This window comes from Echiichthys vipera (assembly GCF_963691815.1).
Source record: "Echiichthys vipera genome assembly, chromosome: 23".
Taxonomy (NCBI): domain Eukaryota; kingdom Metazoa; phylum Chordata; class Actinopteri; order Perciformes; family Trachinidae; genus Echiichthys; species Echiichthys vipera.
In genome coordinates this window covers 7,713,331-7,856,764 of record NC_139848.1, presented here as the reverse complement: position 1 = coordinate 7,856,764, position 143,434 = coordinate 7,713,331, and the positions used below count along the sequence as shown (strand labels likewise).

General features: G+C 44.5%; 8 protein-coding genes across 9 annotated transcripts; 6 read left to right on the top strand and 2 right to left on the bottom strand.

Annotated features, from left to right (window-relative positions):
• Positions 1-23,422: 23,422 nt before the first annotated feature.
• LOC310964754 (sodium- and chloride-dependent GABA transporter 2-like) lies at positions 23,423-31,409 on the top strand (the record flags this gene model as incomplete). Its single annotated transcript, XM_083938012.1, has 15 exons — positions 23,423-23,463; positions 23,586-23,830; positions 24,042-24,176; positions 25,257-25,397; positions 25,480-25,570; positions 26,424-26,556; positions 27,110-27,244; positions 27,397-27,500; positions 27,905-28,029; positions 28,591-28,703; positions 28,811-28,948; positions 29,042-29,144; positions 30,623-30,723; positions 30,910-31,080; positions 31,248-31,409. The coding sequence occupies 15 exons, from the start codon at positions 23,423-23,425 to the stop codon at positions 31,407-31,409; spliced, it is 1,938 nt and encodes a 645-aa protein (XP_083794138.1).
• A 5,226-nt stretch (positions 31,410-36,635) lies between these two features.
• adamts5 (ADAM metallopeptidase with thrombospondin type 1 motif, 5 (aggrecanase-2)) lies at positions 36,636-49,868 on the top strand. The gene is made up of 8 exons (XM_083937645.1): positions 36,636-37,843; positions 44,244-44,376; positions 44,618-44,785; positions 45,135-45,418; positions 46,385-46,568; positions 46,686-46,861; positions 46,951-47,126; positions 47,272-49,868. Exons 1-8 carry the CDS (start codon positions 36,740-36,742, stop codon positions 47,963-47,965), a joined length of 2,919 nt encoding a protein of 972 aa, XP_083793771.1. The 5' UTR covers positions 36,636-36,739; the 3' UTR covers positions 47,966-49,868.
• A 4,168-nt stretch (positions 49,869-54,036) lies between these two features.
• On the top strand, positions 54,037-60,025 carry adamts1 (ADAM metallopeptidase with thrombospondin type 1 motif, 1). The gene is made up of 8 exons (XM_083937615.1): positions 54,037-55,033; positions 55,817-56,157; positions 56,266-56,398; positions 56,506-56,963; positions 57,070-57,256; positions 57,398-57,576; positions 57,839-58,014; positions 58,124-60,025. The coding sequence occupies exons 1-8, from the start codon at positions 54,409-54,411 to the stop codon at positions 58,866-58,868; spliced, it is 2,844 nt and encodes a 947-aa protein (XP_083793741.1). The 5' UTR covers positions 54,037-54,408; the 3' UTR covers positions 58,869-60,025.
• A 5,404-nt stretch (positions 60,026-65,429) lies between these two features.
• On the top strand, positions 65,430-72,053 carry cyyr1 (cysteine/tyrosine-rich 1; the record flags this gene model as incomplete). Its single annotated transcript, XM_083937626.1, has 4 exons — positions 65,430-65,532; positions 69,076-69,175; positions 69,819-69,979; positions 71,920-72,053. Exons 1-4 carry the CDS (start codon positions 65,451-65,453, stop codon positions 72,051-72,053), a joined length of 477 nt encoding a protein of 158 aa, XP_083793752.1. The 5' UTR covers positions 65,430-65,450.
• Positions 72,054-75,327: 3,274 nt separating this feature from the next.
• On the top strand, positions 75,328-109,876 carry appa (amyloid beta (A4) precursor protein a). 2 transcript variants are annotated; one of them, XM_083937647.1, is made up of 17 exons: positions 75,328-75,515; positions 91,334-91,501; positions 93,672-93,801; positions 94,058-94,170; positions 94,267-94,454; positions 94,745-95,076; positions 95,713-95,880; positions 100,248-100,381; positions 101,665-101,739; positions 101,839-101,988; positions 102,382-102,510; positions 102,627-102,726; positions 103,553-103,765; positions 103,893-103,946; positions 104,853-104,944; positions 106,539-106,685; positions 107,338-109,876. In XM_083937647.1, exons 1-17 carry the CDS (start codon positions 75,456-75,458, stop codon positions 107,437-107,439), a joined length of 2,355 nt encoding a protein of 784 aa, XP_083793773.1. In that variant the 5' UTR covers positions 75,328-75,455; the 3' UTR covers positions 107,440-109,876. The 2 variants fall into 2 exon arrangements, with proteins under 2 accessions (XP_083793773.1, XP_083793772.1); XM_083937646.1 differs by having other exon boundaries at positions 101,830-101,988.
• Positions 109,877-112,535: 2,659 nt separating this feature from the next.
• Positions 112,536-116,155, top strand: atp5pf (ATP synthase peripheral stalk subunit F6). The gene is made up of 4 exons (XM_083937718.1): positions 112,536-112,598; positions 113,773-113,942; positions 115,540-115,664; positions 115,977-116,155. Exons 2-4 carry the CDS (start codon positions 113,773-113,775, stop codon positions 116,003-116,005), a joined length of 324 nt encoding a protein of 107 aa, XP_083793844.1. The 5' UTR covers positions 112,536-112,598; the 3' UTR covers positions 116,006-116,155.
• A 1,219-nt stretch (positions 116,156-117,374) lies between these two features.
• On the bottom strand, positions 117,375-129,115 carry jam2a (junctional adhesion molecule 2a). The gene is given in 11 exon segments (XM_083937652.1): positions 117,375-118,261; positions 118,463-118,496; positions 121,497-121,509; positions 121,638-121,745; positions 122,726-122,828; positions 122,986-123,173; positions 123,258-123,407; positions 123,830-123,940; positions 124,172-124,237; positions 128,765-128,858; positions 128,860-129,115. Coding segments are annotated over 11 exon segments (972 nt in total). The 5' UTR covers positions 128,926-129,115; the 3' UTR covers positions 117,375-118,222.
• Positions 129,116-132,276: 3,161 nt separating this feature from the next.
• Positions 132,277-140,972, bottom strand: mrpl39 (mitochondrial ribosomal protein L39). Its single transcript, XM_083938063.1, has 10 exons — positions 140,824-140,972; positions 138,798-139,004; positions 138,387-138,526; positions 136,904-137,003; positions 136,724-136,791; positions 136,001-136,113; positions 135,834-135,899; positions 135,549-135,702; positions 134,999-135,046; positions 132,277-132,404 (listed from the first exon to the last, which is right to left on the bottom strand). The coding sequence occupies exons 1-10, from the start codon at positions 140,858-140,860 to the stop codon at positions 132,315-132,317; spliced, it is 1,023 nt and encodes a 340-aa protein (XP_083794189.1). The 5' UTR covers positions 140,861-140,972; the 3' UTR covers positions 132,277-132,314.
• Between the last annotated feature and the right edge of the window lie 2,462 nt (positions 140,973-143,434).

Genomic DNA, 143,434 nt, shown 5'->3' with positions numbered 1-143,434 from the left:
GGTGAATACAGGCTTATTCAGACAGACAGTATGAGAAAGATTATGTTTTTTTATCACATTAAAGCGTGTACACATGTTCTGGTAGAAATCTAAAGCACAAGTATGAACCTGAAAACAAGCATGGGACCTTTAATATTGGGTCAAATCAGTTTTTGGAACTGCTGCAGAACAGTCCAGCTGCGTTTCCCTCTCAGCTCAATTGTGATTGACGTGTTTTCATGTAACACTCGACAACATGCCATCCCATGCTTCTCTAAATGTGGGTCATGTTGTTGAAAAACAGAAAGGAGAACTGACAGTGGAAAGAAATGATGGATGGATGAAATGAAGAAGAGGCACATATGTAACGAGAGCAGGGTGTTTGCTAACAGACAGGCGGAGAGACGGGAATACGGAAGTTCAGAACGCACAAAGATAGACCTCTTCCTTTTGTCCCCGACGTGGCGAGACGAACAGAAAGAGTGAGAAAGATGAGAGGACAGACGAGCTGCCGGCTGAATGTCATCTGGAAAACGTTTTGTCCCCCCCTCGACAGATGTGGTGTCTGGTTTGGGAAGAGGAGAGGAGATAGGACAGGATATGGAAAAAGAAAGATGAGATAAAAAGAGGAAGATAGAGGAGAGAACAGACCATTATCAAATATCGCTGTACGTCTCAACACCATTATCCTCCCTGGATGAGAATGAAAAGCATTCCCTCATGTGACCACACCGGCCTCTTAAATGAGAGCGGCTTTGGTGTTCCAAAGGAGGCACCCCCTGTTAATCCTACGTTCATTGACAACATGTGCCGTGGTGGGAGAGGCTTATTAGTGGTACCGATTTTTAAATCCTGTTTGTATATCAACACAGTACATGATGTGTACTGTAAATATGATTGTATTCTTTTCCTGTTTCCTGAGAGGAGGGGATAGCAGAGCAGCGACTAGCAATTAGTGTCATTATCGCTTAATCTGTTGTGTATCCTAAAGATATTCCATTTCAAGAGTGGCAGTTGACCATACGTGACAGTCTTAAAGGAGTAGTTTGACATTTTGGGAAATGCTCATGCACTTTCATGGAGGGAGGCTCATGTCTGTGCATGAATACTAGGACGTCTTTATCTGTAAAATTCTTCTTCTTCAATTAATTTTCTAGATCGCCAAATTGATCATCCAACGAGTTATTTGACCCTTATCTTCCGTTGCCTCTGCATCTTTCTCTATGCTCCACAACCAGAACAGTGTGTTGCACACTTGCGACTTCTGAAAACCAGTCCTTTCCACCTTCCACCTGTTCCTAATCGCATCGGTCACATCATCTGACATCTCCGCTCCAATGACCAAACTCCGTGACCAATCAGTAACCATGAAACCGAACCCATGAGTGACATCTCTATGGCCATCGTCATCATCCCCACTGGCATCTATCTGTAGGCACAGAGAGACATTCTTTTAGGACAGCAGCCTGGACCAGTGAACAGCCCGCACGGCATATTTTTCATCCACTTCCCAGAACACCAAACCAGAACCACATGGCCCAATTTTTCTAAGAAATGACTCTGTGGAAGGTTTGGAATGGTATTCCGACAAAACACCTACATTATTCACTTTCATCTGCGATGTGTGTCCAGCTCAAACATGCCTGTAAATGTCAGACAGGTGTAATGTAGCATTTATTGACATAGCATGTAATTAGGTAAAACGTCGGCTGGAGAGTGATTCTGCTTGGTTTTCACTGATGAATGGTCATTTTTAATGCTGTGACGCCCTCATGTCTCATGCATGAGCCCTGCTAATTCATTCAAATACACTCATGTTGAATGACATGGGAATCCTATGCCTTAAAGAACGACTTCCCCAAGTGGTCTTAATTCAAGAATCTGTATTTTTCTTCGATGTAAATGTTGAACATAAGAAATTAGCACAGTGATTTCTGTAGCGCTGCAGCTAAGGGAGTAGTTCTTCATGAGGCCTGACATCCAGCAGTGTTCCATAGCTGTGCTTATGGACCCAACGTAGATCAAACACAATGTGGGCGTATTGATATTGGCCCGGTATGTGTGTGTGAAAAAGGAAGCTGCTCCTGTCACGAGGGAGAGGAGCAATGCGTCCAGTATGTTTCCATATATGTGTGTGTGTGTGTGTGTGTGTGTGTGTGTGTGTGCGTGTGTGTGTGTGTGTGACCGCAGAAGGATCTCCCTGGCTGCAGCTAAAAGGATCCTCCAGCAGTGGGGGGGTGGGACCCTCCCTTCCAAGCTTTCCGCTTCCTCGCCCCACACCCTCCAGACCTCCACCCAGGCCTCGCTGCTTCTGTCGCCTAGGGATGGGCAGTGGTTCCAGGGCAGAGCCCGCTGATTGTTCCCCTGTGTGATTTCGTCACGGTTCTTCCTCCAGAGAGGGCCGGGGCCAAGGCGAGCACTGCATCGGATGTATCGATGGTGTGAGCCCGAGCAAACGTGTGAGGGTGTGTAAACTCACATTAGTGCCCTCTGACAGGAAGTGGACAAGGCGATGAACGTCACAATGTGTGCACATTCATGAACCCTATTGTTCACACACTGATCTACAGCGATGTGTTTGCTTTGAAGAAATCGGACATGGTTATGACTGCATAGGGTGTGTTTGCGTGTGTGCACGATTGCTGACTCATTTGATACAGTTGCAGCATTTGCTGGTTGGTATCTTTTCCTTATGCAACATGCATTACTCTTTGCGTTCCCGTTCTGTAATTGATCGAGTCTCAAAAGCATTTGGAGCAGCGACGTAGGTGGCTGCATGACTGATGGATGTTTCAGGAAAAAAAAACCCTAAAGGGAAATAGAGGCACTGTGAGACCTCCACCTCTGCTCCCTCACACCACACGTGCCACCTTAAGGGATAGTGTGTGTGCGTGTGTGTGTGTGTGTGTGTGTGTGTGTGTGTGTGTATGTGTGTGTGTGCGTGTTCGTGTGTGTGTGTCAGGCTGTGGGAAAGGCAGCCGCTCAACATTCCACCTCTCATGGAAACCAAGGACAAACTTTAGTTTCTCTCAGTTTTAACATAAGCCACACACACTGGACACTTTAAAGTCATGTAGAGCCATGTCAAGATACATGATTTAAATAGCTTATTAAATGTAATAATTGCTCTTTTAATGTCAATGTTGAGCAATACTTTAGTCTTCCCGCATGTGAATGCAGGAAATAACCAGAAAAAGTCATTTAATGTCATATCCAGAGGCAGTTTCACATTCTTTCAATAGGAACTGTATATTTTATCAATTATTTTTAATGTGTTAGAGCATCTGTGCTTCGTTAAACTGGCAAAACAGCCTCCCTCCCTCCATCCATCTTTTTATCCGGCCCTTACCCAACAGTCTCCTGAGCTCTATCCACAAAGACAGACGGGGTCAAGGGTCAAGCGCACTCACATCATCACACACATGCACATTTCGTCCATAATAACACCGGGTGGAAAAACAAGGTAAAGCCCCTGCAGACTTTAAACAAAACTTCCCCCGTTGACCATCTTCGTCTTTTGATAACAGGAATGATGACTTATCTGTGTGTGTGTGTGTGTGTGTGTGTGTGTGTGTGTGTGTGTGCGTGTGCGTGTGTCCAGTGTTTACCAAGGGGGCTGACTGTTCACATGGCTTGTCAGGTGATGTATGTTGCCGGCTACCTGCGGCGCAGCTGCAGACTGTTTGGAGTGCAGGTCAGAGTTGGAACACACATCTCAAGAAATACACGTGCATCTGAATGATTTTTTTTTTTTTTATTAAATAAATTGCAAAATGATAGAGTAAATATGCATTTTCTGACATAACTGTTGTAAGTTGTATTCATGATACAACCATGTTTGTGCTTTGCTTTGTGAAACAGATAAGAGCTATAATGTGTTTTCCACTTCACTGTCAATACATCAACACATTTATCATAGTACGCTGAAAAATGTATGAGTGTAGTGAGTGTGTATGAGCATCTCGAGGGTCAACACTATGGAGAAAGGTATTTTGAGTGACACTAGGGCTGCTTTGACCCCCACCGCCGATGAAACTGGAGAAGCTGGTTGATAGGTGGCTGTGTGTGTTCATTCTCTCATATCCGTGCTGCTGTAAAAACTGAAGGAATATGCTTTTCAAATCAGTTTGACGGAACTTATAGATTCCATATGATGCTAATTTTCAGGTTCATACTTGAACATACACATCTCCTTGAAGAAGTTTACGTGCTTTAATGCTTGAAAAACACATTATGTTTCTCTTGCTGTCTGTCTGAATACACCTGTTTTCCCCCTCTGTCTGTCTTTGTTTTAGTACCTGTCTCTTTAAGAACCCTTCTGAAAAAGCCCAATCTGCTTTGTCTTCCACATCTGTGCTCTTGGCGGCTCTGCACCATCATTGCAGCCAGGGAATGACTATAACGGCGCTGCAGTGTCACTTTCCATCGATATATAGTATAGGTGTGACATCACAAATTTACAGAACTCCTCACGGCTCATTAAAAGCCCAGTTTCTGAATACAGGCTGCATTTTATCTTTAGATTTAGCTTTTGGGTGCTTTCACAATATTTATATAGCACCTCCACCTGCTTTATAATAAAAAATAAAAAAACGTGGAAATTTGACTTTGTACAATATGGGACCTTTAAAACTCTCAGGGTGGTAATTTGAAAAAGAGCATTGAGTGGATGGGAGGGCTGCACACCTGGCAACCAAGATAATAGCAACAGGTTTCCTTTGCAGCACGATGCCAAGCTCAAGGTAGAACAAGCGTGCCTGCAGGGATGTACCCACACACACACACACACACACACACACACACACACACACACATATCTTCAGACACATGCAAAATCATTCAGCTGCTGTGTGAGTTCAGTCCAAAAGCAGCCGAGCCAACAGCCAAAGAACACACACTGTGTAGGTAGAGAGAGAGAGAGAGTGTGCGTGCGTGTGTGTGCGTGTGCGTGTGCGTGTGTGTGTGTGTGTGTGTGTACCTGATGCAGGAGCATGAATAAGCATTGCATGTGCTTCACCGTGTGCGTGCTTATGAATCAGAGATCACACACACATACATACATACACACGCTGGTGGTGCAGCGCAGTGCAGCAGGTCAGGAGAGTGTGTGTGGGCTCCGGACGGCTGAATAATAATGTCAACGGGTTGATGTGGTGAGGCCTGTCATGAGAGCGCTGTAGGTTTGCACCGTCAGCTGTGCTTCATCAGGGAAACCCTCACCGCCAAACCTCCCTTCTTCCTCCTGCTCTCCTCCTCCACCGCTCTGTTTTCCAACAGGCTCTTTTCCCCAGTGATCTTCCATCTGTTTCCCCCCTCGCCTCCGCACTATCACCTTTCTGCTTCTTCCCCCTTTTTTTTATCAGTTCTTTGCTGTCTCACTAGTCAAAGCTCATTTGTCTTTCCGCAAATGTTCATCGAAAGTCACAGACCAGCAAAACTCTTCTTTCTGTTCGGTCTTTAATCTATCTGCCCTACTTCCTTCTCCAACTTGCTGCACCTTCTGACCTACATTGCTGCTATCCACAGCCACTTTTGTTTTTTGATGAACACTGGGATCTGGGAGTTGTAGTGGTAGTCGTTTTTTTTTTTCTGGGACCACAGCAAGGGAAGGGAAGGCCCAGTCCTCATTTCCCATGTTGACGTTGAACGCTGCTTTTCTCACGGTGGTCTGGGCCGAGCCGTAAGCTGGCATGGCTTGGTAGAGGTTGGCACAGGAAATGGCTGCCTGAACCCCATGAGGGATTCCAGCCATTGCCATTTCCTGTCAAACATCCTCCCAGAGGAAAAGGAGCTCCACATTAGAGACAAAACCCTTAGTGGGAGAGAGACACAGAGAGTACAACAAGACTCAACCAACAGCATCTCATCTTTGCTGGAGTTAAATACATCCTACGTAGGCCAAACATATTTTCTCTCTACTTCTACGGGTATCTAGCCATGCACATAGTTTAGCTTCATTTGTGCGGATGCCTCCGCTGTATTTTACCTCTATTGTATTGATATGGAGGCAGAAATCTCAGGGCAGATTTGTTTTTGTAAAACAATACGCTGAAGGTATTTTTCAAGGTCTTCTCTATCAGATAATATTACACCACAAATTCTCATTTCTGATAACCCGAGGCGTCTCTGGTTGTTTTTTTGCGAGGGTGGGGGGTCTGCGTTTGTTTCTGCCAGGCTTAAGCAGCATTTTTGTGGGGCACGCTCCACTATCTCCTACCACTGTCTGGGTTTCTGTCTCCTTAGCTCACGCTTTTTGGTCGCGGGCCAGGCGAGACGCAGGGCAGAGTTTGACTCCGTGGTTTTTCGGTGCTGCATTCTCTCACGGCATTCCAGACAGATCTCCTTACATCCACACATTTACTTGTTTTTTTCCCACTCTCTCTTCTTTTTGTCTCTGAGGGCAGCATACCACAAAATCACAGGTTGCCACAAATAGATACACTTGTTTGAGCTGCTGCATTAGGAAGATCATGTTAGCTCTCTACTCTTGACCCTACTATACATGTTTATGTGATGGTAATCGGAAGAATGAGATAGCCAACGTTTCAAACTTTCAATCACATCATGTTTCTGGATTTAGAAGCTTCATTTGGTGTAAAACCCTTCGTATGTCGGCTGCAGTGCTAACATCAGCGAGCACAAGAGAGCCACAGATCCTGGAGGAAAGCAGTTTTTGGTTTTATGACGTGCTAATGTCGAGGAATGCTATTTGGCTGGCTTTTAAAAGCTTAGATAGGAAAGAGGCCCTTAAGTTCAGGAAAAGAAAAAAAGAAATCCTGAGTAGAAAATGTGAGCATCGGGATGTCGTGCAAGGTCAGGTTTAAACCATGAGATAGAATATCGCCAGATTACTAGAGAGAGGGGTTTAAAGAAAAAAAAAAACATCTGACCTTTCAAGGGGTCAGGGTTATTCTCTTGATGTATTGCTTTATTTTGAGGGCATTCCTTTCGGCAAAGGCAATCAGCGCTGTTTTTTATCGCCACAAAAAAACACTGTTTAATAGATTTATGGTCACAGCCTCACAGGGAATCCAAAAGGAGAATCCCTTAAACACTTGTTCACTTGAGAAACTGCCAAATATAGTTGGACTCGTCAAAAGTTCCAGATTTTTTCTGGCCTTGAAGTGTGCCATCACTTTGACGAGGGGAACGCGTCAGAGGACAGCGGGTGCCTATTGTGTCTGGAGGCAATTCATCACAAGGGGAAGGGTAATGAAAAGCCTGGAGGGGACATGAGGGGTGACAGTAAATCTAGCTGAGCTGCAACAGGCTGCAGGCCAGAGCACTAAGTCAGCACTCGCGGATGTGTGTAAGATAGTGTGGCCTTTCTTCTAGAGCCTTATACTCTCTGTTAAAAACCGTCCAATCAACAAACGGCATATTTAAGGTCATGCTTTGTTTACCATCATGCAGTCTTCTTCTTTACCTTTGTTGGTGCATTGCATAGCTCAGGGAACTAGTGTAAAAACGGCGGCAGGAAGATTTATCGCGGTGTCTTTTCGTGCTCGGGGGTCGTGTCTGGATGCTCACCCAAGGTTTGCGAAACTCAGTGAGATGGTTGAGGTTAGGCATTGACCTTGAATGGCTAAGGTTAATATAGGTCGTTGGGCAACAGGTCTTATAAGCTATTTAATGAGTGAGGACCATTCTCCAGTGCGCGCAGGTGCATGATACAAAGAAAATGGAGACCCACAAAAACTCCATGGGATACCTTTTAATTCTGAATAGCGTTTAGCTCTTCCAGCCTTCCCTCTAAAATCCTTATTGAGTCATTTCTACTGTTGTGTTTTGAAGTGTGTGTCTTTACAATGCTGTGATAATATGTTATTTTGGCTGCCATATTTTCAGCATTTTCCATGCATCCTCTTTTTCCTCTCTTCGGTTTGTTACTCTTAATCAATTTGATCCTCCACAGTGGGTTTCGACTCATGTGTATTGCTTTATCTAAGTGTTTCCGTTGTATAATGATGATGATGGTGATGAAGTGTCAGACTGCAGAGAGCATATCGCTTCCTATATTGCTTCCTTGATGTCGGATGAGGATATATGCGGGGAGAAGTTGCTCCAGCAACAAAGAGCTTTATAATGCAGACAGCATGCAGGAGGTTACGATGTTATTACGTAGCTCCGTTTGAAATGAAACACTTGGGCTTTTCATGAATCACAACTCTGGCTTGGAATAGAGCAAAAGGACAGAATCAACACACATACTTTTGTAAATGAGGTCCCAGCAGAGGGATAGTGAGGTTATAAGCCTAGATTTGGACCGGAGAAGTGGACCCTCCCTGCAGTGCTCAGAGATGTTTCCTCTCACTCTTCCTGCTGTGATATATGAACACATCGTAGGTCACAGATCTTATTTTTCTTCTTCTGTTCAGCTAAGTTTCGACTCTACTTTTGCACTACAGAGTCCAAAAAATATGCAGGGGATTAAAAATGACATTCGGCGTAAAAAGCCAGCTTCGCCCTTGCCAAAAAGCCATAAACACATGCCTCATTCCATTACACCACTGCCCGCCCCTGTCCTCACAGCTCTCCTTACAATCTGCAGATTTTTCCTAAAGAATGTTAACACACTGGAGTCATGTCCAGGACTGCAGTTGTTGATCACAGCCCCTTTGTTTACTGCTCGGGAATCCAAATGTGTCATTGAGAGACAAGGCTCTGCCCCCTTACAGGAACCCTGTCAGATTCCTCTCCTCCATTAAATAAGTGGTTGTTGAAAGGTGGGGCGTGTAATAAAGGAACCTTAGCTCTTGTTCATTCGGATGAGCACTTGTAAATATTTCACCATGAACAAAATACTTCTGAGCCAGATTACAGGTTTGCACCCATGGCGAGGGAGACAGCTGATGCCTTTCTCATTGTTACAATAACTGTCATAAGTAGATTGGACAGAGACAAGGTTAAAGTTAAAAATGTGTGATGTTGTGAGACTATAGTTTTCACTAGCTGTGTGAGGACTTTTTGCCTGAAACATGCAACTTTAGCCTCAGTCTTTTAGCAGGATATCATGCACAGAGCCATAAAGTGCGAATTTAGGACCCTTTTCCAAGATTCTTGTGTTAAAACTAGTCAGTTTGAAACATTGAAAAGCCAGTGGACATTGTTTTCAACTCATGAAGTTAACATTAGAAACAAGTAGCTGATAAAATCTACAAGCAACAGTTTCAGCCGACAAAATGAGAGGCCTACTTTTATCCACTATTGTCCACTATCCCAAAAATGACTATGAATTTCAAGTGGTAAGTCTGCCACCATTATCGTTGAGGTCTGTGCGAGAATAGAAAGTTTAAAAACTCGTAGCAGCAGTAGCTAAGGGGGCTAATGCCAGCAATAACAATTGTGTTAAAATGGGGTTTGATGTAATTCAAATCTTCTGGATCATAACTTTAAATCATATACAATACTGAGAACCATCTTGTCATTAATCCCACACGTCATGAACTTGTGGTCAAATGCACACAGCCTGCAAAGACCTGGCATTTAGCATAGTTAGCTGGAGAGTAGCTAGCAAACTCCTGAGCTGTACCTGTGCTAACAGTATGTGTTAAAGTCATACGGACATATACAGTATAAATACCACTTTATCTATACAGAATGTGCTGCAAGTTCTTCGACTGCTGGAATCTTTTTAGCCACACTGATGTAAGCTAAATGCAAGACACCCCACCGGCATTTAAAATATGTCTATACTATGTGCATTCTGTCATTACATTTCTGTTTGTATTCGTGCAGCTGTGCATGTGTCGGACGAAGCTGCAACTCAAGAAAGCAGCTGTAAGCCCTCGGGTTCCTGTTTGCTCACTCTGGTTGTCAGTGTCAGACTAAGCCATCAGATAAAGACAAATGTGACAGCATGTCTCACTGTAGTAAATGCTCAGAGCAAAGAGGCCTGGAATGCATTTACGTCCTGTCAGAGTGGGACGGGGTGTGGGTATAATCACACCAAAAATGACTGTATCTCACATTAACAATACACTAATTAAAGATGACCGCTCTGCACGGACACATGTTTCTAGAGGGGCTTTTTCATCGTATGTCAACACTTAATTTCTCTTTTTATCCATCTCTTTTTTTTAAATCTTAATTTAACACACTTATCGAAACCAGTTTACTGGCGCCAGTGACATTTCTGCAGGATCAGTTTAATGTTCTTTCTGTCCATCCATCATGCATGACATCATCATCTGTTGGAGGAACGATGCATCTCATCCCTGATTATGCTTTCATATGACGTATCCTAGTTGGACGTTATTTATTATGCTAAGGGAGATGATCACAACAGCATGACAGATTTTTTTATGTGGCCCATGTGTTTGCATTTGTCTTTCCGAAAGCCTGAAAACAGTACGCAGCTAAGTCGAGCTAAGCAGAAACACACTGTGGTGTGGCAAAGCTCGACATTGCATTGTTTGGGAGAACAAGATTTTAAGCAGGCCGTGCAAAAACATACTTGACGCTATTAAAGGTTATTTTGTGAAGCAAACAATATAACCGCATACAATGTTTTTCCACATTTCTGGCCTCTTCTTTGCCGTTTCATTGACCAACCCACTCATTTCTCTGCATTTTTTCCCTTCTCTCTGCCTCTGTTACCGCTGCATTGTGCCAAAAGGTTTCTGCATCACTGTCTGTCCATCCATGTTCCAACTCTGTGACCCTAAAAGACCAGACAGAAAGGAACAGTGGAATATTGGTTATCCGTCTTTAGGGGGGCTACAAATTGACCAAAAGCCCCAAACTAATAGAGCATTATACAGAAATGGACAATTTGTTAATGGACTTTGGAATTATAGGCACCCTACAGTACGTATAAATCCACTGTTCTGTGTGTGCAACAGCTGTTTAACAAGACTAAGTCTAATATAACCACAAATAACAGCCTCAAATATCGCAGAATAGACAGATTAGAGCAATTATCCAATGCATATTTTAACAAGTTATTCCAGTCGCGGTCATTTCGCAAGAAACTGTCATCATGGGAAAAAATCTGAGCTCTTTGGGCAAGTTTAGGAAATGCCTTCCTCACGGACATGTGTCTGCGTTGCACAAAAGTCTAACCTCTGGTTCGGCGACAGGGAAATTCCCAAATAATTTGATGTTGAGACGGCATTGCCAGACAACACAAGATACCAACTCTGAGCAGAGGTTACATAATGTAAGACACGAGGAGCAGACAGAAGGAGACGGTGGCCAATTTCCACTGGAAGCATTTCAGAAGCATCTTCAAGCAATCTGTCCTTCAGCAGCCACATTTCTAGCGAGATGATCATGCAGAGAAAAAGAACAAGTTATAGACGTTCGGTGGGAGGTCATTCGTGTCTCACTTTAGTAGCACCTGTGGAATAAATCTTTAAAATAGAATACAAAACCGAGTGACGGAGGATATAAGACAGTGGTAAATAAGCTATAAAACCAGAGAGAGATGCAGGGGGGACGACGGAGACAGAGCACAGTGGAAAGCTGGTTATTAGAGCATGTTGGTCTTGTTTTGATGGGGCCCTGCACTCTTAATGACAGACTGCTTTGCCTTCTATCAGTCTGCATCTCTCTCTCTCTGCCTCTCTCTCTCTCTGCCTCTCTCTCTCTCTTTTCTCTTTCCCAGAAAACCACTGAGGTGAGACAGACACAGATCTAATTGGGGCTTTTACAATCAGGTACACAGTCTGCAGTATGCATGCACACACACAGAGCTCCACATCACACTCCAGCTTGAGAAGCCAAAAGGTTTCAGGCAGCATTGTTTGACAGACTGATTTACAGGCATATGGTTAAGGACTGCCTGTACTGCCAATAGAACAAGTCCAGGATCAGGAAACTCTTTCCACACTTAAAAAAAACAAAAACACTTCAGGTTCTGGATGCACCATTTTCGAATGTTATCAGCCGTTATCAGTTTTTAGCAGAGGTATGGCCCTTCTCTACCTCCTAGTTGGCTCAGTAGATCGTAATCATCTGTTCATAAGCTGGATCCCCTGTTGCTGTAAAATGACGTAGTAAAATGAGTGAAAATGGTAGGGAGTTGTATAAAGAGTCCAAAGTCTGCATAAGGAGAACATACAAACAGTACTTTCACTCAGGGGAGCTGGTGTTCGTGCTCCGTGTGAAACCAAAATTTAACATTTACCTTTTTAGAATTATGCAATTACCTAGTAGTTCCTAAACCTTACCAAAGTCATTCTCTCATATGAACTGTGGACGATGTCGGGAGAATCAGGGTAGGACATTGTCCCAGGTTTCCCTTTTTTCAGGGGTCCTAACCAAACTAACGACAACAGTTACCGTATGACTAGACAGGAACAGCCTTCTGACACATAAATATATAGATACCTGTGTGTACATGACAGTAGCAACACACAGTACGTGCTGAGATCATAAAGCTGTAGGGGGATTATCAGCATGCCATAGTAGAAGTCTGGGATGACAGGCCAATAAATGACAGAGGAGCAACCACACAGGCTAATGATATCTTGATAGAGGGAGACAATGGAATGTGGTGTGTTGCTCCCACCAGCCCTCCCTTTGTGTTTGCTCTGTACGCACTTCTTTTCAGTCTTTTGAACCTGTCTCTCCCCTTCCTCAGAGACAGTATCATGCATTATTATTCACTGGAATGCTGCTGGACAAAGCTCAGCGTGAGTTTTTTGCGGCCTTGACCCCGCCCAGAAATGACAGGTTTCCTCTCCGAGGCAGAATACAGACCCGCGGATGTCAGTTTTGGCTTCGCGTGGCCAACTGACCTACATGAGAGATGCTTGCATGTACAACCTCTTGGCAGAGTTTCATCTGAATTTAGATGACTAGGCAAAAGACAGACTGAGCCATATCCTACTGCAAAAAGCCAATGTCAGGATGCTAACACGCTAAACCAAAAATGAAAAACGTGGTGAATATAAACCGCTAAAAATCACTGTTAATCTGTGACGTGTAAATCTGTGTGAATCTGTTATTAAATGTAATAAAAAAACAGATCAATCACATCATATCATCTTCTAAGTACACATAACTTGCTGACTCATTCTGCTCATGTCTAATGGGCATGCTGCAGGATGATGCTGTTGTGTTTGTGTATTTGAGACACGTTTAAATGTCAATACGTATACCTGTGCTGGGAGTGGATGTGTGTGCATCTTTCATAGTAGATGTTTATGGAGCCTTCATATAATATACAGTAGTCCATAACATTGTAATTCCACATTTTCTAACCGCTCTCTTCTTTTGACATATAGTCTTTCATTTCAGGTCCTTTCTCCTCCCTGCCATGCAGTACCCCGTCTACCCGACATTCCCGATCACCTGACCTTCTCCGCGCATCTGCACACCTGTCATCCTCTTATGTGCATTCAACTAAGGACTTAAATAAGTAGACCCAAGGAGAACAGTAAAAGACAACTGTCTAAGGTAGTAACGGTGATTAAGACGCTCTTTCTGAAAACATGGCATGCTTGTGGGTTCACGGTCCGATCAAGCCAACAGAACCAGCACATTGTCAAAGAGCAGGGAAGCGGACTCGTCTGTGCCTTGAGGGCCGTCCATTAAAGTTACAGACACATTTGGTGACAAGGAACGACCCTGATGGAGTCGGTCTGACCCTGATTTGACCATCGGTCAGATCCTCCTCCCCAGCACCGTCGCGTTGGCTTTCCCTGGGAGACTGAGCAGTGCTGAATAAAGAAGTGGATTAAAGTCTCTCATCAGCTCCTCCTCTTCGGTCCAGTACCCCTGGGATGTCCTCTGTATCCTCAGTTTACTACAAGTTGAACCCTCATCAGGACAGGACAAGAGTGTGTCACCTAAAGCCTGCAAGCCTCAAAAGTGAGTGAGGGACTTCTGTTTTTTTTACTTTGTGTGACTGATCTGTTCACGTTTGTTTCATTCAAAGTGTGGCTCATAGCCACCAGAAAAAAATACATATTCAGCACACGTGAATGTTTGCAGCAATGTTACCTGCTCCTCCCATCTGACCCGTGTGTGTGTGTGTGTGTTTTTATTGCTGTCCCTGCACCGACTACGATCCAAAAGCCAACAGAGAGAACATTGCCAATCTTCCACTGGTAGGTGTGAGATTTTTATATAATGTGTGTACACGTGTGTTTGTATGCGTATGTGTGTGTTGGTTTGAATGAAATATTGTGTTTAATGCCACGAGTCATGTTTGCAGTTTATGTTCATCTCTGTTTGTCATGTCCTCTTATACGATGAATGATGTAAAAAGTACAGTATTTCTCTCTGTAATGAAGTAGAAGTATTAAGTTGCACAAATGAACTTAGTTACTTTCCCCCACCAGTTACTTTGATGGTTATAGGCATAGTTAACAGTCCAGATGTGAGAAGCGTGTTTGTTATAGTCGTTTTAAAACCAATTTCTTGTACCTGAAAATGTAAATATTTACCTTTACCTCATGACATTTAATCCTCATCACATACCTTTATCATATGGGTTTGTATTAGAGGAGTTTCCTACATAATAAGGGATTTATTATACTCATTCACATCCAGTCCTGACTTCGTTGTGGAGAGATTAGATCTCCACACTGGCCTGGGAACGCCTCAGGATCCCCCAGTTAGAGCTGGTTAATGTGGCCCGGGAAAGGGAAGTTTGGGGTCCCCTGCTAGAGCTGCTGCCCCCGAGACCTGACCCTGGATGAGCGGTCGAAGATGAGATGAGATGTTCCAAAAACGAACCTCCTGGCTGCAGAGATGTTGAGATATCTTAAAAATGTACCACAATGTGCATGATGGATAAACAAGGGCCACCAGAAGACCTGTCCCTATTTCCTATTGTGACACATCTTAAAGCGAGGCTATGACATTTTTGAAAGAAGAAAAAACGCATTTTTTTTACAAATTAAAAGCATGGCACTTAAAGACACCCTCAGCGATCATTACTGGATGAAGTGACTCAGTTATGTCTGTTACAAATCAATGTCTGGCTAAAGTTTGTACTGAACCGAACTGGGCAAGGGTGAATCTTACTGCTTATAGTTTTCCATTTTTAAGAAGACAAATGTTGTATCTTCTTCTCACAGCCAACTGTATAAGATACTGTAGTTTGTCGGAGAGAAGTTGTCATATATTCACCTAAAGGCCTACTTCACCTCTCTGTGCTACTACGGCATGAAATCATTTTGTGTTCAAGCGCGTTTCATTTGTGGTCCCCGTTTAGCTGCGTGGACTTTGTATCGTCTGCCAAACTGTACCACAGATTTTTCCAACCCTTCCTTGTGATCCGACCACTGTGCTGAGGCAGCTACTTGGATTTGGCCAATGCACTTTTCTGTCATCACTGTGCGGTGGGATTTTGGCCTCTGTGGAGTAATCTACCACCTTTGATGGGTTGTTGGCAGAAGGCTTTAACAGAATAACTGAAACCAGTTATACGGGCCCAGTTATCCCCCAGCAGCATGGAGAAGCCGCAAAGATCCTCATCGTTCTACCGTCAATGGGACCTGATGCTATGGTGCGTTCATGAACCATAGCTGTGTACAAATAAGCAAATATAGCAGCAGGAGTTTGTGACTGTTTTATCCTCCCATTAAGGAGTATGTGGTCACTTTTTCGTTTATGTTTTTGCAGTATATGGGCAGAATAATGGGTAACAGCAACAAGCAGCCAATAAATGTCAGAATCAAGCCTTAAAAACTCCATCATATGTAATTTGTGTGTAACTGTAGAACGTAAACTCCTCATGTCGTTAAAATACCCTCGTACAGTACAGAGGGCATGACCTTAGTCTTCAATGCAAGCTATGCCTGGGATTTTTATCATCCCTTGCTTCAGTTCATCAAAATAGTTTTACATGCAACATGGTAGTCCAAATGTTCCCGTCTGACTACTTCACACACCACACTCCCATGTTTTCCTGTAACCTGGCCGGTTAGGGAGTCATGGGGCCCCCCTGCACAAATCCCCAGTGGAGCAGTGTGGCCCTCAGAGCCCCTTGACCGAGATGCTTAACCTCAATTAAGTCTCCCGGCATCCAAGCGTATGAAACGTCTGGCTATGGAATGCAAAACCTCGCCAGTTAAAGCTGCCAAGTCAGCAAAGAACACAGTAATGAAATAAGCAAATGGTTAAAGGTTAGAATGGATGCAATTGTTGGCCTGTAATTACATAATTACCTTGCAGGTACCCCACAACGTTGGGGATATGTGATGTACTAGTCACTGTAAATTAATCAAATCATTATTGTTGTGTGCTCAGAAAAGCAGTTTCCATTCATCAACTTGTCTTCAGAGTTAGACTCCCGCAGAGTTTTCTTCATGTCTTTGATTCTCCACGGGGATGAAAAGCAGGAGTCTTTGTATTTGCTGTCAGTGGTGGCAGAAGGGGGGCTTATTAGTTGATATTTTGAGATAATCCAACGCTGCATTCCTCCCCGGGGCAACCTCAGCCCAGAGTGTGAAGGTCTGGGAGCCTTGACCACATTAGAAGGTTTAATCCCTGTGTTACGGCCTCCAAACAATTAAATAAATTGACTAGTGGCTCAAACTGGAGACCGAAACATAAAAGGACAGCAAAGAAGATAGAACTTTTAGCGTTTTTTATTAAACAACTTCTCCCAACAGGAAACAAACATTCCTGAAGGACAACTAGCAAAATACAGATGAGGATCTTACCAAAAAAGAAATCAGCTAACCCAAAATGGGACCTGGAGATGCCGGCCAAACTCAGCAAAAATGGAGGGGGGACCAGGCCACCCCTCATAGGGACGTCGGAGCTGGCCCCCCTCCCTACCTAACAAAACCAAATCATAAACTAAAAACCAAACGAAGAAAGAAGGCCGCCGGCCATCTCCAGGCCAAAAATAAAGCAACTACTAAAACAAAGATTTTAACAAATCATAATGTGGGCCCAAAGGTGCTGGTGGGTCTGTGTCTCTCGAGGGAACGGTCTTGCTGGCGTTATATAGCAGGTTGGCAGGGAGTTGATGAGCTGCAGGTGTGTCAGCCTGATTGCCAGCCTGCTGAGAAAAGGAAAACAGGTTTAGGCACATGGAGATCTTTCATGGCCACACGCAACACCCTTGACTTCCACCTTCACTTTTGTCCTCCTTTGACCTCCCTGCAAAATCATACAATATGTTGTGAAACGTACTGTGTCATTGTTAAAGACGTGTTCAATTTCAATGTCACACTGGCAAACCAAGATGTTGAACATTGTTTGGTTTCCATAAAATGACCACACTCCACGTTGCTGAAGGGTTGACACTAATATGTAATAAAGTGAAACAAGACTAAGTATCCCATGATCCTTCAGCTCATAGCTTCAGGCTCAGTGAGCAACAGGAATCTGGGTTTGTTTGGCTTGCCTAGATTTCCCCGAGAGCTCGTTTCATCACAGGCTGGATGGGCGAGGGAGACGCAGGGTGCACTCACTTCCCTGTAAAATGATCCAGACGAACAGGGTTTTAATTAATCCATCTCATTTAGGCGCCACATTAAGGCTTAGTGAGAATCCGCATAAACAGAGGTAAGTTCAGCATAAGGACAGGCATAGCAGTGAGTCCGCAAAATGTCTTGGTGTGTCATGTGATTTTATCTCATTGTTGCCTATAATTGGCCATCCCAGGAAGCGAGATCCTCAAATCCATATGGTATCAATTCAAGCGGAAACATCTGTATTTTGAGAAAACGTCCTCCCAAGAATTCAAACTTATTTGGTACATTCGGTCAATACAAGCTCTATATGTGAGTTTCCTTATTTGCTTTCCTGCTAGGAGTTAGATGGAAAGATTGATACCACTTGTGTCTGTTTTCTAACTTTGCAGCTGGAGCCTATTAGCTTAGCATAAAGAGCGGAACAGTTATCCAAGCTCCACACAACAGGGGGAAAAAATGTCATTTTTACATTTTTTAGTTTTTATACAGCAAAACAAATACGATATAACTGGTTAATTTGTGAGTTTCAGAGGTAATGGTCTGATTTTTTTTACTCTGTAATAATGAGTACCTTATAGTTGTTAGCGTGCATGTCCACAAGCAAGTACACACTGAATAAAACTGTCCATTCAGTACATAAGCTCAATAACTGGAGTAGGGCTCAGATCACTTAGTGGTCCTACACGTTGCATTCAAACACGCCAAAGAAATATTCACAGACACGGTGACCTCTATTTGTCAAAGTATTTAACTACTGATATTTGGATAAGTAACCTTACATTTCTAGTGAAGCCTCATAAATCTCTGAAAACAGCACTAACACATCATGGGACTACCCACTGTGGTTAAAAGACTCATGTGGGGAATTGCCCCTCAAAACTTTCCCATAAAATCTGCAGGAAAGATTATCAGCACCAAATATCTGGCCTACCACAATCCCTCAGGGGAGCCCCGTACAGTGTGGACATAAGGCCAAGAGGTTACGTTTAAAAGACTCCTCTTTTACAAGGTATGATTTTCACATAGGTTGAAGAGGAAAGGGGTTAAGCCGCAGGAATGTTTACCAATTTAGGACATGGGAAGGAGGTAAGGAGTTAGAGGTCTGATGTTGACCACATCAGGACCTCATCTTTCAAGGAGTTCAAATGAGGCAAGAGGATTCATTACTTACAGTGTGTTTGACCTGGAGGTTGAAGCAGCAGATTGTGTCTGGTCTGAGTGCATTAGAAAAATATCCTCCAAATATTGAATTACATTATGGTCTGATAGTTGGCAGACTGTAATCAAATAGTTGGCCTTGTGTTGTCAGACACACACGCCGTTGAGGTGCTTTTGAGCGAGTCAGCTGCTTGGTAGCTGCACTGTACTGACACTGACCTCTGACCTTTCTCAAGGGGGTCAAAAAGAAAAACCCGTTAAGTTACACGTGATCACTGTCTCACTCAATCCAAGTGAATAAACCTTTTGTTAAGATGCCAAGCCTTTTCATTAATTAAGTGGATTCTTCATCTTGTCCCAACAATAGGGTATAACAAAAAATACCAATTGCTTCGTGCAAACTCGTTTTCTTTACGCTATTACTGGGGCGGCAGTAGCTCCATATGTGACTTGGCTGGGAACTGGAGGGTCGCTGGTACGAGTCCCTGTGCCAGTTCATCTCCTGGGCGCTGTTGAGCAAGGCACCGAATCCCCAACTGCTTGGGGCGCCGGTCACTGGCAGCCCCCTCGCTCTAACATCTCTCCATAAGTTGCATATATATAGGTCATGTGTGTGTATTTCGGGCCTGTGTGTGTGAAAAATGAAAAAATAGAGTGAAGATTTAATTTCCCCATTGCGGGACGAATAAAGGAACTTTTCTTCTTCTTCTTCTTCTATCCTTTGTGCCTCACATAGCGATAGCTTTTGTTACAATAGACTTTCTTTGTGAAGAACACAAGGGATTGAAAGAGCACTCATCAGACTTTGATAGAACATCGTTCCAGAGTTCAGGATGCAGCTGACTGATAGCAATGGGACAATTACTTCAGATATGGAGAGACCATTACCGCACAATTGGTCATCTTTGTTTTACTTTGCATTACATGAACAACACGAAGGGCCGGGTTGTGGGACTTACATTAATAGGTTGTGTCTGGATGAGACTTGGAGATATTCACGGGTAACAGGGTCAGTTTTGGTACTGAGCTTTGCATGTGCAGGTCTGCAAAACTGGACCCGTTTAGGGCTCCGAACCCGAGACCTCCCGCTTGTTGGATAACCTCTTGAAACAATCCCAAAACTTGCTGACATTGGTGAAGGGAAGTGACTGCAATTGTCTTGCTAACCAACTCAGTGTTTTGTACAGTAACTATATATATATAGAACTCTAACTAGACGCTGATTATGCAAGGTTGCTTCCTATGACAAGTTTTTAAAATCCTGCAGTTACCCAACTGCATTGATGCAGGCCTGAAGAGATTCACAATGCATACGGCTGTATATCAGTGAGCTGCTGCCCTTGCCCTGGATGCCAGACACCAATAAAAACAGCCATAAAGCACTCCCAAATTATGTACGGCTATGCCTGGTCTGAGTTACACGCTGTGGCACCACATTAACAGGGGCTACAGGTTTGTCAGGACAGAACAATGGCGACTACATTGAAGGGCCGTTAATGCTGGGATTTTATTTGGCCCCTGGGAAGCAAAGCAGAGTCTGCATTGGGGGAAAGGATAGGCAAGCTGTGTGTGTGAGTGGAGTACACACAAGAGGAATGTATGCATTGTATATGATTGCAAGACTTTTTACCACTTCCTGACTCTTGACCCTTGACTTTTAGATTTTTTTGTTGGGAATTTTCTCTACTAATGAGGGAGACTAATGTCAATCGTGACATAAATTCATATAGGGACTTAGTTGCAGGCTTAAGCTGTACATAGAAATAGTGTTAATAATTTTAACAACTCAGTTAATCTTTTCTTTAGCTTGATGGATGTCAGTGCGACAAGGCGTCATTGTGGATGATTGAGGTTCATTGAGGTTGAAATATTTTTATAAATAAATCTAAAATTGAACGTTGCAATCTGTTCCAATTTGCAGAGGATTCCCAAGGTAGTCATTGTGGAAATGAAAAATTAACCTCATGCCGTTCTGTGCTGTTGGTTATATCCAGTAGTACAAATTGACTGTGTTTTGGAGAAGCATTATGAAGTTGGCTATCATGCTGAACGTTATGGAGACTTTGATATGCACCCAGAACTGCAGGTGATAGAGTTGTGCCTGGAAGCTGCCCACAATGCACCCTACACCCTAATGTCACTGCCCTTGAATGAGCTGCGAGAACACATGCTTGATCAAAGGAGTCCTTTTCTAAGTAAGTAATATGTCATCCACATAGAGGCTGATTTTGAATTGGAGCTTCCGTGGTTGCGTTTTTATGTCTGATGAATTGACGCAGCAGGGGATTCAATGAAAATGACAGCTACAGGTGGTTATAGTGGACATTTCTTGAGTCTCCCTGCAGATATGAATGTGAGCATATCTGGCTGTTAAGTCTGACGTAACACCCTTTCAAAATATGATTTCCGTACACAAGTCAGAGTACAATGAAGACTTTTTCATGTGATTTATACACCTACTAATGTAACATAATATGTCCTTCCAGTGGAATGTCATTTTTGAATAAAGGCCTTGGAGCAGAGTACTGGCTGTAGGCTTTTTTTTTCTTTTTTTTACAGTGGCTATAAATTCTTAGCTGATTAAGCACAGGCAATGACACAGCTCATTAAATGTGCTGAGAGCTGCATGAGGAGGCCTAAATGGTTAAGACGCCGAGACCGTTTGCAGGACAGAGTCCACAATAGGGACATGAATCACACCTTAGATTACATCTAAAAACAAGAGACACTTACCTTGCATAACAGCAAGGTGAAGGATCACACGAACATCTCATCACTGTGTTCTGAATCTCTGCTGAGGTAAGACACCTGATATGTTTTTATTTATTTATTGGTTTATTAGTTTGTTTGACAGGCACAATGCACAGTTGCTCAGTAGTACCTGAGTTAGCTATAAGCTCATTTCCATCTGTACTGCCTGGGCAGGAAACGAAGCAAAAATCTCTGTCGACAAGGGAACCCTAACACTAGAATACAAAAAACATCACACTATTACACAGCAGTAAACCACATATATAACAACTACAACTATGCAATATAGGGCGGCACGGTGGGGTGGTGTTTAGCACTCACAGCAAGAGGGTTCCTGGTTCTATCCAAGCGGGGGCCCTTCTGTGTGTGAGTTTGCATGTTCTCCCCGTGTCTGCGTGGGTTTTCTTCGGGTTCTCCGGTTTCCTCCCACAGTCCAAAAGGTTAATTGATGACTCTAAATTGCCCGTAGGTGTGAATGGATATCTGTCTCTGTCTCTATGTGCCCTGCGATAAAATCCAGTCCTCCCTGGGCGCCTCCCTAGGGAGGTGTTCCAAGCACGTCCAGCTGGGAGGAGGCCTCGGGGAAGAACCAGGACTAGAAGGAGAGATTAGATCTCCACACTGGCCTGGGAACGCCTCAGGATCCCCCAGTTAGAGCTGGTTAATGTGGCCCGGGAAAGGAAAGTTTGGGGTCCCCTGCTAAAGCTGCTGCCTCTGCGACCCGACCCCGGATAAGCGGTTGAAGGTGAGATGAGAAAGTGCAATCACTCTTCGACTTATTTCTGAACCCTGTGTACGTACGTGTGTATGTTGAAATAATGGCATAGATGATAATGTATTATATTTTATCAGGCCACTAGTATCCCTGCAAACGTATACAATATCATGATGTTGAATACCTTATTATTGATAATTGTATCTAAGTCTATTCTGTAGCCTAATATTTAAAGTAGGAACATAATCAGACCGCATGTAAAAAATAAATAAATGTTGTTTTGAAACGCTCACTTATGTGTAATTACGGTAAAAGTCATAATCCATCTACACATGTGGATGCACCTTTGGATTGTGGCGCTGCACCGGTCACAGCTGCCCTCTCGGGACAAACCATGTGACCACCCAGACGCGGGGGTGGTCGTGCTGCGGAGGCCTGCAGGGAGCACGGAGGTAGGATAAATGTAACGTCGAACTATCCTCAGTTCATCCTTTTATTCGACACTCAACGTGGATATTAATGTTCGCTTTCACACTTTCATTTAAGGCATCCGGGCTCGACCACCGTTAGGCCTTCCCGCGCCTGGAGTAACTGTACTGTAACGGTGACGTAGAACCGCCCCATGTGTATCCGACAACAATAAGTGAACGTGTGAATGTTCCCACGTGGGGCGACAGTGTTATTTTATTTCTTTATAGGCGTCAAAGTAGCTTAAAAAAGGCGGCTTGCGGTTGTTTTATTAGTATTGTGTGGTCACATGGTACAGCCCTGTGGAGGTGAAGAGAGAGGGATACTGTTCATAGCAATGGTGCAACATCCCCGGCTCCTATAATGGAAATGTGTAGAGCTGAATTAATAGCAGTGGTACACAATAACACACCTAAATCTGTCTGTCATGTTCTAATAACACCATGAAATGACTGCAACACATGGACATTTATGACAAATATTTGAATGGAGGTGAAGAAATATGAGGTAAAGAAAAAAAGACTTTGCAATGTGTTTCTTTTTCAAAGCACACACTTTGACTTTTAGTAGCAACATTATGTGTGAAATTGATCATTAACAATGGCTCGTTCCGTTAACGATACAGCATTAACTTTTATTAGCACCTATTAAACACAGAATAACAAATAACATCAATAACAAGAGGATAAGTCAGTGTGTGTGTGTGCCCCCCTCAGGTGGAATGCAGCTATCATTAGTATTAAATACACCTGTTCTGTTCCTACTATGACATCCAAATAAAAAAAAAGCTCTTTAAAACAAAAATGTGTATTCTTATGTGTGAGAGAAGTCGTCCCCAGCCAGATGCATGAGCGTAAATTGGGTCCCTGAGTTTTCTGCAGAGAACAGATAAAGAGCACACACCCACGTAAGGCCGTCCCTGAGACACACATCAGATAAGTGAGGCTGCCACACCAACTGTCACAAAATGCACCCAAATTCTCGTTACACAACCACCACTGCGATCATGTGAGTGAAACTCGCTTTGTGCTCCTTTACCAAATGTCAAGGGATTATATTTCTTTACGCGATGTCGTCACTTTCTCCCTTTCCAGCTTTTCTCCTGATGCCTTGTGTTTGTCTTTCTCCAGGGGTGTGTGCGTGTCTCTGCCGAAACCGGTGATGGATGACCGGCTGCCTCCACACCAAGAAGACCCGCTGCTGAACAAGCTCCGCCAAGCGAGCCTCCCCAACGGGAAAGAAGCCAGCAAAGACGACGTGCAACCCAGGGGGCAGTGGGCGAGCAAGGCTGAGTTCCTCCTGGCCGTGGCGGGGCAGATCATCGGCCTGGGCAACGTCTGGAGGTTCCCTTACCTGTGCTACAAGAATGGAGGAGGTAAAGCGTGCGGGTCAGGGGAGGAGAGAGGAAGTTTCTGCTGCAGAGTGTTTTGTTTTGGATCTCTGTCTGTTCTGCCTGTGTCTTTTTTTATTTTGTTCTTGTTCTTATTCTCTTAAACTAGGGATGACATTGTCTCTTACTATTTTGTCAGGTCAGATTTAAGATTAGAGTTGAGATTAATTTGGGGTTATGACTTGGTTGCTCGCAGGTGTGTTCTTTGTGCCCTACCTGTTGTTCCTGGTGCTGTGTGGCATCCCCCTGTTCCTCTTGGAGACCTCACTGGGACAGTACACCAGCCTGGGTGGGGTCAGCGCCTGGAGGGCTATCTGCCCAATATTTGGAGGTACACACATCTAATTATGTCACTGTGAACTGTCCTTCCCGTACAGTACCGTAATATATTTATTAACAATTTGTCGCGCCCTGCCAGCTGTGTGCAGAAGGCAACACGCTCCCTGCCAAAACACACACTCGAGGTTGCATGTCTTGTTGTCATGGTATCCCACTATCCAAACAGAGTAATGTAGGTATTCTAACACAATATTAATCCAGTGAAACAGAATCTGCCATGATCAATGCTGCATTATAGTGTTTTTTTTGTTGTTTTTTTTAAAAAGGAAAGTCTATACTGGCTTTCAAGGGGTCAGACATGGGCGGCTTTACTTGCTAGGGGGCCCTAGGCCAAACAATAGGTGTTGGGCCCCCTATCAACCCTCCCATTCCTCCATGTGCAATGCAGACTGTCCATTTAGTTTGCAGGCGCAGATAAAGCCAATAACATGCTAGCTGCTCCACCACATTGAAGACAGATTATGTGTGTGCTCCGTTTTTTACCCAGGTCAGTGATAAAAATACGCTGCTCCGCCCTTTGGTCCATATGGCCCGCAGATGCACACACATGCACACGGGGTTCCCAGTATTGTGTTGACAGCTTGTCGTGTGAAGGCCATGTGTGTAGCGCGGGGACAAACTCTTCTGTGGCACCGCGGTGAGAACACACAGCTTTTCCACATTTGTTTGTACACACACAAACAAAGAAATGCTTCTGTAGGAATTCCTCGCTGGTTCGCACATTCAATACGCCACCATCAGACGGAGGCCTGAATTTCATTAAAGGATACCACAAACAGCCATTTGTCTGGGCAAACGGCACCCACTTTCTAACCCACCCAAAGCCTCATAAGACCATCATTCATCCTTAATGAAGATATAGTAGGTGTGGGCTGCAAGTCGAGTGTCTCAATGAATGGATGCTCTCATCTGAAACTCAAGTGACTTGGAACTGATAATATCATTTGTGTGCATGACTTCTTTGAAGCTCATTTATTTGTGGAACTGTCTTTATCTGTCCGTAAACCTGCTGATGGGATCTGCTTGTGTAAATAACCTTCCATAACCGTCCTCCGCATCTCTGTCTCTTCAGGCCTTGGCTATGCCAGCCAAGTGATGATCCTGCACGGCTGCGTGTACTACATCGTCATCCTGGCCTGGGCTCTCTTCTACCTGTCCTACTGCTTCGAGGCGGAGCTGCCCTGGTCGCACTGTAACAACACGTGGAACACCGGTCAGTAAGGGCAGGAAATGAGAAGCTCCTGCATTGCACTTGGAGGCCGCTGTGTAAAACCTTGAGTGTGTTCCTCCTGCAGAGGCGTGCGTCCTGTTCGACCGCCAAAACCAGACAGCCAATGGGAGCAGTTTACCTGAGAACGCCACCTCCCCTGTCATGGAGTTTTGGGAGTGAGTGCAGATTACTTGGTTTCTCACTTTTTGTTGTTGATCATACGTCAACAGCAGTGTGTGTGTGTGTGTGTGTGTGTGTTAGCTGTCATTATGGTGTTCAGACAATAACCTTGTCCTGAACACCTCCAAGACCAAGGAGCTGGTCATAGACTTCAGGAGGAAAGCCAAAACAGACCCTCAACCCCTATTCATCGTGGGGAAACAGGTGGAAAGGGTAACGGATTTCCGGTTTCTCAGTGTGCACATACAGGAGGACTTAACTTTGAACATTAACACCACAACCACCATCAAGAAAGCACAGTGGAAAGCCCTCCAAAGGGTTGTTAACACAGCCCAAAAGATCATTGGTTGCTCACTCCCCACCCTCGAAGAACTGTATGGCTCTCGCTGTCTTAGTAGGGCTAAAAACATTGAGAGTGATTCGTCCCACCCAGGCCACCAACACTTAAAATTATTGCCCTTGGGCAGACGTTTCAGGTCTCTGAATGCTCGGACTAACAGACTTAAGAACAGTTTTTATATAAAAGATATAACAGTGCTGAACACCGCAAATACCTTTACCTATGATGGTACATGATGCTCAGGGTCTCTGCAATCTACTGTCTTTTGCCCTTAAGCTGCTACGGTGTGTGTGTGTGTGTGTGTGTGTGTGTGTGTGTGTGTGCGTGCTGGTGTGTAAGCTTGTCGTTTCAAATGTGTCCCAAAGGTCTAGCCTATTCTTTTTGATGCTTTTAATGTAAAATAATTTCTGCACTTTAAGGAATTGTACTGTAAATGTCGTTGTACTGGTACAATGACAATAAAGACAATTCAATGTGTGTGTGTGCGTGTGTGTGTGTGTGTGTGCTAGGCGGGAGGTGCTCCGTCTCTCCAGCAGTTTAGACGAGCTGAGTCCAGTCAGCTGGAAGCTAGCTCTGTGTCTCGCTGTCGTCTGGGTCGTGTGTTACTTCTGTGTCTGGAAGGGAGTCAGGTCCACCGGAAAGGTGAGCAGAAAACACACCCATATCCTCACTCCTGAACGCTTTCGCAGTGACAGTCTGGCAGCAGAGAACAGCTTGTTTGAACTGCTCGAACCAGGAAGCAAATATAACAATTTTATGAAATGATCCCCTGAATCAGAACAGAACCAACAAACAGTTCTCTCATTTTTTTTGTCTGAGCATGGGGGCACAGCGTCAGACCTAAAACCCCTGCTCTAGATTAATCCTCTTTTTATTTGCCGCTGAATCCAAAGAGCTCAAGGTCAGAAAAAGAGCAGTGTCCATGGAACTGTTCAGACTGAGTGGTGGCAAAGATAGAACCAGAACATAAATGTTGTTCTTTCATATGGTTGGCAAATGAAACAGCAGTTCTGCAGGACTTGTTTGTTGTGTCGCTGCCACCATCTGTCAACAGAGTCCAACACTCCAACTTTCCAGGGTTCCCTCTTTTAGTATTTCAGCTCTGTTTGAGGACATTGCCGTCATGTCCCCATCTCTTTTTTTCCCTGTCTCCGTGCCGTCCTGACCACATCCCTGCGCGCTGTGTACATTATAGGTGGTGTACCTGACAGCCACCTTCCCATATGTCATGCTGTTTGTGCTGTTGGTGCGCGGTGCCACCCTGCCTGGAGCAGCCCAGGGCATCATCTACTACCTCAAGCCTAACCACACCCGCCTGGCAGACCCACAGGTACACCGACACACACACACAAACACACTTTAACGAGAGTTCATGAGAGACACATTTTTGGCCCATTTTAGATAGCACGGGAAGTCGGTTCCATTCTTTCCTTGTGTCATTTGCGGTGAAACCTCAGTGTTAATGCACCTCTCTCTCGACAGGTATGGATGGATGCTGGCACCCAGATATTTTTCTCATATGGAATCGGTTTGGGAAGTCTCACGGCCCTCGGCAGTTACAACAAATTCAACAACAACTGCTACAAGTGAGACCATTTTTTCACACACACAAACACACAACAGCAAGTCTCGTCACTTCACTTCAGACAGTCCGTATTCACTGAAAGGTAACGTGTAAGCTCCCGCTGGTCAGATGGCTTCAAGAAGGAATGGCTGGAATGGACAGAGAAAACACACTGATACAGCCACACCTTAAAGAAAAGCCTTCGCTGCCATGTTTCCCACACTCTACGACTCACACACACACACACATACACAGACAGAAAGAGCCAAGCACTTAACTCTTGGCATGAGTTTAACAGGCCAGAGCTCCATAATACAAGGCCAGAGACCTCAGGGAACTCTGTTCTAGGCACTTTTCTACATGTATTTATTAAAATCGTGTCTTGCTATGATGCTAAATTAAATTTTTGTTTGTACGACCCTCCAGGGACTCTTTCCTACTGTGCCTCCTGAACAGCGCCACCAGTTTCCTGGCAGGTTTCGCCATCTTTGCAGTGCTGGGCTTCATGGCGGAAGAACAGGGCGTGGACATATCCACCGTGGCCCAGTCAGGTGAAACAGGGTCGGGGATGGAAACAGCAGAAGTGGGGGGGGGGATCTCATTAAGGACAACAGCTCAAGAGAAAAAATAAATACATTTAACTGAGCCACCTCCTGGCATGACCAGGCACAAAATGCCTTGAGTCCCATGTCACAGGTAAAGCCTGAAGTAGCTTTAAGTAGTATTAAGCCAATCTCCTAACAAATGCACTATTTACTGCTGTGTCTAATGTTTGCTAAACAGTACCCAACTTCTTTTTTTAAAGAATAAATGAGCTTGGAGTGCCACATATAGGGAAGGAAAAGTTGGAAAATATTAAGAGACGGACAAATGCATTGTAATAATTATATTTTTCTTTATTTTCCCCCAAAAATCACAAAACATCTCATTATCTATGGCATAATTTCAACACATACTTTGGTTATACTTGGTTATATTTTCCTCTGATATGACTGGAAACGGCATTTGAAGATACCTGGACTGGATAACCAGCATCTGAATCTATAAAATCAACTTAATACCCAGCTGTTTGGATAACATTTGTTCTACATATCTTCTCTTCATGCTCTCAGGGCCTGGCCTCGCCTTCATAGCCTACCCGAGAGCTGTAGCCATGATGCCTGTACCCCAACTCTGGGCCGTCTGCTTCTTCCTCATGATCATCATGCTGGGGCTGGACACACAGGTAGAGACTCTGACTTTGAGGAATCACTCTCAATGGCGTCGATGAGTTACGTGAACTGTGAAACCTGACAGCGCACGCGCTGACCCTGCCTCCCCTCCGACCCCCAGTTTGTGAGTCTGGAGGCCCTGATGACGTCCGTGACTGACCTGTACCCTCATCTGATTCGACGAGGCCACCGCAGAGAGCTACTGCTGCTATTTGTCTGCGTCGTCTGCTTCCTGCTTGGACTGGTCATGGTCACGCCGGTGAGGATGGACAGATGGATGCGTGAGGTAAGTGTGAGGTGGACATGACCCTAATAATGGAGTTTTCTCTCTTCTGTGTCCGTCCTGATGCAGAGTGGACTGTACGTGTTCCAGATCTATGACCATTTCTCCTGCAGCGGAGCCAGCCTGCTGCTTCTCTCCATCTTCCAGTCTGTGGCCATCGGCTGGGTCTACGGTACAACTCCTCTCCTTTCCATTTCATTGACTTTGATTTCCTCCTCTCCTCTCCTATCCTCCCCTTTCATTCCCTTTCTTTTCATTTCCTTCACTTTACTTTCATCCTTTTCTTCCCCTTTCTTTTCATTTCCTCCTTTCCTCTCCTCCTCTGCAGCCTCACGTTCTCCTTTGTCTTTGTAGATTCTACCCTAATGCATTTTATATGTAGAAAAATATGCCTTCATCTCATTCCATGTCTGAATTTAATTAAATTCCTTCGGAGCTCATTAGTCTGACATTAAGCTAAATAAATCTTAGGTTGACAGCTGTCTGAACACAGAAATTAAAAAAGACACAGCAGTGCCAAGAATTAAACACTTTTTTTTATGACTCCACTAATGAAAGTAGTTCCTAAAATCTGATTAACAAACACAGTTCACCTCCTCCCCTCCTTCTGCATTCCAGTTGGAATCAGTAGACAGTATATTAACATGGCTGCAGCTACCCACTGTTGTAAGGAGACTGGCTCCTAGCCAGGCCCCCGTCTGTCTCCTCCGGGCCCTAAATCAGCTACCGGGCCCGTCGCCTCTCAGTCTCAGTCTGGCAGCCGCAGGGAGCCCCTATCCCAGCCAGACCTGGGGCTCTAAAGCATTTACAAAAACACTGTTTGTTTAAGGGTGAGATGGGTGGAATGTGCCGCGTACATACATCAGGACTACAATAAGTGTCAGAGCGTTGAAACAGTTAGCTTTGTATTTGTTGAAGAATTAAGACCAAGGACAGTTGTGACGTAAAAAAAGAGAAGTGCCATCAAATGAGTCATATAGATGAGTGTGTGTGTGTGTGTGTGTGTGTGTGTGTGTGTGTGTGTGTGTGTGTGTGTGTGTGTGTGTGTGTGTGTGTGTGTGTGTGTGTGTGTGTGTGTGTGTGTGTGTGTGTGTGTGTGTGTGTGTGTGTGTGTGTGTGAATATGAATACCAAGGAGGTCTGTTTATATGGCTCTCCCAGCAGGAGGTGAGTGGAGCAGCACAGTTGGGTGGAGGGGTTGTAGTGGACTTGGTAACACAGCGGTCAGGACTCCAGTGCACGTCCACCCTCCTCCTTTTTTTGACTGTGGGCATTTACAGTATTTTAAGTACACTAATATACGCTAACTAGGGCCTGACTGATGTGGGATTTTTAAGACGATACCGATTTAGAGAGGCAACATGACAGATTTCTGATACCGCTGCCGACATCATGAATTTTTTTAGTTGGAATGACAATGGATCTAGATTTTATGCCAATCTGATCCTGCAAATTATACATTATAAATAGATTACTACCATTGCTTCCTTCTCGTGGCGTTGCTGCTGCCTTACTTGTTTTTTCCTCTCCAGCGGTGGATACTCACAAAAAACAGTCCAACTGAAGTTAGCCACTGCCACCAAAAGCAACAAGTCAGCCATAAACCAAACCACAAGCACTCGTGGTAATTTTGTTCTTGTTTTGGCCGCAGGGGCCGAGCGCTTCAGTGCCAACATCAGGGATATGACCGGCTACAGCCCCCTGCTTGCTTTCAAGCTGTGCTGGAAATACTTGACCCCGGCCGTGTGCACTGTAAGTCACCCCTCCCTGCTGACCAGCTTTCACAAGTGTCCGCTTGCTGTGAAATAGTATACACATAAACGCATGTGCCTGTCGATCTGTCTAAACATGTTGGACTTCAGACTGTCATACCGGTTGAGCCCAGGTACTAGTGGAGGTGTCACTGTGTCAACCAGTCCTCCTCCTTTATGCCCACAGGCTACCTTTGTGTTTTCCCTGGTGAGCTGGTCTCCACTGAGCCTGGGGAACGGCCTGCTCGCTCCAGCCTGGGCCACCGCGCTGGGCTGGCTCCTGACTTTCTCCTCCGTCTCCCTGCTTCCCATCTGGGCCATCTACGCCCTGGCCACCACCCAGGGAACCCTACCCCAGGTTATACCAGCACTCACTCTATTGAACGTACCACCACTTGCTGCTGATGATGTACATCATGATGTGAACATTTAGAATTAAACACAGGAAAAAAACAACTTAATAGTGATCTGTATGCTATGATATTAAAACAATCATCTAAATGGGACTTTTTAACCCCCACCCAGCGCTTCCAACGTCTGTGCAGACCTGCCACAAACACATCACTGGCCCTCCGCGACTACCCCAACAACACCTCAGCGCTCCCCCACAGCCCTGCACTGCCTCCGACTGAGAAGCAGAGGAAGCCGATCACAGACTATCCGATCATCCAGGATCGTCTGCCCTGATGATGGTCAACGGCGATGTATCACTGGATGCTGGTCAGCCAATCAGGTGTGGCAAAGGGGAGGGTATAGGTTAGAGTTAACGCTGCTGGGTCCCAATTGAGAATTCTAGACTAAATCAGTTTGAACAGTCCACAGAGGCCTGGTTCAGTTCTGAATTTAAGCTAAATTTACATTGTTAATTACACAAAACTCAAAGTTCTTGTATCAATTTACCATAAAGAAATTCATCTTAATTTAAACTCAGATTTCCAACACAATTTGCCACCTGAATGCACCGTTCTTCTCTCTCTGTGGTGTTGGTTCAGCCTCCAGAGCCCATGAGGGTGGCTCCTTCAGAGGGTCTAGCCCTGAATTTGGAAACAGCATGCTTTACCTTTGAGACCTGCCCCCCACCCTGTTACCAGCTACCAAAACAAAACAAACCTTAATTATGTATACTTTATCTGCTTGAAATCTATAGCGTTTCTTTCGTGTACCAGTTGTGGACCATTTAATCACAGCCCTTTCCGTCATCCAAGGCACAGGAAGTAGCTAAATAACTAGCCTATGTCTTTACTCTATATGAGAGATCCCTGCATGCTTAGCTTTGACCCTGCTGAGTCTTCTTCGTTCTGATCTGATGACTCTGAGTCAGAACTGTCTCATGCAGTAGCCCCTTTCACACTGCCTGTTCTTTGCGGGGCTGTTGCGCCTTTATTATGAACCTGCCGTCTGTGTAAAAGGTACGAAGATGGAATAGGGGAACAGACCTTTTGTGCTTCTGAGCCGAACAGCTGGGTGAATGCGAACGCCGTCCAGGAGCAGAACAACACATCATCGTTGACCAACGGGCAGGTCAGAAAGTGACAAAGCAGCGTTCAGAGAACCTCAGTTATTACTAATTTACATAAACATTACATGCAGCACTGTAGTCTGTCCGTCTCTCTATTGACAAATTGGTTACAGTTAGTTGGTCGGGTTGGAGTGGTTGATTAACGGTGCGGATCGTCATTGATGTCTCTTTTGCTTCCAGAATGTCGCCTTTCTGTATGAAATCACAACTGGAGCAGCATTACGCTGCCTTTGATGCATTAGAAGAACACAATGTTTTACTGTCAATATATTAAGTGCTTAACTTGATGTCATGGTTGAACTTGAATGTGTTTTTGTACTCTTTTTAGTTGTTGTTAGACACTGTCTCAAACGGCGTACGTCTTTGCACTGTACCAAAAATAGCTGTCTTTCACTGAGCTGGGTAGCATGCAATCACAGTGTCTGAATCAGCACGTTTTAATACAATGTTAAAGTGTTGCCACAGCTGCTGCTGTGTACATAAAATATTGTTTTCACTCTTCAGTTCAAAACGTTTAAGTTAAAGGTTCCATAGTGTAAAAAGTGAGATTTTCATGTATTTTCTTGTTGTAAAGCAGGTCGACAGGCAGGTGATATATAAATACTGCGAAAGTGTCAAAACACTCAATCCACAGAGAAACGCACACAGTCCGTATTCAGAAACTCTGCCTTTCAATGAGCCGTCAGGACTTCTGTATAGTTGTGATGTCACAACTATACTATATATACGCAGAAAGTGCTGCTACAGCGCTGTTACAGTCATTCCCCTGCTGCAGTGACGCAGAGAGCACAGATGAGCAAAACCTGGAACTTTGACCAATTAGAGCAGACTGGGCTTTTTCAGGAGACAGGCACTTAAACTGAGCGTTTCAGACAGAGGGTGAATACAAGTTTATTCCGACAGACTTAAAACATGTAAACATGTTCTAGTAGAAACCCAAAATACAAGTATGAACCTGAATTGTAATGTGACTTTTTAACATGGAGTAAATCTTTGAAGTGCAAACCTATGAAGAAATGACTATGGAAGTGTGTGTGTATCCGAAGAAAATGCTGTATGATAATGGGAAGAATGAAGTTGTTTTCTTAGAAATGTGTTATGTTTGTTTGTTTGTTTTTCCTTCACTGACATCCTGGTACAGAAAGACAGCCATACAGTGCTATGGTTTATCAAAACGAAGGACAAGGGTAAATGTATGTCTCGTTCATTATCAGCCCCCCTTACCTTGTTAATAAAAATGTCTTTTTCACGTATGACTTACAGTGACGACAGCCTTTTAAATGTTTTCATCACCACGGTGTCTTTCCGGTGTCTCAGGGGGTTTCAGTTGTGAAATCACCATTACGTTGGGACAGAATGTACTTTTCGTCTTCACGTGAAAACATGTTTTAATCTCTAAAAAAACAGGATAAGCGATACTTGAGTAATGAGTGAGCCCAGCGTGATGTATCAAGGTATTTGAAGATAAAGAGTTCCTTTTGCGAACTTGAAACTGCTGTTTTTCTCCTGTTCTACCATTCAGACCTGGATGGGGTTAACGATTGAACTTGCTTACTCCTCTGAGATTCATTTAAAAACCATCTGCTATCTTATGAAAGGCTTTAATTTACCTCAGATGGATACAAGTGTCTTATCATCTGTTTATATACATGCATTCTTTTGTATGTGTATCATTGTTTCCTTTGTTTAAATGAATATATTTTGTGGATACAAGAGTTGAGTTGTGTTCATTTCTTGCAGAAAAGTGAGAGTGTGTGTGCAGGTGTGTGTTTGTGTTCTCCAGTACAGAGTATACCTGTGGTGGTGGGCCCGCTTTCACCCAGGAGATGTTGCTCTTTCTCCCTCGGCGCCGTGGTAACAGATGCTAAGAACACACCTGGTTTATACAAAGAGAGAGAAGAGAGGAAGTGAAGGAGAGATGGAGGGAAAAGGGAAAGTACACACACACACACACACACACACACAATCAGCCGTCCAACCATCACAAGAAGCATTTTCATCCTGATGGGAATTACTGGTCCAACATCAATGGAGGGATAGAGGAGGACGGAGGGAGAGATGTGGTGTGTGTGCAGAGGAGGAGAGTCATGGAGACTAAAGAGGGAGGGTGAGTGGCAGCGCTGGGGGGGTTCGGGGGGGGATTTTGACACCACCACTTAGATAGAGCCTGGCGGTTATGTAAAAGGCTCGGCCTGTCAATTAAGCATATTGGATTCCCTCCCCTCCCAGCCACCGTAGGAGGTGGGCTGGTCCCACACACGTGGCTCGGCACGCGGGTTCACACACACAACTTGTTTTGGTGACGCTCAATACTCGATGCAGCCTGCTTTGCACGTGTGATCCGGGTTACTGTGTAATTGTGTGTGTGTGTGTGTGTGGGCGGTTTATGTCCATATGGTTGCTTTGGCATACATCTCGCTTTTTAGATGATAGGGATTAAAAATGATCCAATGGGATGACTGTGACATTCAAAGAGGAGAGAGGGAGGGAGAGGGGGGCATTGTAGAGATATAAGCCAAAGCGTGTGTGTTTATGTGTGTGTGTTGTTTATTTTCAGATGCTGTTTCCTCAAGTTTGCAGCTGCAACACATGTATCAATCCTTTTCTGTACATGTATGGGGATAAAGTCAACATACACACACACATACTAACATGCCTATACTCATACACTGGTGCTGAAGGTCCGTCTTGACATCACTGTGTCCTGATCAAACATCCTCTCTCGCACGCAGCTCTGGTTTGCTCTGTCTTTATAGGTGTCTTTTTTTACTGCAGGTAATACACTTGACAGTTTGGTGTAAAGGAGAAGCAGCAGCCAGCGGCGGGGGCTGGAGACTCGAGGACAGAGAGAAAAAGAGACGGGTAGTGGGGGGTGGGAGGTGCATCGTTGCATAACAGTCGATTTGGACATGAAGTGCAGCTCGATACCGGTTGAGGGCACAGCGTTGTGTTCGATATTAGGTTACAGGGCCGGAGCAGAGATTTCAAACGAGCCCGTGCACCCCCTTGCCCACCCATCCCACCCCCACTTCTAACAACACAACCATCTCCTCCCTGGAGGCTTATCGAATGCAGAGCGTGCCGTACCACGTTGAGATCTGAAAGGGGCAATGAGGCACACGTTGGCCTCAACACGACCGCATTTCTGCCGTCCGCCCACAAACCCTCACGTCCACTCCCTGGCTTCATCCCTTACTACCCACACGGGCAAAGTCACGTAGGAGCTTTGGATTAGCGTGCCACAGGGCTCACGGCCGTTCGACGCGGCAAACATGAAACGGAATATCTGCGTGGGGTGTTTGTAGACACAAAGGGAGCACCCCCCACCCCCCTTGTGGTGTGCAGAGGTAATAGTTCTTAGGTGACTCACCAAATGAGCTTTTTAAGAAAAGAGCGCGTTTGTTCTGAGACAGCGGCTTCAGGTATGCATGGCTACATCCCTCTCGGCACACGAGTATCCCGTTGGCACCACCACACACACTTCCCTAAAGGTACAATAAATAATCAAGACAGCTCCCAGGGCTGCAGGTCCATTCACACACCTGCAAACTCTCCCTCACACACACACACACACACCTTTTCCCCCCTATTCAGTTTTCCCAGTAAGTACAGCACCTACTGTATGCATGCTCACAGATTTCCCTCCATCTCCACACACCATTAAACGTGAACTCCCAGAACTCTTATTCAGGAACAGCCATAAATTATCTATTTCCCTCTAGTTTGCTGAAACTCTCCAGTCAAGTCCTGTTGGACTTCAAGCCTTCAATTATTCAAGGAGTCAAAGTGGTAAAAGTGTAAAAATACCAGGCTGGTGATAAATGGAGGGAGTGGCAGCATGTTTGGGAACTTCTTTTGCTGCTTTTTATTAATGCTGCCTACGAGTTGATACTCTGAGACTGATGAAAACCTAAAAAGGGGATGATGAGTTGTATTTTCTGATGTTTCTATAACGAGCAGCATCTTATTCTCTGCCTCGTGATGATTCCTGAGGATTTTGATGGACATCCAAAGTCTAACAGGCTCCTCTTTCCTTCGCTGAGGCAATGGGAAATACTCCAGTGACAGCATTGTTCAGGTTTCTCTCCTCTCCTCCAGCACTTGACTTTACTCTGATTTGAGTGTGTGAGAGAGAGAGAGAATGAGAGAGAGAGAGAGAGAGAAGAGGGGGTGGAGGAGTGGTGATTGAGCGCAAAGGGGGCAGGACTTTTTCTCTCCGGGTCCTATTAAGAGCAAACTTTGTGTTTTTGTTCTTCAAGTTCAGCTCAGTGCTCTCCAGCCTGCACACAGTTCCTCTCTGCTGCTCTTTTTCGTTTGCATTCTTTCCCCCTCAATGGTTTTCTTTGCTCGCCTGTTGTTTACTACTGAGTGCTTCCATGGGGGATTCGGACACCGGGAGGATGCGCTTCTTGGAGGAACAAATACTCAAAGTTGTCCCTTCGGCCAGCCCGAGGTTGTTGTAGTGGATACATAGATGGTGTTCGGGTTGGAATGAACAATGGTGCGGATCCTTGGTGCTCTGGCCGAGGGCATGCTCTGGTTTCGGCTACTGTTGCTGTGCGTCGTGGAGTTGGAGCTGGGAGCCGGGCTTTCTACTTTCCAGGGTTTCTATCTTCCACCTGCGAACGGGTCGCGTCTCGCACCTGCCCGGAGGACAGACGGGGTCGTGCGGACCATTGACCGGATTTACCACGGAGGAGGGAAGGTGGGCTACCTGGTGTACCTGGATGGGAGCCGGTTTCAGCTGGACATGGAGCGGGACGAGTCGGTGCTGTCGCATCACTTCAGTCCCCAGTATGTGCTCGCTATGATGGGGGACAGCCCTGCGCCTTTACAGCGGGAGTGCGCGTACCGCGGGACAGTGGACTCCAAGCCGGAGTCCCTGGCCGTCTTCAACCTCTGCGGCGGGGGTCTCGAGGGCTTCTTCGCCGTGGACCACGCGCGCTACACCATCACGCCTATCATCAGGGCGAAGGGACACGAGCAGGACGTGCGCGCCCTGCAGGACAAGGACGCGGAAAGCGCGCTCCACGTGTTCACGCGCGAGAGTTTCAGCTTCGAGGCCATGCGCGAGGGGCGCGAGAGCTGCGGGACGCGCGACGGGCGCAGAGGACGCAGGGATGCGGTGGGGAAACGCCGGCATAGGGGTCACGGGAGAGGGAGACAGGGCAAAGAGAGACCCGCAGAGGAAAGCACAGATGACCACGGCGCGCGCGGGCGAACACTGTGGAGCCGGCTCTCCAAAGCGGCCGCTCCGGAGCGTGGCGCGCGGAGCAAGAGGTCGGTCTCTCGCGCCAGGCACGTGGAGCTGCTCCTGGTGGCAGACGACACCATGACCAAGAAATATGGCAAGGACTTGAACCACTACCTGCTCACACTGGCCGCCATCGCCTCCAAGCTGTACGGGCACGCCAGCATCGAGAACCCCATCCGGCTGTCGGTGGTGAAAGTGATCGTGGTCACGGAGAAGGAGAAGGGGCTCGAGGTGTCGAAGAACGCCGCGGCGACTCTGAAGAGCTTCTGCAAGTGGCAGAACCAACAAAACCCGCTGGACGACGACCACCAGCACCACCACGACGCCGCCATCCTCTTCACCAGGCAGGTAAACAAACTTCCCTCGCTTCCCCGCACCTCCACCTGCATTCTCCCGTCACTTGACAGGCGCCTGGTAGCTCCTGTCTTCCGCCCCACACAGCTGACGGAGAGGCGACTTAGCGCCCCGGTGTGATGCCGAGGCGGCAGCAGTGACGCCACGGGTTGTTTTTATTTTGATGCTGCACGCGGCGGCAGCTGAAGCTGAGCCCTGAGCAGAGAGCTTTGGGTGGCTTATTGCAAATGGTTTATTATAATATATGTAATGATAAGAACTGACTCCAGTCACTCTTTTATTATAAACAGCCTTATTGCACGGTATTTCCCCTTGGGCCGGTAGGTAAGAGACATATTATTTTGACCAATCGTGGATCATTTCCCACATCTGCATCACAGTCAATCAGAAGTGAAGACTGGACAACCTGCCCCCCACATGTCCCTGGTTATTATACACCCCCCCCCCCCACCCCCCCACCCCTTTTTTTATGTATCCTTTCTCCTTCTGTTCCCTCTCCTGTCCTTGCTGATGGATCTCTCGTGCGTAATGCCGTAAAAGTCCATTCAAACGCCGGCTGTTTTTCTAGGCAGGCTCTCCTGTCTTCATGCTCCCCCTCCCAGTCCCCTGACATCCTAACAGCTCGACGAGTGTGTGATCTGGGGCGCGTGTCCGAGACTATGCACGCCAATTCTTCCCATGTTATGAGGTTTGAAATCAGCTGCTGGATGCATTGTGCAGGAACATCACAAAAACTCCCTAGAAACTGCAGTTAATTAGGTAATCATCCCAGCCTTGTGATTACCCCCCCCCCCCTCTCTCTATCTCTCTATCTCTCTCATCACTCCACTCTGCACATTTTTGTTCCCTTTTTACTCCTCTAGTCTGTCAGCTGGGGCTGGGAGCTGTCAGAAAAACAAACACATCCACCCTGTGAGAAGCCCTACGTTTACCCAAACCACACTCATTTATCCCTTCTTTCACCGTCCCTTTCTCTCTCCTCCTCTCTTCCCTCCCTGCCTCGGGAAAGCCGCAAGGGCAGCAACAAATCGACGTGCATTTTTCACCTCTCCCGGGTGTGGCTTCATGGTGGTTAGCTCCAGTTGAAGAGTCAGATAGCTCTCCTTGAATTGTGGTGTGTTCAGCTCCTGCAGGATCTTGTCGTGGCTTGGGCGGAAAAAGCAAGCGCCAGTGGTGTTACCTCCGATCTCCTGGCATCAGCTGCAAGTTGGCGGTGTCATGCATTGGCAAGGCCACCGGTAGTGCATACCTGAGGTCAGCAAGCTGGCAAAGTGGCACAGTTCCTTTGTGCCAACCGCTTCGTGGCTCCTCACTCACTCTGTTGCCACTACACCTGCACGGGAAAGACCCAGGCAGGAGACGTGCCATCCTCCGGTGGTTTGAGTTCTTCTCAAAGGCTTCTAAAACTACACAGACACAAGAAAACACAACCTCCATCATAAACGCTTTATTAGTCAGCACTTGGTTTGCGTCTCACCTGTCGCAGCACTTGCATTATTCATAATCTCCCGTCCACACACATCTCACCTTCACTGTTGGACGTAGAGGGGTCATACTGTAGATGTGACCTGTCAGCACACGAAGCAGGTGACCCCACTCAGTGCTCAGCTAAGAAGCACACCGTTCCATCCAGCCATTAATCATTTTGTAAGAGTGGCTCCACATACAACATCCAGAGCGGCACAACATCCATCATCTTGCAAACAGGATAGCACCATTAGAGTTTCCATTGACAGAAGGCCAGCCAGGAAATAAAAAGCCTCATACCTCGCACGCTGCATGTTGGGCTGAAAAAGAAGAAAAGAAAGAAGTTTGATGTATGAGGCATGCTCATTTCTTTTCTCAGGAAAATAACTCTTAGCAGGAAAAGACAAACATGCACGCGCTGTATATTAACATCAGATGTGCGACAGGAAATGGTGTGCTTCCATTGTACTGACTGTCAGAGGCGTCAAATAGTTCATGTGTGAAAAGAAATAACTTCTCATCTGTGCGTCTGAGACACAGAACCTGATTATTGCCATCCTCCGAACTGAAACTCATTGAAGACTTGACTATGAAGTCAGACCAGTTCATTGTTCCCAGAGGAGAGAGGATGAGGGGGGGTGCAGAAGGAGAGCACAGTTGGAGGGAACCCGTCTCTTTGTGGTCAGGTCCAATTACTCCAACACCCCGTATACCCGCGGTGAGCTGACCCGTGTGGCGGTGTCACCCTGTTCCACACATACCAGCACCGGAACAAAACAACGGGCACATTGAGGGGACCGGGGACCGTTCTGAGTGTATCTGTGTGTATAGGAACATTAAACGTTATGCATGGCTGTGTTCACTTGTTGCGAGCTTGGAGAGTGGACAAAGCCCCACTGTAAGGTGGAGCGAGAGAGAGAGAGAGAGAGAGCTGCAGGGCAGTGGAGATATTGACATGCATGTGTGTGTTCATGCTGCTGCTGATTCTTTGTTTTTATTTCTTGCAGCATTAGCTCAGATATTTGGTTGCTAGCTCTGTATTTGTGATGCCTTTGATACTCAAGTACTGACCTTTGAAACAACCTTTGATTTGTAATAATAGATACATACAAATAGGGCACTTTATACAACTTTATTTAGTTATTTATTACATTTCGGGGCATTAAGCCAAGTGCCACATCCAGACCGAATAAAAAATGAGTCGATTAAGATTAAACTCTGAGTTACACATACAGTATTGCAGCAGCAGTGGTCAAATCAGAGGCATAAACACCAGAAATGTGTCAGGTTACCACACTGAATCAGTGAAAATATAGACAGGAAAATAATTACTAACTAGATCGGGTTGAGAATATTTCGTCACAGATAATGATCCCAAGGTCAAAATAGAACTCCCACGCTCAGAACTGCCAGGTTAGGTTTAAATAAACGTCAATAAGGGCGTTTTATGTGGCAACATGTTTACAATATGACATATAAATAATCAAAGCCATTAAGTATTCCGTGAGGAACTCGGAGTAGAGCCGCTGCTCCTTTGTGTAGAAAGGAGCCAGTTGAGGTGGTTCAGGATCATCTGGTAAGGATGAACCCTGGACGCCTCCCTAGGGAGGTGTTCCAGGCACGTCCAGCTGGGAGGAGGCCTCGGGGAAGACCCAGGACCAGGTGGAGAGATTATATCTCCACACTGGCCTGGGAACGCCTCGGGATCCCCCAGTTAGAGCTGGTTAATGTGGCCCAGGAAAGGGAAGTTTGGGGTCGCCTGCTAAAGCTGCTGCCCCCGCAACCCGACCCCGGATAAGAGGCTGAAGATGAGATGAGATTAGATTAAGTATATACCACTTATGTCCTTCAATAGCCATTTTTTTGTAAAATGATACCATGATGAGCTAACTCTGTGTTATGATTCCATTGATGAACCTAATAGCCTGCAGAGGGTCCTTCTGTAATGATGATTGATGTGAGATACGCAGTGATGTAGACACAGCGTATATCCATACACAATCCATTTCCTCCACATGTGTGTGTTAAACACAGTGATGTCATTAAGCTTCTTCCAGTGAATGCGGGAATGTGCACATGTGCATAGTTTGGACTCCTCCCTTTCCTGTGCACTTGTCTTCCTCTTCCCCTCCTCTTCCTCCTCCGTGTGTTTGTGTGTGTCTGTACATTACAGTGTACATTTCCCAGCCCTTGCCGCCGTCGCAGCTCGCCCCTCTATTTGTTTTAACAGTTCTTGATATTTCACACGTGCTGTACCTCGTCTGGTATATGTTGACAACCTGCAGACAGCTCCTCGGATCCCGAACCCTCGACCCCAGCCACCGGCTCTGTCTGCATATGCGACTGGCCAGAGAGTTCAGTCTGCCAACAACACACGGGGCCTCACTCTCTTCACACTGTGATGCATCAGTGACTTTAAACTGCCCTCCCGTTTGCAATCCTGTCCTGAAGTTTCCTTTGAGCGCTGACCTTAGGATGGTTCATACTTGTATAAATCAACCTTGTTGTGTGTCCTGTTGTTACTCGATCTCGACCATGACATCTTCTGAAAGGGTCTTGAGAGCATTATGGGTCTCAAGGGGCTGACACTTAGCTGGTTCTGCTCGTATTTTATCTGAGTAGCTTGTTATATCGTAATGTTGCAAATACGGTGCTCCACAGGGATCAACACTCGGACCACTTTTGATTTGTGCTTGCATGCTGCCAAGCATGTACAGCCTACATTCACTATTAGCGGATCTGTGAGGTTATGCTAACTTAGGCACAGTGACATTTAGGCTAATTGCTAATTTCAGCATGCGAACACACTCACAATGCGAATGCTAACATGCTGCTGATGTTTAGAAGATTTGTTTTCCACGTTCGCCGTTTTAGTGTGTTAGCATGCTAACATATGCCAAATAGTACAAAACTCCACATAAAAGTATTTGTGGAGTAAAATTATTTAATTTTCATGCTATTTTCCATTTTTATCGTTTAATCGCTGGTGACGAATCATTTGTGACCCGTCCAGTTTGTTGAAATCAGCCTGCAGGGTGTTTTCATCACACACAGCTAAACTTACTCTCCAACAGCGAATTTTGTGTGTGTGTGTGTGTGTGTGTGTGTGTCTGAGTCTGAGTCTGGCTGGCTATTTGTTTAACACAAGCCTTGGCTTAGCTTGCAAGTGGTCTTGTTACACACACACACACACACACACACACAGCTCTGATCGCCCCCTGACCTTCACAACCAGCTTGCCACCTGTTCTCCTGTTATTTTTGCCAATATTTCTGTAACTCCTTGTTCTCTCAGTTCTTCTCTTTAATATCCGGCATCCCTCTATCCTCCTCGAGCGTCTGATTCCTGTGCTCTCCCCCTCCCCCTCTTTTTTGTTTGCTCGTGTGAGAGGTCTTTGGATGAAAACAAAGTTGGGAAGAGAGTTGGCGGAGGGAAGTAAACAATGCTTAGACACAGCGATGTGAGTTTCAGGGTCGTGTCAGGTATTTTTCACACGTCACCATTTCATTTCAAACGGGATATTACAATTTTTCTACGTTTCCTGTTACACTGAGAGCTGTGTGTGTGTGTGTGTCTACAAGAGAGACTGAAACAAAAACAGCTCCCGCACTAGTGCCTGGGAGTTGGGTGAGTGAATAAATAAATGAAATGGACGGAGTTGTAAAGAATGTCGGGGTGAAAGAGTGTGGGAAACGAGGAAAAAGAAACAAAATATGAAGACGATATTCTCTGTACACTGGTTCAAAACAAACTTCCTTTCATAGTTTTCGAGGAAACTTCCATGCACGCAGCGAGAGTGTTTGACTTGCCCTTTGTTCGCTTCATGTGTATCCAGCAGACAGTTGGCAAAGCAGGCACTCCTTCTGTTTTCTGTGTGTGTGTGTATGTGTGTGTGAGAGAGAGAGAGAGAGAGAGAAAGTCACCATTAGTCATGTAGTCTGTGTTGTACATTTACATGTGCTCCGTACCTATTTCTTGACATGTACCTCCTGTAGTTTAGAGTGTGTGAAGTGGTCCCACCTAGTCAGTCATGTGTGTGAGCGCAGAACACAAGGCAGTTTGTTCCAAACCATCCCGCCGGGAACGGGTAAACACCCTTCCCAGAGAGCCTCTCACACATGACCCAGCAGGCCTGTCAGCACCACTTAACATGACGATTCATCCTCTCCACGGGAGAGTGTGTGTGTGCGTGTGCGTGTGTGTGTGTGTGTGTGTTTGTGTGTGCTTTTTTTTACTTTTTGGATGTTCTGCACACATACGTTTATGTGCATCTGTACCCTGAATGCACATGTTCATTCTAAGCATGTTCTGCTGCGTCGTCGGTCTGTACGCACATGCACCCAGGCCCCGCGTGCAGGCATGCGTGCTCTGATGTGACGGTACGATTAACTGATTGATCGCTGCACTCGGCAGAGCTAAGCAGCGCACCCCGAGGCCTCGTCTGCATGGACATGTGTGGGAATCAAAACAAAGATCAATACTTTGTACTCAGACAGACAGGCAGACAGAGAGGTGGAGGAGGCAGAGGAAGGAAGCGGGACTTCAAAAAGGGAAACTCCAGCAACTTTCCAAATTAAAATCACCAGTCACAGGAAGTTCTACTCAACTGACATCACTTGGAGATCTCCACTTCGACTTGGAGTCTTATTTACTTGAGTTGTGGAGTTTGAAAGGCAGGGAGTCTGTAAAGCGTTGCATTATGGGAGGTGTTAAATAAATCAAAAAGGCTTGGAAATAGCACTTTTTGCGACTTTTATTTTGAAGTATGTCTCCTGTGATTATAGCCTTTAAAAGTGTTTGGAATAATGTGTTTTTATACTTTGACAGTATTTGTACAGCACACAGGCCTCCTTTATATTTAAAGAAAACAAAATGCATGGAAATATAGGACCTGTAATGTAAACTTACAGCATTTCCTTTGTCGCAGGACCTCTGTGGCCATCACTCCTGCGACACCCTGGGCATGGCGGACGTCGGCACCATCTGCTCTCCAGAGAGAAGCTGTGCCGTCATCGAGGACGACGGGCTTCACGCCGCATTTACTGTCGCGCATGAGATAGGTAGGCATGGAGACGCATCAACACACAATGGTAACTACACGCCAGGGCTTGCACATCTGTCAGCACATCTCTCTCGCTGATTAATATGCCCAAGAGTATTGTCTGATGTCGTTCACCTGACACCAGAGCGCTCGCTATGTTATCCTTTCTCATTCTTGCTGCATGTGCAAACCCGCGACTTGTCTCGTCATTCCCTTTCCGTCAACTCTGTACATCTCGTCCTTTTCTTTCCTCGCCCCAGGTCACCTGCTCGGTCTGTCCCACGACGACTCCAAGTTCTGCGAGGAGCGTTTTGGAGTGAACAGCGACAAGCGGCTCATGTCCTCCATCCTCACGTCCATCGACGCCTCCAAACCCTGGAGCCGCTGCACCTCGGCCACCATCACGGACTTCTTTGACGACGGCAACGGTGAGTGTGGGAGAAAACGCAGCGCAACACAGAGTCAGTAGTTCTTTCAACCATGAGGACTTTTCTCAGCCAGTGCAAGTTCTATTTTAACTTCATCTACAAATTGCATCCATGTGAATTTGACTCATTATAGCTTTTCTCACACTGAGAGTGGTTTACTACCAAACGAAGCTGTAATCTCCTGTTAATAGAGAGTTATTTACAATCCTATTACCTTGTTGGCTTGTTGAGTGTAGGTGCAGTGCGGCCAAATGGCCTCATCGAGTAGCGTCATTCATTAAGGCCGTAAAGCATTGTCGGTTTGAATCACTTTCAGAATAATTCAAGCCCTCCCTCTTTCCTGCCACAGCCGAGTGTCTCCTAGACTCTCCTCGCATGCCCTTGTTGGGCTCCGAGGAGCTCCCAGGTCAGAGCTACGACGCCGTCCGCCAGTGTCGCCTGGCCTTCGGACCTGAGTACACGGTCTGCCCGGGCATGGACGTATGCTCTCGCCTGTGGTGCGCCGTGATCCGCCAGGGACAAATGGTGTGTCTAACCAAGAAGCTGCCGGCTGTGGAGGGAACGCCCTGTGGGAAGGGACGCATCTGCCTGCAGGGAAAGTGCGTGGACAAGACCCGCAAGAGACACTACTCGGTAAGTGGAATCAGAAAACGGAGGACACAGAGCTGGAAGGTGACTAATAAAAGGGATTCAAACCAAAAATACATTCTTTTTATAGCTCAAAAGCTGGTATTTTAAGCACTCATTTCCACAATGTGCAAATATATAAAAGATGAAGAGAAAGACACTTGAAGAGAGGTAAATGTCACAGGTTCTTCGTTGTGTGGTCTGCTTTATTTATGCCACTGCTGATTTGTTTTCCTGGCCTTGCCTAAACGGATCCTAATTGAATTTGGCCTTAATGAGTTAAAGGACCAAATCTGTTCTTGGCAGGCTGTGTGTTTGTGTTTGTGTTTGTATGTATGTGTGTGTGTGTATGTGTGTGTGTGTGTGTCAGGGAGGGAATGTGAAAGAAGTATGTGTGGATCCGGCCCAAGTTCTGACGACCACTTTGCTGCTCAGAGCGACGTTGAGCCCCTTCATTCGAGACTTCAGCGTCTCTTAACCCCTATATTTACGTCTTACAGTATGATTGCAGATTAAGTGGCTTTTACTGTGGAAAGAAGCATTACAGCAGCGACTCAGCACTGGGACTAAATGGAAAAGCGTTGCAGAACTTCAGGATTATAAAATCAGCTTTGTCTCATAAAATGTTAAACGCTACTTATCCAGTCATTTTTATCTCAGATGACTCATGAAGCGTCTGTTGGAAAAACACAAAAATAAGTACTTTGAGAATTTCATTCAGGCTGTTCCTCTGGGGGGAAGCATGTGAGCTGTTACACCACATAATCCAATCCAGTCATGCTGTCTTGATGAGAGGCTTTATCACATGGTGGTAGCCTGTCTCTTTTTTCACACCACAATGCATGCCACATCTCTCTCTCTCCAAAGGGCTTTCCCTGTGACACCCCAACACGTCTGATAAACACTTATCGTCCTCTTTTTTTGTCTTTCTTTTCCCTCCATCCCTCTCTGCTCTGACCTCTCGTCTCCCAGGCGTCCAACCATGGCAGCTGGAGTTCCTGGGGTCCTTGGGGTGCGTGCTCCAGAACTTGCGGAGGCGGGTTGCAGTTCGCCCAACGCCTGTGCAACAACCCGCCGCCACGCAATAATGGCCGCTTCTGCACGGGGAAGAGAGCCATCTATCGGTCCTGCAACGTCACACCATGTCCTCCGTCAAGTGAGTGTGACAACCGGAGAATGAGTGCATGGTTATGACGGTACATGCTAATGTTTGTTTATCACATACAATGAGTTCTCAATTTTAAACTCTCTTTTTAATGGAACCGTTCTCCAGATAAGAGTTTCCGGCAGGAGCAATGCGAAGTGCGCAACGGTCCCCAGACGGATCCTAAAGGGGTGAAGACCTTTGTTGAGTGGGTGCCTAAGTACGCTGGAGTCCTTCCTAAAGACGTGTGCAAGCTAACGTGCAGAGCGAAAGGAACAGGATACTATGTGGTGTTCTCTCAGAGGGTGAGTTTGTTTAACAAAATCGGGTGAAGGGTATTTAATGGAGACGGGGTCAAGTGTGGGGAGTGATTTTTTTGACTTTTTGTGTTCAGGTGATAGACGGGACAGAGTGTCGTCCTTACAGCAGCTCGGTGTGCGTGAAAGGGAAGTGTGTACGGACAGGGTGCGACGGCATCATAGGCTCCAAGCTCCAGTTTGACAAGTGCGGTATATGTGGAGGCGACAGCACAGGATGTATACGAGTTGTGGGCAACTTCACCAAGAAGAGGTAAGAAACTGATGAATCATAATGTTAGTCATAGTCTTGATGTCGTGATTTTTTTGGTGACTAATAACCTCCATGGGGCAATGACAAAGAACACTGTATCATCTTCTTATCCGACCTCTCTTCTACTTATTCTCTTGACAAATAGTAAGGGCTACACAGACGTGGTAAAGATCCCTGCAGGCTCCACCCACATCAAGGTCCGTCAACACAAGGCCAAGGACCAGACCCGCTACACCGCCTACCTGGCCCTCCGACGGCCCAACAACGAGTACCTCTTAAACGGCAAGTTCATGATCTCCACCTCTGAGACGATCATCCCGCTCAACGGCTCTGTGCTCAACTACAGCGGGTGGAGCCAAAGGGACGAGTGGCTTCACAGCATGGGTCCGGGGGCTCTCCAAGAAGCCTTGGTGATCCAGATTCTAGCGACAGACGCTAAAAAGCCCCTGGATGTTCGTTATAGCTTCTTCATGCCCCGCCGGACAGTCCCGCAGCAGCCGTCGGCTCCGCTCATCCCCAAACCAAAGTCGACCCCTGCACAGAGCACTACCACGACGAGAACCACCACCACCACCACCACCACCACCAGTAGCACCACTACATCTTCCACCGCTTCCCCTATCCTGGTCACAGGGCCACCGACAGTTCCAGGTCCGTCCACCCCAACCCCGGGGCCTCGCTGGGTAACGGGGGCCTGGATGACCTGCTCCAGGACTTGTGACACTGGCTGGCAAAGCCGGACAGTGCAGTGTAAGGACCAGGATGGGAAACTGTCCAAGGGCTGCGTGTTAGGTGTCCGACCCTCCGCCTTCAAACACTGTCTGGTGAAGAAATGCTGAGGCGACAGGAGGGGGGAAATGATGCGTAAGACAAGAAACAATTCATAGGAAGAAGTTTAAGGTCTCAAGTGCTGGATGTAGGACTATGGACCATGAATTTAAGGACCTTAAACAGGACTGTGAATGTTGGCTGAAAGCGCCTGGACCAGATACACAGACTCAGAGACACATTGTCATGGTTGTACCTGACTATATGCCAGAGGATTGTCCTGGAATCATAGTAGCTATGCAGAGCTCAAGTAGAACGAAGGACAGTGTCCGTATGATAGTGACAAGTACCGCTCTGGCTAAGGACTTCAATTGCATGTCGTTTCCACATGGACAGTAACTGACTGTCTTTACGTCAGTCTCCAAACCCTGGAGGCTTAGTATGTGTTGCCCTGTAATGGCATGCCTGTCGTATTGTTTTTTTTTATGCTATTCCATGTGTCCTAATCACTGTGGGGATTTGGAAGTCACACTCCTTTGTCTTTCATCCCGAGTGTGTCCGAGACAAGAGCCCCAACAACGGGAAGCACTCCTTATTCACTTTGTCGTCATTTCTTCCCGAATCACGCCCGCGTCGGCCGTACTACGTCCTGTTTTACTCCAGTAACTTAGACACTTCAGTCACTGGACAGCTCATAAAATTTGTTACGGGCAGAATTTTACAAACTCACTGGATGGAAGGCGATCTTTGTTGCAATCTTGGGGTCCATTAAAAACAAAACAAACCATGTAAAAACAAAGATGATTGGTGTGCTCCTTATCTTTCGATTGACTACCAACACTCTTCCCATAAAGAATTTAATGAGCCACTTAGAGACTGAAATGTCCAAGTTACAGGAGATGCACATACGTATGCTGGTCCTGGATCAGGGCTTCCCATATGCCAGACCGTAACCGTTCTGTCTTTATTAGACTGAGCTGTCCAGCTGAAAACCGAGGAGCAGCACAAGAGGAAGAGAGGGCTGATCATGAACTATTTCCCCACAGTGGTGACCAAGAATGAACGGGTACACCCAGACATTTGGTTAAATGATCCTCGGTCCAGTCAGTTTTAAAGATACTTCTCTGCTCAGGTTCTTAAAAAAAGTATCTGCTCCGCAAAAACTCGGAACGAAAGTTTACCCCAAAGACACAAGTCACCTGTGCGCGTAGAACCAGCAGCATGGTGTGATGGAATGGAAAGAGAGCGTACAGTGGCCTTCAGGGGACAAACTTTACAACAGTTAAAACGACAAAGGGGCAAAGTAACCACGACACTCCTTAACATTTATGGAGGTTAACGGGGCAATGCTTGATTTTTGGTGAATGTGTGTGTGTGCGTGTAGTGTATATGTGTGTGTGTGTGTGTCTTTGTGTGCATGTTATGTGCTAGCACAGTCACGTACCCAGGCCTGTGTTTGACGCACATACAGTACGTACCCTGAACATGTGCGTCTTGAAGCCTCTTCACCCTCAGTTCCATTTGTATCAGTCACTATGGTGGTGCTGGGAGGTTTACGGTCCTCATGTTTTATTGTGGAGATCAATATCTGTTTGTTTGTCTCTTTATCTTTTTAGATAAAGCAACGCTAATATGACAATGTGTGCCCTGGATACTCGCAACGACAGCAAGGGAGATACTAATGCAGTCATTAATGTCCTTTTGCAATTCAACTCTATCTTTTCTCATTCTCTGTTTCACTACTTTACAAATGATTTTCTTTAAATCTGATTCCAACCCTTTTGGGTGGTGTTTGCCACATTACAACAATTGGGATTATGCCACAGAATGGATGATTGTAAAGGGTCAGTCTAAAAATATGTCCATCTGCTTTCTCAGTAGATGATCACAGCTTTGAAAACATATATTTAAGATTCTGAGCAGAATCTTGTAACTCAAGAAACAGTGCCTTGGTTACTTCAGACAATCTTCAAACCCTACTCTCAACAATTTATTTGGAACTACTTTCTGCTGAAGAAAGTATGACTACTGGGGGGGGGGGGGGGGGGGGGGGGGTTAGTGTTGCTGTTGATTTGAATAAATAGATTGAAATTTGGCATATAGTTAATTTACTTGCTAACAAAAAGATTGCTACATCATTTAAATACGAAGCTAAAGCCAGGAAAATGGAAATGTTAGCATGTTAGCTTAGCATAAATGGTTACAGCAAGGGGAAACAGCTAGTCTGAATCAAAGATTAGAAAGACACCTTCTTACATCTCCTTACGAACCCTTCAGCTATTGTTTGTTTAATCTGTGCAAAAATAGAACGCCTGTAAAAACGCCTGTTTCCAGTTGTAATGCCAATCTAACAGGCTGCTAGCTTTAGCATCATATTCAATGAACAAATGCGAGTGTGGTATCAATCTTCTTGTCTAGCTCTCAAGAATGTGAATAATAACTAAACTAAAGTATCTGCATCACTACAGGCCACTTTGGGAAGGACATGATTTGTTTCTCTGTAACTGGAGTGAACTCGTTATTTAAAAGGTATTTAATCAAGGGTGCGTTTAGGGTGTAGACCAGGGCTGCCCAACCCTGCTCCTGGAGGGCCACTGTCCTGCATGTTTTAGGTTTCTCTGCTCTAACACACCTGAATCCAATGATGTGCTCGTTATCAAGCAGCTGAAGCTCGTCACAGGTTTGAAAATGGTTAGACTCGGCTGTGTTAGTGCAGAGAGGAACCTAAAACATGCAGGACAGTGGCCCTCCAGGAGCAGGGTTGGGCAGCCTTGGTGTAGACAATGCACATTACATATCAAACAGACTTTTTAAATTACCTTCCTGTAATTGTGCTAAACTGCACCTGTTACATCTTCCTCTGTGGCAAACCTCACCCATCTGGCACCTGTGCAGGCGAAAACAAACCACAAGCAAGTGTTTTTCAGATGGTACATGACCCAGGTCAACATACCACTCGACATATCCTCTTTCCCTCGCTCACACATTCAGATTTATTTACACGATGTAGTCGTTTTTGTACAATGAGTAGATCTTTCATATATGTGTTAGTATTCAACCATATTTACACAGGAATGTACACACACAGACACACGGAAACAATCCATCAGTTACACAACATTTGAATATCTCATGAACCCTTACACACACTCCACACACACACACACACACACACACACACACACACACAACCTGCTCTGACTCTTCCAGTGGGGAAACCCATCTCGTTGAACGACAGAAACACAGCACTGAACTTGTAATTTATTGTTTGTACAACTGGTATGTGTGTGTGTGTGAATAAAAAAAAACCATGAGATGAGTTTTATTTATTATAGTAATTTTGTATCAAATTACTATGTAACTTAGGAATATGACTGTGCGTTCCTTTGTAAGAATATAGTGTTTCTTTTCTAGTCATCCACATGAATATATGTACATAAAATCTATATATTTAAATATCTTTGTGTCCGTGTTGTTCATGATGTTTATGTTTTTAATTGATGCTAATCAGTTGCTATCATCACACACGTTATGACAGGAGGACCGCTGTCACTGTGGCCTTTAGTGAAGGTAAGAAATAATGTAAATACACGTCATTAGAAGTTTTTAAGAAAACATTTATGGAAAAATATATTATGGTATCAAAGGTAAAAGTACCCAACATCTACACTGGCCTCTGTAAGAGTGTTATATGCATTTACCTACTCTGTAAAGTGTCCTGAGATAGCTTTTGTTATGATTTGGCACTATAAATACAATTGAATTGAATATATTGGATTATTATTATTGATAATACAACATGTTTCTTTTTTTTATACTTATTTTTTATTTAAATTTTCAAACAACAATTACAGTGTACACATATTCATAGCAGTGGCCTTCATGTCCAGTGGTGGTGGTGGTGTCCTCTTCGTGTGTTTTTTTTTATTCTTTAAAAAGCTTATTATTTAAGTTTCCTTTCATCAATTACAATGGCAAGTATTACACACTCCATAAAGCAATTAATCACATATCTGTGTCATCACTGTCCAGTAGTATCGGTGGTGTCCTCCTGCTGTGTTCTATAATCTGACCATTCTTCACATTTGTCCTGAAATTGTGTCTATAACACGTCTTTTACTAATTTTATATATCGCTGGAAAGTTTCATCTATAAAAATGCAACATTTTATAAAATTCTCATGTAAAATACTAATCTGCAAAGCAACTATAGCGGTCAGTGGAGTAAAGTACATATTTGACCTCTCTACTCTCTCGATACTCTGGATTTACTCGTACAAAAAGTGTAGTACTTGATTGAATATTGTGTTAGTGTCCACCACATGACTGTATATGCATGATTACATTACCAGCAGCAGAAGCATGGTTTCTAAAGCATTTCAAATACACATACGTATCATCCTTTATTGACATTAAGACAAATATTCTACAATATTTGGTGGTTTTCTTACACTAGTAGTAGAGTATTATCTGCAATTCATGCACTAAGTTACTTATTGACCTTAGTAGCAAATGCCAATCCTGATCAGCTCCTTTGTTTGTCTGTCATTTTCACATCAGCACGTGTTAACACATGTGAAAAATGTCATGTATGTTTAGTCACTGTATGTGTCCCAGCTCCTCTTCATCCCAATGTCTCCTGGTTATCATCTTATAAACTCAGAGTGCTGACCCAGGATCAGCATCCTCAAGCAGAGGCACCATGCTCCACATAGATCATGGGTGCACCATGGCTGCCTCCCTGCGGTCAATGGCTCACTGTTTGCACTTTGACAAACCCCCGATAGTGATGCAAAGGCGCCCCCTGTCGGCTGAACCTGGCACTGCTTCATCCAGTCCTGGAAAATCCCTGCAGAGTTAGGGGGATTTTCCATGACTCATGCCCACCATCTGCCGGGAAACTATGAAATTACAACTCCTCACTTTTTCTGACCTGTTGCTTTTAAGGTGGACTCCCATAATATGTCCTCCCCAGGGACTGATCAGTGATGTTTGCTCCAGTGAGTCACTGCAGTGGAAATGGTGCCAATAACCTCTCTAGGATCCATCTACATTGTGATATACTGTTTTAAAAAAACACTTAGGTCTCTTTATTGTTGTACAAAATATGATATTCCTATATTTTCAATATCTTTTCTGAGATTTCACGTTTCTCTACAGTTTCAGGTCTGTGCTGAAGGATTCCTTTCCCTAAATAGTTGCTCCTGGACAGTCTAATTGTATGTTTTTTAAGTTGCTTTGCTGTGAATGATCTTGTTTGTGATGCCTCTAAGATGCACTGTAGATAATAGGATTTTCTTTGCTTTGCCAGTTATTTTTTAATGAAGCTCCGGCGTAAACTCTTCCTGTCTGTTGGAGAGAAGGAACAGTCCCGGGCGGGTGGGGGAAGAAGCCGGAGGACAGGGGCTCTGCCTGCCTTGGTTTGAGCGCAGAGGCGGCCCGATGGGAGAACCGCTCCACCTTAAGACCTCGGCGGCCCCTCTCTGCTCCCTCTCCCCGGGGAGCAGAGCCACCGAACCCGGCCACGGCGTACCACAGCCGGCTTGGCACAGTGGAGGTGAGTACGACTCCCGGAGCCTTGGCCAGCAGATACGGTTACCATTCCGGACCTGCTGCCATCTCCCTTCTCAAGTTGCTCTGACACTACAACACTGCTCCACATCAGCCACTGCTGCCTGTCACCCTGATTTATGTTGGAATAGACACCAGTTGAATAAGTGGTATGTAGAACAGTAATTAAGTTAGAAAGCAGAGAACTGAACCAGTGCCAGAGTTTGACGTTTGTTTTTTTGTTTTGGCCACGCACATCATAAATGTATACACCGATGACACATGAATGGCGTTGTGGTTGGAATGATCTATTAAGCTGTAGTAATAATACTCGTGGGTTATGACTCAACATGTATCCCGCGTCTTGTGACAGACAAGCAGAGTTTGAAGAAGAAAATGTTTCTCTGCCCAAAGTTCTCCACAATGATTGATTATTATGGCAACGCTCCAGGTCGCTGGTGCGTTTTCGTTGCGCACGGGATTTGGCCCCTCATCACATCAAAGGGTCCTCAGGAAAGGGGTGGTCCTGAGGCAGGGGGATATATAGGAGGGATCTGCTCTGTTCTGACTGCAAGGCAAGAGCAGAGAACAGACTAAACGGGTCAGCAGAGGGAAAAACCTGCCCCCGAACTCAAAGAGAGAGATAGAAACTGAGACATCTGCTGAGGTTTGGAGAGAAAGAGACCTGTTGGATTTACTACCGAGATCCAGCTTTTATTTGCATTTAATGAAAGGACTTTTTTTTGCAACAAGTCAGACCTGCACATAACTTTAAACGAGTTTTGCACTGGATTTGATCCCTTTTTAGATCTTTACGCGTGTGCGTAATTCTGGGGACACTTTTGTTGAAGTTCAGAGACTTGGGGTTTGTAGTTTATAGGGGAAACATTTTTTTAAAGGATTTATTTGCTTCCTCTTAGACACTTTATCATCAATTTGTCTTTCTTGTCGGATTTCGCAGTTATATGATGTGGGTTTTACAAGTATCCATTGGTTTAATCGCCGCTCTGTGCGTCAGAGCGGCGCAAAGCTCCTGGGAGGAGAGCACCGTGGTCCCGGTCAGACTAGACCCGGCGGCCCGGTCGGTGAGCGAAACCGAACCGTGGCGGACTCTGTCTGCAGAGGAGAAGGAGAAAGAGGAGGAGATGAGGGAGTACCGGTTGGACGTATTTGGCAAGGAGCTGGTCTTACAGCTAGAGCCTGACCAGACCTTCTTGGCGCCGGGGTTTGTCTTCCACATTGTGGGGAGTCCTGAGTCCGAACCAACACAGGAACCCAAGACCGGGGCCGAACCGGGTTGTTTCTTCTCCGGCACGGTGAACGGAGAGGAACACTCTGTAGCTGCGCTCAACCTGTGCCACGGACTCAGGGGCGGATTCTACTTTCGGGGGGAAGAGTATTTTATTCAGCCCCTTAACTCAAGCGACTTCATGGGCACCGAGGAGGACGTCCACATGATCCGCCGGAGAGGTCGGGCAGCTTTGGCTGAGGAGGCGAGCTCCAAGTGCGGGGTCAACGAGGACGAGGAGAGGGTGCCAAAGAATCTGGAGAAAGAAGCCAAGCACGAAGCAGCTAACGAAGACCAGACAGGTAAGGCTACAGAAATATTACGCGCATTTTACGCACTTCATATCAGACAAAGCTTAAATTATCAGACCAGCAGCCTTACAAGTTGCCAGGGAAACAGAGAAAGTGGTTTATTTACTCTATAGAATGTATACAAACAAGCGAATGACTTATTTTCTTTATAAGTCACTGGCTGTAGTGAATATGGAACAAAACGCTGGAGTTGTGCGTGTGCCAGGGTGCACAGCATGCGCAATGGACTCAGCTACCTTTTTTGACAGCGCCGTATACGCACTACCAGAGATGAGGAAGGGAGGGGAGGAGAAAGGGGGGCAAGGAGAAAGAGGAGGAGTAACGGAGGAAGGGGAGGGGTGCAGCCGGGCTGGGGCCAGCCGGAGCCCGGCGGTGCTGAGACGTGTAAACTCGTCTCCTGGTACAACTCGCGCCGGCACACATTTTTCCCCACAAAGGATTTTCTCCCTACGCATAATGTTTCCACCAGAGAAGGTCATTTTTAGGAATGTGGACCCTGAGGAGGAGGAGCCGCCGGTGGTCTGACGCTGAGTCACGGAAGCCAGGCTCCTCCAGGCACATCCGGAGCTCTCTTTGGAGCCTCTATCCCTCTAAATAAAATGAGCCTTTGTAGCTGCTGTTTAGAACACTGGCAGAGTCTTGCAGTGTGCAAACTGTCCCAGACAGCCTCACAAGTTACAGTGCAGTGAAACTAGGACTGAAACCTGACATCTACTCCGATGACCTTTGAACCTAGTTTGGTCTGACCTCTGTCTCTGTCTCCTATCTCCTTAGCCCACCACAGAACCAGGCGTTTTGTTTCCACCCCTCGCTACCTGGAGATCATGATAGTGGCCGACCAGTCCATGGCTGAGTTCCACGGTGCTGGGCTCAAGCCCTACCTGCTGACCATCATGGCAGTGGCGTCCCGGCTTTACCGCCACCCCAGCATCCACAACTCCATCAGCCTGGCGGTGGTAAAGCTGCTGGTGGTATACGAGGAGGAGCGAGGCCCTCAGGTGTCATCGAACGCCGCCATGACGCTCCGCAACTTCTGCCAGTGGCAGAGGCAGCACAACCCACCCAGCGACCGCAATCCTGAGCATTATGACACGGCTGTGCTCTTCACCAGGACGGTGAGTGGGAGTGGGAGGAGAGGAAGTGTGTTAGATGGATCAGAGAGAGAATAAGAGGAAGAGAAGGAGGAATCAAACATTAATTTTTCTCTCTGTCTGTCTGTTCAGGATCTGTGTGGCGCCCACTCTTGTGACACTCTGGGCATGGCGGATGTTGGCACTGTTTGTGACCCTGACAGAAGCTGCTCGATTGTTGAGGACGATGGGCTGCAAGCTGCTTTTACTGTGGCACATGAACTGGGTAAGTAGAAAAAAAACACATTTGTATGTTTAAAACCTTTGTAACATATATAACCGCATATACCACTTTTACTAGAAGTGCTCAAGGAACTCTTATTTCCTCCCCAGGCCACGTCTTCAACATGCCTCATGATGATGCCCAGCTGTGCTCCGGTGTCAACGGTGCCCACTGGGGCTCCCACATGATGGCTTCCACACTGTCCAACCTGGACCAGCAGCAGCCATGGTCCCCCTGTTCTGCCCTCATGGTCACCACCTTCCTGGATAACGGCCATGGTCAGTGCCTGCTGGATAAACCGGTCAAACCTCAGCCGCTCCCTCAACCCCTGCCCGGGACAGTCTATGACGCCGACCATCAGTGTCGCCTGACCTTTGGTGAAGACTCTCAACACTGCCCAGATCTGAGTACCACGTGTGCGGCTCTGTGGTGCACTGTGACCACATCCAATGGTTTGCTGGTGTGCCAGACGAAGAACTTCCCCTGGGCTGATGGAACGGCATGCGGGCACGACAGCTACTGTCTGGCCGGACATTGTCTCACTAAGAGCCAAGCCGCCAAACACCAGGTAGGACACTAAATAATCAAAAGCAGTTCATATACTGTCTTTGTCTTTGAATCAATCATCTAACTTCAGTTCAAAATTGTAACGCTCATATCCCTGGTTCTTTCAGACTCCTGTCAACGGTGGCTGGGGAGTGTGGGGTCCCTGGGGCGACTGCTCTCGGACCTGTGGTGGAGGTGTGCAGTATTCCTTCCGCTCCTGTGACAACCCTCTGCCAAAGAATGGGGGCAAGTACTGTGAGGGCAAGAGGATCCAGTACCGCTCCTGTAACACGGACACCTGCCCTGATACCAATGGTAAGATATCTTCCCAGAAAACATCCACACACTTTCTTTGAAGTCATGTTTTGATGTCCCTTGCACGTTGGTGTGAAAGTTAGCACGCAGGTCAGGGCTGAAGCGGCAGTAAATCTGACCCCTCCTTTGTTTCTTTCTCAGGCCTGTCATTCCGTGAGGAGCAGTGCCTGGCCCACAACGACATGTCGGCCCAAGTGTCCCTGGGTTCAGGCGAGGGTGTCGAGTGGGTGCCGAAGTATGCTGGAGTTTCACCCAAAGACCGCTGCAAGCTGGTGTGCCGAGCCAAGGGGACTGGATACTTCTTTGTCCTCAAATCTAAGGTGAGAGCTGCGGTGTGCTGCAATATATTAACAGACTTTGTCTTAGAATGATGTTACAACATCTTCAGGCTCTTAGTTTATCTCATAACTTACTTGTGCAGACCTGCAAGTTGAGGCATCAGCTAATGTAATTTCTCTCAGCCCCGGGGCTTCTGCCTTGCCAGGGGAAGAACTTTTACTTTCTACCCTTTGAGTCAGACTCTTATGTAACAGTTTTACTTGACATAACTGAGTTCCATTTGTGCTTCTCTGCTGCCCCCAGGTGGCTGACGGCACGCCCTGCAGCCCTGACTCCACCTCAGTTTGTGTTCAAGGCCAGTGTGTCAAGGCTGGATGTGATCGCGTCATCGGCTCTAACCGGCGCTTTGATAAGTGCAGTGTGTGTGGTGGGGATGGCTCTACCTGCAAGAAAGTGTCTGGCTCTTTGGAGCGTGCCAGGTAAATATCCAACAGGCTGTATCTCAAAATACTGTCTTAAAATATACATCGAAACATCCTGGTATGCATGTCAGAATGGCTCAGTCTGACCTCTGTCTGTCTGTTTCAGGCCTGGCTACCAGGATGTTGTCACCATCCCTGCTGGTGCAACCCACCTGGACGTCAAACAACGCGCCCCAGGCAATGGTCGTCAAGATAACAGCTACCTGGCAGTGCGTCGCCAGGATGGAAGCTACCTGTTAAATGGTGAATACAAACTGATGACCATGGAGACTGACATCACCTTGCGAGGGGCACTGTTGAGATACAGTGGCTCCTCCGCCACCCTGGAGCGCCTCCGGAGCTTCGCCCCGCTCCCCGAGCCCCTCACCATCCAAGTGCTGTCTGTCGGGGAAGCCCCAAGGCCCCGGGTTAAGTACAGCTACTTTGCCCCGAGACCCAACAACGCTGCTTCTGTCTCCAACAACAACAACGCAGGCCGCCGTCATTCCATCAACGCCATCAGAGAGGTGGATGGAGCTGAATGGACCCTGAGGGAGTGGGGTCCGTGCTCCCAAACATGTGGAGGAGGCATGCAGCAGAGAGAGGTGGTGTGTCTGGATCCCCAGGGTCGTCCCTCCAGAGATTGCCCGGAGGAGCTGCGCCCCTTGGCCTCGCGGTCCTGCGCCACCCAGTCCTGTCCCTCCTGGCTTCTCGGAGAATGGTCGTTGTGCTCCAAGACCTGCGGCCGAGGCTTCCGCAAACGCCAACTGCGCTGCATCGGCCACGATGGACGCACATTAAGCCATGAAAGCTGCGACCCCAAAGACAGGCCGCGACCCCTGCTGGAACTGTGCAATCAGACTGCCTGTTAAGGACAATCGAACCTCCTTTCATACGCCCAGCTTTCAGAAATTAGATACTTCACTGCCTCTGTTTTACCACGGACAGACTAAAGAGGCAGATGAATGTTAACAACCAGGGAAAGAGTGGTTGTCATGGGTTCCAGGTAGTCAAACAGTCCCATAATGGGTCCACAATGACTGCGCCAATTTTTACCCATTCCCTCCTTCCATTCGGGGGCCAGACGGTGGTCCTCAGTGGCACTGCCTCCTGGTTGAAGCAATAAAGACTGATTACAGCTTGCTGCCCGTCTGGCCTCGGCGCAGCAGCAGCGGCACATTTTGCCTCCCATCAGGGGGAAGAAAGCATGGACATTCCTGATTTCCTAAAGGAGCGTGCTGCTTACCGTGCCAATGTCATGCCTGCGCGTGTGCGTCAGCGAGTGTGAGAATGCGTGTGTGTGTGTGTGTCATTTTTTTTTTAATGCATGTATATGATGTTTGTTCAAGCTGGGCTGGACAGACACATAAGGGTTGGGGTGGGGGAGGTTATTGCAGAGTATATAAAGAAACAAATGAAAGAGACTAGCTCATATTCTACTTACTCACCCCATCAGGTATGGAAAATAATATAGCTAATAGTCAAAGTGTTTATGTTCAAACTTGCCAGTTTATTTATCACAAACCTGTAGCACTTCATCTTTGTTTTTTGCCAGCGGCACATTGTAACACCCAGTTGTCTCTAAATGCCTCAGTACTCCGTACTTTGTCCTTTAGCCATATCTTGCCCTCGTCTACACAGACTTCAATGAGGGAACTCTTCAAAGACCAAAGAGGAGTGTGTGTGTGTGTGTGTGTGTGTGTGTGCGCGTGTGTGCGTGTGTGCGTGTGTGCGTGTGTGCGTGTGTGTGTGTGTGTGTGCGTGTGTGCGTGTGTGCGTGTGTGCGTGTGTGTGTGTGTGTGTGTGTGTGTGTGTGTGTGTGGAGACCTAAAGAGGGACTTGTCTCCTGCTACTACTTCATAAGTAAGTCTCTCTGCCTTCTGCGAAGGCACATTGTTTTTTTTCTATTATTTTTTTTTTCTTCCTTTTGTACAGAATATCCAAACATTATTTATTTTTGTACAGCCTGTTAAATATAATCATGTGGCTTTTTTTAATATTATTTTTTATTTGTTATTGAGATCACAGAAGGGAGTAGAATATATAGAGTATTTATACAGTGTTTTATATATATATAAATATATATGTGTATATATTTATATATATATGGTCCTAGGTTCATGAATAAAGTATCACATTGACTTGTGAAGCTCATGTCTCCAGAGTGGTTTGTCTGTTTGATCCATTGATTTGCCCATACATCCTTTATTTAAAGCCACCAATTACACCACACAGCTACAGCAGAGATGGAACACTAATCTACATTCATATGCTAGCTCACTAATATACCTAATACCTCACGACATGGCACAGCACCATACCATACCCTGTCATATCCTACCATAGGATACAAAATGCATGAATCCTCCAAGGGCGAAGTGAGTTTCACCATACATATAAGATAGACAACAAGTATGACAAAAATTAATCACTGGGTTTCTCATTCATTCATTCATCTTCAACCCCTTGTCCCTGTCGAGGTCGCGGGGGCTGGAGCTGATCCCAGCTGACATCATGCGTGAGGCGGGGTCCACCCTGGACAGGACGCCAGTCTATCACAGGGCACATAGAGACATACAGAGACAGACAACCATTCACACCTACGGGCAATTTTAGAGTCATCAATGAACCGAACACATGCATTTCTTTTGGATTGTGGGAGGAAACTGGAAAACCTGAAGGAAACCCACCCAGACACAGATCACTGGGATTCTGATAAAGTTATATAATCCCAGTGAGCACACGAGGGCCACAGTTTCACATGTCCTAATACTTCAAGTGAAATTCCAGCGTGAAACCATCCCAGGGTCTTTTCAGCAAATACACTCATCAAATAAGCCATTGAGAGATTTTTTTTCCGTGTAACAACCGTTGACAGAGAAATCCGGGGCAGGCGCTAACAGTAATTAATTGACTGCAATGCAGCTAACGTTGATTGGCATGGGGCAGTACGGTGAACGCATTAAAACGTCTTTTTTAACCACTAATACTGCTCATGACAACACCAAACCTCTGCAGTAGCATGAGAAGAGCCCCTACACATTAACTGAAGCACCAACAACGTAGTTAGTGAACCCAGAGTTTGTTAAAAGTGTGTTTTAAAGACTTACCAACTGGCCTCGGTACCAGGTCCTCTCATAGTAAAGTCCATTCATGTCAGTTACCAAATGCAATCCATAAGGAAGGAGCCCAAGGGTGCTTCGGTTTATGTGTAGAGACTCTTCTCATGCTACTGCAGAGGTTTGGTGTTATCATGAACAGTATTAGTGCTTAAAAAAGCTGTTTTAATGCGCTCACTGTGCTGCCCCGAGTGTTAGCCCAGTTGGCTGCTAGCAACTCAACCGAAATTGTCTCGATGGCTTATTTGATGAGTGTATTTGCCGAAAAAGACCCTGGGTTTAATTTATGTACGCAATTCACTTTAATATATGTTGTAATTCAGGTTTTATCCACTAAATGGGAGTATTTCATTCAATTTGGCTCTGCGATCCTGCCGCAGTGTCCACAGTCTAAGGGCGCACTCACACTGTCCTTCCGCACCGTGCCTCATGCTTTTAGGATACTTGCACTTGGGTTTTTTTTCTATGTCCGAACAGGCGCACATAAAATGACGTCAGAGCCGGCGTAGGCCTCGTGCTCGTGCTCATACACGTGTGCACGCTCATGCTCCTACATGTGCAAACGTGCTAGTTAGATGATTGATTCAAAGACAAAAGCCCATCTCTCCAAAGCGGGCCGCAGCTAGGCGCGGTGCGGTTGCACTCACACTGGTCAAACGAACTAGGCTTTACCCGTAAAACCTGTTAGGGCACTGTACCGATGGACAGTGTGAGTGGGCTTTACACACAGGGATTCCACCACAGCACTGCAATAGTGGAACGCCAGCGTTTGGATCATTGGTGTGAACCAAGCAAAGGTGAAGTAAAGCTGCCCAAGGTGTGAGCTAACACAAAGTCCCGCCATTCAGGAAGTGAAAGAGACATGAGCGTCTCGTGCGTGTGAATAATAATAAAAGCCCCACAATGAACAGGCAGTGTGAATGGGGCTTAAAACTGCCCTTTGAAGCTACATGGGGCCTGCTAATATGTCTCGTAGTCCGTTCTATGTATCAATATAAATCCAATGAGCTATGCCCCAGATACACAACATTCACTGTCTTTTCCTTCATACATGAAGCAGAAAGTCCCTGATGTGTTACAACGACATCCCTACCTAGTTTCTTTTTATGCTGTCTGATCTTAAACTCTCGGGCATCTCCTCTGAACTTCCTGAAAGCCCAGCCGGGACCAGAAAATATCCCGGCACCGTCACGAAAAGCTGCAGCCTGTGCGGCACTTCCTGTTGGGCCCTGAGGAAGACGATCTCCCGTCTTGTCGGCACAAAGGAAATCATTATGCCTAATTATGGATGGTTAGGAAGAAGATAGGCCATCTCTGTAATCTGCGTAATAACATAATACGTCAGAACCAGACTCTGTAAGCCTAAACAACCAGCGTAGGCGAGGACTTACACTGCATGTGTTTTTTTACTGACTTTGAGACTGACAGAGAAAAACACACAGTTGTGGAGGAGAATGTCACCACGGCCGACACGAAACTTTCCCCCTCTTTTTACCTGCTTGTTTTTTCATACGTCAGCGTCACATCATTACAGCTCAAGAGAAACATCTGGAAGGCATTATGAATCACCGCTGCTCAGTGTGGGTGGCATTTCAGAGGGCTAAATGATCTCCATCCTTTTGCCACCCTCGGGTGCGCATGAAAGTTTGTTTAAATCATCCCAAATTTGACAGATCAGAAGAAACAGCATTCGTATTTAAGCATCTGAATCCACTACAACATATACGGTGAAAAATAGCTTTATAATGTGATCGTTATTTAGTTAAATGTTCTTTAATGTACGCCATTTTGGGATGGGGGACTTTTACTGTTGCTGATGTTCACAGCCTACCGGGGGGGCTTCTCTGAGCAGTAATTTAGCTCTTTAATTGTCACTTTTATGACCATAGTTAAGTCCCTACAGGTTAGCACAGGGGCGGTTTGGATCCAGAGTCTTCACTTTGAGGGAGGTCTGCGGTGGCCTGCCCCCGCAAACTCTCATTACGTGTGCAAGCTTAGCCTTTCAGCCTTTTTCAGGGCTAAATTGCATATTTCTTAAAGGCACAAGATAGCGCTCAGGTTTTCAGGTTCATACTTGTATTTTAGGTTTATACTAGAACACGTTTGCATGCTTTAATGTTAAAAAACACATTATTTTTCTCACACTCTTTCTCCTACTTGAATCAGAATCATAGTCATTGTAATTTGCATTACAAGGACTTTGCCTTGATTTGACAGAAACAGACATAAACATAAGCATGGAAATAAACCTGAGCGTAATAACCTATTAACCATAAAGATGAAAAGTATATACATATATTTATTTACACAAGTAGTGCAGGAGGTAGTGTGTAGTTAAAGTGTCAAGTGATGGGGGTGAGGGGGGGTTATGAGGTGCAAGGGTGCAAGGCATATATGAGTCATAGGTCCATTCATAGGTTTCATTCAGAGTCTATATATGCTGAGTCAGAGTCAGTATATACCTGTATTCACCCTCTGGATAGTGTGAGCGCGCCCTCAAATGCTCCGTCTCTTTAAGACCAGTCTGCTCTGATTGCTCAGCGCTTCCCAGTTTCCCGCATGTGCGCTCTCTGCATCTCCGCACCATCACTACAGCCGGGGAGTGAATGGAACAGCGCTGTAGTGGTGTTTTTGACATGACACCTACAGTATGTGTTGCACGTTGTGTTAATATGAAGTTTTCCCATTAGCCCGTCTCTGACACAATGGCTCCAGGACACATTGAGACCTTAAAGTAGGGCGTCTGGGGTTGTTTTCCTCCTCAAAATAGCAACAGGCACACAGGTGTGAAGAAGCACGCTTTGTCCGCCTCCGGCTCATTACAGCCTGATACCTCTCTCATCTCAATAGAAGTCGTGATGTGACAGCAGCACACACACACACACACACACACGCACACACACACACGCACACACACACACGCACACACACACACACACACACACACACACACACACACACACACACACACACACACACATATAACATTCAATGTAGCTTTTTTAATGCAATTCTAATGTAGAAGAAAAGAACACTTTTTTTTCATCTTGTGTCAACGAGCCTCACATGTATCTCTTAATACATCCATGGACATACAAATAAGACCGGAAACAGGTAGTTCTACCTTCAAAATAAAGCACAGACCTCTATTGAAAACATTAAAAAGGACTATTTAACTACAACTTCACTTATTATCACTAAAACTAGGATTGATACCACTGTGATCACCTCCACTAGAAATGCTACTACATCTACTACAATTTATTTACTTTATTTTTTAATTCAGCATCAGTTTATCAGAGTGATTTCAAAATAATGTTCGCTCTGACATCTCTCCATTAATTGCAGGTATATAGGTCCTGTTTAATGTAATTGCATTTAATTTACTTAATTTTCATGTATATAATAATTGAATTGCATATATATAGGTCCTGTTTGTGCATGTGTGTGTATTTCAGGCCTGTGTGTGTGTGTAACATGTATAATTATAGAGTGAAAAAGTTGAAAAATTTCCCCTTAAGGGATTAATAAAGTCATTCTTCTTCTTCTTCTTCTTCTTCTTCTTCTTCTTGGGGGCTGCAGTAGCTCAGTCCATAGGTGGTTTGGCTGGGTCACTGGTTCGAGTCACGGTGTGGATCATGTTTGGATCATGGACTGGTGGCTGGAGAGGTGCCAGTTCATCTCCTGGGCACCGCCAAGGTGCTTTTGAGCAAGGCACCGAACCCCCAACTTCTCTGGGCGCCGTTCTAACATCTCTCCTTAATTGCATGTATATAGGTCCTGGTTGTGCATGTGTGTGTATTTCGGGCATGTGTGTGTAATACGATCAATAATTAGAGTGAAAAAAATCAAATTCCCAGTTGCGGGATCAATAAAGTTCCCCTTCTTCTTCACTTCCATTTCAACTGCAGTCTTATTTTGAAAATCCTGTATTCTTCATACTGTGGCTGCCTTTACGCACGCTCCCTTTCTCTCTGTCTCCCTCCCTCCTCTGTGCAAACTCAACAGGGTAATTTGAGCAAACGGGGGCCGGCGGGGGAGGGGAGGGGAGTGGAATAAAAACCTCAGCAGTCAGTCAGAGGTGTGGGAACAGGACGGAGCAGGGGCAGAAAAGACGCGCACACGTGGAGGAACCAACGGAGCTGCACTTTTAAGGGGGATATCTATTTTAAAGAAGTTAGAAAGAACAGTCTGCTGCTGTCTTTAGAGGAGGCACAGCGATGCTCCTGGTAGAGACAAATAGGTGACTGGGACTTAAAGCTTTTTTTTATTATTATCATCATCTTGTGCCATTGATTAAGAAAAAGGAAGGGGGCACACAGAGAGAGGAGGGTCATGGAAAGCCCCTGGAGGAGGAGGACGCAGGCGGCGGGCTGGAAGTTGTTGAGGAACTCGCTGCTTCTCTGTTTATTCACCGGTGAGTTTTTAGTTCCGTCACTTTAAAGGCTCTTCTGTCTCCTCAGGCAGCCACATGCCCGCGATGGGCCGCTTCTTTGGGTTTTTATTATCCCATCAATGTATCCGGAAACCCCCTCAGAACATTTGGTGTGTGTGTGTGTTTGTTTGTTTTTATTCCAAGCACCACTTTAGCTGCGTTTTCCTCCAAACTCAAGACAAGCACAGAAAAAACTGCTTTAAACTCACAAAAGTGTGTGTGTGTGTGTGTGTGTGTGTGTGTGTGTGTGTGTGTGTGTGTGTGTGTGTGTGTGTGTGTGTGTGTGTGTGTGTGTGTGTGTGTGTGTGTGTGTGTGTGTGTGTGTGTGTGTGTGTGTGTGTGTGTGTGTGTGTGTGTGTGTGTGTGTGTGTGTGTGTGTGTGTGTGTGTGTGTGTGTGTGTGTGGTGAAGGACATAGTGCCATTGTCTCCCAAGCGTGTGGAGAGACAGGAGCCAGGACCTCCGGGGACCACCCATACAGAAGCAGAAGTCTGCTTTTTGAAGCCTCCCGTAGGCATTTACATGGACACATCACATCAGCCATTTCTGCAGGGACGTAAAAAAAAAAAGTGGGTGGACTGTGGCCCTCCATCAAGAAGGACCCCCCCCCCCCCCCCCCCCCCATCAAAGACATATTATCTGTCTTAAAAAGTGCACCGTGGACTTTATTTTGAAAGAGTTTAAGGCAGTATAAAGTCACTGTGTCCACTGCATCCCCCCTTTTTCCTAACACTGTGCAACTTATTTGAAAAAAGCATCCTCCTGCAGTAATTAAAAGGCAGGACCAAGCCTGGAAATGTGCATATGCCTCCAGGCACACGTCATTTGACTGTGAATGATTGCTGAGAGAAAGCAGATCTTCAGAAAAGACACACACATACACACAGAGCTTGTGTGTGTGTGTGTGTTTTTTGGTTTTCTTTGCAGCGTCCTTCACTTGGAGTGCAGACTCCAGCCTTCCACACATCAGCAAAAACCCCAAATATCACATTTTACAGGGAGAAAAGGCTTGTGTCGCCGCAGCAGGTTGAGGCGAGTACACAGAGAGGCACAGCTGTGTGTACAATGCTTTTGAATGTAGAGGCTTTGGCAGAGCAGGGAGGGGCGGTGGTGGTGGTGGGGGTGGTGCTGGTGGGGGTAATGAACCACATTAATCACATGCACAAAAGCATGTTATAGATCCTGTAAATGCCACGTCTGCTCGGAGCAGGAACAAGCACGTTGGATGTAAAGCGATCATGAATTGGGTCGTGAATTGCGTCAAACGGTAAAGGATGGCTCTTAAATCTTCTTAATTTGGCCCCACGCAAACACGCGTCAGTCCTGCTGTGTCCCATGCTAACGACCTCCCACTCAAAGTCATTAATTCAGTTGCTGTGGCTCACGATTCTGCGTCCATCATGCACAGATTTCACACTTTCTGGGCACAGTTTAACCTTCCAGCTACAGTAATGTAGTATTGCACTTACACAAAGTTGGGAACCATGCACATAGAAACACTGTAGGAACATGTCCGCAGATAGAAGTTGGGCTGTATTGTGAGTACGACTGATTGAATGAGACACAACTAGGACAGACGTGCTGATAAACAGTGTTTTCCTGCAGCTTTCACTACTGTTGATGCTCACGGCAGCCATGTTGGATTGTGATGGGGTTGGATAGGTGCTCCTGGTGCTGGCAAAGTTTGAAAAGTGCTTGTCTTTTGGAAAAAGTGTAGGACACCTGAGTGCTCTCCATTTGGTATAAACTTACCCAGGGAAGGTTTGACTGATTAACCGATTTCTCAAAACAAACATTGGTGCAGCTTCAAACTCATTGCTCAAAACATCCTCCAGACAAACTCAACCAAGCAAAAAATGTCTGAAAACAAACAGAAAACACTGAAAAGCACGCCTGAACCAGTCTTTCAGCTATTTATGTTCTCAAATTCAAACCAAAAGACAGCATTTCTCGGTCCAAACTCCTCAATAACGCTGTGCAATCATAAGAAACGGTGCTCATGTCTCGGGCTTCGTCATAGACACTGTCTGTCACACTCAGCCAGTTTGCAGCCTACAGTGTTTGACTCAGCTGCTCGGCCATGTGGGTTGATTCGCTGCCTCATTCAGCTCGGACATAGAGAACTAGCTCGAGCCTGTCCCCTGTTTACTGAGTGAAACGCTGCATTGCTGTTACATGGCAACGGTTTCTCGTTTCGATGTAATCTTTGTGTTCCGTATACTGTTGGGGACTCTCTTAAGCCCCGTTCACACTGCTTTTTTCGTTGCGGGGCTGCTGCACCTTTTTTATTTTGCTCTGCAGGAGGTCAAAAGTGACAAAGCGCCGTTCAGAGTAACCTAAATGATTAAGAACTTGCGTGTAATAGTCCGCCGTCTCTTCCCACCTGGTATTTAACAATCTTAAAGGTCCCATATTATGCAAATTTTCAGCTACATACTCGTATTTTGTGTTTCTACACTCCGCTCTCTGTGTCTATGAAGAAGAGGAAGGTTTTTCTGGTATTATAATATTCAGGTTACACACACACATACACAGGCCCCAAATACACATTGCACACACACATGCAATTAATGGAGAGATGTCAGAGAGAGGGGGCTGCCAAATGGATCGGCGCCCCGAGCAGCTGAGGATGCCTTTCTGAGCAGCACTTCGACAGTGCCCAGGAGATGAACTGGCACCTCTCCAGCCACCAGTCCACACTGGGACTCGAACTGGCGACCCTACGGTGCCCAGTCACCTATGGACTGAGCTACTGCTGCCCCAATTGCATCATCTAAATTCCATCATCGCAGCCGGGGAATGACTATAATGGCACTTTCTACTTAATGTATCGTATAGCTGTGACATCACAACCGCACAGAAGTCCTGGCGGCTTGTTTAAAGGCAGTGCGTACTTCCGCAGTATCATATAGCACCTCAACCTGCTTCATAATAGAACAAAAAACCTTCAAACAGTCTTACCTTTTTATAATATTGGACCATTCATAAACGATAACGCAGACCGGCTGGGCTTATTGAAAGGAAACCCAAGGTCCCCGTGTGAGGCCATTACAGAGATCTTTTATTCTTATTTCCCCAGCCTCTCCACAGGTATTGATTGCTTCTTTTTAAAAAAAACCGTCAAGTGCTCCTCCGCTTCTCCGAGCGCGCAATAAATCGGCTGTCTTCGTGCTTTTAAAGCTGCCTTTGAAGGTATAAATAGAGGCTGCCGGTTGAGGTTGTGTGCTTTCAGGTTAGTTCATGAAAGGTTTCATTATGTTTTTTCTCGTCAAGGGAAAGGTTAAAAAGCAATAGCTGGCTTCTTAGTTTATTTCAAGGGCTTCTTTTATTATTAGTGCGCGCTAAGACTCCTTTATAAATGCCAACGTTATTTGTCAAGCAACCCCGTTCACCTGTTTTTTATTTGTGATTATTTCTCTTAATGATGTTTTTTAACTCTGCCAGCGTTCAGGGAATCGCAAGTTCCACTAAATTTAACGTCCTGCATTAGCAGCTTCTAAAGAGTGTGTGTGTGTGTGTGTTGCAGGCGGCAGCAGAGCCCAGTGTGAAGGCTGTATGGAGTACTGCTGCGATGGATCGCCGCCTTTCTGCTGCTCCTACTACGCCTACGTTGGGGACGTCCTCTCGTAAGTTAACGCAAGGACACCGCAAGCAAATTAAGACCGCGCACTGACTTTCTGCACGCGTCTATAGGCTTGGTGCAAACGAGACAGAACTAAGTCACACACCAGCTGTCTTCGAACATTCCTCAAGAGCATCAGAGGATCTCCCCCTTTGACCCCTGTTAGCCTTGATTTAGCACAGCTGTTCTCACACTTTCACCTCTTTCTCAGACTTGTCTTACCTTTGAGATAAAGATAAGTTTGTAAGACGCGTATTTATGACGATGAAGGATGTCAGAGTTTATTGCTCTTGAAAACAACCAGGACTGAATCTAACGTGAAGATGCAACAAACCTGTTAATGAGTGTTTTATCCATTTAATAGTGTCAGTTCACAGACTCCTCTGCCGTGAATGCACCACACACACACACACACACACACCCATGCTCACACACTTTGCACACGCACGCATCACACAGCTGAGTTTCATCAGATGCTGCAGTCCATCTCCATGGCAGCAACTTAGAAGAATTGGTAGCATGCCTGTTGGAGACAGCTGCCTCCTCTCACACTTGGGTGGCTCACAGTTTGTTTGTGTGTGTGTGTGTGTGTGTGTGTGTGTGTGTGTGTGTGTGTGTGTGTGTGTGTGTTTGTGTTCGTGTTCCAGGGGCACTGCCATCTCCGGTATCGTCTTTGGCGTGGTGTTTCTGATGGGGGCGGTGGCGGCCCTGTTCCTGTGCGTGTGTATGTGCATGAAGAACGGGCGGGGCGCGCGGGTCGGCGTCTTCAGCACCTCCTACATCAACACTGTGTCACAGGGCTACCCAGGTGGGTCTACAGGGGTCACACACACACGCACAAACCGACACACACACACACACACACACACACACACACACACACACACACACACACACACACACACACACACACACACACTTTGAAAGAATATAGATGAGGCATTAAAGGATATACATATATAGTTTTCACAATTTCACGATTTACTATTACTGATATTTATGCGTTCAATCATTTGTTAAAGGACCCATATTTCAAAGTGAGGTTTACAAATAGTTTTGATTATAAATCAGGTCGATGTGTTTTATAAATACTGTGAAAGAATCATAATGCTCAATCCACAGAAAATGCACACAGCCTGTATTCAGAAAGTGTGTCTTTTAAACGAGCGGTCAGGACTTCCTGTACGGTTGTGATGTCACAACTATACTGTGTAGGAGTGCCATTACAGTCATACCTGGCTACAATGATGGTGCAGAGGCTGAAGAGCTGGAAACGCTGACCAATCAGAGCGCACCAGGCTTCTTTGGGGATGGGGGTCTTAAAGGGACAGGCGCTAAAACAGAGCAGTTCAAACATGTTGCCTTTTATAAGTTGCTAATGATCTCTCTAAGTATTACTTAATTATGGGTAAGGTTAATAGTAATAATTACTTCTGTGTAGTATATCTACTCAGACAGGGGCGTCTACATGAGTAACTGCAGTCTCCACACAGTGTCCATTCTGCCACACTGACACCTCATCTGCTGTCCTGAGGCGACCAGATATGAAAAGAAAACAGCAGAGCAGGCGTACTGTGTTACAGGATCCACCCTGGCCCTGAGCGCCATCCCTGACAAGTAGCACAAAGAAAGAACTGATTCTTTTCAGGATTGGAAACTCAATCACAAGCACTGTTCAGACCTTTTAGACCCCATAAATGCACCCAAACCTCCCGCAAGCGGCATGTTTTGTTCCTCCACTCTCACCTGTTCCTGTCCCCGCCTTAAAGGGAGCAAACTGGCGACAGTGTTCCCACACTGTCCTCACAGGTACATCAGTCTGTACTCTGCCACACACGCTCCAGTCCCAGCCAGGAATATGGTCGTTTTTTTTTTTTTTTTCTGGGGCTCATCATTTATTTATCCTTTTCATTCTCCTCTGTGTATCGCCTTCATGCTACGCCGGACTGGCACGTTTGGCTCTGCCCCGCAGCTCTGATCACGTTTCATAAACACGGTGCTGAAACACACAGAGCCATACAATATGAATGCTTATGTATGTAGCTACAGTGATATGAATTATTTCCTGTCTTGACGAAAGACGCGAGTGCTATTGTTTTCCCACGCCACTGCCACGGAGATGTGCGGTTCTATATTAATGAGTTCAATCGACTTGGCGCTTCTATAATTCACTGGGTTTATTTACGTAATGGCGCCTTAAAGAAATCAAATATTTATTAAGTTGCTTTTTTTCCTCCATCTTTTTCATCTGGCAAGGCCTCATTCTGAGCCCCACGGCAGTTCCGTTCAAAAGTAAAGCTCCTACAGTAACATGTTAGACTGTGAGTTGTTATTTATTATCAGAAATATTAATAATAGGGTCATAAATGTGAGGTTTTCCTGATGCAATCCTTTGGTTTGGAGTGGGGTTCACCTAACTCCACTCATCTTTGCTTTTATCTCTGCTGCTTTGATGTGTCAGTGGATGATGTAAGTTCCCCCGGTGAGGCTGATTCATTGTGGTCAACAAAAGGACTTTTTGCTGCCCTATTTTTGATCTTCCGCAGGTCTCGCTTGTCTTCCTACAGAGTGCGGTTTCCCGGTTTAACCACTAGAGGGTGCAACTGCCTCATTAAACTCCTTTTATCATGTTTCCTCAGCTTTACTGGACCTTTTTTAAGATGTGAAATTTGTAATCCTGGAGGAACAAAACACTTCTGACCTACCTGCTGAACTTTATTTAATTATTTTTTCTTTCCTCTAACGCAGGTCCTCCACCTCCATACACCTACGACTACGAGATGTACCCTCCCTCGATGCACCCTCCCCCTTACACCCCGACTCAGCCTCGGCCGGCCAACTACTCCCCCCCTCCTCCGTACCCTGGCTGCACCCGCAAGTGAACGCCTGCAGCACGGATCGCCTACCTGCTGGTTTAAAAGGACACTGTCACGGCTCAGGTTCCCGGACTTGGAGATGGTTGTACATCTCTGCCCTCTAAATGGGGCAAAAGACAATTTAAGGGGCCTATAAAATTGTCCACATTTGAAACAGTAACCCAGTGCAATATTGTTCAGCAAGCCAGACTTCCTATGTGCCTGCGGGGTGTAAGAGTCACTGCATTTCTGCTGGAGTCTGGGCCAAACGGTGGGGAAAGAATAATAATTTAACCCAGTGTTAAAGTGTCAGAACATTCTGAGAGACTTAACTGTTAAGAGTCCTGATAGCCTGCAGCTGGTACCTTTTCCCCCGCTAATAACTAATATCCTGATCCGTCCCGGCTGTGCACATCAAAGGCACGGTGCCGCTTTGATGAAGGTGAAGACCACTATTGTCAGCGTGGAGGGGGGAAACCTCAAATCCCCGGAGGAGAGAAGTCTTTCCAGGACGGAGTGTAGTTTTGGAAAGTTACCTATTTAAAAGGAAAAACTTGATTTATGTCAGTGAGTAAGTGAGGCGGAGGTTGGTGATTTAAAGCTGTTTTTAAACCAGTCAGGTCTGGACTGGTCGTGTGTCGACTCAAAGACTTGAAAACAATGCATGATAGTGACTTTAATGGCAACTTGAAAGGACTGGGTTAGTGGTAATGAACTGTTTTTATTGCCTTACTTGAACTAATGTGAGGGCGAAAACTGAACTGGGGTCACAATGTTCAGTTGAAAATTCTTTAAAAAGAAAAAAAAAGCCTTGAGATTCATAAATTGTAAAGCGTTCATCACTTTGAATTGCAGTTGTAGGCTAATTAAGGCTTTTAATGAAAGGTGACCTCATTGTACTATGACTGTATGACTCATGTGATGAATGACTGTGAATGATGGAGAGGACTTAGCTGTAATGTGTCAGGTAATGTGATTTTAAGTGTTTCTTTACGGATTCTGTGTTGTAAATTAAAGATGTGATTAAAACGTTTTAACGTATGAACAGTTACATCTACAGTCTCCATTTCGTCATATAAATAATCAACAATGTGTGCCGTGGGTGTTATGTATGGATGTACAGGATTTGCACGATGCTGTTGACGTAGGCTACGTGCACGTGAGTCTGCTCAAGATTTAGTATTGGTTTATTTGTCATACACACAATACAGCAGTCGTTGACTCCTTCAAAAATGCAATATAAGAAGAAAATGTATAAGAGAAACAAGTAAAGAGAGCAATCTGAGACCTAAATAAAGCCCAAAGTAGAGCGAAGACATAATGCAGATTAAAAATGAAGTGAAGAGAAAGGATGCAAATGCAGAATCAAATGAATATGTGAATATGTATATATGTCTATTTCCATTTCTTCCCTTCTTAAATTTAACTTTATTGATTATTTTTCTTTATTATTATTCTTATTTTGTCATATTCTGTTGCTGCTGTGACAAAAGAATTTCCCCTGATTCTGAATATAAACAAAATCAAATACTGGACGTGACATTAACACTCATATTTCAGTCAGATGGTCCTGCATGACGCTTCCTGCTACTGTTATAATCTATCACCTTAGCTGTGCTTGTTTCTACTATTCTGCTGTACTAATAAGTCATATTCACATTACTATAGATAGTATTATAGTTACTGGAAGTGTGTCTCTCTCTGTCTTTGTGTCTGTCTTTGTCTCTCTCTCTGTCCATCTGTCCGTCTTTTCTCTCTTTCTCTCTCCTTTTCTCCCTCTCTCCGGTGCAGACAGATGTGCGTCCTCCACAGAGCTGGGTCTGTCTGACGTTCCTGTCTGTTATAGTGAAGGTTTTCGTCTCCACCGTACTCTACGGGGGAATTGTTGGGTCTATGTAAATCATAAATAAGTCACAGAGTGTGGTCTTTACCTACTCTGTAAAGTGTCCTGAGATAACTTTTGTTATGATATATGATTTGGCACTATAAATAACATTGAATAGAATTGAATTGAATAATTCAAATATAACACAAATACTATATTAATAACATGACATAGAATATTGTACATGGAATATAAAAATGTGAAATAAGGACATTATGCGCAATATGTATGTATTTATAAGAGAAACACAAGTAAAGAGAGCAATCTGGGATCTAAATAAACCCCGTATTGGAGCAAAGACATAATGCAGATTAAAAATGAAGTGAAAAGAAAGGATTTAAATGCAGAATAAAATCAAATACTGGACATGAAATCATTCAAATATAATACAAATATATTAATGACATGAAATAGAATATTGTACCTGGCATATAAAAATGTGAAATAAGAACATTATGCGCAATATGTATGTATTTATAAGAGAACACACAAGTAAAGAGAGCAATCTGGGACCAAAAGAAAGCCCAAATTGGAGCAAAGACATAATGCAGATTAAAAATTAAGATAACGGATGTAAATGCAGAATCAAATTCATATAAAAATCAAATATTGGACGTGAAATCATTCAAATATAATACAAATATGTTAATGACATGAAATAGAATATTGTACCTGAAATATAAAAATGTGAAATAAGAACATTATGCACAATATGTATGTATTTATAAGAGAAACACAAGTAAAGAGAGTAATCTGGGACCTAAATAAAGCCCAAAGTGGAGCGAAGACATAATGCAGATTAAAAATTAAGATAACGGATGTAAATGCAGAATCAAATTCATATAAAAATCAAATATTGGACATGAAATCATTCAAATATAATACAAATATATTAATGACATGAAATAGAATATTGTACCTGGAATATAAAAATGTGAAATTAGAACATTTATACGCAATATGTATGTATTTATAGGAGAAACACAAGTAAAAAGAGCAACATCAGACCTAAATAAAGCCCAAAGTAGAGCAAAGACTTAATGCAGATTAAAAATGAATCTAAACAAAATCAAATACTGGACATGAAATCATTCAAATATAATACAAATATATTAATAACATGAAATAGAAGATTGTACATGGAATATAAAAATGCGAAACTAGAACAATACACGCAACATAAATGATAGAACAGATGTATGAAGTTCAGCTGTAATAGAGATCCAAATGTGTGCACATGCGTCACAAAGATAAAGTGTGTGAGGGATAGATTGTGTGTGTATGCGTGTGTGTGTGTGTGTGTGTGTGTGTGTGTGCGTGCGTGCGTGTGTGTCTGTGTGTGTGTGTGTGTGTGTGTGTGCTAATCCCACTCCGCTGTGGTCAGGTGATCCGGCGCTGAGCAGCTGTGCAGCCTCGGTATCGCTCACAATCAGACAACGGGAGTCACCGGCGCCGAGCACACTCAGTCTCTCACCCGACGCAACCGTTGAAACCGTCCGGTGTAAAACGCTGCCTTTAGGAGCGTCGTGTCAGCGGCAAACGACATGTGGGACCGAGTGGCTTTACTGCTGCTGGCCGTAGCGGCTTCGGCTCTGGCTGCCGAGGTAAGAAAACCCGGTTATTGTGCGATCATTTTTGTAGTATTTCACCGTATTGTTGCTGTCAGCTGCGTCAAGGTAGCCAGAGTTAGCTACAGCTAGCCCGGAAGCTGGGTGGTTGTACCTTCAAAGCAAAAGCCTATAATTATGTATAATGTATAAATTAGATTATATTAATAGATGCTATCAATAAATAATGATAGATTGACATTCGACAACACAAGGTTGCGCAACGAGTAGTTAGTTTATGCTATTTAAGGAACTAATCAACAACATAGTTAAACACAAAAAGGACGTTAGTGCTTCCCTGTAGGTTAAGTTTTTGATTTTGAATCAACAGAAATGTAAACAGTCGTAAAAAATACACTGTTTGATTCTCCAGAGTAGTTGAATAGCCTTGCTAGGTTTTATTTAGATATTATTTTCCACTGTAGGGTTATTAAAAACGACGCTTTGCCTGCTGTTGTATGCTGTTATATGCTGTTCTATGTTGAAGGTTTAAACCGGAAGTCCCGTGTAAACGTTGAGCTAGCTTCACAGCGGTTGTGAGTCCTCGGTTATCTCCAAACCAAAAGAAAACACTGTGTCGTACGACAACACGAAACCATTTCGACATGTTTGTATTTGTCCTTGTTGTGTGGTGTTTTGTGAATAACCTCTGCAGAAGTGACACACACGGATACAAAATGCGTATTCCTTTTAAATACCCCTCATTTTCCATATCCCGAGGGCTCATTTTTGAAGGGAGTGGGCGTGTTTTTGGGGAATGAAAATAAGTCATTATGAGACGTCGCATAAAAATAAGACTTGACGACAGATTTCTGTGTTTATGTGAAGCAAATTAACCCGTAAAGATGCGTAAACTCTCTCTGAAAACAAACATGAACCCTCATATGTCAGTCCGATGGCAGAGAATGGAGAAGTAAGATGGCGGCGGTGCACTGCAGCATTTATCGAGGCTCGGGAAAACTGGGAAGCCAACAGGAGCTTCCACTATCATTGTTGCCTTTCAAGCTCTTTTCTAACCCACCGTAGTGTTTCCAGGGATAATATTCACATTTGAAATAGAAAGTTTCCTTAAATAATGCCCTGACAGTGGACCTAGTTTCACAAAATCACTGCTCATCCATTTTTCAAGCTTCTTTGCCAAAATCATAGCTTTGTGAATGTGAGTGCACTGGAAAAATACCTATTTTTGAACACACCGTGTACTTAAACCACTGCTTTTAAAATAAAAAAGCAGACATTAAATCAAATTTCGGCCATTTTTGCCACATGCATTTGTCAAAATGTCATGTCATCATTGTCAGTTGTGTCATTGTTCTTGATACTGTGTAATAATGCATTAGTTCCCCTTTTGCTACATAAACTTTGTTTCTGGAAACTACCCAACACATTTGAAACCTAGGCATTTCCCCCTGCTGAGGCTTTTTAACACCTGTTCCCTGTGTGGGATTTAAACACAATATGCGAATATATGCAGCCGGCCTTGGGAGATAAATGACATTGTCCCGTAACCACCAGCAGCCACATTGTTTCACACGGGAGCTGCAATTGTGTTTGAGGAGCGGTTCAACCTTGTCTGTGGGATCTAGTCATAACAATTAATAGCTTGTATACTTGATAAATGTGTCACTTGTAATAGGTCGATAATGCCAAATAATGGCTATTATACTTCATTTAGGCCTCTTGTTTTTGCTGTCTGGACCAGTTTTTTCTTCATCAGATGAATGGGGTGAAATGTGGCAGCCGGCCTCGGTTGTTTCCTGCACGTAGCCTATAATCAGTGGACTCGAATAGTTTGGGCTGCTCCTCAAGCAAAGCAAGCAGTGGCTTTGTTCCTAATCCATGCTTTGCTTACTTAAAGGTGACCTGTGTCTACATTATGCACATCAAAGGCGCAAGTGGTGGAATGCGATAGAAGAAGTTGCGTATAATGTCAGGAGTCATATGAGAAATTAAATCAGACTTGAAAGTGAGATGTTGCAAGTTTTTGATCTTGTTAGGGCTTGTTTATAGCCTTCATGACCAGCCCATGCCCACACACACACGCACACACAAACACATGCACACACACACACACGCACGCACACTCTAGGAAGCCCGCGGCGTGGAGCGTGGGAGTTGGATGCCAGCCTTTGTGTATTTGTGAATCCTTGGGAAATGGCTCTTGGAAGGGTGCAGGCAGTCTGTTTGTGTGCATACTGCAGTCTTTCAGCCTGGGGCGGACCAGCCCTCTCCCCTTATTAGTGCGTTTAATGCCATTATGCCTGTTGGCGCTGCCAGTGTTTCTCTCTGGCACCTTCTCTGCTGCTCACGCTGCAGTTCCTATTCTTTGAAGGAGAAATCCATTCGACGTATAACTCCTCTTACTTTCCAATTTCTTATTTTTTTCTCATTATTAGACCCACTTTTGCCAGTGTCGCCTTCGCTTCTGCTTCAGTTTGTAATTTAAATTTTTGCAGAGAAAGAGTTTGAACCTTGCGCTTAAACTTTTTAATCAAAAGTGTTTTAGCCCATAAGAAACCTGTTAATTAAAATGCAACATGTCTTGTGGACGTGCTGAAATCAGGTCAGCTGAGGCTAATGTCAGTGGAAAATTCCTCAATTTCCCAATATCTTGATCTTTTTCTGAGTGTTGACTGACCTGGTAATGAATAAGCCTATTATTTGATTCGACTGACTAACACCAAAAACCCGAGGGTTGCTGTTTTGTTATATGACTACACTGGAAAACACAGTGACACACACAAATGTGTACACTCATATAGCACATTTATTAGAATACAATGCTGAATGGCATGTTTTTGTATTCTGTGTTCTTCTGACTTTACAATAAGCCCCTATAAACCAACTACGGTATAATGCCCTGTCATGCCCTGTCATGCCCTGTCCTACTGCCTACTGCACTAGACTCGACACATCTTGTAATGTCACAAGGAGATGAAACGATTAGTCATTTAATGGATTGGTCGCTCGACAGAAAATCAGCGCAACAAGTTTGATAATTAATTCATCGTTTAGATAAAAATTCAAGCAAAAATGTTCAAAAAATCCAACTTCTCAAATGCAAATGTTTAGTGATTTCCTCAGACTATGTCAGCAAATTAAATATCTTTGGGTTTTTAGTTGATTGACTCTAAACTGTTATGACGTGTCCATAATCATTCAAGTAAGTTGAAAGCATTCAAAACAGCAAATTATCATGTTTTCGAATCTAAAAACCAGCAAGTGTGACAGTCCTTCTCTGGTTCTCATTGCAAATTGAATGCTCTCGGGTATTGGACTGTAATTTTGACAGAATTAGCGATTTGAATGTGTCACATTCGGCTCTCAGAACTTGATGAGCCGATGATTAATCTTTTAAGCACACACACAAACGCACATTAATGGAAATAATCAGTAGTTGCGGCGACAGACAGAAAAGATAGGCACCAGTCCCTGTGGCGGTATATTAGTTTGTGCCTGTCTTTCTTCCTCTCAGTAAACAGTGGATGTTGTCGTATGGCAGGACTGGATGTCCTCTTCATAATGACACATGAAAGGAGTTTGTCTCCAGCGCTCCCTGTTTTTTGTCTGTCTCTCATTTTCCCTTTTTTCAGTGGTGCAAATAGTTGGCTGGAAAAACTCCTTGTTCAAACAGCGCACATTGTCCATCTTGGTTGTGTGTCAACAACAACAATGACACCGCGGTGCACCCAATTAATGTCCCCCCCCCCCCCCCGTATCCCCCTCTGTCTCTGTGGAGAAAAGAATTCCTGACCTTTTGATACTGTTGTTTCTGTTGTCATGGTCTGTGGAAACGGGGATGGCGCTGATGTGCTTGTTGTCTTTTGGAGCTGCAGAGTGCCGACATTGAAGATGGTTTTAGCTGTTATCACTGGCTTCTGTGTTATACTTTTCTTTTTGCTTTTTTATTTTTGTCATCCTCACACACCCGAGTCTTCTTTGTGCATTTATAGCGTGTTTTCATACTGAAAGGTAGCATTCCCCCTTCTCAAAGCATGGTAGGAATCTGGTAGTGCTGATTTCACTGGTAACAGGCCAGTGCGTAGCTCAAAGGCCCGCTTTGTGCAGTGCGATGTGGCCTCTGAATGAGATACTTTGGATGCCCGAAGCTTTGATTAGATCCAACAGGTATCTGATAGCAGGAGAAGCCTGCTTTCCCGAGGAGAACTGGCGAAGGTGTAGATAAAGAGGTAGCTCAAGTTTCACTCTACTTCATCTTGCTCACCTCTTCCTCTATATCACTACCATATAATTAGCTCTAATCTGTCCAACATGTAACAATCTTATCCTTATTGCTTGGTAGTCGTCAGGGAACACACCATTCCCCCTCCCACTCCTCATATTGGAGCGTATACCCCATCAGGCAGCACTATTCATCACCATTGGGCCGTTATTTCCATCTGTAAATATCAGCAGTACACCACAAAGACACACTCTTTATTTCGCTGCTGCTGAGTAAGCAGCTGTTGGTTTCGAATCTGAATAATAAGGCGAGAAACGAGTCGCCCCGACCTGCGCAATTACTCAGCAGCAGCAGCAGCAGCAGCAGCAGCAGCAGCAGCAGCAGCAGCAGCAGCAGCAGCAGCAGCAGCAGCAGCAGCAGCAGCACCGCGTACTTCCAGCTTTCACCTCATCAGTGAGGAAGCTGCACGCACTATAATCATACATACAGAGCCTTCATCTGGAAGCATGTTCCTGCCATTTCTTGTCAAGGCATCGATGCTTTTATAGTCACATCTCCATCACACGCGCCGTGTGTCCCAGTCAAGGCTGTGATGAGTTGTATATGTTTGTGACTTCCACTTCGGTATGACCCGCGCTTTAATAATCTGACCAAGGCCAGCACAATCGAGCGTTAATCTTGGATTTGGTCACACAGATGCAACGTTATCAGCGTGTGATGGATGAGTCAATATATAAATATAAGTGCGTATGTGTAGATGCATACGCCCGTGGTGTCGCAATCAGTGTATGATGATAAATCACATGTATGTCCTCCCATACACGCCTGGCACTCATCGGTGTTTGACTGAATGGTGCAGCCGATCCAGAATGCTGCTCGTGTCTTCTCTCTGTTGGAATCCAGACTGAAGGTGTGATGAATTAAAGAAAGGCCAGCGGAGAGAGGAGCCCCGCAGAGGTCCGGCCCCCACTTTTGCGCCTGGGAATTTAACATTTATTTCAAGTGCATTAAAGCTGATATGAAGTGGCTCAACATGTTCAGTCAGTCTAGAGATGGCTATGAAACCAAGAGTGGCATATTGCGCATTTGGTACCTCTGTCCTAAAAGAAACATGGGTCAGAACATGCATTTCTATCCGTAGTTTGTGGCTAAGAAGCGTAATGTATCTTTGCAACATCCATCCATCATCTGCAACACTTTTCATGCCTATCATCATGCCTCTCGTCTGTTCATGCAAATGTTTGAATCCTAAACATTTAATATATCGTCCAGCTGGGAGGAGGCCTCGGGGAAGACCCAGGACCAGGTGGAAAGATTATATCTCCACACTGGCCTGGGAACGCCTCTGGATCCCCCAGTTAGAGCTGGTTAATGTGGCCCGGGGAAGGGAAGTTTGGGGTCCCCTGCTAAAGATGCTGCCCCGACCCCGGATAAGAGGCTGAAGATGAGATGAGATGATGGGGTTTACAAACGAAACAAAGTCCCATCCCCTCTGTCACAAAATATAAAAATTTAGTGCAGTTACTACTACTACTTACTACTACTACAGTTAGTGCCCACAATGTCATACATTTGATATAGTCATGGTTATAGTTCTAAGGAAATTAGTAAATGCATATCAAAGTTGATTTTGTAAGGCCCAGTTAGCTCAGTCCATAGGTGACTGGGCTGGGATACGTGCCAGTTCATCTCCTGGGCATTGCCGAGGTGCTGTTGAGCAAGGCACCGAACCCCCAACTGCTCGGGGCGCCGGTCACTGGCAGCCCCCTCGCTCTAACATCTCTCCATTGGTTGCATGTATATAGGTCCTGTCTGAGCATGTGTGTGTGTGTTTTGGGCCTGTGTGTGTGTAAAATGAAAAAAATAGAGTGAAAATTGAATTTCCCCATTCGCGGGACGAATAAAGGAATTCTTCTTCTTCTAAAAAGAGCATCCATTGCAAGTCTTCACCGGCCACTGTGAACTCCAGACATGCACTAGACACTGTTGATGTTCCAGAGCAAAAATTCAGAGAGTACAGAGATGGAAAAAACTTAAAATAGCCAGCTACTAGAAGTATGTCCCTTGGTGTTTTTGGATGAAGTATTTGCTTGGTCGGTCTATGAACCAAAACAATACAGACCAATTCCTTCACTATCTAAATATTTCCTGGAACCACATTTCCTGGTTTCCATCCTTCCAACCACATTTTTCATCTTTTCAACATGCTTATGTTTTTCCACGAAATGGATGCACACTGTGACACCACTTTGCCCCAGTGCATCTTTGATCCCCACAAAGGTTGCTGACTCATTATTTGAAAGTATCTTTTTGAGAAAGTTTCTAGTTAACGATGAAGTGGTTTTCGTTTCACCACTTCTATCAACTTGCAAAATTGCCCACGAGGATCCCCGTGTTTCAAGGGTTATATTCCTCCACTTACACAGATGATCTCATCCCCTCGTCCCCTCGCTTCTCTCTTCCCAGGTCCTGGGTGTTCAGGTTGCCATAGCACTGGAGTCTCCCCCCGGGTGCCTGGTACTTTGACTATAATTAGGCCGCTGTGTGTTATTCCCGTCGTTCTTTATCAGCCAAGCCTCCCGTTCTCCCACCTTTTATCATTTTCCACTAGAACAATTTCTCACCCGCTCTTTCTCTTTAAAACGCTGTGTCATCCATACTGCATGTTACTGATGGGCTGCATGCCCTCGACTCCAGAGTCACAGTTCAGAGGGTTTTTGAAACAAGTACCTCTTATGGTGGGGCGACACACCATCAATTGTAGATGACAAGTCCTCTTGGAGTCCAAGTGTGAAATTGGAACACTTGTTTGAAATGCCAAGGTGCGTGTGTGCGTGTGTGTGTGTGTGTGTGTGTGAACAAGGAGAGGCATAAGATGGAGAATTGCGTCAGTAAATGGATGGGTATTATTGACTGTACCCTGCTATTTCTGGATGTCTTTCCTGTTTGGGCGCCATGATAGAGGCGGACTTCCTGTGTTTGTACAGTGGTCAGGAGTCGTGCAGAGCGAGGTGTGTGTGTGTGTGGGTGGGGGGGTAGGAAGCCATTGTTTAGGCTATCTCTCATGTTTGAATTCAAAGTATGCTTTGTAGGAAAACCCCAGGCCTTTAGATTTTCATTTGGGATTTGTGTAATTCCCTCTCCTTGTAAAACAGGGATATTAATCATAATTTGAAAGTAATATTTTTACCATTACTCAGTTGAGTCACAATGAAACTGAGGTTGAAGGAAGAACAGGGATTGGCATCGCCCATCCCTTGGTGAGTGTTTTCGTATGGAAACCTTGACTGTGTTCCCGGTTTACCTGCGGGCCAGTAATGACGATTCCGGTACGCTCCCATCAGCACCCCAGGGCCCTGGTTCACAACGGCTCCTAGTAACAACACTACTTATGGAATACCTAAACTTACAATAAACAGTAATGCAGCTATAAACATGGCTATTAGGCTTCTGGTTTTAAATACTTCATTTCAGAATTTAGACTTCTGTGGTGTTTTTCCAGCATGTGTCGGTCTATCTGATGCAGATGCCAAATTATGGAAATCATGTTTTGGTAATTTATTGTTGGGCAAGTCAGCACGGATAATTGGAGAGTGAATATGCTATTGCGACACATCCTGATTCTTTATGTGAGAATGATTGCAGGGTTGACATGCATGCGTCCAACCAAGGGACCAACATGCTACATATTGTGGTTTTCTTGTGTGTGAGGCACTGGTGTGTGAGTCCACTGGGAGAAAAGAGGATGTAATTTGCAAAAAGGATGTAACAAAGTCACAGCAACACTGATGGTTAAATAGGATATTTAAAAATTACTATTTTAACATATTTTTGGGTTTGATTTTAAACAGATTTGCTTAAATTCTTATACGAGTAGCCACAGTTCTTAGTGGGCTGAGTGTATCCTCAGTGTGTGTGTATTTGTGTGTGTATTTGTGCACAGGCAATCACAGCTCCATCTGTGTATGTTGGCGGTCCGCTGCAGGGTGACTCCCAGCTGAATGCCAGTGAGGTCAGAGGCAGTTTAGCAGGCCGTTACCAGACAAGCCGGCCATTAAGCTGGTTTAATGTTGATTTTAGACACAAATACACCCACACCCACACCCAGCTACATGCAGGCTACACACAAAAACACACACATGCATAATGTTCCCTTATAAAAGCAAACCGACCCCATGATGAAATTCCTCCTCCCAGGTGACTTGGATAATGGTGTTGCCTCAGGTTGCCACAGCGATGACAGAGGGAGGTTATAACAGGCAGTTCCCCGGGGTTGAGAGCAGGCTCCGTATCCATGGTGATTATAACTAAGGAAACCAAGTGTCCCTCCATCACGTCGAGACAAATAAAGTGGGCAGAAGTCAGAAGTATTTTGCTTACACAGTTGTAATCAGATTTTATAGAGATTTGTCTGAGATGCTAAATCCTGAAGAGCCCCGCAGAGACAAAGCTTAATCGCATTGAATATGAACGAAGATGATGCTTCAAACAAACTTTCTCCTCACAGGATGCTTGGAAAACTTTGAAAGACGAGGACAGCTGGCTCCCATAAGAAAAAACTAGAGCATGTACCAGATGGGCGTGGTCGAGCTTAGATGTGAGGATAATCGGTTGATTGATTGGTCATTTGAATCGGAAGAAACATTTAATTAGGCCCTCTTGACCTTTTAAGCTCCATGAGTGAGGAGATCAATAATTGACCCAAACTGACTCTTGAGATGCAGTTCTTGAGGTGCTCGGGTTTCATCGTAACCTGATGCACCTCATTTCACCCCGCCCTAAAACGTCTGCAGAGCTGCTCAGAGGATGATCCCTTTTTTCTTCCACATAGTCAGGCCAGAGCTTCTGTTTAACCCCTGCTATTTATTTTTCTGATGAAGCAGTCGTGTGTGGTTTTACATCTGGTCTATGATTGAATTTATGTCCAGCAGGGAGTGTGAGGGGAAGGGAGGACGCTCTGGCTTCCTTTTAATCAGGGAAACCCCCTGCCCACTAAATCTGCTTCCCAAACACCAGGCACAGATTTACACACACACACACACTCACACCCAAGCGGGATAGCGTTGCACCCCGCACACTCTTAAGTCCAGTCAAAGACAAATGGAAGGTTTAAAGTAACAGCAGGGCCCGCTTGCCAAGGTGATTACAGAGTGTGTGTGTGTGTGTGTCTGGACGTGCATTTCTGCTGTGCGCGTGAGTCATTTCTGTCACCTCGCCAGTCTTATCTAATTCAGCCGTCACATATCCTCCCGAGCTAAGCAAACAAATTCCCACAGCGATGCATGTTGTAAACAACCCGCAGACAGGCGGGCTCGTGCCTGATCCCACCACAAATGATTGATTAATGACCCGAAGGAAAGCAATCTAAGTTTGTTGCATCACATAACGCGTTAACGCGGCCATAAATATTTAAAGACAACCAATGATAACGCAATAAAAGCCTTATTTGCATTGTGTTACTACCACATGCAGGAGGAGGCGCCTTTCTGTCTCTTCTACATAGTGACTGTGTAAGTCCAGCGTTCACCAGTTGACATTATCTTGTCGTTCAGTATGTCCCCGCCTGGACAATAGAGCCTTGTCTTGTTAGCTAAGAGCTTGGACGTAGCCAAAGATGTCTGTAAAGATGGGTGCCAGAGAGAGAGAGAGAGAGAGTGTGTGTGTGTGTATGTTCTGCGACACATCTTGCTCTCCATGGAGTCTCCCCCTGGGACGAGAGATGATCTAAGACACCCTCCCCCCTTACCAACCCCTCCACCACCTTCACCCAACTCCCCATGGCGGGCCTGGGCCACTCAGATAAGACTGTACAATTAATAGCACCGCAGGACCTGCGCCCACTGGGACACTTCAAAGATTGTGTGCGTGTGTGAGGGAGAAGATACATGGTTTGTGTTTGTGTGTGTGTGTGTAAGAATGGTTTTATTTGTAAGTGTGTGATGCACTATTTCTCTTTCTGACAACCCCCCATTTCCATTTAATGGGTAATAAACATTTTTCTGCTTTTCAGTGCCGCTGATCACGTCTGTGTATGTGCCAGCCATAAGCGGGGTCGTTCACACACACACACGCGTACGTTTTACAGTCCCTTTATACGATGACTTTGAGACGGGAATGGTTAGGCGATTTACATAAAGGGGGAGCAGAGTTATTATGTCTTTAAAAATCTCACACACAGGGAGCGCCGTGCAATTGATCGATGAGAATGTTCTTCCCTTTGAGAGGCGAAGGCCGGATATTCAGACCATAAAAGGGTTTTCTGGCTGAATATTTTGTGACTAATTTGTGTTTTAGTCCCAAGTCATCGGGGAGACGAGCTTGTAAAGGATATTTATTATTTCTTTCCGTATTGATGATAACATTTATGTCTGTAAAGAGATCTCCAAAGGTCCCTACAATGCAGTGTTATGTTGCAAGAAACACAAGCAATCAGACACATAATAAACAAATGGCCTTCGACTAAAGATTCATTTTCCGTCGTTGATTAATCTGATGATTATTTTCTAAATTAATCGATCGAGCATGGTCAAATAAGTGAAAAATGTTTCTCAAAGTTAAGGTCATGTCTTTAAATATATTTTTTGTGTCTAAAACCCAAATTTATTGCATTGATGATGATTTTTTAAATGATTTTAAACACAAAACCGCATTTAATCTCCATATTTTTTGCAATTTTAGCATGAAAATGACGATTAAACGATCAACAAAATAGATGGAGATTATTTTTCTGTGGACTAATAAATGAGCCGACTAATGGTTGCAGCTCTAAAACAAACCAATAGTTGAGTCCGTCCTCGTCTGACATTACTTTTTCTGCTAATCAACTAAATGAATTAATAGCCTTATTGTTTCAGCTCTAATCCAAACCACGTCATTAAAAGTGAGTGCGCCTGCAAAATACAGAAATAAGACCCCATTATAAACCCGAATAATCTTTTAAGGCCGAACATTTGACGGTCAGACTCATGACCATGAAGCAAAGATCCCGTCGCGTGTCCAAAGTTTGCCCGGATGTGATTTGGGTCACGGTCTCCAGCTGTGCAAATGGGTCACCTGTCTGAGACGGGACCTGCGATTTGGATGAGGATGTAACAGTAAAAGTACACAGTTGATGCTAACTGCAGCAGTGAGCTCACCATAACCCTCCTTTGGGCTGCAGAGCACTCAATAAAATTACAGCGGCAAATAATCTGACTTTAATCGCTTTACTACTATAAAACTTGTATGTTATTGCATTACATTATTAGATTGTTGCTTTGTCTGTTTGTGTTTTTTTTAGTGCTCGTCTTCCTTTTATGTGCCTCCCTCGGGGTAAAACCGATTCCATTTCATCCTCAAATTATTACGAGGATGCTGAACGCTTTGTGAAGTTTATAAACCAACATGGCATGCCAGGCTTTAACAGCTTGGACATGGGCAACTTAATGTTGTGGTCCCGTGGGTAAGCACGCCCTGTAGCTTAAGTCTATATTTTCTTTCCATGACTGACTCGTTTTCTGCAAATAGCGCACAAAGACACAGCCATGAAGCTTGCTGCAGTACTCTTTCTAGTGGCATTTGCTACGACTCTGCTGTGGCCTCCTCAACGGCAACTTTCCGCTCTCATTTTTGTCAAACTATAGAGGTGTTTCATCACCCCAGTACGATTAATAAACGCAGCAGGAAGCTGGAAAGCATTTCTGATGGATCAGTGCTTTAGTTGCATCAGTTGTAATTTGTGGCAAGGGAGAAGTAGCGCGCCAGGCAATATGAGAGTGGGGTTTCTGCTGACGTTAATTGAAGTATCATCTTGGGGTCAGTCTGATAGCATCAGCCTCCTCTCCCCCCTGGCTTATTCCCTGTCGTTCCGGTGATGGCTATCATGCCAGATTGAGACCAAAGGGGGATATTTCTCCTGACCAGGCTGCCGTCCTAATCCTCAGTGCCCAGATTACTGCTTCCTCCCCTCCCCTGCAGGACGACCGGCTGGCAAACTGGCAGAAATGTGAACCAGAGCTGAGATAGGATAAAGACAGAGAGGAGAGGAGGGAAGTCTGGTGTCTCCTTCTATAATCTATATTTGTCTAACACTCTGCTGCTCATGTGTCTCACTATCTGTCAATCTGCCTTGCTTGCTCAGGGTAGATTCTCTCTTACTCTTACTGTTCTCGTGTTTTCTTTCTAGGGGGGAAGGTTTTGCAAAAAAAAGCTTGTATGCAATTCTTTATTTCCCTAGTCGCGGAGTATAATCAGTCTTTTGGAAAATGTTGGCACTGAACTTAACCGACAGAAGATGCACTCATTCCTTTTCTCTAAACTACCTCTCTCTGCCCATCTTTTCTCCTTTAAAGCCTCCCATGATTTCCCTCGTCCTCCCTCTCTGTCTCCAGTCCTCCATCCCCGCATCCTTTCTGTTTCACAGAGCGCTTGACCTTCTGCTCGAGCCCGAAGGCTTATTGTCCAATTCATCTGTTCCCCAATCTCTCCCCGTCTCTCGCCATTGTGGTTATTGTTCTTCCTCTCACTTTCTCCTCCCGCTCCTGCCTTCGCCATCATCCTGGGACTGATTTATAAGCTTGCAGCGAAGGCTTGGCTGATCCCTCCCTTCCCCCTCCTGCTCCTTCAGCAGAAGACAGAGCGGTGCAGAGATAGCAGTGGAGAGGCTGAGAGGCAGAAAGGAGAAGAGGAAGCGATCGGAGAGAATATGATTTGCCAGTCAAAAGAGGATGATACAAAGAATTTGAATGTCAGCGAACAGTTGGCACGGATTTTCCTACCTGTGCCTCAAGCAGAGGGGAAGTTGGTTTATCTCTTTCAATAAGCGACAGGGAGAGGCCAGAGGGGGGGCAGATAAGGTCACAGAGAAACTGGGCACCCAGAGAGTGAGTTAATTAAAAGATAGCACTCATGCACACTACTTTTTAATATTTGAAAACTTTGTGCTCTCACTTTGCCTTGGGTCGAACTGCTAATGAGCAAAACGGGATTTGATCTGTTCCCTCTTAGCGCTGCTCACTCCCAGATGGCAGTGTGGGAATCGAGCAGCAAACCTCTAAATAACCCCGTGTGATGCAGATGGCTCCGTGTCAAGACTGATTGCCACCGGTGTTAAGTTGCCATGTGTTGTAGCTGAGGAGGGATGGGGGCAAGGGGTATTGTACACACTACTTGGTGTGTATGTGGGTGTGTGTGTGAGGGATTTACTTCCTTCCTGCCACAGCTTGCGGCTCATCACGTTGCCTGGGAGGGATGTGAACTTTGCAGGTGCATGTTTGACCCAGAGAAGTGTAAGCTGATCTTTGATTGCGATCGTTTTACCCTCATTTGACCGCAGTAGATGGATGAACCTATTAGTACACTTATTTTAAATGTTGCTTCCTTTATGGACACAGATCCCATATTGTTAAAAATCAGATTTTCATGTCTTTATAAATACTGAATGTATCAAAACGCTCAATCCACAGAGAAATGCACACAGGCCGTATTCCGAAACGGTGTCAGACTGCCTTATCGTTGCAATATCACAACTACACTATATATAGGTAGAAAGTTGCCGCTACAGCGCTATAAAATGTCTTTGTAGAAAGTATGAACCTGAAAATGAGCTAAATATGCCCCCTTTAAGTGTATATTTTAAGTTATTGAGCAATCCTAGGCTCCATATCAGTTCTTTGGCAGCGCCTGTATTTATTGCCAGTAGATAAACAGCAATAAATCAGGAGAACGTGACAAAATCAGAACCCTTAGCTCATCGAATACAGATCGAAACCAGATGCGTGCGTCTAGTTCATGAACTTTGTCACTATATTATCTTCCTCTTTGCTTGTCACACTCCAGGGTTGTCTTACAAATGAACTTTCAGTATGAATGAACACATTTTGGAATTATTCTGTGGTGACAGTGACAGTAGGCTGGCGTAAATGCCAACTGACAGACACATGGATAGAAATGAACGGCTTGCATATTTGATTGTCTTGATTGACAGAAAGGACTTGGATACAGTTATTACCTACAATGCAGTTTGACACCTTAATGTCAAGTTATTGGCTTAGATGTGACTCTATACATTAGGAGGAGTATTCTTTCTGCAACACAGTATCCCAGTTTCACCTATGGAGGATGTTCTCACTCATTTCTGCATTGTATAAAACAGTCACTATGTGTAAGTGGAATTTAATGAAAGCTGATAAAGTTCATCTTTACCTTTCGAAGATTTGAGTTTTCATCTTCACATTTAGCCAAATTGATGGTCCCCAATAGCTAGTCTCATATTGGAATCAGACTTTGTGCCCCTGGCTGCTTGGAAAGAATCAAGTCTGGAGGAGAAAATATGCTATCCGTCTCACAAAACAACATTTGTTTGCCTGCCAGGGCCTTCAAAACCATTAACAAGATTAGGGAGCACACAATGGCAACAGTCCCTCTCCTCCCTCCCTCTGTCTCCTTCTCTCTGCCTCCCCGTATTCCCTCCCATTTTGTTCTAGCTCATTTGCCAGTACAATGCAGACATTCAGTGGTTTGTCTGCACCTCTTCTCCTCGGGGCACTTCGGCACAAAACCTCCCTTAAATGCAGGCAGAGGCACACACACACACACACACGCACACACATGAACATGCACACACACACACACACACACACACACACACACACACACACACACACACACACACACACACGCACACATGCACACACACACACAGCAGAGGCACAAAAATTAACACAAAAATGAATACATCCATGCCAAGGGCGGACTTTCTCTGCAACACACATTTACTCACTCACACACACACACACACACACACACACACACACACATACACTCCCCTCGCCTCCAGTCAACCTGCTCTTGTGCTCACTGTGTGCTGCACTAACGGAGAGAAAGGAACCCCGTACTAAATCAACAGAGGGTTATGTAAACACTATACTGTCCATGGAAAAAGCCAGCATGGGCACAGATATTTACACTTTTGCCTAAATGGTATTGAGGGCAGTTGAGTGGGTGTGTGTGTGCTTGTACACGAACATCATTTACAGCAAAGGATGAATCGGATTGCTCCAGGCTTGTTGTGTGAGACACTTTTTTTCCTCTTCCATGTACTATTCCACTATTGATTTTTGATGTCCATCATTTTTTTTTTGTGTGTGCTTTGTTTTTCCTGCCAGATAGTTTACTTGACAACACCCAATGTCAAATATGAGCAGAGCCAGTGTGCATAAAGCTCGCATTGCCACAGTTGAGAGTTTGATTATAGGATCACAGGGATCAAACCCAAAATGTTGACAGAATGGGGAGAGGAGAATTTGTTCCCATCTCCCTTTCACTAACACCTCCTCTCTGGCTTTCCATCCCCTCTACCCACCCCTCTCATCTTAAACCAGCTCATCTCATCTTACTTTTCATCTAACGCTCTAATCTCCTCTCCCGGCCCCCCTCTATCTGAGTAATGAAATTTAATTGCATCCGCCTTGCATTTTCCAGCGCAAGTGCTCAAGGAGTTTAACATGAGAACTGTATCTCATTAAATCTCTCTCTCTCTCTCTCTCTCTCTCTCTCTCTCTCTCTCTCTCTCTCTCTCTCTCTCTCTCTCTCTCTCTCTCTCTCTCTCTCTCTCTCTCTCTCTCTTCTCTCCTGTCTCTTCCCTTGCCCATAGGTGCCTACAGATGTTTCTATGGGTCTGTTGGCAGAGCCCCAGGTGGCCATGTTTTGCGGTAAACTCAACATGCACATCAACGTGCAGAGCGGAAAATGGGAGCCGGACCCCACGGGCACCAAGAGCTGCATCGGCACCAAGGAGGGCATCCTGCAGTACTGCCAGGAGGTAAAGTGTGGGGAGTGTGTGGGCGTGCGGTAGCCTCGGCTCTAAACCCAACAGAAGCTGTTCTTTTTCATATGTATAACAGTTTATTTCCCCCGTGGAGTCAACTCAAGTCTCATACTACACAATTTTATTAATCCACCTTTAAAATCTGATATGAACTTTATTGTATATTGTAGTAAAAAAAACAAAAGGGTTTAGAAAAGGTGGAGGGAATGGAGATAGAATGTCAGGGTTATATTGAAAAAATAATAATAGTGTGAAGGTAAAATGAGAGTCTTTTTGGCTGCAGCAGGGGTTAGAGAGGTCATTCCCTCCCAGACCATTTGTAATCATCATCTTAAGTGCCTGTCATGCCTCGAAAATGGCTCTCATTTGGCCACATATGCTGTGATTTATGGAATACTTAAAGTGTAATTACCTCGTGTTTATTTTGTTTTGATCGAGCAATAAGTCCAGATGATACATTTTTACAGTGGTGGCATTTTAGTTGGATTTTTGGGTCGGATAATTTACATTTTAGCTATTAAGCTGACTCCAAGAGCAAATTACAAAGATTGAGCAGGTAGCCGCGCAGAATACTTTAGGGAAGTCCACAACATGCAAGAGTGTATTGTCTCATTTTTCATTTTCGAGCAGATTTACAATGTCGTTTTGGTGTGTTTGGGCAAGTGAGAACAGTTTTTAAACGTAGGTGGTACCAATAAAACTCATGCAAAGCTGTCCTCTTTACCGTCTGAACCAACTGCATGAAACTACTTGAAAACACAAAGTAATGCTTTGAGAAAACCACAGCAGTTCATCACGAGTGGGTCACAGAGGCTTCAGGCACATTCTTTTTTTGATTCACCAAAATCCCAGATTTGGCAGCATGACATGATACCGAAACTCAACTCAGTAAACAAGCTGCCTAAGTCCATATGACTTGACTTTAAAGGGTCTGGATGGCTTTCAAATAGGCAGTATGAAGCTAACCCTGTTTCTCTGGGGCATATCCCAGCAGTGTAAGCTATCAGTGCATAAATGTAAGAGAAACATGATAAAAGGCAGTAGTCTGATAAGCAGAGGTGATGCATGATGAGATTTTTCTGAAAAGCATGCTCAAAGAAGATAAGTTATCTATTGTTACCGCTGATAACAAACCCAGTGATAACAAACAAATGTCTGCCTTAGGTCCCAGGTTCTAGTTATTTTAACATTTCGTGATTCAAATATCAATAAATAAATGGAGAATTTTCCTACATAAAGCTGAATGGAAGAGTTGACGTGCAAATGTGAGTGACAAGGAACCAAGAAGGTTCAGGATTTCTTCTGTTTTCCTCTGCTCCCTGAGAGACAAGAGAGGATAGGAAACAGGAGAGGGGGTGTCGTGATAAAGAATGAGGGGGAGATGTATTTGGAGAGGGATGACACGTCGACTAAGAATATTGTGCAGAGGCAGATGTCACGTGTGGCTGAGAGGAACATGGAGGTAAACACAGCAGAGTCTGCCAAGCAGAGACAGCATCATGGGAACACTGCAGTAATGCAAAGAAGAAGAAAAAAAATCTCAAAAACAACACATTTTCCTAAAGTAAGGGAGCAGATGATGTGAGCAAATACGGTAAATTAGTACAAATGGGTCGAACTATTTGGGTACAACTGTAAATATGGTATTTTTTTAAGCTAATATCAATTTTAGAGGGGAACATTCACTGATTACCAGTAATAAAGTGCATTTCTGAGCCCAAATGAAAACCCTTTTTATGTGGATTGTGCAGAAATGTGACTGTGCAAAGGTGCCAAAAGCTGCTTTCCTAAACATAATAATAAACAAACCCTGAGAAACTGAAAAATAAAATCCGTAGCTAAATAAATATATTCATTATCAGCCAATTGCTGACCAAAAATAAAATAAAATAGATACAGTACACAGTAGATACATACCCACGCATCGTATGTTCGGTAAAATTGCTTTTCATCTCAGCCTTTAATGGTCATATATGTCTGTGAAAGGCACATCTCAGTCAGTCTGGCAGCAGTTTGTAAGACATAACTGGAGCTATAAGTGATGGATACAAGCTGCCTGTGTTCATATAGAAAATATTGATGTAAAGAGAAGCACTCGTTCCACTCTCTTTCACATCCATTATAATATATAACACTGTGTGTGTGTGTGTGTGTGTGTGTGTAGGTGTACCCTGAGCTCCAGATTACTAATGTGGTGGAGGCCAACCAGCCAGTCAGCATCCAGAACTGGTGCAAGAAGGGGCGTAAGCTGTGTCGCAGTCACATGCACATTGTGGTGCCCTACCGCTGCCTCGGTGAGTCCCCTTATGTGTCTTTGACTGGTTCACGTGTGAAAACATTTCTAGAAAGTGATGCTCCAAAGCAGAAGAAACAAAGAAATCAATGTCTCGCACTGGTTACTACGAGACAAGGGTCCCCATAGCAACCGAGCAGTTAGAGTCAGCATTATGCGAGTCACCGGTGTCAATTAAAATGTGTCTTCAGTCAGTCTTCAGCTGCAGCTGCCCATCGTGTATGAATTATAAATACGGATTTTGTTTTTTGCTGCAGTGGGAGAGTTTGTGAGCGACGCCCTGCTCGTTCCGGACAAGTGCAAGTTCCTGCACCAGGAGCGTATGGACCAGTGCGAGAGCCACCTGCACTGGCACACCGTAGCCAAGGAAGTGAGTACACGCACACTGACACTACCGTAGTGACGAGCAGGGACGGCCACTGATCTGTTCTTTGTCTGCGTGTGTCACAATCTTGTACGTGTGTAGTCCTGTGGGGACCGCACCATGAATCTCCACGACTACGGGATGCTGTTGCCATGTGGCATCGACCGTTTCCGAGGAGTGGAGTTTGTGTGCTGTCCCGCGGAGGCGGAGCGTGACGCCGACAGCGCCGAGCAGGATGCTGATGATTCCGATGTCTGGTGGGGCGGAGCGGAGACTGATTACTCTGACAGGTACACACACACACACACACGCACACGCACACACACACACACACAGCCCAGATAAATGAGCCACGAAGATAAATTTCTTTCCTCGGAAGCAAACTGCAGGTTGGTTATAATTAAAAGTATTTGTCCTTCCCTCCTTCACATCCATCCTTCATGTCTTCCTTATATCCCCATCCCTCTTTCTCCATCACCTCTCCTTCCTTCAATTGCTCTTGTTCTCTCCATATGTTCCCATACTCTCTTCCTCCCGTGCCTTCATTTTTTTTTTTTCCCCATCCCTCTTTCCTTCCCAGTATGGTGCGGGAGCCAGAGCCAGCAGAGCAGCAAGAGGAAGCCAGGCCATCTGTGGTAGCCGAGGACGTGGAAGAGGAGGAGGTAGCAGAGGAAAATGACGAGGAGGAGGAAGAGGACGTGCTGGACAACGACCAAGACGGAGACGGAGAGGAGGACGAGGAGGTGGTGGAGGAGGAGGAGGAAGAGGAGGAGGAGGAGGGAGACGACGACGAGGACGACATCATCGACACGCTCGATGACACCGATGACGCCGACGAGCCCACCACCAATGTTGCCATGACGACCACCACCACTACCACCACCACTGAGTCTGTGGAAGAGGTTGTCAAGGGTGAGGAACATTCCTTACGTGGGCGCGTGTGTTTTAGTTTCTGTTGTCATCTTCCGTTATAAATAGTTTGTGTTGTCATCATCACGGTGTCTGGGTGTCCTTGAAAAGCCTCGGAAGTAAGGCTGCTAAAGAAACGCTAGCGTCTTAAATACAGCTGTCAGATGACAGGTTTCCAGTATTTAGATAGATGTGGAACAAGCTTTGTGTTAGCACAACATCCAAAACATGTTTTTCTCCCAATTTTTTATGCGTTGCTGAACACAATTGAACTTCGTGTTCCTCGCCAATTAATTTCCTGCTGTCATTTTACTTATTGTGCTCGTTTATCATTTCAGAGCTTGCATTAGCTACGTTCCATTAGAATCAGAACCGCTTCTTCCAGCTGTTTATTCATTTTAGTGTTAAATTGGTGATAAATTCAATTCCAGGTAGCTTTAATAACGCTCGCTCCTGGATTTCTTTACATGCCCCGTAACTACATGTGACATCAAGTATTTTATTTTTCATAGAACTCGACATAAAGATGACACACTGTACATGGTGTACGGTGAGCTAGAGAGACTTTTGTCGTCGTGTACTTCTTTGTGAATGACGACGAGCGTGTATGTGTTTACGTGTGTGTGTGTATCTTCCAAGATGTGTGCTGGGCCAATGCAGAGACTGGTCCATGCCGGGCCATGCTGCCCCGCTGGTATTTTGACCACGAGGAGGGCCGCTGTGCTCAGTTTATCTACGGCGGCTGCGGAGGCAACAGGAATAACTTTGACTCAGAGGAGTACTGCCTTTCTGTCTGCAGCAGTGTCAGTAAGTCCTGCCCGACAGCAGCTAACCTCGACCAGCAGCTGGTGTGTCTCTAACCCTCGCTTTAACTCACTGTCTACCCGAACTCTCCTCTAGCCGCTCAAAAGTTTCTGGCTTGGTGTGCTTCTCTTCTAGATGTTTCCCAACTGTCAGCTCCAGTCCTGGCTAACCTTTACCTTTTCCCCGCCTGTGTTTGAACTAATAACAGACTTTACCTTTCTCATAATCCCTTGTGGATTCTAAAAGCCACCATCTGTACGCTCATTGTTCCCTTGACTTTAAAGGTCCCACTGTGAAAGTGTCCAAACGTTCCGTCTCCAGAGAAATGCACAGAGCTGGTATTCAGAAACTTTGCCTTTAAAGGAACTGCCAGGACTTCTGTACAGTTGTGATGTCACAACTGGGCTATGTATAGGCAGAAAGTGCTGCTACGGCAGTGGCGATTGCTCTAAGACTGCAAGGGAAGCTCAACTTCCCCTAAAATGTCACCAATAAAAGTGGTGAAATATGTACTGCTGTGTGTACATTTCATTGACTAAATACGCGCTAGAAAGCATTCATCTTTTGTTCAGAATCAGCTACTTATCACAGGTAACCGGCGCAACTTCCTTCTCATTCATCCTCAGCGCCACAGTCGGACGCTCAACTTCTACTGACTTCAGTGGGGAAGCGTAGAGCGAGTTGTTCCACTGCAGTGAAACTAGACGCTCATTGGATAAATGCTAAGCTTTGTCCCGCCCATTGGATGCTCAGCGTCTCTGGGGTCTATGGATGAGCTGTGGGCGGAATCCTTTTTTGATTGACAGCTAAATGCGCGAATCAGCGACCTTGAAGAATAAACATCCATTGGAGCATTTTCAGAGTTTTCATTCCATTGCTCTGAACTGATCCAGAGTATTTACCGATCCCCAGCGACTTTGTCTTTGTTAAAAACGACTAGCGTTGTGTTTGGAGACTCTGTTCTATCAATCTGCGGTTTCTCTCCCAAACGAGCAGTAGCAGCTGCGGAGCTTCTCCCCCTGTCACGATCACTCACACTCACAGGCGGTCACGCAGCAGCTCCAGCTGGGCCAAGGCCGTTTAAGCAGCCTAGCTCTGCTGGCCATTGAGACGACACTGGTCAAAAACCTGGAAAAGACGCCTAATTGGTAAGACAAGGTCACAGATGATTTTCTTGAAAAGGAACGAAGGGTAGAATTTGCATATAAATAAACAAATGACCAGCAGCCGCCACTGTGCTACGGTCATTCCCCGGCTGCAATGACAGTGCAGCGAGACCAAGAGCACAACTGCGGAAGTCTCTGAAGCACTGACCAATCACAGCAGACTGGGCTTCTTCAGGAGGGGGGCTTAAAGAGACAGGAGCTAAAACAGAGGGTGAATACAGGTATATTCAGTAACACAGTATGAGAAAAGTTTTTTGAACATTAAAGCATGTAGACATGTTCTAGTAGAAACCCAAAATACAAGCATGAACCTGACAATGAGCATGATATGGGACCTTTAACATTCCTTCTAGTGTGGAAAATAGGTCTAAGATGTTTTGCTTCAAAAGCTGTTGCTGAGCTGGAGAGGTGTTGTATCGAAGCCATAGCATTATACAGAAATCCTGCATTACTACACGGCTTCTCTGAATCCCCTGTGAAGAGGCTCAGTATTTCAGAATACAAGATCAAAGTTGAATTTATTGATTTCTATTAGAATTAAGTAGTAAAGCACGGTGCCAAAAGCCATTCCCTGACAACAGCGCTCACATACAGAGGAGTCATTTTCATGGACAATTTGTTTCAGACGCTGAATGACATTCTCTACATTTTTAGTATCAGTGTTGTTGCCCTGTACAGCACCCATTAGAACTACTGTCATTTCTATGATTACAGCCATTTACTGGGCAACATCTTATCTATTACTTTAACAGGAATATGAGCTGTAAAATCATCCAGGCAGGAATTATTTAGCAATAACCCTCACTTCGACGCACATTATCCCTCACATCCCTGATGGGTTGCAGGCCTGTCACTATGAGATAGGCTGTGGTGACTACATTACATTCACTTACATCAGATGTCAGATTACCCTCGCTGTAATTGTACAGATATGAAATGTTTCATAGGTAAAAGCTCATCAATACATCATTACACACTCTCAGCGCATACCTCCCTTCTGTATCACATTGTGATGATTGATTATCAATGGCAACACTGAAAATGAGCATGATGTTTTTTCACATCTCGTTACTGCACACGGCAATAATAGTTCTTAATACCCAAGGCTTTAAAAAAAAGACTATTCATCAACAGTTTCTTTTCAGCTAGAAGCGATCATTCAGTTACAAAGTCAACGGATTTGATTTCAAATAGTTTGCCAATATTTTGCCATCCTTTTTTTTCATTTGTTTCTTTTATTGTGTCTGTTTTTTGTGTGTGCACAGAGTGGAGTTATGCGTTATAGATGGGGAGCGGAAGGTGTTATAAGTGTTTGGCTCTGATGCTGATTGCAGTGTTGTGTAAGGTTCAGCGACCTCGCCCGATCGCTGCGTGAATGTGTGCGTACGTGCGCGTCTCACTCAGTAAGTGTATGATCTGCCCTGCAGCAAAATGGAGTCATGCTATCTCCATCTCCCTGTATATTTTGATCCAATTTTATCCCCCAACTTGTGCGTGCGTGCGTGTGTGTGTGCGCGTGTGTACTGGGATTTCTGCTCTGCTGAGCACAGTGGCGGTGAGAAAGTGCTGCAGTGTCTTATTTCCCCCCACGGAAACACACAAACCCACAGACACACACACACTTTGCATGTAAATGTGTGGTCAATTAACACTCATTCACAGTCTCAGTGCAAATGGTATTTTTTCCAAATGGCAAATTACAGCAAACAGCACTTTTCTGTCAGTCAGTGATTGGTCTTTGTTTGTCCGTACAACAGTACTTAATAGTCTTGCAGCACTTAGGATGCATATGTTCAACAGCAAGAGTGATTTGCCTACAAAAACCCAGCCTTTTTCTTTCCTGGTTCCCCGCCCAATTAACACCTGATAATGAGCGGTACATTTATATTGACAGTTATGATTATGCACTACCATCACTTTACACCATCACTAGCAGGTGTAGTGTCTTGTAATTTACACCTGTCAAAGCATTCTACTGTGGCAAGTCAAGGCAAGTTTATGTATATAGCACATTTCAGTAACAAGGCATTTCAAAGTGCTTTACATAAAACATCAATTAATAACGGTCATTAAAGAGAATAGAAAGGGGGATGTGGGATTCTAAGTGGTGCAAATGCTACGCATACAGCATTTTTTGTTCCATCGCGGGCAGTTTTGAGGGCGCTTCGGGACACTTAAATAAAAAAGCGCGAAGGTAATGTGGTGCACTAAAAGTAGAGGATTTCTAAGGAAAGAATGCCACAGTGCTTTGTACACTCTAGACACACTACAGCAGTAAATGCGTAACAGCTATGGTTCAAAACAATTGGAAAATGAAACTTTAAACAATAAGTGGATTGCCCTTTTAACCAGTAATTCACCCATTTTCACAGCGTGTACTGTGGATCATCCAGAATAACAAGGACACAAATTGAATCCGTATGAGGCACAAATCTGAGACACAGACGTCTCTCAACCCTGTGTAACTAAAACCGAGCCTATCTGCATGACACCAGATGTGAGATTTCCGTACGCTGGGTGAACTGATCCCTTCAATGATTTAGAGGGACGGAGGCCAACCAAAACCCCTTTGCTCAGGTCAAAGCGAATAACTTCCCTCCATTGTTTTTTTTGTCTTGTGCAGTCATGCGCGCCCATCAGACATAACCAATTTCACATGACGCGACCTTCACGCGTGCACGCACACACACACACACACACACTCGCGCGCACAGATTCACAGCCTCACTTTCGACAGCACGCTCGCGATAGATAATCAACTTTCCACGGATTTGATCTCATGCAATATGTGGTCCATTTCTGTCTCTTGCCGGTAAGTCGAGCAACATTCAGCCTCACGCTTTCGAGCCCTCAGGATATATTCCAGCGTCAGTGTTTTGGCCACGAGAGCCGTCTCATGCTCTGAATGAAGTTATATAAATGAGAGGGGGGGGTTTTGTCTCTCTTGGGTCATCTGAGTCATTCACTTGTTTGATTTTGGAGGGTGCTGGCTTCCAGCTATAGCTACTATCTTGTTCTCTTTCTCCTGATCTCACTTTAACCCTATTAACTCATTTCAGACTCCGTGTTTTTGTGTTTGTTTGTGCCGAGGCAACACGGCCAGTCCCCCAGATAAACCAAATAAAAGTGTGCAATAAAAAGATGCTTCACTGAACGTTTTTTTTCACCCTCCTCTTCTTCTCCCTCTCCTTCCATTTCATTCAGTACCCACAGCTACGCCCAGCTCCCCCGACGCCGTGGACCACTACCTGGAGACGCCCGCTGATGAAAACGAACACGCCCACTTCCAGAAGGCCAAGGAGAGCCTGGAGGCCAAGCACCGCGAGAGGATGTCCCAGGTACGGATGGAGAAGGGAAGAAGGAAGCAAAGGGAATAAATGAGGAGGGAGGATTTTTTGTGTGTTTTTTTTAATTCAGTCCACTGAAAGCTCATCAGCAGTCGCGCTGTGCACATAAATGAGTAATGGCTGCTGAGCAGGGAGAACAGAACAGACCGGAGGATTTTCTTTGTAGCAGGGAGAGGACAAAGATTTATCTATGAATAGAAAACGTAGGGAGAAAAGGCGTGTCAGGTAAAAAGGAATAGGTGCGCTTGTTAATCCCTCCTGGGTAAGATGATAGTGACTTCAGCTTTGATTTTGTTCTTTAAAGGTGTTACACACAACATTCAGAGACGCACACGGACGTCACAAGTATACATGGAGGAGGCTGAGCTGAACACACAAGTTCCAACACACAAGGGGGACTGGGAATGAAATCTCTGCTCTGGATGCCATTATTTGTGCACCACTATAGCCATCTATTTATTTTGTGTGGGTAGTAGGGATGGGAATTATAGCTCCATCGTTCGGTTTTTAGGGGCAGGGGTTACTAGAATAATACTCTTAGATTATTAACTTGTCAATGAGCATCCTAGTTGGCATTTTGCCGACTGCCGCAACATACAGACGTCTCTCGATGCTTGCCTCCTAAATTCATTACCAAAGCGAGAAGTTCCTGGATTGCTTATTCAACAAATATGCTATGTGATGATCCTATTATTCCGTCTTGTGTCAGTTTAAAAAAAGAAAAAGAACAGCACTCAGGACGGCTCCCATCGTTCAAAATAAAGGAGACGACTCAGAGGGCGTTCGTGACTGGCACGGCACTAGTGGATGGCTAGAGGCGCAGCATTATCTGATTTCATACAGATGACTTCATCCCAGCAGATACGGTTAGGACACGTCTCTGGTTGATTTAAGGAATCCACCCGATGAGTCAGTGAGGATGAAACTGCGATACAATCGTCCTCTTAAAACAGGATGTTACTGACAAAAAGGAGAACCGAAACAGCTGATTTGAGCCTTCTACTGTCTGACTGCACTTTGACCGAACGCGAGAATCCCCCCCTGTTATTTAAAAAGCAGAAGTGTGTCATTTCCACTGTGAGTCTGGAAAGATTATTTAGACGAACCGGGAGGATCTGCTATTCCCCCTCTGCAGCCCAGATATCATCTTCTATCACAGCCGTGTAAAACATTAGAGTTTCTCCCGTGTAAAATAAACCTGTGATGGAACATGTGGAAAGATAAAAGTAGCTTTGCGAGTTACATTAACCTTTTTTTTACTGTTTTGTTTTCAGGTGATGAGAGAGTGGGAGGAGGCTGAGAGGGAAGCTAAGAATCTCCCTCGCGCCGACAAGAAGGCCGTCATCCAGGTAAGAGACGCACACGCCGGAACGTACGTGAAACCATTTTTATTTCATTTTTTGGTGTTCTTTTTTATCTATTTGTTGCAATTTGTGCAGCGTTTCCAGGAGAAGGTGGAGGCGCTGGAGCAGGAGGCGGCGAGCGAGCGGCAGCAGCTGGTGGAGACCCACATGGCCCGGGTGGAGGCGCTGCTCAATGACCGCCGCCGCCTGGCTCTGGAGAGCTACCTGACCGCGCTGCAGCAGGACCCGCCCAGGGTACGTTGTCCTGTCACTGGCGCAGATGACTTACGGTGTTAAATGGGATTCAAAGCACTTTTTAAAATAGTACCTTTTGATCTTTGTTCTGTTTTTAGTGTCGCAAAAATAGGAATTACTCTCCTGTTTTGTCTTTCAATACACCAAAATTGAGCCTTTTGTACAGAATATTCTTTGTAAAACCAGATGAATGCATGGGTTTGCAATCTATAAGACTATTTTTGTAAATTCAACACCCTAAAAGTTTCAATTATTCAGAAGCTTAAACGATATTACGCCTTATGATTGATTTTGGTTGTAAGTACGAAGGTCTGTTGTCTGATCCAGACTGTATCTTAATATATCACCCTGTCCTTCCTCTGCCGTGTACCATCTGTCACCTGCCTCGCGTAGCCTCGCCACGTCTTCAGCCTGTTGAAGAAATACGTGCGTGCCGAGCAGAAGGACAGGCAGCACACCCTCAAACACTTTGAACACGTTCGCATGGTGGACCCCAAGAAGGCCGCGCAGATCAGACCTCAGGTAGGGATCGTAAATGTCCTCGTAAAAAAAGACACACTGTCGCTTTAATAAACGTAGAATGCATTTCCTGAAGACGCTGGTGCAGTTTTATACGTACTTATGTGTGTGTATAAAAGGTCCTGACCCACCTACGTGTCATTGAGGAGCGCATGAACCAGTCTCTGGGACTTCTCTACAAGGTCCCCGGCGTGGCCGACGACATTCAGGACCAAGTTGGTGAGTTTGTCAGTTTTTACCCTGAAACATTCTCTTTATCTGGCACTTCTGCCTTTGGTAGGAACCCAAAATACAACTATGTCCTTGAAAATTAGTGGGGGGAAAAAACCTGCGAATGATGGAAGGGAGGTTTTAGCTGAGAGAGCAGTTAACAGATAGAGAGACAATAAATGGAATGTCTTGAGAATGAACCAAATGTGGGTGTTAGACGTGCTTCATGTGCACCGTGACCCTGGCATGAGAAAGATATAGTAGAGGACACACTGTCCTGATTGTGCTACATGTAACAGAGATTGAATGCTCTAAATTCCACCCCCGTAAAAAAAAATGCAATTTTTTTTTTTATTGTTGATAAGGGCATTGGAGCGATTTGGCCTAATTCTTCTGTTCACAGTCAAACGAAACTGTTTGCTGGGAAGATAAATCCCCCCCCACACACACACACACACACACACACACACACACACACCCCACCTCCTCCCTCCCGTGCATTCACTAGGTTTCTGTGAGTTTTTGAGTTTATTTGAGCTGCGTGCGTCACCAGCGAGCCATCTGTGTCTCTGCCTCGGAGACTGTCACAGTCTGTACTGCCCGGCACAACATACACAGGAACAAACATACACAGAAGAAAAAACACCAAGTCTATTGCTGTCTGCCCCTTCTGATAGAGAAACATCTGTCTGGGTCATCGTGTAGGATATAATGTTTTATTTAAGCAGAAACATTGATAAATGAAATGAAACTTCTTTCCTCCTTCCTCTCCTCTTCCGTTTTTCGTGTTTCGTCTGTCTGACCTCTCTCCTTCCTTCACGCCTCCTCCATCCAGAGCTTCTGCAGAGGGAGCAGGCGGAGATGGCCCAGCAGCTGGCCAACCTGCAGACGGACGTGAGGGTGAGCTACGGCAACGACGCCCTGATGCCCGACCAGGAGCTGGGAGACGGCCAGACCGACCTGCTGCCCCAGGAGGACACACTGGGCCTGGGGGGGATTGGCTTCATCCACCCCGAGAGCTTCAACCAGCCCAACACTGAGAACCAGGGTACTTACTGAAGCACCGGGCTGCTGATGTTGATGCTTTATCTGTTTTTACACAATGGATTGATTTAAAATGAATTTTCTCTCTCTCTCTCTCTCTCTCTCTCTCCTCCCCCTCCCCCTCTCTCTAGTTGAGCCAGTGGACTCTCGCCCCAGCCTTGACAGAGGCATTCCCACACGGCCAGGTTGGTACTATTGTTCAAAAAGTTACCCCACATTGTGATTATTTTATAAGTATTTTATGCATGTAGAAATTCAGATAGATAAAGATAGATAAAATTCAGATAGATAAAGTTGTAGGCCTGCTCACCCTGTCCAACAGGTTGCTAGACTACTAACTCTAGTAGTTTTTCTCTCAACAGCTGATTCATTGATACTTTTTAAACTGGTTACAAGACAAAATTACTTCATAATTGCTCACTAGCTGTAGCCAATGTCCTGTCATGAAATGAGACAATCATGTGCATTTGTTAATTACATTACTAACGCGTATAACTGCAGATTTGATGGGTTTTTTCTCTTTAGTTAGTGATTTATTAGCGTTTTATTAACAGCTGACCAGCAAAAACCTGGCAACCCAAATGTTCATTATACACCCTAAATGAATAAATCACATCTGGCTTGCTAACAATCTTTGTCATGGGATCATATATAAGCATATGTAGGTAATGTGTCTGTGGTTAACTGCTACAGATCGTGCTTAAAGTAACATGTCTGGCTTTATTAAAGTATCTTCCAGGCTAGTCGAAAATACTTCTTTCTTCTCCTTTGAGTTGAGCAACACCTCCTCTTAAAGTATAGCACAAGATCTCTCAGCCGTTATTTGCACATCCAACTCCACTCGACCCCCATTAAGGCGCTAGCTGTGGTTCTCTCGAGACATCTATGTGAACCGCTCCGTATATATGTGCTACATTCAATTCATACCGCAGTTACAGCCAACACCGGGCTGTCCGTCCTGCTTTAGTGAGGGAGTTTGATCTCAGCAAGTGTGTGTGTGTGTGTGTGTATGTGTGTGTTTGTGTGAGAGAGAGAAGGAGAAAGCGGCAGAGTGTCGACATTTATAATAGATAGTACTTTTCCTTTGCCAGTGACTGGAATGAAGATGGAAGCTATTCCTGAGATGCGGATGGAGACAGAGGACAGACAGAGCACCGAATATGAAGTTCACCACCAGAAACTGGTAAACAAACACACACACACACACACACACACACACACACACACACACACACACACACACACACACACACACACATACACACACCAACACACACTGACTCATTTGATATCCTCTGATTCATTGAGCACTTATTAGTAAACGTAAATAAATAGACACAAGCATGCAAACACACGTGGAGATGCACTTACTGACACGTGTAAGCTTGCACTCTGCCCTCTCTTTGTGCAAACACACACACGCACACACACACACACAGTCAGGTCCATGTCTACGCCTTGTCCTCGTGGTAAACTGCCTAGGTTGTCACCATAGAGACAGGTGTCCATGGAGACAACCGCAATAATGCGTGCGTCACACTTGTCTGCTCTCGTCCAAAATCCACTGTCCACTGATAAGTGTTAAGTTTACATCTCTAAGTACGTTTCCGGTCAGCTCAGGTTATTGTTCTAAAATATTAACTCTAACCCAGTTCTGCATTCATTCATTAATCTCCTCCAATATTATAATACCAGCACAATCCATGCTCAGTGAAATCTAAATCCTCCGTACCTTATTCCCCTCACCTAAAGGCTTTAATCTCTTAATCCTGACATTTTATTACATATCACATTTCCAGCATTCACAATGAGCAGCCAGTGCGTCAGGCTGCCTCCTTGAGTCGGCTCCTTAATTTGATATTCAGCGTAACCCCAATCAGCGACGTGCAGGATTTATTCGTCACCAGCCCGAAATTAAGTCCCCACTCACTGCAGCGCTTGACACGAGCCGGAGTAGCACTGTTGCAATGTCAAGATGTGTTTTTGTCAGATTATCTGCAGTTTAGTAGTCGAGGACGCTGCCCCCATTATCCCCGCTGGTGTCAGTGTAAGTGGAGGAGTTTGTTTTCCACCCTTCAGAAGACGGCATTTGCTTCTCTTTATTTTTGGTTCTGCAGGAAAAATGAGCTCCACAGAGACGCTGAAGCCGTATTTGTTTGTTTATTTCCTCTTAATCACTCGTCTTACTATTGTGTTGGCGCTGAGTCATGCTGCATCAGTGCTGCTTTATGTTGTGCTCTGCTTTCTGTAAATCACCTGTCAACCAAAATCCCCCCTCCTTAACGTCCACTTAGGTATATTTCTCCTTTATATTTGTTTTTTATTTCTCTCCAGAGATCAATAAAGTATTTCTACCAGCAGTTATTTTCCAGCTCAATTTGACTTTCTAATGATGAAGAGATTTAAAAAAAAGGAAAATGTTGTTACACACAGCACACTGCAAAAGGATTTGGGTCGATCAAAACGGAGGTAAATGGGTTGAAACTCTGAATGTGGTGTTCTGCTTCAGTGATATTGAAATACGGTGGAATCAGAGTTGTAGCGGTTACCAGAGCTCCACGGATCCCTGCAAAGAGTAACATGCAAACTATTTCCCGCTCTGCTGTAACGTCAGTCGTTACTCAGCACTGTCACAAGCGCACAACATCACTACATCACATCCTTTCCAGTGTGCACAATAAGAGCCCTCGGTGTGCTTTCCTACTCTCACTATATAAAAAGGACCACACTGTGATTGGACTTCACCCGTCAAACTATCTGCCCTTCATCTCCCACAGGTCTTCTTCGCAGAGGACGTGGGCTCCAACAAGGGCGCCATCATCGGCCTGATGGTCGGAGGCGTCGTCATAGCAACGGTGATCGTCATCACCCTGGTGATGCTGAGGAAGAAGCAGTACACCTCCATCCACCACGGAGTCATCGAGGTACCAAACGGCCGACGTGTGTGTGTGTGTGTGTGTGTGTGTGTGTGTGTGTGTGTGTGTGTGTGTGTGTGTGTGTGTGTGTGTGTGTGTGTGTGTGTGTGTGTGTGTGTGTGTGTGTGTGTGTGTGTGTGTGTGTGTGTGTGTGTGTGTGTGTGTGTGTGTGTGTGTGTGTGTGTGTGTGTGTGTGTGTGTGTGTGTGTGTGTGTGTGTCAAGCTGTTCTGTACGGCAGGCAGTCTGGTGTGCGGGGGTGATGTTGCGCGCATGCATGCATGTTAGAGTGCAAGCTACACACTATTAAATGTGTGTATGTGTGTTTGTAGGTGATGTTAAAGTCCGAAAAAGCCTTTAAATGTAGAGTTGGGGTAGTTCTGTAATCTGCTAACTGGATGTAATTGGATTAATGCCAGTTCCCAATTAATTTCCTGGTTTTTTTTTCTTCTAATTATCCTCATTTATCACTTCAGATCTTTTATTAGCAATTTAATTAAAAAGTACGGTCATTGTTGCAGGCTTGTTGCTTTATTTTTGCCCATTACTCTTAAAAAAAACACTTCTGGGAAGCAGTAAAATGTAGATTGTCTTTACATTTGTACACCATATGATTGTGTGTGTGTGTAACCTCCCCCCACCCTCTCTGTGGCTCCCCTCCAGGTGGACGCAGCCGTCACCCCCGAGGAGCGCCACCTGTCTAAGATGCAGCAGAACGGTTACGAGAACCCAACCTACAAGTTCTTTGAGCAGATGCAGAACTGAGGAGAATGTCACGTGCACACACATTAAAACACACACACAAACATCTCTTCCCACACATCCAGCACCCCTCCCCTCCTCCCCCTCTTCCTCCTCCTCCTCCTCCTCCTCCTCCTCCCCCCTCGACTAGTCTCCAAAAGATCACTGAGTGACTGGAATAGTCCGTTACGAGCGTACGGAGCGACTGTAGCCAGGGTTCTCTTTCATTTCTGCCTGGGCGGACACTGGGGCCATGTTTGTTCACTTTATCGGAGCAAGACGCCTTTTAATTAAAGGAAGGCGTTTTTATATGTTGCTCTGTCTCGGCCTGCTGATGTTTGGGGGGAGGGGGGGATAAAAAGGCCCCGCCCAGTGCATCCAAACCAACCCACTCTTTGGGGAAAGAAGCGCTTTCTCTCCACACTGATTCAGGGCCAGTGTATAGTTGGGGTTATTTTATTTTTGATGTGGGACGGTTTTAGGTGTGGTAGGCAAATCTGACCACTGATCAGTGGGAATGTAGGCGCACGCTGAGCCGGGCCTCATTTACAAAAATTGGCTGCAGAATCCTGATTTCAACTCATCAGTCAACATGTGGACATAGTCATTTGTTTCTATTCTTTGTAATGATTATATAATGAAACATAGGCACGGTGATTTTTCTAAATGAAGCCCAGTGTTTCCCCACCAACTGCACCACTACTGCACTCTACAGTCTACACTGGAGTACCCCCTCCCCTTCTCCTCCTCCTCCTCCTCCACACCTCCCTCCATCTTCTTTTCTTTGCACATTCTTACAACAGCTGGGCTGTGTTAAGTCACACAAGGCTCTTACGGATATTTGGAGACGCTGACGATAATAGATATGTTGACGACGGCGGCGGCGGTAGTAATTGTGTATTCTGAATGAGCTGTTTTTTCTTTTTATTTGATTTTTTTTCTTCCTCTTTTTCGTTTTCCAGTTTTGTTTTTCAAAAAAGAGTGAAAACGGAGAAAAAAAAACAGTCAACCGATGTAAAGTTCTTTTTTTAAATTGCGTGTAATGTTACTGAAGTAATGCTGAAGTCTTAGCTGTTCCTATGTAGTGCATGACAACAATGACAACAGGATTTGGAAAAACAAAAAAAAAACAAGGTCTTAACGCTGCTCTCTCTCTCTCTCTCTCTCTCTCTCTCTCTCTCTCTCTCTCTCTCTCTCTCTCTCTCTCTCTCTCTCTCTCTCTCTCTCTCTCTCTCTCTCTCTCTCGACCCTTTCTCACTTATAGATTGTCATTCTAGCAAGATTGTACATTTAGTATCTTGTCGTGATCGCGTGACTTCAAACAATGAAAACCATATATGAATCTAGATGAACGGGCTCTGCTTTGATATCATGTAAAATACACATTTAAAAAAAGATCTGTGATTTTTGAATTTTAAGTGTGTTTCTTTTCTTTTCTGTTCTTTTTAAAACCACGCTACGTTCCTGGAGCTACAGGAGGGGGGCTGGCTTCATCTCTGTTTGTATATTATTCCCATTCAGAAATATATTGTGTTAAAAATCCTTATGGAATCACCACCGCTTTTTTTTTTTTGTCGACTTAATGTTATGTTGTTGTCGTTTGAAAAGGGCATGTTGTGGATGTGAAGGTTACAGGGAGCGGGAAGGGAAACGGGGGGAAAATGGGAGGCATCCGGCATGGGGGATGGGTCGGGGTTACCTGCGTGTACGTGTCTTGTCTTTTTCAGTCTGGTGTTTCGTCCGGTTGTACGCCGAGGCCGTCTAATTTTTTGGATTTGCGATCGTTTTGCTGAGAGAACAAGTGGATTGCTGAGAGGAGGAGGAGGAAGGAGGAAGGAGGAAGGAGGAAGGAGGGCGAGGTATAGAGGAAATGACCTGCAGTTCCGGATGGATAGCCAGCCAGGCAGGCAGCCTGTATATATAATGGATTTTCACTCCCCAGCACCTCCCTTCCCCTCCCTCGTTCGCCTTCCTTTCCCTCCAGGCATGCCGCTCACCTCTCTGCCATCGACGCGGAGCACTGTCGCCTGTACACAGATGATGGCCGTTCACCTTTTAAGAGCTGACAGCGAGGAAAGTAGGAATAAAATGAGTCTCATGAGAATCTCCCGTTCATCTAAGCACAGTCAAAGGTTCATCACCATCTCAACATTACGCGTAAAACAAAATACAGCGCGCCCTCTCACTCTGTTATGTACGTCTTATGGGGAGTAAGATCTGTGGGGAGGTGGCGTTCATACGGAGGCTGCGGTGGGGTGGGTCCTTGGTTTTCAGAGTGTGCTCATTAGAAGCCCGACAGAGGGCAGTAGAGTAGAAGAGGAAGCAGGATTTTCTTTCTTTTTTTCTGTGGGTTATATATTGGTTTTGTTTTCCACTGTGTAATATTGTGCAGGCCATTTGCATTGACTGGGAAAACGCTTTCTACACTGTATTCCATAATAAAGTTTTGAATGTACATACATATGCAGTGTCTCGGTGTCTTCATGCATCCTGGTTTATTCTAATCATCTGTGTCTAAATATGGAAGTAAATGTCAGACCAGTAATAATGTGAAAACTGCTATTCCTATGGGGCATTTTATTTTCCTGCCCCTCATGTCAGTTGCTGGTGTTACTGTCTATTGTTTACCTTTATATTTAACTAAGAGTCTATTGTTTACTGTTTTACTTTCTATATTTATTTAGCTAAGAGTTTGTGATTTCTCTTCTGCTGTATTTTTTTTTAAACCTCCTTATTGTCCACGTGTTCTTTAAACTGCTGGAAATCCAATTTCTGTGTGGGAGTCATCCCAACGGGATCAATAAAAAGAAGTCTAAGTGGGGCTGTGAGGGACTCAGTGTGTCAGGCATGGACACATCAGACAGATGAGTCCAGGTCATATTGCATTAAACCATACGTACATGTTTAAGGTGGACTGCATCCACTCTGTTACATATTATTTATTATAAATATAGGCATAGTAGCATGCCATACAATAGTCATAGTAGGCTTATGAAATAGGAAATAACTGACTTGCAAACCAGTGCAAATTGCACATTTGTAAAGTTATTTGGAATAAAAAAGCACAAGGTGAAATCAGGCATTGACAACACAAATCGGAATCTGAATTGAGGTGAAATTAGACAAAGTAAAAATAACATGACAGGAAAATACATTTGCAGTGTAAAAAATAAAGAAAATAGAAGATAATCAGTGTGCCAGGGGTTAATATACAAGACAAACAGCTTCACATAAGGACATATAATACTTTTATATTTTTCTAATCTTTATTGAATTATTTTAATACAAAACAATAACAAGATACAAACAGTCATTAATACGAGATATAATATTCAAGAGCAGAGCCGGTGAGAGTTTCAAATAAATACATTAAACACAGAGCATATGTGAACGGCTTTAGCAGCTGAGAGCAGAGTGAAAGGTGGTTTTGTTGTACTGTTTCCTCACCAAAAGCAATAAAAGAGGGTTTAGAGTTACTAAATCTGGCTTTGTGAATATCATATTTTCCTAAAATGATCGACAAATTAGATATCAGGTGTATTTCTTTGTTTTTTTACTTTTGTTGTCATGGAAACCAAACAGTAAATCTTTCCAAAACAAAGAAAAATCCAGTTTATCAGTGATGTAAGGGGACAGATCTTTCCAAAACAAAGAAAAACCAAGTTTATCAGTGATGTAAGGGGACAGATCTTTCCAAAGACAAAGAAAAATCAAGTTTATCAGTGATGTAAGGGGACAGATCTTTCCATAACAAAGAAAAATCAAGTTTATCAGTGATGTAAGTGGGCAGAGCTTTCCAAAGCAAAGAAAAATCAAGTTTATCAGTGATGTAAGGGGACAGATCTTTCCAAAGCAAAGAAAAATCAAGTTTATCAGGGATGTAAGTGGACAGATCTTTCCAAAGCAAAGAAAAATTAAGTTTATCAGTGATGTAAGGGGACAGATCTTTCCAAAGACAAAGAAAAATCAAGTTATCAGTGATGTAAGGGGACAGATCTTTCCAAGACAAAGAAAAATCAAGTTTATCAATGATGTAAGGGGACAGATATTTCCAAGACAAAGAAAAATCAAGTTTATCAATGATGTAAGGGGACAGATCTTTCCAAAAACAAAGAAAAATCAAGTTTATCAATGATGTAAGTGGACAGATCTTTCCAAAGACAAAGAAAAATCAAGTTTATCAGTGATGTAAGTGGACAGATCTTTCCAAAACAAAGAAAAATCAAGTTTATCAGTGATGTAAGGGGACAGATCTTTCCAAAGACAAAGAAAAATCAAGTTTATCAGTGATGTAAGGGGACAGATCTTTCCAAAACAAAGAAAAATCAAGTTTATCAGTGATGTAAGGGGACAGATCTTTCCAAAGACAAAGAAAAATCAAGTTTATCAGTGATGTAAGGGGACAGATCTTTCCAAAGACAAAGAAAAATCAAGTTTATCAGTGATGTAAGGGGACAGATCTTTCCAAAACAAAGAAAAATCAAGTTTATCAGTGATGTAAGTGGACAGATCTTTCCAAAGACAAAGAAAAATCAAGTTTATTAGTGATGTAAGGGGACAGATCTTTCCAAAACAAAGAAAAACCAAGTTTATCAGTGATGTAAGTGGACAGATCTTTCCAAAACAAAGAAAAATCAAGTTTATTAGTGATGTAAGGGGACAGATCTTTCCAAAGACAAAGAAAAATCAAGTTTATCAGTGATGTAAGGGGACAGATCTTTCCAGAAAGTGGTGGTGGAGAGACACATATGTCCATCTTAAGCCTCAGGAGATATTGCTCTCTTACTACTATTTAAGAGACAATTTAACACATATACGAAATCCCTTGATAAAAGGCAAGGAAGAAAGCAACATTTATACTCAAATATGGGTTATCTAAGGGAAAAAACACAATCCCTGCTTAAACAATTATCTGTGGTATTTTAATGCAATGTCACAAAGGATCACTTCAAATATAAATGTGTGGTTTCCCTTTGTTTTGTGTGTTTTGTGTCTGTCTTATGTTTCCACATGCAAGCATGTAATAACAATGGATTCACTTGTTTTTAAGTGTGCTGCATGCAATGCACTGAATTTTGAAATCCCGAATCAGTCTCGCGAGGCTTCGGACGTCACCACGGTATTACCCACAATCCACCGCCCCCGTCCTCATTTGGCTCTACTGCTCTGGTGTCAAATCCAAGGTGAGTACTTAGTTTGAAAAGAAACGCATATCACACTAAATAACAGTCATAACAGTGCGTATTAAACTACGCGTGACTGTCTTTAGCGGGTGTAACATTAGCATTGACTCACTGCAGCTCAGCAAACACAGAGGACGCTGTTAAAGTCCGTTGGCGTCGGCTAAAACTAGGTTAGCGTGTTAGCATTAGCAGGTATGCTAGGTGAATGAAGCAAACAGTTCGCCAAAAGACGTGAAAGCGACCGTGTACAGCGTCCTTGTGTTGTAGCTAATGTGGGTGGACAATTATTACGAAGCTGCTGACAATGTCGCGTCTGTTTACTACGCATTTAACTCAATGTCAAGTATGCAGCAGGTGAAGGCAGCTAACGTATGCTAACGGAAACTGGGCAGAAGTCATTAGCATTCATGCTAGGTGACTGAAGCAAACATTGAGCCTAAAGACACGAAAGCGACCTTGTACAGCGTCCTCGTGTGTTTACTGATGCAGGTGGAGAAATCCCACAAGCACTAAATAAGATTCAAGAAGCTTTATTCATCCCGAGGGAAATGAATCAAATCAAAATAAAGCTCACATGAAATAAATCAAACAATAACTAATGTGACAGTGCAACAGACATTGTGGTTAAACGTAGGTTTATATATATATGCAGTTTAGCAGCAGATTAAAATAAGTACAAACTAAATAAGTGATAAGGAGCGATAAGTGATAACAGTGTTTAAAGTGTAGCAGCATTTCTGACTGAACTAACTTATAGTACAACTACATGAAGTGAAGTTTCAGTACAACACAAAGTGCAGAGGAGACAATGAAAGGCAATAATAGTAATAAAAATTATTTATTTCAGATTATATGAAAGGTCTGCTAAACATTAATAAAGGAAACAAGCCCTGCTCATTAGTAGCACGTCCAGGAAGTAGTTTCCAGCTCCCATCTTCCTTGTGCAGACATTTCCTGTCTAATGTCATTTTATTTTAGTCTAAACATTTCCCACAGATGACACAGGCACAATAGCAGCCTAGGGTCCTGGTAGCAGCTGTTTTCAATCCTTAAATCTATAGGACAGACAGGAAATGGGGGAAGAGACATGCAGCAAAGGGCCGCAGGTCGGAATCAAACCCATGGACCTTCAGCCACTGCTCGCCCCGTAACCCCGGGTATTTTGTTCCCTCAGATGGCACTTCACAGGTTATTCCAGCTGTCCTCCTTGCTGCGCTCCGCCGTGGGCCTGACCCTGCGCAGGAACATCGGCCTCTCCGCTGTGCTCCTCAACCGGGCCAAGGACATGGACCCGATCCAGAAACTGTTCCTGGACAAGATCCGGGACTACAACAACAAGAGCAAGTGAGTTGATAATGCACATCTCTTATCATATACCACAGGTCCATGCTTTCCATACTGGGAGGTCATTCTCCAGGGAAATATTAATATGAATACCCATGACAAATGGCAGAAGCGTTAGAAATCACCAGACAGAAGGATCACAATTATACAGCAATAATCAGAGCACACGCTGATCTACGCTCGACATCATAAAACGTCTTTTAAATAATTGTCCAAAAGGTCCAAATAATGTTCTACAACAGAAACAATCCAAAGTTAAATCAAAAATCACTTTATGGTTTCAAGCACAACAAAATAAAGAATTTCAATTTATGTATCACTTGTATTTTGTAGGAGTGAATCATCTTCTCAAACTAAATAATAAAGGATCTCTGATAAATTTAGTTTAGTTTTTCCTGTTTGGAGTGGAGCCTCTCTCCAAACATTTTAACAAATGATCTTTGAACAAGTGAATCTCCAACGCTGTCTGAGTTTTCTGTGAATTATAAACACGCCACCATGTAGAGACAGAATTTACATGCTCTTGTGCAAATAAGAGCATCCCCCTAATATAATTGCAGGGGAGACCCTTGCCTCTTTAAAAAGCAACTAATCTGTACACTTGCTGCTCTCATTATAGTAAAGTAGAATCTCCTCCACTCATCTCTTAAACATTATTCGGTGCCTTGGCCCCTCCTGTGATGGGTCGATATGCTTTTCTCCCCATTCCTTTATCACCAAACCAGGTGCCCATACTATATGAATCGCCAATTTCAAGAACTGCAGTTTGATGCAAGTATTGCAATTCAATATCACTGTTTCGTGCGATCTTTGGTTACATTTTTGACAATAGACCATTGTAACAAAGTCATACACTATCTCTAAATAGATTTTCAGTGTGTAGCCCTGAAGTCGAATATATCTTTGTTGTAAGGAATTTTTAGAACAATGTGATTTTATAGCCCCTCGCGTATTAAGAAATAAAGCTATTTTAAGGTCCACGTATGGGACTTTAGCTTCAAATCAATACAGTAATAATGATTGATTTGTGTTTGTTTGAGATATCCTTAACTCAAATGTATACGTTTTGAAGAATACGTGCAATTTGTGGCATTTAAAACATATATTCATAGGGAATGCTGGGCTCTATTTCCCATAGAGACCATAGAAGTCTCTCCAGCTGTCGCGATCGTCTTCTCAATAAAACATCCTTAGATGCGGCGCCTAAAGTCTTTTGACCAATCGGAATCAAGACACCGTCGTATATTTTATGGATGAAGACAACTTTTTGCGGTGCTACAGTTTTGAGGTAACTATTGCTGCCATCGATGTAAAATGCTGCTTAACTGACTTAACCTGCTGCAGTAATGTTAACTTGACAACTCCACTTAGTAAGTATGCCGTCAAGTAACGTATTCCTCCTGTGAGTTTGCAGGTCTGTAAAGCACGTGTGAATATAATCCAATGAATCTTATTTATGTGTATTATTTTGAAAACCAGACTGTCACATATCATCCATTACATTACAGGTGCTTTGTCTTTGTTTTTCTTTAAACAGACATAGTGTCTGTTGTCTTTTTTTATATCCCAATACTTAAGTGACTTGTTTGTTCCCCAGGGCTTCAGGGGGCATTGTGGACGGAGGGGCTGCTTACCAGAAGAACGTGTCCGAAGAGGTAACCAAACTGCAGAGGCTCTATGGCGGTGGAGAAATCACCAAGTTCCCCGATTTCAAATTTGCAGGTTAGTTTGGGCTTCTGTTGGTTTACGTTGGGTCCGTCTGTGTTTCTGTCTCCTGTTCTAATCGTTTATTAATATAATCAATTAAATTAAAATCGCTTCAGGAAGCTTTTCTTTTTGAGCTTCACTTTCGCTGAAGCTACATCCAGCTAGCTGCTACTTATTGTTGTAATCCTTATCTGAATTTACCATCTCGGCTCAAGTACTTATACTTATATAATTATTATTATTGTTATTATTATTATATTGTGTCTCATTTTAACGCTCACCAACAACTCTTACCAATTGCCCTCTTTTTGTTTTGTTTTTTTCCAGATCCCAAACTTGAGGAAGTGGCCAAGTGAAAGCTGTCCATGTTGTCTAATCTCCTACATGTCACAAATATGTTGTATTTAATAAGAAGAGTCGATTGATCTGGTTGTCAATGAAGCAGCCTCTCATGGTTTCATGATGATTCATGATGTTTATATGATTATTAAAGAAGAAAAAACATTGATCTGCACCTTTTTATTCATGTTTCTAAGTATGCATGAGATCTTAAAACAAGGTTAATGTAAGTATTAAGTGTTGGACATGTGTTGGCTCAGTCATGCTATAGCAGGGGAGGTCTATCCTGCGCCTGGAGAACTACTGCCATGTTTTTAGGTTTCTCCAACCCCAACACACCTGATTCTACTCATCTGCACTTATCAGTCAGGTGTGTTAGAGTAGGGAGAAACCTGAAGAGCAGGGTCAGCCGCCCCTTTGCTTTACTGTATTCTTGGGGTTTATAAGAAGTTCTGTTTAAAGTTATGGTGGTTATAATGTGCTGGAACCCAGAATCTTCCTTCAAACCCTGTCACTTTGACATGCAGCTATGAAGCATTACGAATGCTGCACTTTTAATACATTATTTACCTTACAAATGTGTTTGTTTTCTAGACCTCACTTCCCACTTCCCGGGCCACATTAACCAGCTCTAACTGGGGGATCCTGAGGCGTTCTCAGACCAGTGTGGAGATCTAATCTCTCCACCTGGTCCTGGGTCTTCCCCGAGGCCTCCTCCCAGCTGGACGTGCCTGGAACACCTCCCTAGGGAGGCGCCTAGGGGGCGTCCTTACCACATGCCAAACCATGTATAAATGTGGGGTGATTTCTACGACTTCATCTACTAATGTGTAGGGCTGTGGTGTAGTGGTTAACACTGTTGCCTCACAGCGAGAAGGTTCCAGGTTCACATCCCAGCTAGGGCCTCCTGTGTGGAGCCGCACGTTGGAGTTTGCATGTTCTCCCTGTGTCTGCGTGGGTTTTCTGCAGTGTCCTTCCACAGTCCAAAGACATGCCGGTGTTAGGTTAATTGGTGACTCCAAAATTGCCCATAGGTGTGTGAATGGTTGTCTGTCTGTGCACCCTGCGATAGACTGGGCATGAGGGTGTAAGCTGGAATCAGGCCCCCAAGGAATCAGCTCCAGCGACCCCCGACAAGGGGGTCGCTGGAGCTGATTCCTTGAAGATGAGTGAGATGAAATTGAAGATGAATGTGGATTTGACCCTGGGTATATATAATCTCATCTTAATCTATAAAGATACGTTGTGGTGATATGGTTTTGTTTTAATATGACACACGACTGTGTAATGTCAATAACAACATTGAGTACGGTTTTGAATAGAAAACCCTTTTATTACTGATACACCATTCAAATAAAACTCTGAACAATCCATTCACACACCGTCTAAGAACAGACTCCATTTTGATAAACGTCGACAAACAGTGGCACAAAAATATAAAGACAGAGAAAAGTAAGGCAAGTTCTTTACAAAAAAGTGTGATCCATAGATAAATATGACAGACAAATTAAAAAGGCACAAGGTATATTTATATATATTTATAGATATATATATATGTGTGTGTGGATGTATATATATATATATATATAAAAAAGACCATGCAGGCACATTAGGATGGAATGGGGGTTGGTCTCAATATCCTGTTCTCCTGAACTGGCTTTGTCTGGTTCTAGGTTTAGATCGTGAGGATCTCGTGTGGCCCTTGGGAAGCTGGGGACCCGGATTTAACAGAAGACAAAGGCAGATGCTGGGGTGCAACCGCATTACCAAGAGTAATGAACACTTTGATCTATTGCTTTAAGCAGAATTCTCCCTTTTAAAGCCAAAAAAAATCCCCTAAATGAAAGAAAACAAAGGTAGTCTGAACGATTGGGCCGCAGAGGGAAGAAACAACAGACAGCTCTGCTGGTCCCCGGATCAAAGAGAAAGGATCAACTGGAATTCCAGCATTTGACCACCAGGTGGGAGCAGAACACCGCGAAACTGGACTTCATCCCTTAAGAGCAGAACACATTAATGACTGAGGCGACCCACACAGTGCAAAAGCAAGGGAGGAAGAAGACGCCTCGCTCGTGGTCTCGCCGTCCGAAAGGGGGCGGTAGAGGAAGAAGATTGACACCGTCGGAAGGTCGAGAGCTCGTTCAGAGTCCGGAGAGAGAAGGAGAAATCAGAGAATCCAGTGTTTTGGCACCTTGTCACGAGCGTGGACGTGTTCTCCAGGGAAGGCCAGCTTCTCAGAGCATGAACGACTGGGTGTGTTTGAAATCCTGGGGCTGAGGGACAGGGGAGGAAAAAACAAGAGTTAGTGTTTCAGGGTTAAAGCTCCGGAGGCGACGGCAGCGTTCATTAGGTGAGTACGAAGAGCTCGCGCTTGAGTCGGCGCTTCGCTCGTGTCACGACTCTGCGTTTAACGTGAGAGGGAAGAGACGCAGGGAGGAGGGGAAGGAAAGGAAATGGGGGGAAAAAACACTTACTTCTTGGGGCGGAGGGATGTAGTTGACATTGGACCTGAAAGACAAAGACGTGGGTGAGCACATCGGACGGTTTGACACAGTCACAAAGAAGAGAAGAAACTCGGGGCGGACAGCTGTATCCTGAGTCATATCGTGCCCTGCGTAAATAATGCACATCATACATGGCAAACCTCCCACCGGGTAGAAAGGCAAGTCTGACTGAGCAGGATTATATTAAGCTGGGGGGGAGAGGGCCCTGTCAGAAAAGTGACGTTCAGTTTTTGTGACGCGGCATTTGAGTAAGAATAAACATACATTGTATATTTGGGTTTCTACCAGAACATTCTTCTCCTCCTGTCTGTCTGAATAAACCTGGATTCACCCTCCGTCTGAAACGCTCCATTTTAGCGCCTGTCCCTTTAAGAGCCCCTGAAAAAGCCCAGTCTGCTCTGATTGGTTCGTGTTTCCGGGGCCTGCGTCTGCACTCTCAGCGTCTCTGCACCGACACTGCACCCGGGGAATTCAATTCAATTTTATTTATAGTGCCAAATCATAACAAAAGTTATCTCAGGACACTTTACAGACTAGGTAAAGTTCACACTCCGACTTATTTATGATTCACAGAGACCCAACATGACTGCAACAGCGCTGTAGCGGCACTTCCTACCTATATATTGTATATTTGTGACATCACAACCGTACAAAAGACCCGGTGGCTCGTTTAAAGCCGCGGTTTCTGAATACGGGCTGTTGACTGAGCGTTTTGATACTTTTACAGTATTTATATAGCACCTCAAACTGCTTTCTATATATAAAAAAAAGACATGAACATCTCACTTTTTACACTATTGGACCTTTAAGTATAATATTTAAATGATCAGTGTTATTATATATATATATCCATATGTCTGCTGGCCTCAGAGTCACACTCACGTGTCCTCAGTTCTGTGCAGGGTTTGGCTGCTGATGTGGGCTGCACCATGACACTGGGAGATCCAAAATGACCTGTAGGGGTCAGCGTGTTGGCTTTAAAAAGGGTTAACAAGTGTTGGAGTCACACTGCACACCGTGCTCTAATGGGTGAGTGGGTAGAGGTTTCATTAGTATGACGTCATGGATAGGTACGGTGTGGAGCCGTAACCCTAGACATGTAAACACGTGCGTATGATTTCTGTATGGATATTAATCTCTCTGGGTCAGTATATTCAGGGTCGTTACGTGACGGTTGTGTTTGTGAGTTCGCACATTGACACTTGCGTCTGTAAATGATCTGGCAGACTCTCAAAAAAACCCCACATGACGACCCTGAATATGAAAATGTACCATACAGAAATGATGTGCACTTATCATATGCACCAGTTCGCACAACTAGAGTTATGGCGACAACACTGTCTTGACATGCAGCCAATCAGGATGCAGCCGGGAGCAGGTCAGGTGGTGAGCCAATCACATGCAGCAATCCAAGACCCTACACACCCTAATGTCTACATCCTGTTTGAGTTAACCGTGCACTGCAATATAGTTGATCTCATTTATGTGGCTTTAATTGAGTTGGAATCATTATTTTTGCAATACATGTATGTATCTATTTTTGTCATCTCATTTACAGTTATATTTTATTTGTTTTTCAGTTGAATCATATTTTTATATTTAGGAAAATTAAGTGCTAAGATGTTTTCAAGGTCATGAGGAAGCATTGTTAAATAATCTCAATCTGAATATTGAGCTGAAATAACTGTTTATGATGTTTTGCCATAATCAAGCAGCACTTACATATATATAAGTGCATGTTATTTAAAAAAAATATAAAAATTTAAAGAAAAACATTTGATTTAAAATATGTTTCTGTGTTAAGATTGTGCTCTGAATGACAAAAATATAAAAAAATATTGCTGTAGTAAAAATAACGTTTCTTTAAATATTCATTTCAAACACTGTGTGATAAAATCAGAGCACACGGACGGTTAAGTGTGTTTTTCAGGGACGATTTCTCCCTAAGATTTAAGATCCTATAAACTAGAAACAAAACAGCCCAAACTCTACTTTTTTCTGCCCCCTGGTCAGGCTTTAGCGCAACATCCATCCATCCATCCATCTTCAGGTCCCTTTGACCGCTCTCTCTCTAAAAGTGGGAGCTAAATCCCACATCTTTATTCCTGCTCGTGCATCAGATATCGTGTCACATTGTCTTGGAGTCTTTGTGAAGAAGCCTGTTCTATAAATAGGAAGTTGACACTGACAGCTCCGGTTAGCTCAGTGGGATAAACATCAGACTTCAAGCGAGACAAAGAGCTTTCGCATCAGCTTCAAGGAGAGCCCCGTGATGACTCTCGGTCAAACGCTGCGCGGTAACGAGCCAGTAATCAAATAACATAAAGTCAAGCAAATTAGGCCAGTGACATGAGCACGTGCGTTTATGTCTCTGTGGTTCCTCTGGCTCGACGACCAATCAAGCGTCAAAACGTCCTTTGGCTCACTCTTGTGTGTGAATGCACTGCGTTCACAGCCCTCTGTCGTGCCCCAGCCTCTCTTCGATATCTAAACAATCCATTTCAAATCACCCGTACAATCAGTTTAATTACTCGTAATACGTTCCACTGCCAATATTGTCCTCCTTGCTGATTAACAGCCAGTAATTATTCCAGAATTATGCTGCGCTGATTATTTCCACCCCCTTTAAATGTCTGCATTTTTAGATCTGTCTGGCTACAGTTTGACACGCTTTCAACACATGTACATCTGCGTGGAAGTGGCTAAAAGAACAACAACCCTTTTCCCAAGGTTTCTACATCTGTTGGCGCCAGTCACAGGATGAGTAGGAACACAGACACTGCTGTGGCTCAGAGACACACACACACACACACACACACACACACACACACACACGGCCACAGCTGTCACTCCGTACAGTCCTGACTCAGCACGCAGACACGCAGTCTAAGTGCAACAACAACCCACCCGGACCCCCACTCCCCCTCCTCCCTCAATGGTAAGTGTGCGGGGTATTAGCCTGTGTTTGTTCACATCAATGTTAATGCAATCACAGAGCTCTTACCTTCCTCTGTGTCCTGCTGATGGAGGAGGCAGGAGGAGCGTGGGAGAGAAAACACAGTGACTGTCAGAGAACCTCCTAATTGATGCGCTCACATGTGAGCAGACAAAGTGGTCGTGAGTTTGAAAAAGGAGACAAACTCACGGCTGAAGAACCCGTTGCGGTGTAAGAGGAACCCCCCGCATCCGCACACCACGATGACCAGGCACACCACCACCACCGCCGCCACCACGGCAGAGACGTTGACGTCCTCTGGAGGTGAGAGGGGGGAAGAAAGACTGGAGTTACCGTCCGCATGCAGCGGGACATGGAAGATTTCATTTTATTGATGCGGTAAGTCACAAAAGATGGAGTAATATTTGAACTCCTAACAGTGGAAACCAAGTCTCCAAACATAGTGAGGCCATATTTCAATGCAAATCTGTCTAATGCCCTTTTCTCTACTCTAATAATAACACTTTTTAGGATTTATTAAGTGCATAAAATGGTTGCTTGCATTAACCTCAAGTGCACTGTAGGATTTATCAGCAGCTGAAGACCTTCCCTAAGAAAACAGCGTCCTTTTGGAGCGTGTAGTTCGTCCCAACATGAATGCAGCGGACGGGCTGATGTTGCCATCTATCATTACTGGTGTATGTGTATTCTGATGATCACCAATCAAATAAAGCTTCATTTGTTATTAGATCTATTTGGATTTTTTATTTATTTAAATGGTTGTCTGACAATGAACATACAGTACTTTTTAGCTATTTTATTTTTTATTAATTCTTTATTTAAATGGCCGGTTATTAACTGTTTATTGTTATTATTTTTTATCTTCTCAGTGTTCATTTAGAATTGGTTGACCACGTCATACATTGTATGTCTAATAGGTAATAAAATGCTCTTTAATGAAGTGACTTGTTTAGGACGGCAGAGTCGCGTTGCTCCTTATTTCCACCCCAGCTCCAAACTTCACTCTGGCAGTCACCTTATCAGTCATCTGTGAATCCCCCCCCCCCCCCCCCCCCCCCCCTGAAATCCTTCCTGCTCCCTAAAATCCCACATCAGTCGGGCTCGGCTTCAAAGTTGCTCTGTAAAGCCGTTTCAGATTTTAAGAGCAGGGTGAAATAAGTTTAGCAGGCTTTTCCTCTTCACTGCATCCCTGATTTTCTCCAGTGCTGAAAGGTGTGGTGCAGAGGCAGGAAGCAGTGTGGAAACACAGACACGCAAACACACGCACACACACACACCTATTGTCATGTGCTTGCCCTCACACTTCTTGGGGTCTCCCACTCCGTTGGAAGCCTGGCAGGCGTATCGACCGGTGTCCTCTTTGGAAACAGCCTTAAACTCCTGCAGAAGAGACGAAGGAGAAAACTTTTATGATGACTTCAGCTCTTGTTAGTTTTAAAATAAAGAAGACGTGATACTGCGAGGAAACAGTGTGAACTATTTCCCAATACACACTCCGTCCTTCCATGTTTCATCATCTGTGGACACACACACTCACCAGGATTCCTGTGTGTGAGTTGATTAGATAAGTGGCGTTGGCGTGGCGGGGCTGGCTGATCAGTTTGCTGTCCTTGAACCACGAGTACGTAGCCGGTGGGATGCTCTGCTGGTCCCTACAGCGCAGCTGCACCACTGAGCCCGTCACTGCCCCGCTGGGGATCTCACAGGATGGGATTTGTGGGGGCACTGGAGAACAGGAGCAGGGAAGAGTTACAGAAATTAACCGATGTAAAACGCTTTAGCTGATTGTCGATTCTCTTTCAGTCGTACCCAGGACTTTGAGCGTGACGTTGGTCTCGCCCAGGTTGACGGAGTCATAAGGAGCGCTGATCTCGCAGCGATACTCCCCGGCGTCCTCCTGGGTCACCCTTCGCAGTGTCACCGTGGCCCCATCAATGGTGGCCCTGCCCTCAAAGGGACCTGGAGGGAAAGGACAGGAGGTCAGAAAGAGGGCATGTGTTTCCTAGCTGCAGTCTACAGATGCTACGAGCATGTTTTTATCCGTATACTACATGAGTGGCACCTAAATATGACACATTACACTCCGATCACAATGTAGCAAAGGTTTCTATAAAAGACTGACCAGGTAAAAGCTATCGTATGATTTATGCATCAAGGGTAAGAGACAGGTTAAAATTTGATGCCTCCACACCACAGACACGTGGATTGTGTTAAATATCTCTGGCAGTATATCCATTATTCCTGTCTCACAGTATCCAGGTGGTGCTTTTTTCTCATCCTATGTGGCAAAACCCTTCCAGCTGGTACCGCAAGCTGATTAAAACCAGTGCCTTGTTTGCCTGTCCGGTGTTACAGAGCAACAGGCTGCTTTTTTTTTTTACCTTTGAAGTGTCCATCAAAGTACACGAAGGAGACATCTTTCCCCTTCTTCTTCCACTCGATGCGCGGGTTCTGGTCTCTCTCTGTGCGGAATGTGCAGGACAGCACCGCGTCTGAATAAAAAATAAATTAAAAAAAAGGGACCCAATAAGATATTTATGGCAGAATAGCAAAGCCTTCAATCAGTGGCTTTTTTAACTGCATGGTCTATTTATAGCCTCATGGTTTATTCTGTCAGAGAGGAGCTGATGAAGCAGAGACTTCTGAGGGGGGGGGGGGGGGGGGGGGGGGGGGGGGACTTGACAGTGAGACGAACAGGTCCGGGCCTGTTTTTCCTGCCTCACCTTTCATCTCGTGCACCTCCACCTTGTGTGTGTTGGTCGACACGGTGACAGGAACGGACGGGGAACCTGGGGGTTGGGGAGGACATAGAAAAAAAAAAGAGGGGTGAGAGCAGTTTAGAACGCAATATCGCTTGTCATCCATTAGGGGGCAAGGTGAATTGGGTAAAGTGCTCCACATTGCCCGCCAACTGCAAGAGGAGAATGCTTAATGGCTGTCTTTGGTCTACTGTCGGGAGGCGAACACAGCCAGAGTCTTTGTCCAGGAGATCTGAGGTAAGGGCAGGATTACTCCCTCCTCTGCTTAATCCAGCAGGGTTAAGGAGCAACTCGTCGTATGTTAATTAAACGGAGGTTAGGACAAGGTCACCAGGCGTATCACCAGAGGCTTGTCCAGATTAACCTGATGTATGAAGGGTATTAGCAAGGAGGCGGACGGCACTCGGTCTGTGTTTGTTTCGCCTGCAGTCTGTGTCACTGATACCCAAACTGGAAGAGGAAGCGAGAGCCACCCCTTCCTGTGCGCTGATTGGTTTAGGGAGCGGATTATTGTCTGGTCATCCTGTTGTTAAATACAGATTCAACACGGGTGAAGGGTATCTTAGAGGAAAACAGGTTGGAAACATGCAGGCAGCAAGAGGAGTCGACGCTCTGCTGCTGCACAGAAGCCCTTAACACCTCCCAAAAGTCTGCGATTTAAGAAAAGGGGGGAAAAGATTTTTATGCTGCGGGTCATGCATTTTTGAAATGACATAATAAATGTTGAATGGGCCTCAGGGGCACTTCCTCAGAGCATTTAGGGCTATTAAAAATGTGTGACAAACTTTTAATTTGGCGGGATGAAGATGTCACCTTCACGTATTCTTGAAAGCTTCCCCCAAAACACACACGCAGACACACACACACATGTACTTTTCCTGCCATTGTTTCTGCGAACGGCATGACGTGCACCGATCACAATCTCACGAGTGTAAACTTGAAAAACGCGCACGCTGAAATGAGTGCGATCGGTTTCCTGTTTGTCAGTTACTTCCTGTGTGGGCCCATTGTTGCTGGATTACCGTTACAGCAGTTTGCTCTAGAGAAGGGAGGGGTTGCATGGAAGAATGGAGGGAAAGCTGTGACAAAGGGCAGGATGCGTGGAAAAAGAACAGGAAGTCGGCCATGTTGGATGACTGTACAAACTGGAGCTTTTAAGCAGACCCAAAGGTCTCTCTCGCTCTTATTTCCACGACAACAGCTATTTTTAAACGAGCCTTTTAAATAAACAACGGCTTTGCAATTATAAAGTCATCAGCCAAATGCAGCGTAACGCAAGTCTTTTTAAAAGCTTTTTCTGAAAGTTGGCTCAATTTACACCAGCTTGACTTGGTCAAACTTTGAGCTAAGTGAATTAAAACTGCACGCTCTCCCTGCAGACGTTCCCTCTTTCCCCTCGCCCTGCCTTGTGTTGACTTGCGGCAGTGTAACGGGATTATCGTCGTAGCCTTGGCTCGCGTACCTCGACACCCTCTGAGGAGCATTGTCTCGCTAAATGATGAACAAGACGAAGGAGGGAGATACAATGAGATTAAAAAGGGACGAGGAGGAACGACAAAGGAGAGATGAGCGGCCCTAAGAATAGAATACAAATGAAATGGAGTGGAGGACAGCGGGGCGGGTGGAGGTTGGTGGCGGGGAGGGCCAGAGACCCGCAGAAGCATGAATAAAAGAGAGAGTGGGATTGAAGGCGAGGGAGATCCGCTCAGACAGTGCGACTGTGAATGGGAGAAGCTCTTGTCACATAGTGTGAGACCAGGCCTGCCGCCACCTTGAGGGGTGTCTCTTTGAGAAAAAAAGAAATGGAACAGGGATGACAACACGCCTGCACTTTACCGCCGCACTTACTGACACAGACATCAAAAAAATGAGCAAAGAGGTTCTGCGTGTGAGCTCCCCGCTGCCTGTGTCTGTGCTGCACTGTGCTCCACTACTATGAACACTGTCAGCTTCAATGGCCTCAATTAACTACAAGGGCGTCGAGGCAGACAATGAACACATGGTCTGTTCGGATCATTTCACAACTGCATGGTGGGTAATGTTAACACGGTGCTTCCTTAATAAAAGGCATACTGTCCAAAGAAGTCATGCATGTGATGCAGGCGGCACTGGGTGTCACTTCAGTGTCATGCCTCTGTATTGCCCGGTGAGTTTATACAATGCAAAAAAATTCCAAATTTCATTTTCCACATGCTAGCAGATTTTAGCTTGTACCAGCCAGCCAAGTGAGGCTGATTACAGCCTGGTGTCGGCACAGTTGGCTGTGAGGACCAACTTTGAGCCAGACCTGGGTCACACATAGCTGCCACATTTGGTTAGGTGTCAGTACAGTGCAGACCTCTTTCCAGTGATTTCCACCACTCGAGACAAATTTGGACCATCGGAAACCCGCCCACGATTCTGTCGCCATCCATCAGGAGTGGGTCGAGCCAACATGCATGCCGGACTCATGACGCTGCTGAGCTGAGAATCTTTGTGCAACTAGCAAAATTGAAATGTATGACAACATAAAAATGGCTCAGTGGGTCACAAAAAAAGAGGTTTTACAGATTTGCTACTTCTAGCCACCGGAGTTGGGCTGATTGCGGCTGAACATCGGCACACTTTGCTTGTAGGATGGATCTGCTCCATAAATGGCTCCAGTTAGCAGCACCTGGGACAGAGTTTGGCTGGTGGTGAATTAGCCCAAGGTTCAACGGTGAGTCCAGAAAGCAGGCAAGCCAAACTTTGGCCGGTGCTAGTCTGACTATCATCTGAACAGGAATGAATCCCAAACTGAAACAGATCTGAAACAGTCTCTGAAGGTCCTCCAATACGGCATCAGAGATGGACATATGGCAAGTTAAATGCTGCTACTATGGGACGATTGTGGCAGTCACACAGAAAGATCTAGACAAAAAGTGTCAACACAGACAAGCATACAGCCAACACACACACACCCACACACACATCCACACGCACGCACACACACACACACACACACACACACCTACTGTGCATGGCGTCAACACCAACCAAACACTGCGACAGCTTAAAATCACAGAGGGACAGCCTGAGCGAAAAATAGATGGATGGCACGCTCGCTCCTTGGCACGCAGCTTTACTCTCATTACGGGGTCCGTACAGAGTGTTACAGAGACTGGGGTGGGTGTTGCCAGGGCTGTGCCGAGGTCAAAAGCGTGGCGCAGTAATAATTAAGGCACTTATTCAAATTAACAGGACGAATGAAAGAGGAAGGGAGATGCACCCAAAAGACACATCCTGTCTGGCTGCGTGATATAGATAACGCGGACAGCCTTGAAACGTGTGGGGGTACAGAGAGAAAAACAGGCAGGGCCGAGTGTGTGTGTGTGTGTGTGTGTGTGTGTGTGTGTGTGTGTGCGCTCTCCATCTGAACAAAGCCTCTCTGTAACCCTGTGAGCAACAGCTGTCTCAGGCAGACACAGTGTGTGTGTGTGTGTGTGTGTGTGTGTGTGTGAGGTTTAGATGGGGGATGTTGGGTCTCTTGCCACAAAGACCCACCCATAACATTTCCTGGATCTTTTTTTTTTTAAAAATAATACACTCCACAGGCAGCAGAGCCGAGGCCGATTTGAAGTTGACGTGTTAAACTATTGTGTGCCAGAAGATGAGTGATTTCTGTCAGGTTGTGCACAGCGGGAACGGACACACACACACACACACCCACACACACACCCCAGTGAACTTGTGACCTGGTGGCTTGACAGGTGACAAAATGTGGACAACACAGAGTAAAATGTGCGTCACTCACTCTCACTGTCTCATCACATCCATCGCACACTGCTACTGCTCCCCTGGAGTCCTGAGGGCACTTGCACTCTTCTCTCTTCCCCATCAGGGAAAATCATGGGCCTTTTTGCTATTTAAAGAAACAAGTTCGCGTGTTCATCAATTGTATTTTCCTGTTTTGTTCCCGACCCTTCAGTCTCCGGGGAAACATCCCTGCTATGAAAACATTTGGTCACGAGGAAAAACAGTGTGAAGTTTCTGGTGGTGATCCAGACGCTGACCTCACGCACGGATTCACCCCCTCTTCTTGCCAAAACGGGAGCCCACCTGCCACCGCCTGGCCGCCCACACCCTTAGGTGGCACCCCGCCAAACACAACTTTAGGGCCAACTTGTGGGGGGAACGCACCTGGCTGCATCGTCACCACAGCCCACTCTCACAGAGGGGCTTTAACTAAGCAGCGGAACAACGCGTATTTAGATATATTTTATATTGCACTTTAAAATGTGTAATTCTGTCACGCAAATTCATGTTTTTAAAGGATCATTTTAGAAAACAAGGGAAAGAAAATGTCACTTAATAAACACTTTTTTGAAAAATAATAAAAAAAAAGTGTCTCCTGCACACTATAGACCACTAAATGCCATTACTTAATGAGTATTTAGAATAAGGAAATTTAAAAAATGTTATAAATACAAAGTGATAAAATCAGTTAAAACATACTAGAGCTTTCATGCACTTTTCCTCAATCCCTGGGCTTCATGTGAGAGACAGAGAAACCGTTAGTTCCTCTGATTTGCCACTTACATTGCATCAGTAAAATAACAAAAGGAAGATACAGGGACGTCCCCTCCATTATCGTCCACAACTCTGGCTGAGTCTTGTCTTTCCTGGACACAGCGAGGAGGCAGATCCCGAGCCTCAGCTTTTTTCTTCTTGCACTTGTTCACAACTCTCCAATAATTCATCCAGCTTCCAGGGAATAAACTGTTCTCCAGGGGGAAGCGATCGGACCGGCCGGGCGCGGTGTTTGCCGGCGAGGCGAGCGGATGAGCGGGACGCACCTCCGGGACTGATCGGTCAGGACACAGGTGCCTTTTTGCTGAGAAGTCTGGCTTGGAACGGCGCGGCTCGGTTACTTTGAAAGACGCGGATGGACGTCCTCTCTCCCAGTGTTGTGCGGTTTCGGCGCTGGTTGAGGTGGAGATGGAGGTGGAGGGAGGGCGGGGTGTGCTTTCAGACGAGCAGAGCAGAGCAGAGCGGCGGAGCGCCAAGAGCGCAGCGCCGTGTCCAAGACGCGCACTGCACTGCCAAACAGACACAACACGGGACTCGAGTGGGTATGGCAACAAGGTGTGGCAGCATCATACCTTAGCCCGAGAGGGACCTGGGGTGACCCTAAAGTCTGACTCGATGCCTCAGAGGGAGCCCACAGATTTAGTAAGAGTCACAAATGGAACATTTAAGTCCACATTTCCTGTTAATAAGGCACCTTTTATAGCCTAAATTTTACATAATGATTTTTTATCTATAGATAACTTACAGGCATATATAAAAACAACTTCTGGGTTGCCATGTCAGCCTGTGAAAAACCCTCTGATTGATATATTTGATACACGGACCATAAAAGACCAGTCTGCACCAAATTCCATTCATGAACAACTTCATAACATTTATTAACTGATTCCCAACATGTGTAACAGGATTATTTAGATGCATTGGTCCACAACCTGGCAACCAATCAGATCTTAAACCCCTCCATAAAATAATTAAATCAAATGAATATCCACTGATTACAACTGTATAAACTGCTGCTGTAATAAATAATGGACACAGGCTGTATTCATATTTGCTGCACTGACGTGTATAAAGTCTTCACTAAGCACTGAGCGTAGACTGAGATTAAAGTTGAATTATACATAAAAACATGCTGCTGCCTTTATCAAATTTGAGATTCTCTAGTAGTAGTTCAGACCACTTCGATCTTAAAGAGGAAAATGTTGACACAAACTTGGATCAAGATGCTCAAAGTCAAATTTGAGGTGCAGCGTGAAAGCGAGACGCAGAGAAGGCTCAACACCCGAGGCTGATCTTTCTTATAGAGCAGTATCATTACTTACTTACATCTTTATTATATTCACTGTATGGTATCCTGCAATCAATTAGCACAATTTTAGCATTTTAGCAGATTTTGGGCCCCTCTTCAGTTCAGTTAGGATGGTTTGTGCTCTTATTTTTTAACTCCTTCATTGTTTAAGTGTTGTTATTTCCTTTGTTTTTAAAATGGGACTTTTGCATGGGAAGCATCTGGATGCACGTGGGCTTATTTGTTTCTAAAACCCGCTTTCCATATTGTATGTGTCTGTATTTTGGGGAGAAGTAAATGCTTTTAGGGAACACTGAGATGAGAAACATCAGTTTTACATGATTGTTAAGTTGATCTAACTGCAGTTATCCAGTGCAGAGGTGAGAGAAAGAGAGACAACTGTGAATTACTTAAGTGTTAAGACTGAACGCTGCATAAACCAACACTAACGCTCGAGCGTCTGGTGTGACTTCACTGTTGACCCCGTAGTAAAAAGGAGAACAGAAACGCATGATAAGTTAAGTTCCAGGAACGCATTATCCCAGGGCGTTTTAGGAGCGGTTCAAATGTAATAATGTTTGAGCAGCAGCGACGCAGGCGGGCGCAGCAGTCATCTTAAACATCTCTCCGGCCCAGAGGAATTCAGGGCATCGATTCAAACATCTCAATCGGTGCTGCTGGTGTGTTTGTGCGCTCTAAGTCCGAGGCATATGTCCTCGGGTGTGTCTCGCACTTTGTCGGTGTGTGGGGGTCGTGGGGGCTGCGGTAGGATGCTTGAGTGGGAGCAACAGCTGCACAGCCAAGCTCAGTCTTCAGCCGTCTCCTGATGGGGTCTGATACAGTTGGACTGGGATTATTAAAACGCAGGGGGAAAAGTGCCCTGTTACAAAATACTCCTTGGATAATTGGAACATTAAAGGGGTTTTAATGCTACCCGTCTCTGACTTCTCTTGCTCGTCCCAAGAGGCAGAGGCTCGGATGTCCAACGGGATCTGTAACTTACAACTGAGGGAGGGGGGGGAGGGTTGAAGAGTCTGGGTGAGCTGCTGGTCATTAAACATTACCAGCTGTCTGCAACCACCTGTACTATTACACAAATGGTGGGCTATTAAAAACTATTGGTACCACTTCAGAATAAGGCGTCCTTTATGAGCGGGAAGAAAAAGTTTAATTTTTTCAAGTTTGATTAAGCAAATTGTTGAATTATTCCTTTAATATATAATTTACTAATTCTTTATAGTTGAGTAGAAGCTATTAATATGGACATGGATCATCTGAAGGCACCAGGAAGTCACAGACACACGCAGTTCTTACATCAGCACAGACTACACATCACTTTACGTCTCACACACGAGCTGCGACTGTGATTATTTTAATGATCAATTAGTTTTCCGATTCATTTATAGATTTCTAGAGTTAACGTCGGATCAGTTTTCAGTTTAACATCACATAAGATAAAGAAAACTATCAAATCTTCACAATTAAGAAGCTGAAACGAAGGATTTTTGGCACTTTTGCTTAAAAAAATAACTTCTCTTAATAGCGGCACATTCATTTATTGTCAATCAACCAAACGCTTACTAGTTTCAGCTCTACTCAACTACTTTCTAACAATTAAGTTGACCAAGCACAAACTGTCGGATTAGTAAAGCATTTGTAAAAATATAAAAGGTGTCTTAACGGAAAGTGGTACCAAACTGTTGTGATTCAGAGCGTCTTTACAGCATCTCTGCAGGAGTGTTGTGTCTAATGTGTCAAACCTCCTGGAATTCTGAGAGGAAAAGAAAGTCCCTCATGGCTCCGATCCTCAGGCTCGCTCACACTTTCTCACACTTGACTCCAAACACACTCTGAGGATTGAGAGCCACCTGTTTGACGAGTGATAGACGCAACAGCTGCACTGCTGCCTGACCCTCAGAAGACAGACACGCGCACACACACTCCGCTGTTGTTGTGAAGCAAACTGCTGACACACGCATATCCACACATTTTCCATTTTCACTCTTTACTCTCACTCCTACACATCTGCAATCAGCTGAACGGTCAGAAAGTGAAAAACCTTATCCCTCATGAGTGTTCAAATCTTCTTTTCGATACACACAATGTCAGGTTTCGCGCAACAATGGGCGCACTGGACATGATTTCCTTCAGTTTGTGGCGATTTCCATAAGAATGAGATAAGTGGGAGTGATTTGTCACATTTTTTTACACATTTATTGAACAAATGATACAATCGGATACATGTGAAAGTGTGTATGTGTTTGTGGAAGGTTACACAGAGGTCGTTGCTGGCTGCTCGAGAGGTGGAGTCGACTCAGGAGGAGAGGGTGGAGCCACTTCTTCAGTTTTCGGCACCTTAACCTGCGCAAATAAAGCCACGTGTTAGTGACTATGCTCACAATTACTTTTATACATCTCTTCCCTGACCTTTTTTCTGTCTTTGGTGATAAAAAAAGAACTGGCATTAATCTTCACAATAACCCTTTCTACAGCGATGTTAGAGGGGTTTGGAGGACTCTGTTTGTAGCGTGGGCGGCCCTGTTTTGAGCGCCAGCTGGAGGCATATGGGGGACATGCTTCCCTGCCGCCTGCAGCCGGCTCAGAAAACACGCCGCCCACGCCTCGCTGCTTTTATCAAGCTCCTGTAAAAACACAAAAAGAGGGGTGCCTTAAAAGTGGAAAGTTGAATTAATATCTCTTTTTCTTTTTTTAAAAAGTCTCCTAAAGTGCTGAAGTGTTGCACTGTACAGAACCGCATCGGATGGGAAGGTGTTCCTGTTATTCTGTCTAGCCTTTCAGGGGAAACACACAACATCTGATCCACTTCAAGCTACAAAAATACCATTTCTAGCTTTGGTTTCAGCGTGTCTTCATTTGTCAATATATTAATACAAAACAGCTGTACTAAAATGATATTCAGCCATCTAAACTTTACCATATTCAGCTTCCTTGTGCAGTTTTATTAGCGACATTTCATAAGAGCTGACTTTCTGTTTCACCAGCAAATAAAGTGGTTGAGATAATCTGGTTAAGCAGTAGGTTTGTTTACAACCTGTCTGACTGCAGCACGACCTTTCTCCCACATCTCCCCGTAATTACTTTGGAGAGTTCAATGTTAGAACTGAAAGGCCTGGAAATGCTCATTATTACATCATGCAAAAGAACCACTTTAAAGCTTGTGTTTACCACAGATGTGCTTGGAAGTTTCTTGGAAATAAGTCATTCAGCATGAAAAAGCAGAAAGTTGATTAAGACCTAAAAGACTGATTAGTCGACTAATCAATTAAGAGAGGGCAGCCGTGAAAGCCTGCACATTAAAGTGTCAATATTCTGTACATATGTGGTACCAAAGAATACTCTCTGGGTACCTAATCATACACTCATCAACAGGTTTTAATGTGGTGTTTGAATACCTGATATGAAGGCAGCTTTTCCAAATGAAGGGTATCTTATAAATGACTCCAAGCAGGATGCATGGTACAAAAATGCACTTTTCCAAGTTAAAGATTCTTCTTCTTCACAGAATGAATCTTTCTCCATCTTTTAGCGAAATGATGGTCAAACGACACAAGTTGTAACAAGGAAATTTTACTAAAAATTTGTGTTTCAAATTGCGTCCTCGTAGCCGCCAATATAGTTGTTATCTCTTTTTTTCCCACACAAATAAAAGGGCGGACGTTTTATCTGTGTGACAAGACGAGCGGGTGTCTTTTCGTTTTATAGGAACAATGAAAACCTCCAGATGGTCTTCAATGATCCGTCTATCAGTGTGAGCTGTCCAAGAGAAGGCTTTGGTTTGCCTACATATACTGTAAATACCGCAGTATAAATGTCCTTCAGAGGCTGTTTAAGTTTATAGCTCCTCCGCTGATTAGAGGCAGTGATTCTCTGTTAACACGTGGGACACAGAGGACAGGACAGCACGCTCTCTAGACACATCATACACACACATACACACACACAACACACACACAACACAGCAGACATCAGGGTGTGAGGAGATGCCATACAACAGTGTCCTCTAAGACCATAAATGTGCCGTCCTGTAGCTCCTGCGGCAGGTCTGCATGCTAATCCTGTGCTTGTAAAAACTCCGGGAAGACATGATGCAACTCTCCTCTGCTTTTAATGTCGCTCCAACTCTGACGTCCAAACTTTTTTTTAAATCTCTTATGAAGAGCTATTTCAATTCCCGGAATAACCGAGTGTGAAAATAAAATGTAGGCCACAGAGCGCACTATGTCATCAGTTGCCAAATCAAGTGTGTCTATTAATGAGTAAATTTTTTTCTTTCATTACGCAATCAGTGATGCACAGAGAATGCCAGAAAGGCTGCGGCAAAATACATTTTCGCCTAGATGGCTCCGTCCAAAATTAACTTGAAGCCTAGTTTCAATGTGAAGGATTCACGCTTCTCCTTTCCAGTTGAGCTTGGTTATGCTCAGACGGAGCCGATTCAACGCTGCATCAATCTGGGTGTCACGATGCACGACGTCAACAATAAGTGCCTTGAACCCGGAGAGATTTAAAAATACCTCTGCTTTGTATCTTGAGTTAGCGTCTGTCTTTGATGTCGAGTTGAGAAAACAGCAGCTTGTCCTTCCTGACGAGGAGATCTGCTTTTTTTTTTTTCTAATACATGCTGCGACTCCTCTCTCTTGTTTTTGCCAAAATATAAATGTGAAGCAATAAAAATAGCCGTTTTAAATCCTAACCTCTGGCTACTGAAATCTGAAATGATGTCTGCAGCCAGGGACGGAGCTGGCTGGATGTGGAACGAGCAGTCGTTTGGACAAGTATCCATCATCTTAGAGCAGACCAGACCACTGCCCCAAAACACACACAGCCCTCTCTCTCTGAGTTGGCCTCAGTGCTTCAGCTTTGAAGTCACTGCTGTTGGATGGCTGTGTGAGGTAGGAAAAAAAAGAGAAAAAGAAGATATTTGTTGTTCTTACCAGTTTCTCTGCCCGCTGCCTCAGTTTCCTCCACACTGTGTGGTGAGACTGCAGAGAGGAAGACAACGTGACTAGCAGGCACATGTAGACACCGACAGAGTACTTTCACTGCTCTGTTCAAAGGACACGCTTTGATATTATAAGAACAATCAGACTGCAGACTGCTCATTAAAACCTGTTATAACCAGAAGCACAGGTGGTGAGAACATTTTAAACTGAGATATTTGACGTTTTTATGCCCCAGAAATAATCAGGTATAATCATTTTTCATGTGCTCTGCGATAGACTGGCGTCCTGTTCAGGGTGTACCCCGCCTCACGCCCGATGTCAGCTGGGATCGGCTCAAGACCCCGCGACCCCGACAGGGACAAGGGGTTGAAGATGAATGAATGAATTAATTAATTAATTTGGAACATTAATTTGGACTAAATCTCCTCCTTGTCCCAGTAAAACAAACAAAGCTAAAATACAACTAACAAACTGTCACAAATACACAAAGAAAATTGTATTCAAGTGCTGTTATGTCACCATATTGCAAAGACATCCCTACCTGCAGCTGCAGAGGCAGGGAGATGCCCTGTGCCCGGCGGTGGAAGCCCCAGGGTCCCTGTCCCAGGCTGTGGAGGGCTGTCACTTCGTACTGGGAGCACAGGCCTGTCCTGGCCACCAGGGGGCCCACACTCAGCTGCACATGGTCACCACATCTACAGACAAAGAAAAAGGGAAATGATTATGGGAGAAACAGGGAGATGAACATGTATACCCTCCTTTAAATATCCATATTGTGACATGTTACCAACACTGGAAACATGTAAATGTGTGTGTGAAAAGCCACCTGTAGAGCATCACTGTGCCTTTGGGATTTTGTGCTGCCTTCTCTTCTACCTCTTCCTGTTTACACCTGGAGACACAGAGAAGAAGCTCAACAACAACGGTCAGCCACCGTGTGTTTATGAGGACAGAGGTGTACAGGGGACAAAAACAGGTGAAAAACAGGGATACCTGTTGTGCGAGAAGGCCTCCAGCGCCACAGAGGGCGCCACCTCCAGAGGCTCCCAGGCCAGGTCCTGGTGGATCAGCTGCTGGGCCCCTCGGGTCAGAGACCGCAACGACTCCTGGGGAGAAAAAAAAAGTCAGTGCTGGTTTAAAAACTTGCTAACACGCACAGAGGCTGAGATACAGTAAGAGATACAAGTATTTCTTTATCCACGGCAGGAAAGGACAATTAAAAGCTCTGAATCATTCCTCCCCTGCAACTGCTGCTGACAAACTGCACTTCAAAGGTGAAAATACAAAGTCACACTCTCTTCCTCACACACAAACACATTTAAATAAAAACAAAAACATATACTGTAAACACCAGACAACACTAAGACCTTCATGTTTTCCAAAATATGGCTATAGATAGCATGAGGCAGAGTTTAAAGGAAGGTGTTAACACAGCAAAAAAAAAAACTGCATTCAGGTCACATGTTGACTGAAGGAGTCGTCTGTGAAGCCTCTGACTTTTGTGAAAGACAGAATGCTCATCTTGGTGCAGCAGAGATTTAAAATATTCTATAAAGGATGACAGAAAAGCACCTCATATCATCTTACATCTTTAAACAAACTTACACACCTTTATATTTTACCACTGTCAATATTTGAAAATGTTTGTTTAGAAAGTAGAAACAAACAAGTAAGTGATGACGGCAGAGGCTTTACTGTACTTTTGACCCAACGCACCTCAGATGGAGTCCATGAGTCCAGCTGAGGGTCAAGCACCACATCACAGCAGAAAGCTCCTGAAGAGACTAGATGGAAAAGAATGACATGGAAACAAATTAGCAGCACACCACCTCTCATCTAATCTCATCTCTGATGGCTGTTCAGGGTACATTTGGACACACGGAGAAGTTCCTCTACCTGCCACCTCGAGTGTGTTGAGCAGCTCCACGGTGAAGTCGTCTTTGAACGCAGTCTCCAGCACCTGGCCGAGCAAGGCGGCGCAGGAACGCCAGTAGGCCTGAGGGGAAACCAGAGGACATGATGAATGTCCCAAAACCTTTACATGAGATCACGTGTTAGTTTTCCTTATGTCCTCTTCACTCTTTACACTGATCACAAAGACATGTAGAGAAAACAATTTGGTGCAAAATGTAAGCCAATGTAAAATGCATGATTTCACTGTTGTAGGTGATTCACATGATGTGAATGTATAGTGTCGTTGGAGACTTTAACACCATTGGTTGGATTCATAATAATTTAGATATTAAGTTATTGCTTTATACCACTCTACTCTAGATCCACCTACTTCAGTGTCTCTGTCATGTTTCCACAGGACACATAGGACCAAATGCAGTTATGTCCTTTTTAGTTGATGTTTAAATGATAGATTCACATATATAAAGTCTATATTGACACAATATCCACTCGCCCTGAGAGATCCTAATTCTAATGTAAGTGAAAACATTCCTGAATGTGTAAAACCTCCATCCAAAGTACATAAGACATCCAAATTACACTCATTTTGATACAAAATCCCCACCAGCATAAGGACATTCTTGTGCCAGATTTTAAAAATCACAACATACATGGGGAAAATAACAGCAGAGTGTAACGTGTATAAAGAGTAATGATGACAGATTTACAATGTATGTGCAGGCGCACATATCAGTAGTGCCTCAGGGACACAACCTGGTTGCAGTCCCCATCGAATAACTTATAAAAACGGCACCATTTCGTCAATTTTAAACACCTTTTAAAGCATTTTGTACATGTCTTTGTGTTTCTGTTTCTGCTCTGATTTTATTTATTGTTTGGATGAGTAAGGGAGGAAGCTTTATGAAATATAATGACAATAAAGACAATTCTGATAAACCCCAGTGCCTAATTGAAATACGCTAAAAAAGTACCTTTAGTAAATAAGCTTAAGAAACAACAGTGATATTGAACATATTATCTTGTGATTTTATTGTTCTCAGTGTCTGATGTCTCTGCTGTCTTTCCTGCAGAAGGGGGAGGAGTTGTACAGTGTGAAGGCCACCGATGGGAAAGACCTCCTGGGGTGTTCTGTGGTGGACCTCCACCGAGGACACCAGCTCACTCCCAGGACAGGCCCAGATTTCATGATGACCTTATTAGCAACACACCACCCGTAACTAACCACTAACTAACCAATAGCTAGTTCAATGTACATATGGACATGTGAGTGTTGTATTAAGAAAGACTATCTGAGATGTGAACCTATAAGTCACACAAGTCTCACTTAAGGTGGGCCTGCGGTAAAACAGCCACAACAATTACCTATTTCAAAAAAATTCTCATTCTCGTTTACATACGCTGAAAATCTACATCCGAAACAATCTATAATCCTATCAAATAAAACATATTTTCCTTGTTAAAGTACCTGGTTGACCAGTGTTGGATCACTGTCTTTAAATGTGAGCAGAGTTAGTGAGCAGGAGCGGGTGAGGGGCTGGTGGAGAGACCACACTTCCCCGTCAACCAGGGCCAGAGCCGAGTTGGTCACGTGATGCTCAGTCAAGTCTGAGGAAGGCACAGGAGAGTTCATCTGAGTCCAAAAGGAGGACTTATTTATAGCAAAACATGTGGCAATGAATTATTGATACATGTGAATGAAGCTGAGGTGCTTAGTTACTCTCAGATTATGAATTGTGACTTCAAAATGTTTACAAGAAAGGTTCAATTTAGGGAAAAAACGAAGAAGGTAGGTGTTTTTTTTACAGTTGTGGGAATCACACATAGTCGCTGCCTCCCCACAGAGATTAATTTTGCATCCGCACTCCCTTTCACTCACGTCTGGCACAGCTCAGTGGAGTGGACATCCCTCTGTTCATGATGAGCAGTGTACCGTCCAGCCCCGGGCCCTGCATGGACACCTCTATCTTCTCTACGCGGGGGTACAGAGCTCTCTGCCTGGCCTGCTCTCTGGAGAAGACGGTGTTGCGCTGGCTGCGGACCTCTGCGGCCGGTGCACGCACATTGGCTGCAGCGGATGCAAAGCCTGCAGAGGAGGAGGAGGAGGAGAGGAGGAATGGATGGATTCAAACAAACAAAAATGGGACGCAGGAGGAACTCAAATGAATGCAGGAGACTCTCCATCGTCTTATTAACTCTACTTTGTTACCGATGTCACGTAGGGCTGGATTTAAAAAACATCTATTTTCTGATTCTGATAACAGAAAGCCTGCGTTTCAAAGTGGAGGAGTGGAACCAAACAAGCTGTGGAGCTGCATTATGGGAAGTGTAGTCTCCAGTATTTTTTGAAGCTCCCATCGGGGTTCGTGCACCTTTTCCAAGGTCAAACTGAAGCACTTTCACGGCCCATTTTCAAGCTTTCACAGCACCTTAGAGCTTTGGTAGATTACATATGTCTACATATACAGTATATATTTATGTATTGATAGTTATTATTGCAGTTTTTTATCATGTTAAATGAGACGGTATTATGCTTTAAACAACTAAAGTTGTGTTTTTTAATAATAAAGGATAAGACAACAAGATTCAGTTAGATTCCTATTCTGTAGTTTTTTGTGAAAAAAATGTGGATACACAGTGTTTTTAAGTACTTTATCCAAAGTTCAAGCACTTTTCAAACCTTGCGAACAAAAGATTAAAATTCAAGCATTTTTAAGGATTTCAAGCACCTGTACCTACCCTGTTGCTTGCCCATATTAGATATTAGTCTTTATATGTTATGCATGTGTTTTGACTTGCTAATTCATGTCATCATGTGTTATTGTGCATGCTTTAAAATTAAATTAAAATGTATATAATGTAACATGCGCATAAATCATTGCAGCTTAAAATATTGTCATATTTAGACATGTCCATAATAATACAGGTGCAGTTAGTCACACTGAGGCTTTCAAACCTTTAATACTGCGTGCTGTCTCATTGTGCTCTTGTTTGAATTGTGTTGCATGCATTCTGTATTTGTGCTTCTGCTTTGCGTGCTGTGGTGTGATGTGATGTGTCTCGCGTCTTGAATGTTTTCTAAATTGATGTTGTATATACTATTTTGTCATGTTTGCTAATTGCTGTGCATGTTTTGTAGATTGCCCTGGCTAGTCATTTTGTAATTTTAATCTAATATTTTCTATATTCTGTTGTGTTTTTAGGGTGACTTTAACATCCGTCTATGGGGCTACAGATGAAAAATAGCCTCTTGGCTAATTCTGGCGCATTTACAGTAATGTTATTATGTGCACTGTCCCTATTTTCAGATAAACTAAACTTAAATCCTTTAACAATACCAAGGAGTATGTGGTGCTCAAAATAAGCAGCTAGCTTGCTAGCTTATTAAAGGGGAGTCTCCTGCAGTAAACGCACAGGTGGATCTGCCCCAATTAATGATGGCTGCCCTCCACTGGGAACCTTCTTCTGTATTCAAAGGAAAATCACAATTTTATATTATAAGTGTTTCTCTGTAACATTGCATTAGAAAAGGGGCTTAGTACACGTTAGATAACCTATATTTGAGTATAATATATACATATTTTAAACTGTTGCTTTCTTCCTTGTCATTTTATAAAGGGGTTTCGTATGTGTGTTAAATTATCTCTCATATAGACGGAAGTGAGGGAATTTTTTTAAATATCTGTTTTAAAAACCATGTCAGACAACTGGAATGAGGTTAGCTTACCGGTGCACAACGAGGAGAGAGCCGTTAATGTTATTAATAGTTACACATGTGCTTCTCATGCTCTGCCGACTCTAAAATGTCTATTATCCAGACTCAATAATCAATGTGAAGCTATAAACCGTCATTTGAACCCAGTTAGCTTAAATGCTACTGCTAACGTTAGGTAACAGTTACTCACGGCGCTGTAGAACTTGCAACACGGTCCTGGTCGCCATGGTGACAGATATTTCTACACGTAGATAAAAGACAACATAAAGGGCAAATAGATAAATAAATGTCACTTATGGCTCTTGGGTGAAGGACGCCATGCCTGTTACGTGTGCAACGAGTATTTAGCTCCGGGTAGGAACTGAAGTCAGCGGCTAGAAAAGGTCCGTTTGACCTTAAAGGACGAGAGTGCAGTTCCAGTTTGTGACAGCAGGTGTCGCTGTTGGTAGGTATTTCAACGAGGCGCGTGTAACCGTGTCTTCTTCTTCTTCTTCTTTATTTAGGCAGACTAGACGCAGCTATGGCGTATTGCTGCCCCTACTGTTTGTTATTAAGAGCTGCATCAAATCCTTCTGTACAATCCTGTTTTGTGGAGATAATCAACCAAGTTCTTTGCTTTAACCCTCCTGCAGTGGCGGATAAAGGTGGGCATGGGCCCCTGGGCTACTGTTTGTTTGCCCCCCCCACATTATGAATCATGCTTTATCAGAAAAAAACCTGTTAGAACAGATTAAGAGTCCGCAACCTTGAAAAATCCTGTCAATTAAGGAATTTTCTTACGTAGATCTTGGTCCAGCTGTTCTTTCAGGTGTGTTTTTCTTTTTCCTGCTCCACTATCACATTCCCTTTCTGACATTTTGCCGCTTGTCTAGTAACAGTGAGTGACATCATTTGACAACAATCAGGACCTTATGAGTAAATGAGTCCCATATTTATCCAATTAGTGACCTATCTTTTAATGTTTCTATGCCCCCCCCCCCCCCCCCCCCCCCAGTGCAGTCAATTCAAAACACTTAAAATAGTCTGGCTAATCTGGGGCCTTTTTCCCAGTTGTCCCCATAAAATTAAGAAAATGTATTAAATATGAAGCAAAAAAAGGATGTCAACCATGTATTTAGAGATGTCAAACATTGAATGGGGTCAACTTGTCCTAAAGGTTAACATGAGCGTTGAATCAAGGTTTGGAAGTGTGCGCAAATCAAAAACAGTTTCCCCATCCGCTCTAATTTTCCTGAAGAGAGTCCTTGTTTGATTGGAGTCAGTTTTGCACTGGAGAAGTACATGTTTCACTATCTCACTATCTTCACACTCACGTTTGCCATCAGGATGTTGACCAATCAGAGCCCGCCCACTCCTCAGCCCACAGTGTCCTAATCTCAATCCTTCACCGCCTTCTTTCAAATGTTACCTGTGTTTGATTTGTTGTGTTGGAATTGTTGGGTCTCTGTAAATCATAAATGAGTCATAGAGTGTGGTCTATACCTACTCTGTAAAGTGTCCTGAGATAACTGTTGTTATGATTTGGCACTGTAAATAAAATTGAATTGAATAGGGGCGACACGGTGGTCTGGTGGTTAGCTCTGTCACCTCACAGCGAGAGGGTTCCTGGTTCAAAAATCCCGGCTGGGGCCTTTCTGTGTGGAGTTTGCATGTTCTCCCCGTGTCTGTGTGGGTTTTCTCCGGGTTCTCCGGTTTCCTCCCACAGTCCAAAGACATGCACGTGTTAGGTCCTGTCCAGGGTGGACCCCGCCTCATGCCCGATGTCAGCTGGGATCAGCTCTAGCGCCCCCCCCCCCCCCACCCCCCCCACACACGACCAGGATAGGGAGAAGCGGTTGAAAATGAATGATGAGTGAGTGACTTGAATTGATTTCATTTGATTTAAATGTGTTTCAAACCTGTAAAAAAAAAAAACAGAAAAAGTCAGAAAATAATATAACAATTTTTTTGTGATGTGTCCGAAAAGGAGTGGGGAAAATTATACACTTTTCCCACACATTTTCCATAATAAAGTGTTACATTAAGTTACAGTTTCATCTGTTATACATGTATTATAATTTTTTTTTTAAATTTTATTTGTTATTAATTTTTTTCTCCAAACTCAACCAAGTTTTGTTTAACTTTACTTAACAACTATCTTAAAAAATGCAAATATATTTCTCATATATTCCTATCAAATATATATTATAATGTCTTATGCATATTTATATAATTCAATCAAAAAATGATAAACGTGTCGATTTATTTTAGTGTCCAAAATGTAAATTCATATTCTAGTTAGAGAAAAAAACACCAGTACCATTTACGCCACACTCCCTAACATAATAGCATAATACATCTCTGTATAATACTTATTTGATATTTCTTTAGGCACTTGTACTAAAGTTTTGATATTTATTGCGTCCCTCAACAATTTATTTCTGAATTACCTCAGTGTTTCCTAAGTGTTGAGAGACTGTTGCTCTTATGCTGATTGGAGGGAATCCAAAGTTATGATCTTGGCTCTCAAGTCTCACATGTCCCCAATTTCATCCCCTAATGGACTCTAATGGCACTCAGAACTTGACGAATGCTCGTTGGATTTCGCGGGACCAGAATCAGCAGTAAGTGTTGGCACTAATGGCGGCGGCAGAAGCAGCAAGACGCCTGGCTGGGGAACGCAGCCGCAGGACCAAAACATCATAAATCATCTCGCCGCTGGCCAAGATGGAGCCAGATGACGGCTAAATAGCCAAACTCAGAGGTTATTTTCACAATGAGCGCAAATCTAATGGCCTCTGGAGGTTACAGTAAAGAGGATC

Coding starts and splice junctions, on each gene's coding strand:
- appa (XM_083937646.1), top strand. CDS start 75,456: ATGTGGGACCGAGTGGCTTTACTGCTGCTGGCCGTAGCGGCTTCGGCT. Junction 95,077..95,712: donor TGTGGAAGAGGTTGTCAAGG/GTGAGGAACATT, acceptor GTATCTTCCAAG/ATGTGTGCTGGGCCAATGCA. Junction 100,382..101,664: donor ACCGCGAGAGGATGTCCCAG/GTACGGATGGAG, acceptor TTTTGTTTTCAG/GTGATGAGAGAGTGGGAGGA.
- adamts1 (XM_083937615.1), top strand. CDS start 54,409: ATGATGTGGGTTTTACAAGTATCCATTGGTTTAATCGCCGCTCTGTGC. Junction 55,034..55,816: donor AGCTAACGAAGACCAGACAG/GTAAGGCTACAG, acceptor CTATCTCCTTAG/CCCACCACAGAACCAGGCGT. Junction 57,257..57,397: donor CACCTGCCCTGATACCAATG/GTAAGATATCTT, acceptor TTTCTTTCTCAG/GCCTGTCATTCCGTGAGGAG.
- mrpl39 (XM_083938063.1), bottom strand. CDS start 140,860: ATGGCGACCAGGACCGTGTTGCAAGTTCTACAGCGCC. Junction 139,005..140,823: donor GTTGCAAGTTCTACAGCGCC/GTGAGTAACTGT, acceptor CCTCCTCTGCAG/GCTTTGCATCCGCTGCAGCC. Junction 138,527..138,797: donor TCCACTGAGCTGTGCCAGAC/GTGAGTGAAAGG, acceptor TGCCTTCCTCAG/ACTTGACTGAGCATCACGTG.
- adamts5 (XM_083937645.1), top strand. CDS start 36,740: ATGGTGCGGATCCTTGGTGCTCTGGCCGAGGGCATGCTCTGGTTTCGG. Junction 46,569..46,685: donor CACACCATGTCCTCCGTCAA/GTGAGTGTGACA, acceptor ACCGTTCTCCAG/ATAAGAGTTTCCGGCAGGAG. Junction 46,862..46,950: donor ATGTGGTGTTCTCTCAGAGG/GTGAGTTTGTTT, acceptor TTTTGTGTTCAG/GTGATAGACGGGACAGAGTG.
- atp5pf (XM_083937718.1), top strand. CDS start 113,773: ATGGCACTTCACAGGTTATTCCAGCTGTCCTCCTTGCTGCGCTCCGCC. Junction 113,943..115,539: donor GACTACAACAACAAGAGCAA/GTGAGTTGATAA, acceptor TTTGTTCCCCAG/GGCTTCAGGGGGCATTGTGG. Junction 115,665..115,976: donor CCCCGATTTCAAATTTGCAG/GTTAGTTTGGGC, acceptor GTTTTTTTCCAG/ATCCCAAACTTGAGGAAGTG.